The sequence below is a fragment of the Dryobates pubescens genome, chromosome 20, assembly GCF_014839835.1.
Source record: "Dryobates pubescens isolate bDryPub1 chromosome 20, bDryPub1.pri, whole genome shotgun sequence".
Classification (NCBI taxonomy): Eukaryota; Metazoa; Chordata; class Aves; order Piciformes; family Picidae; genus Dryobates; species Dryobates pubescens.
Genome location: NC_071631.1, coordinates 16,629,478 through 16,751,373, shown reverse-complemented (window position 1 = coordinate 16,751,373; position 121,896 = coordinate 16,629,478). Strand labels below are relative to the sequence as shown.

Below are 121,896 nucleotides of genomic sequence, written 5' to 3'. Positions count from 1 at the left end.
GATGCTGCTGTGGCTCTTGTCTAATGGAGTTTTTGACCCTCTGCAGCTGTGTAGGAGCAGGGAGAGGCAGACTCAGCTAAATCCACCAAGAGCAGCATCCTTGCTTGACTATTCCAGCCACAGGCCAGGCTCTGCTCTGCTGGGCTTAGTGTTAGTGGCTGGGAGTTGCTCTGAAATGCCATTTATGAAGAGTAGAAAGCTAGTGGGTTGCACTCTTCCTCTGATTCCATGAAAAAAATCCCCAACAATTAACCAGAGAGATAAGGGTGTAGCCCCAGGTCACTTTCCCATGGCTGGAAACTAAAACAGGTCCTGAGCCGCCCTGGAAATATCCTCAGTGGAGCAAAACCAGCTCTGCCTCCTCTTCCTGGCTTCTTTCTTAGCTGCATCTGTTTCACACTGATAATGATGATGCCAACATCATGCTCATGCCTGGGATAATCCCCCTTTTATTACACATGTCCTGACAGGGACAAATATTGCCAGCTTGGCCTATCCAGTTTCATACGTAAGAGCTCCCAGGGGCCACGGGAGAGTGGGGGAGAGGTTCTTGGTCTTTGGAGCAACCTCTTTGGAGGGGAAAAAAGCTTAGGTCTGGCTCCCCATCCTGCAAAGAGCCAGTTAATTCCCCTGAGATGCTCTCAACCATGCAAGCCCAAGTGATGATCACGCTTGGCACGAGCAGCAGCCTCCTCATCCTTGGCACAACAAAAGCTCATCCTCTCTCAGCAGCTTCCTACAGGCTCCCGATGCCGTCAGAGAAGTCTGGATCAGGCACAATACATTGCTCTCCTTCCCCACCTAAGTCCTCTCTGCTCTCCCTGCCCAGTCTGCAGCAGGAACTTGGTGCAGAGCAATCAGCTAAATGCTTTATCCCTCTACAGGCAGCCCTGCCAGGGCAAGGAAAAGAAGAAAAGCTTGATGGGATCTCTGGCTGGCCTGTCACGTTAAAGCCTCTCACCTCTCCCTGTCTTTCATCAGGGTTATAAACTACTTAGGATGTCATCACGTGCTCCATAAATAGCAAATGTATATAAGCAGGGGCTGTGGAGGGTGAGGCAGACAGAGGAGAGGAGACAAAGCCCCAGGTCCTCCTCTCCTGCCAGCTGCAAGAAGTCACCACTGAGGAGCAACCTGAGGTCCCTGTCTGGTAAGCACCCACCTTTCCTATGCATCTCAGTGGCACCAACAGCCTTGGGGACAGCTGGTGGTCCTGAGACCCCTGTGACTTACCAGCCCCAGCATCCCAGGATGGGAGGAATTGCCCCAGAGGGGAGGGAGGTTGGTGCATGGAGCTCAGCTTGCCTGAAAATTGGTTTTGGTGAAGGTAAAAATGTGACTGTTGTAGAATGGTCTGGGCTGGAAGGGACCTTTAAGGGTCATCTAGTCAACCCCCCCACCCCCCTGCAGTGAGCAGGTTCCAGGGATGGAGCTAATCACAGTCACTGTCCCATCCCTACACATCCAACCCCAGAACCTGGGGTTAGGGATTCTTCTCACTGAAACTCTCATGGTTGGGGCATGGGAGGAAGCCAAGCTCTTTTGCAAGGAATATTTGGCTTCAGAACAGGGTGAGTAACTCCTTACTACCAACTCAGCTCAAAATTCAAGCTCCAAATCCAGGCAGATGTTTATAGTATGCTAAGATGATGTTCTAAGGGGGGTACTGTGGACCTGCCTGTTTGTTTACACGTGAGCATTTCTCTGTCCCATGCAGGTGCTCTGATCTCTAGTGCACAAACATGAGTGGGGGCAAAAATGCACAGAGTAGGCTTTTGGTATGCTGCTACCTACACACAAGCCTATGGGGCTCATCTCAGGCAGGTGTGGCAAGAAGCTGCAGCCCAAAATTAAGCCTGGGATATGTGGCTTGAACAATACATGGGGGAATATACTGGAAGGCAGAGCCAGGAAGAGACAATTTGCCTTCTCAGTCTGGTTCTCACTTACCCAGGTGTTACAGTAGTGCTGGTACCCAGCAGGACCTCCCCATGGGTCACTTCCAGAGATGGGAGTAGGAAGGCTGGCTGGGTCTTTTGTGCTCTGCAGGCTCTGTGTATTCCCCACCACCACCACCACCCCAGGAGACCTTTGTGTCTGTAGGGAGCTGAGAAGCAAAGCAAAAAGTTAATTTCCAGAAAACAAACAGAAATACATCAGCCCTGCAGCTGTCTAAGTTGAGTTGCCAGGAATGAAGTGCCAGAAGGGAAAGAAAATACGAGGAAAACAAGCCAAGGAGCAGCCTTTCCCCACCACCAACTTCTGCTCCAGGCTGTTCCTGGCTGAGGTCTCAAGAAATTTCTGAAGCCAGCTTGAGTGATCTGCTTCCCCTTCCTTGGTTCTCTCTGAGGGGATCAGAGCAGCCACTTGCACAAGAGGTTTTGAACCCCTCAGCTCTGTGGATGTCCCTGTAGAGACTTCCCACAGTTCAATCCTTTCCAGCTTTTATGTGAGCCGGTATAAAGACTTGGACAGTGAACAGTTTAACAGTAGCTCCTGGGGAGCAAACAGCCCTGAGCAACCTGATCCTCTTGTTCATTGCAGAGAGTTTGGACTAGATGACCTCTAATGGCCCCTTCCAACTCAAATCTTTCTGGGATTCCATGATCCTGCTCCACAATTCCCATGGAAGCTGTGACACCAGCCCTAACCTGCTCTGCTCTGCTCTGCCATCCCTGGGTCTGATCCAGCAGTACCCTCAGTCCCTGCCCCACGCACTCAGCACTGCCCAGGATCAAACCACCATTGTGTTTTCCGTGTGCCCAGGACCTACCCTCTTGCCTTCTCTGGGTTTTATCTGGGTGGATGAGCTCCTAATCCAATCAGCAGGATGAGGAGTTCCAGAGGATTTGATAATAAGGTCTACAAACACTACAACCCCCCAGCACCCTGCTCTCCCCTAGAGCTCAGCTACCCCTTTACTTCTCTCCTACATGGTCTCTGGGAGCATGAACCACCCATTTCCAGCACCAGTCCTTGGTGACTAGAATGAGCTTTGGGGATGCTGCAACAGGCTGCCCAGAGATGTGGTGGAGGCCACATCCCTGGAGACATTCAAGGTCAAACTTGATGGTGCTCTGAGCACCCTGATTTAGTTGGGGATGTCCCTGCTCATTGCAGGGGAGTTGGACAAGCTGACCTTCAGGGGTCCTTTCCAGCCTGATGCATTCTGTGATTCTAATGAATTCCCCCACCAAAGCAAGCCCCTCTCTGCCTGAGAGACCCCAACCCTTAGATACACATCCACTGCCAAAGCAGTAAGTCATGGGTCACACCAGCACCCTGTCCCACCTCGGGCTGGACAAAACAGGCATCTGAGGCACCCAGCCCTCGGCATTTCAGGATGGAAAATTCCCAGCTTGTGTGCTGGTGATGCTTTTGTTTCTGTAAATCCTATTAGCTGGAGGCAAGTCTGTAATTAGCAGGGGAAGCCGGCACCTCTCAAACAATAATCAGAAGTGACCTGGCTTCACACTGCCCTGGCTGCTAATTGCTTCAATACTGGGCTGAGCAGGGACAGATGGAGGGATGGCTCCAGGAGCAGTTCCTCCTCTTTCTGCCTGTGGGATGTGTGTGCTTTGCAAAGTTGCTTACTCAGTTTGTGGTTCTCTCTGAATTTATTAGCTTGCTTTGCTCACATGTGAAACTGGAGGCAGATTGGAGCTACAGGCTCTGCTCCAGGTGGAGGGATTTGGCTGGGTTGGGCAGGAGGGAGGCTGCTGGGTGAGCTTGGCTGCTGGTGAGCCTCCTGGGGGAACTGAGGGGTTGGGAGTACTGTGTCACAGGCGGTGTGTCCCAGGAATCACACTGCCCAGAGTGCCTCACCTAGAGGCACCTCACCTAGATGGGATGTGTGAGGCTTGCAGCTCCAGGCACCTGCTTGTCCTGCCATGAACCCATCCCAGCCATGTCTGTGAACATGGACTCGACCCAACAGGGTCTAAGCTGTGTCAGTTACCCACCGAGCAAGGTGGAGAAGGGAATAAATCCTGGCAGCTAGAGCTGTCTCTGGGAGGCAGCACTGGCTGCCTGATGTATCCATGCCAGGGCACCACAGTGTGTGTATGGGGGCCCAGCACTGACCTTTTTATTATCTAGAGGAGCTTTCACCCAGAGATGCTTATGCTGCAGCCACATCAGACCCTGCCTCCCCCAGGGCAGGAGCTGGGTTTGCCCTAAGGCTCTCTTGTCTGGTTTTGCTGGATGATGGGGCAGGAGATGTAGGGCAGAATGCCAGGGCAGGATTCTCAGCCCCATGCCTGCTCTCTAGCTCTGCCAGCCCCTGTCTCTGCTCTGTCCCAGTGCCTGGATGCTGGCAGTTACTCAACCGGGCTTTCATCCCCAGCATCCTTGGGGCCACACATTTGCCACAGCCCATGGCTGGTGCCAGGCTCCTGTACTGTGGGTGGGTATTTGCTCCTTCTGTGTTATATATACCCACGCAGACACATATGTATAAGAAAAGGATGGCAAGCACCTGTTAACACTGTGCATGATCTGCAGGCATTTTGGGTGGCTAAGTGTGCTGGAGAAGACTGACTGAAACACAGGGTGCAGTGCCGTGCCAGGGCTGGCGGTTGGCAGAGGCTGCCCCGGACACAGGGAGCAGTGAGAAACCAGTGAGGAGGAGGATAAGGATGTCGGTGCTCAGCGCGCTGCCTTTCCTGAAGCCTGTTCACCTGCGGTCCCCCCGCAGCTCCCCCGGGGGCCAGCGCCGGCACACGCTGCCGGCCAGCGAGTTCCGCTGCCTCAGCCCCGAGGACGCCGTCAGCGTCTTCGAGATCGAGCGGGAAGGTAAGAGGCTGCCCGGGGACGTCCTGCCTGGTGGTATCAGCCAAAGATGCCCTACTCTTTTAATCTGCTCCTTGGGGCACACTGTGGTGGCAACCCCCCCTGCACGCCCTCATAGATGATGATGGAGGGAGCCACTGGGCTAGGCAGCTTGGAGTGATCTCAGAGCAGGACAAGGTGAGAAGGGAGCAGCTCTTCCCAGCTGCCCTGTAAGAGCCAATGAGTAGGGTGGGAGAGGGAGAAGATGAGTGGAAGCAGCTCTGTTGCACAGGGGCCCTTTGAGATGCACTTCCAGCAACTTCCCCCCTTCCTTCCACCCCAACTCCCACTTCCCAGCCTCCCTCATCCAGACTCACCGCCGTATTTCTCCCTCCTCTCCAAAGGGCAAAGCCAGGGAGATGCCAGAAGGGGGAGTTCATCTTAGCACCTGCTGCTGTAGCCCTGGAATCAGCAATGAGAACAGGGAACCAGGCCATGGGCTGTCTCTGGGGGTGCAGAGCTGCTCCCTAGAGCCACCCCTGTCCCTTAGAGCTCCTTCAGCCCAGGCAGGCAGCAGAACATGTGCCATCTCTCCCCCTTCCATCCTGCTTTCTCTGCCTACATCACTGCTGAGGAGGTTTTCTGGGTCTGGGTGGCGTGGTGCCCCTTGCTGAGCTCACTACCATCCCCCTCCAGCCTTTATCTCTGTCTCTGGGGACTGTCCCCTGCACCTGGACGAGATCCGCCACTTTCTGAACCTGTGCCCGGAGCTCTCCCTCGGCTGGTTTGAGGAAGGGCGGCTGGTGGCCTTCATCATCGGCTCCCTCTGGGACCAGGAGAGGCTCAGGCAGGTAAGAGCCAGACCCTGCTCTTCCCAGTTTAGGCACTAGAAGCAGCACTGCCAGAGCCTGGCGAGCAGGAGCAGCTTCCTGGAGCCACTCGCTGAGCCTTTTCCCAAGACCCTGCTAGCCCCAGGGCAGCTCTGGGGGAAACGAACTTCCTCATTCGTTAATTTTACTGGTGCTGTTAAAACATATGCCACATAATGCCACCACACAATCATTTTAAAATGCCAAAGGATGATGGGGGGAAGTGAAGAGAGAGAGAGCACCAGGACCCTCCTCCCTTTGGGGGAGGATGATTAGTGTTGAGAGGGGAAGGGTGAGAGGGGATCTTATCAACATCTACAAATACCTGAGGGGTGGGTGGCAGGATGAAGGAGTGGTGCCCAGTTATAGGACCAGGAACGACAGGTACAAACTGGAACACAGAAGGTTCCACTTCAACAGGAGGAGGAGCTTCTTTACTGTGAGGGTGACAGAGCCCTGGAGTAGGCTGCCCAGAGAGCTTGTGGAGTCTCCTTCTCTGCAGTCTTTCAAAACCCACCCAGATGCCTTCCTGTGTGCCCTAGGTGATCCAGCTCTGGCAGGGGGGGTCGGAATCAACGATCTCTTAGAGGTCTCTTCCAACCCCTAACATTCTGCGTGGACCTTGATTCACTGGCGGGGGGTGGGATCCACCAAGACACACACAGGATGGGACCTCCTGGTGCCACTAACCCCTGCTCTCCCCTGGCAGGAGGCCCTGACCCTGCACAAGCCGCAGGGCACGGCTGTGCACATCCACGTGCTGGCCGTGCACCGCACCTTCCGGCAGCAGGGCAAGGGCTCCATCCTGATGTGGAGGTACCTGCAGTACCTGCGCTGCCTGCCCTGCGCCCGCCGCGCCCTGCTCATGTGCGAAGAGTTCCTGGTGCCCTTCTACCAGAAGTGTGGCTTCGAGGCGCTGGGGCCCTGCCAGGTGACGGTGGGGGGCATGGCCTTCGTGGAGATGCAGCACTCGGTGAGGGGACACGCCTTCATGCGCAGGAACAGCGGCTGCTGAGCGCCCTCCGCGCCAGCCCCGCTCAGGAGGGGCTGCAGAGGGGCTGGGGAGGTGACTAAGAGCCTATGACCCCTCTCCACCCCCACCACGGCTGCACATCGTCCCTGGCTGGCCCCGGCCACAGCTGCTCCTCCTCTGCCACATCTGCCTTCAGCCAGGAGCTCAGCCTGGTCCCATCCCAGCCCTGCAGGGACTGGGATAGAAATCTCCTGCCTGACCCCACTGGAAGCACTGACCCCACCCCCCACCACCCTGGCCTTGGCTTTAACCAGGGCTGTGCCAAAGCCTGGGTGGGCTCAGGGTTGTGTGCCCACCCTGGGAGGGAAGGCACTGCCCTAGGAGCAGCTGCACGGGGGGGTTGCTGCATTAGGGGCACCCACAGCCACCTTTTGCTGAGACCCCCACCAAAGGCTGTACATAACTTGTACCTCTCCCACCTCCAACATCACCACCATGAGCAAAGTCTGCCACAGCCAAACCTTGAACAGCCCCCAGACCAGTGGTACCAGCAGCTACTTCCCTGCCTTGCAGACATCATTTCAGACCCCCCCTGGACCATACCCCCAAGTCCATGGCCACCCCCAGCAGCACAATGCAGAGCCTCCTGGAGGGGAGAGGTCAAAGGCCCCCCTGCAACACAACACCCACAACTGGCCCAGGACAAGCTCTCTGGAAATGCCTTAGGCTGTTATGAAGCAGCAAATAAAGACTTGATGATGGTTTCTAGTACAGCCTCTGTGTGTTCCTGTCTCACGCTGATCATCAGTGGCCAGAGAAAGGGCACCAGTCAGCATGAGTCAACCCTCCTTGGAGCATCCCAGCTTTGGGGGAGACAGGGCAAATCCAGCCCTGGGTCAGTTGATAAAGGGTGGGATAGAGGCAAGGGTGATACTGACCTTGGGCATGGTCAGGAGGTGCTGTGGGTCTTTTTGCTCCAGATAGTTGGCTGCTGCTTCTGCTTGAGATGCTCCAAACCCTGCCTCCCTCACAGGGAGAGGCACTGGGGGGACAGATGGAGGAGTGCTAGGGGACACTACAGCCCTGCACATCAGGACATCGGCACCAGGCGCTCCCAGCCACACCAACCAACACCAAAACAACCAGAACCCTCTAAATGTGCCATGTCCCTAGGCCCAGGAAGGCAGAAGAGGCTTTGTGCATCTCATTAAATACAGGTAGAAATTTATTAAGGGGGGGGGAACCCACAGCTTTAAAAAAAAGTATCAAAAAGAGACAAAATGAGGTGAAGTGGCTGTCTTTGGCTGGAGCAGCACCAGAGGGACAGAGCAGGGCTGAAAACTGGCCCATGGCAGAGGGAAGCATGGAGGGACAGATGCAAGCAGGGAGGCAGGTGCCACAGATCTCCTGGGGTCACCTGGAGAGTGGTTGTGGATAGAGGGAGCCAAGCTCCCAGCCCTTGAATACTCATCCCAGGACATCCCCACGTTCCCCCATTTAACAGGGCTGAGACCCACCACTGCCAGGGTAACACATACCAAGGGACAGACAGCCTGGCACCAGTCTGGCTCCAAACCAGCCCAGGGGAGTCACCTGGACCCCAGGAAGGACCTGCCTTCACAGCATGGCCGGTGGGAGGGAGGAGGAAATGCTGGGGAGGAGGGCTGGGGGCAGGCAGGGACAGGGGATGGCGACTGCCCCAGCCTGGCAGCACCGTTTGAGGCAGGGTGGGGGTTACCTGGGTGTCTATGCTTTGAAAAAGGACAAAGGGTAACAGTAGGGACACAAGGCAGAAGGAAAAGGGGTCTGTGGGCTCCAGGAGCAGCCACACAAGCCCCGCCAGGGGTGTTTATCCTCTACATTTGCCTCCCAACGTGATACTAGAAACACTCCATGTGTTGCTTCTCTGCTTCCAAAAAGAGAAGTTCACTGAAATAAGAGAAAAAGCAGCCCCCCAGTACCCCAAGTCCTGCCTCTGCATCCAGTGAGGAACCCAAGTGAGGAAGCACCAGCCCTGGCCTTGGGGAAACACCAGGTGTGAGAGAAGGACTGAAAAAATACCTTGGAAGCTCAGCTCTGAATGCCCTGGGGCTATGCAGAGGCCATGAGGAGCCCAAGGTGTGGGAAACCCTTGGTTCAAAGAGCTGTGGATAAAAACAAGTGCCCCTGCAAAAAAGGGGGTCGTGTTCACAGTATGAGCTGCAGCACCCAGGGGCACAGAGGCAGGATGGGGCCCAGGGTAGGCAGAAGACCTCGGTCACTTCATTCCCGGGTGCTTTTGAGGCCCAGGGCTGGGAGCCCAGCCTGGCTGTGGACGTACAGAAGTCCCAGTCTCTCAGCCCTTGCTCCAGGCAGGCAGAAGCCGAGGTCGGTCCCCAGGCTGGTTATGGCTTTTCAGCACCAAGAGGCAGCCCCACGGGGGTGCAAGGCAGAGTAGCTCCAGCCCTGCTCCCCACCGCATCCCAACGATCGACAGGGGTGAGCCCAAACCCGCCCAGCCCCGAGGATGCAGCTGTGCCCGGAGCAGCCACCGTCTCCTGGGGGGAAGTGGTGAAGACCCGCCCCAGGGTCACCACCGGCACCTCTCCCAGCCCCGTCCCCGCCGGCAGGGTCAGTGCAGGACCTGCTCCAGCTCGTACTTCTCGCAGAACTTGCTGGTGAAGGGCAGGCAGGTGAGGTACTCCACCCAGCGCCAGTTCACGGGGTAGACGTAGAGCCAGACCACCAGCGAGGCGAAGAGCCCCAGGAAGACCAGCAAGGAGATGATGATCATGGCTCGCTTGCGGTACTTGTCCACCGTGCCGAAGGTGATGTAGGGCAGGAAGGCGAAGGAGAGCAGGAGGCCGCTGAGGAAGCCGAAGAGGTGAGCGATGTTATCGATCCACGGCAAGAGGCCGCAGACGAAGAGGAAGAGGACGATGCCGAAGAGGTTGAGGAAGGCTTTCCAAGGTTTCTCCAGCACTTGCCAGCTCTGGAAGAGCTCCACGAAGAGGCAGGCCAGCAAGCCAAACTGGGATCCCGCAGGGCCCACCTGCAGAGAGAGGGGAGCCACGGAAAGGATGAAGGGAGTGGAACATCTTCCCTACAAGGACAGGCTGAGGGCTCTTCAGCTTGGAGAAGAGGAGACTAAGAGCTGACCTCATTCATGGTTATAAATATGTAAAGGGTGAGTGCCAAGAGGCTGGAGCCAGGCTCTGCTCGGCGATGCCCAATGGCAGCACAAGAGGCAGTGGTGGAAGTTGAGGCATAGGAAGCTCCATGGAAACAGGAGGAAGAATTATTTCACTGTGAGGGTGACAGAACACTGGAGCAGGCTGCCCAGGGCGGTTGTGGAGTCTCCCTCTCTGGAAATATTCAGGGCCTGCCTGGATGAGTTCTTATGTGATCTGGTGTGGGTGATCCTGCTCCGGCAGGGGGGTTGGACTGGATGATCTCTTGAGGTCCCTTTCAGCCCCTAACATTCTGTGATGTCACAGCTGGACCCTGTGCATGTCACCCCACCTGGTCCCCTTGTGTCCCCAGGGACCAGCTCCTCCTTTGCAACGCTCATTTGGCTCCTGCAGCCCTTGTCACCAGTCACACTGGTGTAGGGCTCAGGGGTGGGAGCTCTGGCACGGGAGGAAGAGGAGGGGAGCATGCCGATGCCATTTGGGCAGAGGTGGTACTTTCCATGACTCAGCAGCCGGGCAGCATCACCTCCTCCCAGGTCACAGCCCCTGTGGCCCTGTCCTGACGCAGCCCTGAGGGGATTAGGGCTCTGGGTGTGATCTCATTTAAAGCCTGGCATGGTTTCGTTGCCAGCAGATTAGCCATCTGCCCGCCTGGGGACCCTGCACACACAGCGACACGTGGTGACGCGTGACCCGACGGCATGTGCGAACCCGACACATGGGGCAGGGATCACCCCCTGCCATGGGGACACCAGCCTGCCACAGGCACCCCTGCCAAATCCTGCCAGGGGATGAGAGCTCTCTGCTGCAGCCCCCAACCCAAAGCTCTGCCGAGGTGGGGGTGTCCTTGGGTCCCTGGTGGGGTCTGGGGTGATATGGGTAGAGTCCCTGCCCTCACCTCTGCCCGGTATGGCAGGAAGATGGCACTGGCCAGGTTGCCCGTGATGCCACTGAGGATAAAAATGATGGAGATGCGATGCCAGCCTGCCAGCTTTTCCAGGTCCCTCAGCACTGTCATCTGGAAAGTCACTGACACCAGGCAGTGGATGATGCTGGGGGGAGAGACCCTGCATTAGAGACCCCTGCCCAGACAGAGCCCCTGCCCAGTCCTCCCACCCACTGCCCTGGGCACGAGACACCTCCCTGAACACCCTCCACCATGTGCTGCTGTAGTCTGGAGGGGTCCTCCCCTCCTATCTTATGGATCAGAGACCATCCCAATGGACTCTCAGGCCCCCATCCCCACAGCTCACCCAGCGTGCAGGAACAGGGACAGCCACAGGCGGTAGAACTGGTCAGGGACCTCCGGGTTGAGGAAAGGCAGGAGGCCACAGACCTCGTCCAGGCAGTGCACCTACAAAGGTGGGGGAGGCAGGGGGGTAAACAGGGCTCAGCCCACACCCCAGAACCACAGAGAGCAAAAGATGGGTCACAGGGACACATGGCTGGAGATGCTACGTGTCAGTTGTGGAGGGGACACTGGGTTTGTGTGTGGCATCCACACTGTCTGGTCCTGGGGATGTAGTGACTGAGCATCCCCAAGACGTGCTGAAGGGTCATTTTCCTGCCCAGGAAGTGCCTTTCCCAAGGACACTGCTTCTGCCCAGGGGAGACTGGCTTGAGCCCTGCATTTCCCCTTGCCCCACAGCACCAAGGCAGGCAGCATAGCCTCATAGAATCGTTTTGGTTGGAAATGACCCCTAAGATGAAGTCCAGCCATCAACCCAACACCACCATGGCCATTAAACCATGTCCCCAGGCGCCGTGTCCACATGTTTACTTGAACATCTCCAGAGATGGTGATTCCATCACCTCCCTGGGCAGCCTGTTCCAATATAAAACTTTTTCCTCATATCCAACCTAAACCTCCCCTGGCACAACTTGAAGCCATTTCCTCTTATCCCACACTATGCATCCTCCCTGCTCACACCCATCCCAGGATACTATGAAACCCTTTGACATCAGCAGGACAAGGTGTGACCCAGCTGCTGGCATCGTGTCCCAGGCCCCCAGCCCTGCCCACCTGTGAGCAGAGCGTGGCCTCCTCGTGGAAGTAGCCGTGCATGAACTCGCAGTACTCCCGCGTGGTGATCTCACAGCTGGGCAGAGGGCAGGCAGAGGGCTTGCTTGGGGCAGGGCTCACTCCCTGCTCCCCCAAGCATCCCCCTCTGCTCCCCCTCAGCCTCCACGTTTCACCCCCAGCCAAGGCACTGTAACCACTCTCTCCCCGCTGGCTCAGCTCCAGACACAGCTCAAGAGAGTCAAGTCAAGCCCAGGCTAGGTGCCTCCATCGCTGTGACCCACCTGCCCTTAGTGCCAATGCAGCAGGGCCTGCCCTTGATCTGGCAGTCCAGGTGGGCAAAGCCTGTGTGGTTGGTTTTGGTCTCATAGGTGCAAATCTACAAGCAGGAGAGAGAAGAGCTAGATCAGGGTCCAGCCCCAGGCTCTCCCCGCCGCCCCCTGCCTGTTGTGCTTCCCATGGAGCCACCCAGATTGTGATGGTGCCAGGCTCCTACCGGCCACTTGGTGATGTCGTCTGGCCACACATGAGGTGGGTTGGATGCTGGTTCCTCACAGGTTCTGTCAGAGGGATGTGAGTGGGGAGTCAGGACAGGTCTCACTCAGCACATGCCTCCTTCCAAACTAGTAACCCCACTTGGGGTCAGCCCCAAGATCTGGCCCTTCCCCTGGCTAGGGAGGGATCATACAGCCTGGTGTCCTGCAAGACCCCTACAATCCCTACAACAATGTCCTGCAACATCACAGCTGAACCCCACAGCACTCACTCTCTCTGACAACCCCATCAATGCCCCCTTGCAGCATCACCCACTTCAGTGGAGCAGGGTGGGTGGGGACCAGTGCCAGACAACAGCACTCCTCAGCTGTGTCTCCAGCTCACCCATTGCTGTCTGCATTCAGGACAAACCCCACTTCAGTTCCCCACTGTTTCCCTCTTATCACCCTCCTGTGGTGTTTAAGAGCCCCCAGCCCCTTGAACAAGAGAATTCCAGGTGTCCAATCTGGAAATAGCCTCAGAAAGCACTTCCACCACGTCCCATACAGTTGGGTGACCACAGTGCCTGTATCCAGAACCAGGCCCCAGCTGTCACAGAATCATAGAACTGTCAGGGTTGGAAGGGACCTCAAGGATGCATCCAGTTCCACCCCCCCTGCCATGGGCAGGGACACCTCACACTAGATCAGGTTGCTCACAGCCACACCCAGCCTGGCCTTAAAAACCTCCAGGGATGGGGTTTCCATCACCTCCCTGGGCAACCTGTGTCTCCTACCTGGGGTCCTGGTGACACACAGCCCCTGATGTCCTCTTCTCCCCCGAGTCCATGGCTGGTGCGTTGGTGCCTGGCCACTTGATGAACGTCGCCAGAGTCTCCTGGGGAGGACAAAGAGGCAGAGGAGGATGCTAGCAGTGAGCGCACAGCTCCGGCCCTGCACGCACCCCGCCCTGGTGCTGCCGAGGGCAGCGATGGGCTCCCCTTCTCCCCGGCGAGCCCAGCGCTCGCGGCGGCGGCAGCGCGCACCGAGCAGTCCTGCGGCAGGGTCTGGATGCAGCCGGAGTTGTCGTTCTGGACGCAGCAGCCGGAGCCGCGCTCCCGGTCCCGTTCCCGCTGGATCAGCCGCTCCACCTGCCGGTCCTTCCGGATGCAGGGGGAGAACTTGGCTCCCAGGTGAATCAGGTCGATCTGACAGGGAGAGGTCAGTCCAGGGGATGCTGTGTGCCCTCCCCTGCCTTGTCACCCCATACCTCCCCGCCCTCCAGCTGCCCCCAGGGAGAGTTCAGCAGGGCCACAGGGTCCCCACAGGTGACAGCCTCAAGTCTCTCTTACCCCAGTGTGGGGAAGGTGGATGGGAAGGGGACAGGGTTTCTTCTGACCATCCCACTGTGATGGGATGCAGCTCTGGGAAGTGCTGCTGAGTCTCCAGCCTGGGGTGGAGGCAGAGGCAGAGCCCAGAGGGATGGGGCCACTGAGGGCTGTGGGGTAGCAGGCTGGGACAAAGGGTTGAGCTCTCCCCCTGGGAGCACCCCCAGGAGCCTCCTCAGTCAAGACAGAAGTAGAGGGCAGTGGAGGGCAGAGTGTTGGGCAAGGGGTTGTGATGGCAGAGCCCTTACCGAGCTGGGCCCAATCCAGAAGTTTTCCTGCTGGATGTACTTGACGCTCTCGTAGACACCCTTGTTCCTCAGCACCTACAGAGCCAGGATGGGGTCACCTTCCACCAAATGGACCAGGACTGAGGGTGCAGCTCTCTCTCCTTCCATTAATGGAGGCCTAAGCAGACCCCTTGGCCACAGGGATCCCATCAGCAACGTGGGAGGGAGAGCAGCTCTGCCCCCAGCACCCACGGCACTGCATCATGCCATGGACCTCCTGCCCCAGCCACTTAATGGAGCTTCTCCCACATCACGAGCCAGCAGCACCCCAAGATGCTCCCAGCCCTAAGGAGGGACCACAACAGCATGGGACACTGGTGGCCATGTCCCTCTAGGAAGGTGGATGCCTGCTCTTCTCTCCAGCCTGTGTGCTGAGGAAGCAGCACAGCCAGCTGCAGGTTCCCAGGATTAAGCCCAGAGGGAGCATCACCCCTCCAAAGTGTTGAAGGCACCACCCACGACACCAGCCTGGCTTTTCCTCAAGCAGCTGGTTGCCATTTCAGAGCCAGACACGTCACTGAAGAGCTGACAGGGGACAGTCCTGGCTGGTAGCTCTCAAACTTAGCTTAGAGAAGACGAGACTGAGAGGTGACCTCATCAATGTTTACAAGTATGTAAAGGGTGAGTCCCGAGGGGCTGGAGCCAGGCTCTGCTCGGCGGTGCCCAATGACAGCACAAGGGGCAGTGGTGGAAGCTGAGGCATAGGAAGCTCCATGGAAACAGGAGGAAGAATTGTTTCCCTGTGAGGATGATGGAACACTGGAGCAGGCTGCCCAGGGGGGTTGTGGAGTCTCCCTCTCTGGTGATATTTAAAACCTGCCTGGAAGTGTTCCTGCGTGATCTGGTGTGGGTGATCCTGCTCTGGCAGGGGGGTTGGACTGGATGTTCTCTCGAGGTCCCTTCCAGCCCCTGAAATTCTGTGGAATTCTGGGGACTTACTAACTCTGTCGTCACGTGCTGGGCGAAGCCGATGGGAGCGATGCCGTAGGTGCCGATGACCAGCAAGGTGATGAGGATGTGCACAAAGGTGATCCAGTAGGTGAAATATGGCCTGGGGAGGAAAGGACCCCAGGCTGGAGCAGCTCAAGGACGGCTGGGCAAAGGGACCCTCTGCAGGCCCCCAAGCATCGAGGGACACACACACATCCCAAATACACCTGGGGAAGCCTCAGGGGGCTCTGTGGCCGTCCCAGGGGTCCCCCCCTCACCGGTGGCTGTCGGTCATCTCCAGCTGGGACTGCACGATGCTGCTGAGGCTGCGGCGGTAGGTCCTGTTCAGCCACTTGCCCACCACCCCCAGCCCGTAGTAGCGTTTCTTGCGGTCGAAGGCAAAGTGCTTGACCTTGGAGGCGATGCGCCGGCCGCGCCGCGGCGCCGTGCCGCTGCAGGTCGCCGGCAGCCGGACACCCTCCTGCCTGCAGAGACAGCACAGGAGGTTCCACCTCAATGCAAGGAGGAACTTCTCTCTGAGGGTCACAGAGCACTGCCCAGAGAGGTTGTGGTGTCTCCTTCTCTGGAGACTTTCAAGACCCGTCTGGATGCGTTCCTGTGCGACCTGTGCTGGATTCTGCTGTCCTGCTCTGGCAGTGGGGTTGGACTCAATGAGCTCCAGAGGTGCCCTTCCAACCCCTAACATCCTGTGATCCTATGAAACCACCATGTCTGCTGACAGGGGCCAGTGGAGAAATGCCACCACATACAACCCCACGGCTACACCTGACAGCTGCAGAGAGCCAGAGGGTGGTGGAATGAGGGTTAGAGGCACCTCTTGAGGAGTGAGCCGGAAGTACCCAGTGCCACACAGCACGGATGAGTGGGGACACTGTCCTGACTGCAGCAGGGGACCTGGGTAACCCTGGGGGCAGCATTCACTGAGAGCTGGTACTCACGGGGTGGGCTGCTCCACCTCGGGGGACACCCTGGCATCATCCCCCACTGGGTGCATGCGGAGGTACGTGGCTGACAGGGGCGGCGACTCAAAGACGTCATCGGGCATGGAGTATGTTTCGTCATGCATGTCCATCTGGAAGGAGAATGGAGACCTCCAGGATGTGTGTGATGAGTGAGAAACCACCTCCTGCTTGAGTGTGCCCATCACCAGGGCATCCTGGCTCCAGAGTCAAGGGAGGGGGAATCCCCACTGACACCCTGCACTGCACGCCACAGGGTGTGAAGTGTGCACACAATGGTGGCGACACTCACTGCCACCCCTAAGGAGCATCACCAAGACTAGGAGGGGGCTCCACAGCACTGGGCACAGTGGCCACTGATGTCCCTGCTCGTAGGGCAGGGTGAAGCACTGGCATGAGGGTCCCTGCCAGAGCTCTGCTCTGCATCCAGCCCCTGTGCAGAGGCACCAGGACCCCTCCCTGGCATGGAACAGCACTTGCCTTGCTGAAGAAGGAAGAGTCCAGGGTATCAGCGGCATCCACCATGTCCTCATCCATGAAGCTGGGGAACAAGAAGCTCCTCTTGTTGCTCCTCTGCTTGGGAGCCAGTGGCTCCAGGACGGAGCGTCCCTTTTGCAGGGGAGGCAAATGAGGGTCAGCAACCAGAAGCCCCCCAGTTTTAGCAGCAATAAGGGTTTCTCATGGCCTCCCTCCCCAGAGCAGAGTGCCAAGCATGACATCCCGACAGGCTGCCTGGGAAGGGCAGGCAGCAGGAGCTGGCAGCAGATGCTGCCTTTAGCTCCTCAGAGCCAGCGTTGGACCATGACCATGTTAGTCACCATGACAGGTGAACTCCAAATCCTCTGTTTGGTACTGCTCCCAGAAACCTGACCCTGAGGCTTGCCCAGGGCTCCCCAGGGGCTGCACAGTCACTGGAGAAACTAACCGTGGCAGAAGGGCTCCCGACTCCTCAATAAGGAAGCCCAGAAGCTGTTTTTTTCTAGGGATGTCATGCAAGGTAGTTCCACTTTGGTGGCTCAGTTTCAGCCAAACTTCTCTTTCTAAGCAGAACTTGGGTTAAAAACCACCAGCCTCCCACCTCAAACCCATCCTGGAGGCAGAGCGAGCTCTGGGAGAAGCAAAAAGCCACGAGGCAGAGATGATGGCTGAGGGACAGGGCTGAAACCTGACTTGGGTAGAAAATGCCAGCATCTTAAGGGGGCCTAACAAGAAGGCTGGGGAGGGACTCTTTAGGGTGTCAGGTAATGATAGGACTGGGGGGAATGAAGCAAAACCAGAAATGGGTAAATTCAGATTGGATGTTAGGAAGAAGTTGTTCCCCATGAGGGTGGCGAGAGACTGGCACAGGTTGCCCAGGGAGGTGGTGGAAGCCTCATCCCTGGAGGTTTTTGCGTCCAGGCTGGATGTGGCTGTGAGCAACCTGCTGTAGTGTGAGGTGTCCCTGCCCGTGGCAGGGGGGTTGGAACTGGCTGAGCCTCGAGGTCCCTTCCAGCCCTAACGATTCTATGATTCTGTGATCCCCCAGGTCCCCAAAACTCACGCGGAGAAGGGCTGCAGCCGCCTTGAAGCTCATGTGGGCGACAGATTCCCTCTTCCTGCGCGGCAGGCGGCCGTGGCCGGAGCGGATGCTGTTGAAGGATGCCAAGGAGACGACGCCAGGGGTGAGCGGGGGCAGGACGTGGTGAGGGGTGTGGGGACGGTCGGTCTCATCGGGGTGGCGGAAGGGACGGCCCCTGGCCAGCGGGTCCACGATCTGGAGGAGGCAAGAGAGGGCTCAGCGCTGCCAGAGCAAGGCTGGGAGCTGGACCCCATGCCCCGAGCTCTACCTTGGGCATCTTGGCGGGCTTGGGTGACTCGGTGCCTTGGAAGGAGGGCACCTCCTGGCTGGGCAGCTCCATGTCGCGATAGGCAGGCTTCAGCTTCCCGTACCTCAGGCTGCAGTGCTGCAGGCTCTTGCGCTGCCACTGCTGCCGCTTCCCCTCCCAGTCGCCGCTGATGCCGAACCATTGCGCCGTGCCCCTGCACACACCATGGGCAAGCTTGGCACCCAGCTGGCCCCTTCACCCCAGGTACTGCCATCCCACCCTGGCATCCCCTCCAGCAGATGGGTTGGGTTGGGGTGTCTCAGCTCAGCCTGCAGCAGGGTGGTTTTGACCTGGCTATGGGTCAGGAGAAAGGAAGGAAAGAAGCAGGGGAAAGGATGCTGCAGAGGGCTGCTGGCCTTTAGGTCTCCCTGGAGCTGTAACTCCACTGAGACTTGCACCTTGCACAGGACACTGCATCAGCTCTGGACTGCAGCAGACATCCAGCTCAAGGTGATTGTGAAGGTCCTACATAAACAGGGCAGAAAAACAACCCCAGCATACAAAAAACAATGCTGTGAATTAGCACTGAGCAGCCCTGCTGCAGGACTCATGGCTGAGCTTCACAATCTTAAAGGTCTTCTCTGACCAAAACAATTTAGTGATTCCATAACCTTCCCCTGGCAGACACCAGTGGCTCAGAGCAGATCCACACAAAACCTTCCACGGTGTTCCCTTCCAAGTTCCAGCTTTCCATCTCAGTCCCAAGTCCTCTGCCCATACCCACAGCACCCCAGCGGGCACCAAGGGATCCCCGTGGCGGTGACCCGGCCGCCGCCCACCCCCAGGGCCGCTGGCAGCTCTCACTTGCGGATGCTCTGGGACAGGGAGGTCTGCCGGCGGAAGCCAGGCCGCCGCTCCCAGCGGGGCTCCTGCAGGCTCTTGCTCTTGCGGTAGATGGGGACCCTGGAGGGCTGGAAGGCAGAGCAGGGCGTTAGGGAGGAGAGGGCACAGGGGACGGCAGCTCCCCGAGGCCAGCGCGGGATGGATGCAGGTTCCCATCACTCACCTCCTTCTGGGCGCCCTCCTCCTCTGCCTCCCGAGGTGGGATGACGATGGAGAGGTTCGGCGGCTTCTTGCTCTGCAGGCGGCTGCTGCTGGAGTGGCTGCCCCCATTCTTGTCACCGGCTGACATCTTGGGCCGGTGGTGGCTGGCAGGCTGGGAGGGTGCAAGGAGTCAGCCAGAGAGGAAGAAATATCTCCTCAGGAGCTTGTGCATGGGGTGCTAGTCACAGATGAGGCCTCACTGGTGGGATCTCACCACCTGCAGCTCCCTGAGCTGCTGGCCACACAGCTGAGACCTTGCCAGCATCAAGGTGTGTCCCCAAGACCTGCACCCCTTTGCCAGTTTGAGTGGACAGGAGGGCTTCCATCACCCACCTGCTCCCAGTCCCCCCGGACCACCAGCATGAGCCCTTCACCTGCTGGAAGCTGAGCAAGGGATAGCAGAAGGGACAGGGTCAAAGCATCCTTGTCAAGTGGCTTGGGGACCCTTGGGTTTCAGACCCTGTCAGGATGTACCTGACCAGCTCAGCATGTATGGGAGATACAGGAGGATTCCTGCCAGCCCTGGCCAGGCTCATGGCACACAGCTGTGGCTCTCAAGACACAGGGACACTGTGCTCCCCTGGGTTTGGCACAGCAAGAAAGCTGAGGAGAGATCACAGGCAACCTGGGGGGAGTGTGCAAAGATCTCACCTTGCCCATGCAGGTGGGAAGGGAGAGGATACAGCCAGGCAAGGGACATGCAAAGCCTGAAAATACACAAATCACCTGCCCACCCTGCACATGGGGAAAGGCTCCTGCTGCAGTGAGAGGGGCTGGGGCAGCCTGTGCCACCACTGGCCACAGAGCTGGGGCCTGCCATGTGCTGGGGTTCCCCGTGGGAGGGAAGATGTGGGATGTGCCCCTCCAGCACGTGCTTGCAGCCATCAGGCTGGGAGATGGAATCCTCCCTGGCAGCTTGTGCAAGGAAGGGGAAGCTTAACAGCCAAGAGGTGGTTATAATTCCTTGGTCAATCCCCTCCTGGGGGTCCTGGCAGCTCAAAGCAAAGGTAATTCCATCCGAGCACAAGGAAGCAAATCCCAGATCCTATTAGGGGCTGTGAAGGATCTCAAAGGGAAGCTCAGTCTCTTCTTGTTGTCCCCCCCAGCCACATGCCAGTGCCCAGGGGACCCACACAGGTCTTGTGAGCATCCCTCCTCCTCCTCCTGGCACAGCCACGGCCATGGGGATGGTGCCACCTGCTGCACTCACTGCATGCAGAGAGCACCAAGCTCTGCTGTGGGCTGGCCACAAGGACCAGCATCCCCATGGAACCTGCTCTCGAGGGGAGCTGGGAACTGGCCCTTGCCATCCAAGGGGGACAGTAGAGTCCCTGGGTGGGGACCAGGTGTCCCTCTGGGGCTCCCCTGCTGCTGCTCATTGAGCTCAGAGCTCAGCAGTGCTGGGCAGAGCTCAGCACATGGCCTGGCCCTTCTCTTTGCCCAGGACCACAGTAACCAGCCCAGCTGCACGGCCTCATACCCCACTCTGCTCTGGTCAGGTAAGAGTGCTCCAGCAGTCAGAAGAGCAATTGGGACCTCCCTGGCCCCCTCTGCAACAGGGTCTCCCACCTTGGCAGCATGTTCCAGAGCAGGCAGAGGCACACTTTGGTAGTTTCCCCAGCACAACCCTCTCCTCAGACCCACAGCAAGCAAAGTCTGGCTTTAAGGGTGTGGGGTCCCTGTGGGACCAGTTCCTGGGGGAAGGAGGTGGAAGGGGTTGGCAAGAGAGTCCAGGACAAGCTGGGCTGCCTCCTGTGGCACTGGTTGAGGAGCCAGAGAGCAGGGATGGGGTGAGACACTGGAGGCATGTGGCAGGGGGAACAACAAATGCAACCCAAGTGGTCGTTTCACAGAGATCCCTCTCATAGAGGGGAACCAGCAGGGTCCTCATTCCTGAATTAACCACACTCTGCTCCAGCCTTGGCAATACATCAGTTCTTGGTCAGGATGTGGACAGGAGGGTGCAAGGAAGCCCTCACATAAATGGTGCTAGGACCAGGCAGGATGCTGCTGCAGGCAGACTATGATCTCAGACAGCATCCCAGCACCTTGACTGTCCCCCCTCCCCTGAAGCACCAAAGCAGCACCCAAAGCTCAGCTGCTGCCTCACCCCTCACTGCCCTAAAACACCAAAACTGGGAGCAAGCAGCCCCCAAAACTCTCCTGAGGTCTCAGCCAGTGCCAGTCTCTGACAGGGTCTCCCTACCTCATAAGAGTGGCAGGGATCCCACGCAGTATGTCCTGACAGCAAACACCAGTGGTGGCCTTCCTCTTCCTCCTCTGTCCTTCAGGCACAAGAGCCCTGGAGCCTAAGCTTCAAACTCCTCCTGCTGGGGAGAGAGGATGGAATGAAAAACCAGGTGAGGAAACACAGGAAGATGTCAGGTGAAGGGAGAGCAAAGCTCACCAGCTTCCCAGGCTATGGAGATCGGGCTGCTGGCGGCTGGACATCAGTGACACGGGTGAGCCACTGGCCCAGGGCAGCAGGAGGAGGAGGAACTGTTTGCAGCAATGCACCTTGCTCTGGAGGGACAGGCAGGGGCTTTTCACCTGCTGCTGCCCGGCAGAGCTCTCGGGAAGCCAGGCAGGAAGAGCAGGCATGGAAGCCAGTGCCTGGCTGAGGTATTTAAGAGCTGCTGGGCTGGGAGAACGCCAGCCAGGCGGTCCAGCCCCACTAAGCAAAACTTTCCATCTCACTGGTGAGCTGGAGACACTGTTTGTTTTTGTCCCTGGGCAGCCAGTGATGAGCACAAGATGCCAGCTGCTCTGGAGAGACCGGGATGGGAATGTAGCAGAGTCACAGCGAGTCCCAGGACACCCTCATCCTCCTCCAAGCCCGGGGTAGGGTCTGACCCAGCCAGAGGCAGAGAAATCGGAATCAAACTGTCTAGAGGTGCAAGAGAATATGGTGCTCTTGCATGGCCGTACTGTTACACCCCTAGCTCAAAATCCTCCCCTGAACTGCTCCCATCACAGCCCAGGCAGCCCTTGGCAAGAGCCTCCATGCTTCCTGGGGAAGCAGCTCTGCAGCCCACTTGAAAGCCTGGTCCCATTCCCCACCAGTTCCCCAGGCAGTGTGGGTGGAGGGATGGATCTGGCCTCCCCTGAGGCGATGCAGCTCCCAGGGGAGCTGGCACGACCCAGTGGGCACCTGCTATGGTGGGCACCTGCCACCCCTGTCACACGGTGCAGCTGGAGCAGCTTCCACAGCTTTGTGTGGTAACGCAATGTTTGGCGCTGAGAGAGAGAGGAGGGAGGGGGAGGAGAAGGAGGAGGAGGAGGGGAGCAGCCTCTGGGGGCTGAAGTCCCCTTGGCCACATAGGTTGGTGGCACAACCACCCCTGAGCACGGATCCTGACCCATAAAAGGTTTTACCTCATGCCAGCCATAGAAATCCCCCAGGGATGGTGCTGGGAAGGTGTTTTCCAGCTCCCCACGTGTTTGGTGCTGGCACCCAACCCCTCCAGTGCTGGCACCCAACCCCTCCAGTGCTGGCACCACTCTCGCCCAGCACCAGAGCTCAGCTCGTTCTCAGCGTGAGAACAAGCGAGTGAGCTGGCACCTCCACACACAGCAAGCCCATGATGACCTCAGCCCTCTGAGGTCAGCTCCTCTCAGCTCCTCTTCCTCCCTGGGTCCCCTTCACCCTTCTAGCCTCTGGACAAAGGACTATGCCACCAAGAACATCGCTCTGCCCAGCAGCACCAGCACCAACTGCCCCATCTGCAGGGCACAGCCTGGTCCCCAGGGAGCTTCAGCCTCATCTCCAGGCACTCAGGGTGGATATGGTGGTGGGACAGGAAAGAGAAGTGAGGAGCAGCATGCTGGTGTGGTGGGAAGGGCTATGTGAATGTTCTATGTGGGGACAAAGCGGTGACAGCAGCAGGAAGGTGATGGACAAGGGACATGACACTCAGCACACCCTTAGCTTGGTTGGAGCTGTGCCTGCAGCTGGTAGAAGTGTCCCTGGAAAGCAGTGTCACTACAGTCTGGAAAAGATCTCCAGGGAGAGAGAAAAATGCACTGGGGACACTGCCATCACCTGCAGCAGTGCAATAAACAGGCAGAGGGGTGGCAAGGAGAAACCTGATGTGACCAACAATAAGAAGAGCTCCCCTGCCACCACCACCTTCCCTCTCAAAACCATCTACTGAAGCTCACCAGAGCCTGACACCCAGCAGCAAGGGATGTGACCCTCACTCCAGCAGGGGAGCAGCCTCCATCTCCTCCCAGGAAGGCAGGTATGTTGTGGCCACTGGTGAGCAACTGGAACAGGTTTGAGTCTTCAACCAGGCAAGACACAGGGAGGGCAACCAGGGCTGGCTCCTAGCCCTGGGGTGAATCATGCCAGATGCTGACCCAAGGAAGCACGCCCAAGGAGGAAAGTGATGGAAAAAGTGACATGGCTTGTCCAAGGCCTCGCTGTGGGACATGCTGGGATGCTCTGAGCAACTGAAAAGGACCATCAGCAAGGCCAAGCAGCAACCTGCAGAGCAGAGCTGGGGACAGCCAAGCACAAGCACCATGAGACACCAGAGACAGCCCTGCAGAGCAGCTCTGGTGGAAGGGGATGCATGCAGGGCACAGCAGGTGAAGGGAGGCTCAGAGAAGGATCAGGATCACTCTTGCCGAGCCTGTTGGCGCTGGGGGAGGCAACACTACCAGTGCTGGAGCAAAAGTGCATCAGGCTGGAGCAATTAAGCTGGGAGGAGAAGGTGGCTCTGAGCCACCCGATGGTGTGGAGCCGGGAGAAGGACCCCTGTGAGCACCTGAGCACCCATCACACCCACCACCCTGAGCACACCAAGCCCCTGCTCTTCCCTCTCCATCTCTGTAGGGGTGAGAAAGGGGTCAGTGATGGCAGGGAGCCCCCAAAAGCCCCCGCGGCCACCAGCACTGCTGGCAGCCAGGGCTCCATTAGGCAGAGGAGCCGCTGCTGCATGCCCATAAATGATTCACGAGCAAGTTAAAGACCTCTCAAGGCTGGAGCCTCGTTAAAAAGTGCTCCCAGTTATTAAGAGGCTGGGATAGGGGTGCCAACGAGTCCAATGCTGCGGAGCACTGAGCCCCTGCAGCCTCACACCCCAGGAGAGCGCCCCGAGCAGCCGCCCAGCGCCGTCCCCGCTTCTGCTTCCTTTCAAACAGCTTTTCAGAGTCTCAGGTTTCAGGCCGGAGAGAAGCAGCCCAGCACAAACAGCTCTTGAAATGAGACTGGAAAAAAGCAAAAGCACAGAAAACTTCTGGCATGGGGATCTAAATGTCTTCATCTTTTTCTTCCTTCTCAGGAAGCCCAGACCTGTGCGTGCCTCAGACCCTCACGGACCTGCTGAAATGGGGAGACCGGGACAGCAGTGACCCCCAAGCTGAGGAGCAGCCAGGCTCTGGCTGCTGCCTCCCTCCTCTCCACCTCAGCTTATTTTTGGTGCTTTGTGCACGTAGGCTGCTCTTTAAGGGACAAAATACACTGTATGGCACCACTGCAGGAACCCTTCTGTCACTAAGGGACTTTATGCCCCTGTACAGCCCCACACCAAAGCACAGAACCACCCCCAGCCCACCCCCAGCCATTTCACACAGCCTGATTTGTTTTCTCCTTCCAACACAGAGAAGGTAGCTCCATCTTCTCCCTACATGTGCCAGCCCCACTGCAAGAGGGGCTGGTCAGCAAACCCTCAAGGTTTTCTCCCTCTGAGCCTCGAGAGAGCACTGCTGTGTTTCAGGGAGTATTTTAAGCTGCTCGCTGCCTCTCCTGCATTACTGAGGCACATGGTCAGCACTGAACACCTGCAGAATCATCAAATTGTATAGGCTGGAAGAGACCTTTAAGACCTATCCAGTCCAATCGTTAAACCAGAGCTGCCAGGTCACCACTAAGCCATGTCCCTCAGCACCACATCTACCCAGCTCTGAAATCCCCCCACGGGCAGGGACTCCACCACTGGCCTGGGCAGCCTTTTGGGGAAGAAATTTTTCCCTAAGGTCCAACCTAAACCTCCCCTGCTGCAACTTGAGGCCATTTCCTCTTGCCCTACTGCTTGTTAACTGGGGAGAGGAGACTGACTCCCAGCTGGCTCCAGCCTCTTGTCAGGGAGGTGTAGAGAGTGAGGTCTCTCCTTAGCCTCCTTTTCTGCAGGCTAGACAACCCCAGCTCCCTCAGCTGCTCCTCACAGGACCTGTGCTCTTCACCAGCCTTGCTGCCCTTCTCTAGACACCCTCCAGCACCTCAACCTCCTTTAATCCTGCTCTCCAGCCCGGCTGCTGGGGTAGCAAGATGGGGATACAGATGCTGAGTGGGTGACAAGGACCTGGCCAGTCCCCAGGTGTGCAGGCAGCCAGCACACAGCTCGCTGCCCTCAGGAAACCCTCTCCTGGTTTCCAGGGCAGGCAGGACATTGATTGGGCAACTCTGCAGCAGGTTTGCTCAGCCTGGGCAAGCCTGGAGCTCACGGCACACCCTGGAAGGAAGCAAAGCTGCTGGGGAGATAGAGCGGTGCTGGCCGGCGGGGGGGGGGCACGCTGGGTGCTGCTGATAAGGGCAGAGCCCTGCCCGCCGAGGGGAGGGGAGGGAGGGCAGGGGGGCCAGGGGAGGGTGTGCGGCTGCCCGCACCGCTGCACCAGGCAGCCATGTGCCAGGGTTCGATCACCGGCAGCCTGCGCGGCTCCAGTCCCTCCGGCAGCCCCGGGGGATGCTGCTGGGGTCCGCACGGATTGGGAAGGGTTCGCCTGCAAGAGCTGGGAGCGGGTGGAAAGAGCCACACGGAGGAATTCCTCCACTGTTTCCCAGCCTCGTTAACTTTTACCAGCACGACACCCTCACAGTCCCGGCAGAGCAAGTGCCAGGCACTGGAATGGGCTTCAGGCACTGGAATGTGCTGCCCAGTGGTTGAGTCCCCAACCCTGGATGTGTTTAAAGGCGATTTGAACGTGGTGCTTGGGGATATGGTTTAGGGGTGAACTTTGCAGAGTAGGGTTCTGGGTTGGACTTGGTGATCCTGAGGGTCTGTTCCAACCTGAATGTTTCTGTGATTCCCAGACCTGCTGGGATGGGTGGCAAGCTCCAGGGAGCCAGGTTCCCTCTGCACCACTGACCACCCTCCCCACTCCCCTTTCCCAGGGGCTCCATGGGGTCATAGAATCACAGAATGGTTTGGGTTGGAAGGCATCTTTCAAAGTCATCTAGTCCAACCCCCCCTGCAACTAGAGCAGGTTGCTCAGGGCCACAAACAGCCTGGCCTGGAATGGTTCCAGGGATGGGGCATCTACCTCTGGGCAACCTGGGCCAGGGTCTCTCCACCCTCAGTGTAGAAAACCTCTTCCTTCTATCTAGTCTATCCACACACCCCCACCAGAGAACCTCAAGCATGTGGCACTGCACAAAGCCACCCCCTGCTTCCTGCAGAGGAGATGCACTGGCCAGGGCAGTGGGTGCAGCTAGTGGGGTCCATGGCTGCACAGGAGGACCCCCAGTCCACCAACCTAATCCTTGGGCTTGAGCCCACGCCAAGTGGGGACCAAGCACGTGGAGGCTTTGAGCCACTCTGACGGTTTTGGAAAGAGCAAAGGGCAAAATCTCTGCTAGCAGTGAGGGAAGTGAGGGCAGCTCCACCAGTAAGACACTGTGGGGGAGGGGGTCATCTGCTCCCCAGCAGCAGCCCAGGCAGGGCTGCAGCACGCTGCAGACCCAAGGGAAGCTCTTTTCCGGGCGCCACACAGATTCCCCAGGCCACCACGACTGATTTAACTTGGTTTTATCTGAGAACTGAGTCATTACTCAGAGCTGCTCTGACTCCTTCTTATCTTGGCTTAAGCATGGGGTGCATGGGCACCATGGTTTGAGTGCTTTGACCCTGGCTATGCCTTTTGGAGGGGTCCCAGGTTGCTGTTTACCCAAGCCAAGGAGGTCAGCCTGTCTGCAATCCCCACGCCACAGGTCAATACTGAGTTAATTCTCACTTCCCTCTGCAAGAGGACAGTGGGGGTGGAGGGGGTCATTTCTTCCTCCAGTTCTTCTGCAAAACTCATTCTGACAGCAGCTCTTGGTGTAAGGGCTCAGGCTGGACTTGCAGACTTCCCCAGTCCCATGCTGCCTGTTTCAGAGAGCACCAGGCTGGGATGAAACAGCCCAGATTAGAGAAAAGGTCCCCTTGCCAGGAGCTCTGAGCATCCCTCCAGCACGAGGGCTGCAGCAGCAGGAGGTAGTGCTCAGCTCTGCACATGAATTGAGCTCATCCCAGGCAGAAGATGAGCCCTGGGCCCCCTCAGCTGAGGCTATCTCTGGGGACAGGCTCCTTATCTCAGCAAGCCCATTTCAAGGCACTCACAACATGGTTGCTCACCCTGCTGTCCGCCCTGCAAAAGGAGAGGCCCAGATGGACAGCAGCAGCCTCCTTCAAACCTTCCCTGGGGCAAATAGCCTCAAAAAGAGGGAACAAGGACCTTAGGGTGTCCCTTTATAGATGAAGGTGTCACCTCTGCTGGCAGGAGGCTGGGAGCTGCCCCTTGGACATCCCATTCAGCTTCACTGCTCCCTTGGCCCCCAGGCTGGTCCCACTCCTCTGCATAGTAACTGAACAGGACCCAGTCCTCAGCCTCATTTGCTTTGCTCCCAATTGCCACCAGACCAGAAGCACCCAGGTCCATACCCTGTCAAGAAAGGCCCAACTGGGAGCAGCTCATCCCCATCCAACACAGCACACATCCAGCATGAGGAACCCTACATTCACTGCTGCCTGTGGAAACCATGTGATGCTCTTCCTGTACCACAGCCTCACTGTGGACCCTTGCCAGCAACACTCTTTGCAGCCTCTTGGCTGCCAAGAGCTGGTGGTGGGGTCTTCCCCATCCTCCTGCCCACTATCCCAACCCAGGGGGGCTGCACCCACAGGGAAGCCACACAGCTGGCTGCAGGTGCTGGGCTTTAAGGAGCCATTTTTAAGTCTTCCCCAGCAGTGCTCGACCTGGCTTGAGCCACCACGTGCATAAGCCAACTTCACCCATGGAAGAGCCTTCTGCCAGCAGTGTGGTGCCAGTCCTGGCAGGACTTCCCTGCTCAGGCCATGGAGGAGCTGAGGACAGGGGCAGGACACAGCAATACAGAGCCTCAGGGGTTTGCCCTGGCTGCCCTAGGGCATGGCATCCAGCCTTTGGGCTCACATGTAGGAGGTCACTCCCAGCCCTGCCCTGGCATTCCTGCAGGCTGGAGAATTACAGGGATAACCAGGGCAAATCCAAGGCACAAGCTGCCACGTGATGCTTGGGAAGCGAAGGCAGCTCCACAATGCCAGCAGCAGCCCAGTGGCACGGGAGGGGCAGAGGCACATTAACCATCTCAGAGGGAACCAGCCACATCTCTCCTGCCATGAGCAAGTCCATCAGCCCAGATAACTACAAAGAGTCAGCCCCAGGATGGGAGCAGAGGGCAGGAGCATCCCATCAAGGAGTGACTGGTCACTGCACAGCTGGACATCCAGGATGGAGACCACGTCACCCCTGCACCGGCAGATTTCTCCCTCCCATCTGACAGCAGCAGCCTGGGAAAAGGTTGAGGAGCATTGCTGGGCACTGCCCTGCTCCCTCCCTGCCCCCTGCCCTGCTACAGCCCCTAGCACCACAGGCATGGAGTGAGTCATTTGCACCCACACTCCCCCACCTTGGGGTATGGCCACAGACCTTCACGCTTTCTGACTCCTTTGTAGCACTTCAGAGGAGAGGAAGCTGAGGCACTGTGATACAATGAGACTCACTGCCTCCCACTGCCCTGGCAGGCAGGGAGCTGCTCCCTTCCTTGGGCAGTTGGTAAGGGCTTCCATCTGGGTAACTGTAAGGAGCTCATTAAAGTTACTGGGGAGGAGAAGCCCTCACATGCAAACCCCATGAGGATTTGAGTTCCACGGCGAGTGCAGGATGCTCCTCTGCCCTCCCAAAACAGTTATTTGAGGGTTGCCTCTGCCTCATCCTCAGCTACTGTGACCAGCACCCCATGATGCCAGCCCTTGGGATGCAGGTCTCCAAGGACAAGGGGGACACAGGAGTCCCATGTGGGAGCCAAGCAGAGGGCAGGGCTAGTTCTGGAGCCAGCCAACATGTGGGGCTACTGCAAGGCATCCTCTCTGGGTCTATCATAATCCAAAGCATCACATGCTCCCAAACAACCACATCTCCTGGATCCTTGTAATTAAAAGGGATCATACCAGTCCTGCTGGGGCTCATCACAGTACCAGACATCTCCTGGCCCAGCAGGAACCAGTGGTAATTAGACTTTATGGTCCCATCACTTGTGGGCTCACACCGATTGCAACAATTAGTTTTCAGCCTCCACTGACTGACTCCTTTGGTGCAGAGCACCTGCCAGCACCAAGCCCATGATCACTTCTCAGGGCTCAGGACCCTGCAGAGCTCCAAATGACTGTGGGAAAGGTGGCAAAGTCTTGGGAGCCCCATGCTCACCTGGGCAGCTCCCAGACAGGGCTGCCCATAAAACAGGCAAGTAACAGCAGGAGAAGGCCAAGTCTTGTCCCTGCAGAGTGTGACACACTGGCACAAATGCCTTAGGACAATGGGACCAGGGCTCCCACTCTCCTCACAACCCCCTCACTGGCTGGCTTTCGATCACCTGTCTCTCACGTTTTTGGCCATGAGCCCTGGTTTGACCACCAGCTCATCCCAAGAAGAAGAGTAGGGATGTATTTGCTCTGCTCCACTGAAACAGTTAGGAGAAGTAAACAAAACTCAGACCCAGAAGACAGCCATGTGCTTGTCTTTCAGCTCAGTGCAACCAACCACTGCCTTAACTCCCCATCTCCCCCAGTGCATCCCAGGGAGCACAGCCTCACAAAGCAGCATGGAGTCTCCTTCTCTGGAGAGGTTCAAAACCTGCCTGGATACGTTCATGTGTGGCCTGCCCTAGGAGAACCTGCTTTGGCAGTGGGGTTGGACTAGATCATCTCCAGAGGTCCCTTCCAACCCTCCCACTCTGTAATTCTGTGACCCAGCCAGACCAGATTCGCAGCCCCACACTCCACATCCCCATTCCCCAAGCTGCTCTCCCAGCATCTGCTGGCATCTATTGTTCCTCCTGCCAGCATCCACGCTCCACCAAGCACTCACACGTGCAGCTGAGAGCAACACCAGGCTCAGCTTCATCTTGCAGAATCTGTACTGGGGTGGCTGTCTCAGCACCAAACCCCACTGCCCCCAAACTGTGGTTTACCCTTTCCCACCCCGGGGCTCGCAGCACCTGCAGGTGCAGTTTCCAGCGCAGCTGCAGCGGTGCTGGTGCAGCAGGGCTGCTGAGGCTTGCTTTGGTCACCCACTTAGCAGCAAGCAGGAGCGAACCAGACAAAGGCCACCCTCCAGAGGGCCAACCAACAATAGGTGTTGATCACCCTGCTAACTGCAAAGGAGCTCGGAAGGGCAGAGCCCAGGCAAGGCAGGTGGGGAGCCCAGGGAAACACTTGTGAAACCACTAGTGCCAGAGCAGGCTGAGGCAGCTCTGGTTTCTCCCAGGCAGGCACGGCTGCAGTTGAACCTTCCAGCTTGTTTCAGAGGTGGGACATTCCCAAGCTGGTTAGTTCCCACTTGGGAAACAGGCAGGAGCCAAAGGACACTCCTTCAGAAGGCACAATGGAGTGAGCAGAGCCAAGCGGCATTTCTCCACTCAGGACAGCCCCGGTACCGGGACAGGGTGTGCTCACTCTGGAAATCCCCAGGACTGACCCCTCCGGGACCTGGTGCACACAGGCAGGACAATGTCCCAGCTCCCCATGGCCTCTCGGCGGGAAGGATGACGCCAGGCTGGGGAGGAGGGCAGGCACTTCCTCTTGCCGCAGGGACACAGTGGCAACAACCTAGCCTCCCGGGTCCCCTTTCCCCGACAGAGCCTGGGCACGGGGAGCTAGCTCAGAGCGCCGTGGGCACCGTGAGCTGGCTGTGGGAAAGCCCGGAGGGACAGCCTGGTCCCGCTGACTGGCAGCAAGGCAGGGCAGGACTGGGATGAAGCTCAGCCCCACCCCTCTGCTCCAAAACTGTTGAGCACCAGCAGCATGAACCCCAGCTGGCTAAAACATCCATGCCCAGCATCTCAGGATGCAGGGACGGATGCAGGACGCCTGGACCCTCCTGCTCTGGAAGGGCTTTGTTTGCTTGCAGAGGGCTGGTGGCAGCATCCACCACTTCAGGCACCACGTGCAAGCCTTTAAACCAAACCTCAAACCAGCAACAACAACAAAGCCCCGGCGTCGGCAGGCGGCCAGCGGGAGGAGGATGCTCGGCTTGGATAGAGCTGGAGCGGGCAGGGATGCAGGCACCCTCACCTGCCCTCATACCTGGCTTCGAGGTTGCTGCCACTTCTGAAGGGCTCTGCCAGCCCCACTAGCCTGGCACGGGGAAAACCCACCGGTACAAAACCACACGCCTGCTTGCTATCAGCCCATCGGCTTCAGAAAGTGGGTTAGGGCTTTCCACCCCAGACTGGACAAGGGGAGAAGGCACAGGAGTGGGCAGGGCCCCCCTCTCCCGACCCACAGTTTCCCTTCTGCGCGGTTGGGTCATCCTGCTGGGACATGCACCCACTTGCACCCCAGGAGGAAGAGGAGGAAGAGGAAGGTCCCCCCACGAATTCGTCCGGGCTGCTCGCCCTAGAGGCACCAAGGGGGGTGAGGAGCACCGCTGCAGCCGGGGCAGGGGTCTCCGTGCCGCCCGCAAAGGCCCCGGGGGCAGGGGCAGGTGCTCAGCGCCCGCAGCCGGCAACGGGCCGGGCGGGAGGCACGGGGCGGAGGAGGAAGCTGTCGGGACGCGGCCGGTCACAAAGCAGCGACAAACCAGGCGGCGGCGAAGCAGCGCGGAGGTACCGGCACCCCCCGCCCCGCTCCCACCCTCGGCCCCGCTCACCTCGGCACGGCCACAGCCCCGAACCCCAACCCCGGTTCCAGGAGTCCCGCTCCTGAGTCCCGCCGGCACCGGCCGCCACTCGCCGTCGCCGCCTCCACCTGGGCCGGGCGGGACCGGGGGCGGGGAGCGGGGAGGGGGAGTGGCTTACGGGGCGGGGCTTGCTGGGGACGGCGCCTCATTGGGGCGGGGACGTACTGGGCGGGGCTTAACGGGGAGGGGATCGCGGGGGCGGAGTCTTCTCCCGGGGCCGCCCGGGACAGCGCCCGCCCGTGGCGTCAGCCGTGGGTGCTCAAGTGTTTCCTCACCCGGTCACCGAGAACCGCCACACCGGGCCTGAGCCCTTCGAACTCCTCCAGCCCTCTGCACCTGGGGCACTGGGAATGAGGAGCTGGGAACAGGCGCTGCTGGCACAGGGCGCTGTTGGAGCCGGGCACTGCTAGGACCAGTCACCAGCAGGACCAGTCACTACTAGGACCAGTCACCAAGTAGGACCAGTTACCAGTAGGACCAGTTATCATCAGGACCAGTTATCATCAGGACCACCCACTACTAGGACTGTCCACTATTAGGACTGCTGATAATTAGGAATGATGATATTAAGAATGTTGATAATTAGGACCAGTCACCATTAAGACTGATTAGGATGGGGCACTACTGTGACTGATCACTTTCTGGACTGGCCACCATTAGGACCAATCACAGTTAAGACTAATCACTGTTAGGACTGGGCACTACTAGGACTGGACACAACTAGGACTGGTCACTATCACAAGTGAGACTCTTGAACGTGTCCAGAGAAGGACAACAAGGCTGGTGAGAGGCCTTGAGCACAGCCCTATGAGAAGAGGCTGAGGGAGCTGGGGTTGTTTAGCCTGGAGAAGAGGAGGCTCAGGGGTGACCTTATTGCTGTCTACAACTACCTGAAGGGAGGTTGTGGCCAGGAAGTGGTTGTGGCCAGGAAGGGGTTGGTCTCTTCTCCCAGGCAATCAGTGCCAGAACAAGAGGACACAGTCTCAAGCTGTGCCAGGGGAAGTTTAGGCTCAAGGTGAGGAGAAAGTTCTTCACAGAGAGAGTTGTTAGCTATTGGAATGTGCTGCCCAGGGAGGTGGTAGAGTCCCCATCTCTGGAGGTGTGCAAGAGAGGTTTGGATGTGGCACTTGGTGCCGTGGTCATGAGGTCTTGAGTGACAGGTTGGACTTGATGATCTTTGAGGACTTTTCCAACCTTATTGATTCTATGATTCTAAGTGCCCACCTTTGGGACCAAGTCACCATTCAAACCAGTCACTGTTAGGACTGGGCACTATTAAACCCCAGGACATGACCCTCTTAACCCTCTTCCGCTCAGCGGGGACCCAGCATGCCCAACGTGGTGCAGGCTGGCACAGTGCAGAGAGCGTTGCGGGCACAGGCCTGTCCCGCTGGCTGGGCTGGATCTGGGTGACACATGGTGGGGCCGGGGCAGTGGGCAGCGGCCGCAGAGCCGGTCCTGTTGGCTTCAGCAGCAGTGAGTCACCAAGGGCCTGGCAGAGCTGAACTGGGGAACTGCCCCAGCTGCCACCACCCCCAGTACTGTGTCCCTCTTCAGTCACAAGAGCCTCACCTCCAGCTTCCTCCTGTCCCTGCAGAAGAGGTGGGATCCCAGCAGGATTTGGGGAGCTGAGGAGAGACCTTCATAGGCTGGGTGTGGCATGGCTGTGCAGTGCTGAGGTGGTTGTGTGGCAAACACACCCTGGGCTTGCCATAGAATCAATCCTGGCCCATGACTTGCTAGGGGTCTCAGCTGAGCTTGGACTGAACCCACAGCCAGGACCAGGCTGTAACTTTGCCTCATCTTCATGAATATTGATATTGCCTTTGTATTAGCACATCTGCTGTGCTAAAATGGTCCCTGGGTGCTGCAGCTTGGGTCTACCTTGGATTCACTGATGTCTAGCAGGGCATTCAGCTTGCATGGTCCCTCCACCTGCCACCTCTGGGGGTTCTTGCTCAGCAAACCTACTCCTGCTTCATGGTAGAAAAAAGGTGGGAAAAGCTTTTGGTTCCTCCCAGAGCCTTTGAAGTTGTGTTCTGAAGCAGGTGGAGAAAGGGGAGAGCCCAGCCAGTGCTGGGATGTGTGGCTGGTCATGGATGTCCCATTGTGGGCAGTGCCATGGGGCAGGTGGCTGCTCCCTGCCCATGACTCAGATCTGAGGTAGGGGTGAGGTTGGGGGTGTCCCCAGCTGCAATCTGGGGCTGATGGCAAGCAGAGACCTGTGCCAAGATGCCAGGCACAAAACCCCTGTGTCTAGGAGAGGATGGATCTTTGTCTGGGACAAACAATGGCAAACAAAACCATTGCTGCCATGGCCCCACCTGCATCTCGCTCCAATGCTTGGAGCTGTGGGACGTGTCCTTCCGTGGAGGAGCTAGGCAGAGCCCCATGCAGGCTGGAGAGGCCCACAGAGGGAAGGAGAGAACAGTGGCTGCCACCTGTGCCAACCCCGTGGAGCGTTGGGCAATAAGGAAGCGAAAGAAATGACCGAAAAACCCCCAAGGCAGCAACGTCAGGGAGTTGTGTCAGCACGCCGGGGAGATGCTCTGCACAGCACTTCCCTCTCTGGGGCAAACCACCCCATAGCCTGACCCAGCCAGCAACGTCCTCACTGGTGTGTCCCCAAAGGAAAGCAGGGAGGGGACACAGTGCTGTGCACCCTGGCACCGAGAGACCTGTCTCAAGCAGGGTGAACCCTGGAGCCGTGCCAGTGGGTGACCTGCTGGGAGCCCCTACTACCCCTACTGGTGCCAGCACCAGGGCTGGGACATCTGAGCAGATGCTCTGGGACAGGGAGGGTACATGGCTTGCCCCAGCCCTCCCCCCAGGTCCCCACTCTCATTCTATCTGATCTCTCTGAGGGTAAAGACAAAATGCCTGTCCCTGGTGCCACCAATACCTCGGGCCGCTGCCAGCCGGCACAGCCCCGTAGCGGGCAGGTGCCCGCTGTGCCAGCCCGGGGCCGTGGCTGGCTGCCTGCAGCGGTGCCGTTCCCGGTGCGAACGGCAGAGGCCAGGCCACGGCCACGCTCAGCAGCGCTGGGAGCGGTCTGGGAGCTGCTCCCAGCAGCAGCAGGGGATGCTCAGCCCCTGCCATTCCTCAGCGCTCCTTTCCCTCTCACTTCCATCTTGCCAGCATCCAGTGCCCCACTGCCCCTTCCCCACTGGTGCCAGTGGTTAGGGCAGGGGTGCCCAGCCCCTGAGGAACACGGGGCACGCTGAGACCTCTTGGGTTTTGGTGCTTCATGCAAAGATGGGACTAGTTTTTCCTCTTAGGCAAACTGGGAACCCAGGTCTGGTTCTGTGAGGGCAGAGTGGAAGGGAAAGCCCCTCTCAGGTCTTTCCTGTCATACCACAGTGCTGGTGACAGTGATGCCACCTGGCTCTGAGACAAACAGAGCTTTTCACAGAGTCCTCACCAGCCTGTCCCTGCAGCCTCAGCTATCAAGAGGATGGGAGATGGGGTGCAGCACCCATCACCTACCTATGCCATGCTCTGTGGCTGCCCTGTGCTCTGTCACCTTTGCAATGACAGGGATGCTCCTGCTCACCTCCAGGTCCACAGCCAGTGGAGCTGAACCACCTGAAAGGTGGTTGTAGCCAGGTGGGGGTTGGTCTCTTCTCTCTAGCAACCAGCACCAGAACAAGGGGACACAGTCTCAAGTTGTGCCAGGGAAAGTTTAGGCTTGAGGTAAGGAGAAAGTTCTTCATGGAGAGAGTCATTTGTCATTGGAATGTGCTGCCCAGGGAGGTGGTGGAGTCACCATCCCTGGAGGTGTCCAAGAGGGGATTGGATGTGGCACTTGGTGCCATGGTCTAGTCATGAGGTCTGTGGTGACAGGTTGGACTCGATGATCTTTGAAGTCTCTTCCAACCTTGGTGATTCTGTGAGACTGTGACCCTAGCTCCTGTCCTCAGAGGTGCTGTCACCCCCAGATCCTGACCAAGCCACCCCAGCAGGACACAGACCCTTCCAGGCAGATGTTAGTGCAAAATCTGTATTTTTGCCCCCTTGAAGCTCTGGTTCCTCCTGCCCTCCCTTCCTCCTTGCCCAGCCTGTGGTGGGAAAGCAGTAAGGAATAAACCAGTATCAGATGGAATCAAAGGCAGGCTGGTGGGAGTTTGTCTTTTGGGGTTTCCTTCTCTTTTATTGCCTTCCCAGAGAGTACAGATCTGGGAGGGCTCTGAGGTGACTTAGTGGAGCAGGAAAGGGCAGATCTCCTGGGATACTGGTCCAGCCTTGGGGAAGGCTGGGAATAGCCTGGCTTGGTGGGGAGGCTGCTTTGACCCCCAGCACTGGGGCTGGGGTCAGTGGGAGCTGGTGGGATAGGGGCTAGGGAAGAGGATGCTGCCCTGGAGAGGAGGAGGGGTTGAAGCAGGAGAATTCACAGTTGTGCAGAGGAAGCAATGACCTTTGAGCAGCAATCTTCTTCGCTCACTGCTATTTATCCAGCTTTCCCAGTGGCTCCTTCTGCCAAGCCCAGCCTTGTGCATACAGGCTGGGCTGGGAGATGCTGGGCTGCCCTGGTGCTGAGCCGTGGCTGTCTCCTCTCCAGGGGTGGCTCTGGTTCATGGAGCTGAATGTGATGTTTACTGCTGGAACAGCATCTCTGCAAGAGGCTGAACCTTCCTGCCTGCCAAGTGTCCTTGGGCAGGTGAGCTGGAAGGAGAAGCTGTCTTTTTTTGTCCCTGAGCATCCCTGCTGCCATGCCCACCTCCCCACTGCCACTGCTTGGACCACAGGACCTGGGCTCAGTAGATCCCTGCTCAGCCAACCAGAGGCTGCAGCACACATTTTTTTTCCCTTTACCAAGAGAATGACAAAAAAACCCCAAATCACTGAAAATATTTGTCATTATTAACTGAAATAGCTAAGGAAAGTAAATGCAAATCAGACAGTTGCTTAGAAAAGGATCAGCAAAACAAACCCCCTCTGCTGTCTGGGTACGAAACCAGCAGAGCCTGGGGAGCGTTTTATTTCAGGAGCTGTTTGGAACATCAGCCTCAAAACTGACCAAACATACAAACAGCAGCAGGCAAGGAGCAGTGGTCTGAAGCTTTCCCTCAAAGCAAGCAGCCCTTGTCAGTTAATCAAAGGGATTTGTGACGAACGGCAGCAGCCGTCCCAGCGGGGTGGGGACAGGAACCTTCCCAGCAGCAAAGCTGGTCTGGGTTGTCCTTGTGTTCAAGGTACCAAGCAATGGGAGTGTGTGGTTTGCTCCCCGAACCAAGGGGAGCTGGAGCTGGTCAGTGTGGGCATGGCAATTGCCCCTCCCAGTAATATGCATCAGTGAGGGCAAGCAGAGGGAGCTCCTCTCTGGGGCACGATGCCAGCTGTCAGGGCTCAGGTGTCTGGGAGCACCTTGGTGCCTTCAGCGCTGCTTCCTCCACCCTGGGAGTCCTGCAAAACCAGAGGGTGGTTTGGCTGGGCTGTGGACTGGGGGTCGTGCCCACAACACCCTCCAAGGCCCTGGCAGTGGGGCCAAGCGCTTTGGGGCACCACGGGGCCAGCTCCTGTGCTTGGGTCAAGAGTGGCTTCCCAATCAAACCCACCCCCCGGCTCCCAGAGGGGAGGAGAGGCAGGGAGCCATCCTCCTCCTCCTGATCCTCTCCCCCACCCTCCCTCTGCCCTTGGCTCTGCTCTCTCTCAAAAGTGCCTGGGAGAAGTGAAACCTGGCTGTAAATTAGCTGAGAGGGTTTTTCAGTCTGAGATGTGTGCACTTCCCCCCTCCCAGCTCTGTTATTTCATCTCCCGGCTGCCAAACTCCCGGGAATTAATCCCGGCCGGCGCTGACAGCGTTTACATTCAGCACTGCTCAGATAAACCATATCAGCCAGCACAGCTGAAGAGGAGCCTGCCACGGAAGGAAGGGCCAGCTCCTGCTCAGTGTCAGCCCCACTGGCCTGGGATGATTCTTTCCTGCCTTTTTTTTTCCCCTCCAGGGGCTTTGCTCTGAGCAAGGAGCCACCAAAAACCCTGCACCGGTGAGGGTTGGTTCATACAACAAAGCCTGGAGCCCCTGGCTCTTATCTCAGTGTAGATAATGCAGAAGGGATGTGTCCTTTGAGCTGGTGGGAACATTTGGGCTTGACCTCTGGAGGTTCCTTGTCCTGTGCCACACAAGGGAGGATTCTCCTCACCACCAGGAGAGGTATTTGTGCAGTGTGGTTATTGCTTGTTCTCTTTAATCTCCTCCTCGCAGGTGGATTTCCTTCTGTCCTTAACAATAACCTCCTGGCTGTCGCTTGGATGTCACCAGGTGCCAGTGGAAGGTGGGCACATGACAGAGATGTGCCACCTCTGAGCCAAATCTGCACTGGGCTCATGGAGCTGCAGTTTCTCCATCATGTGCTGGGCAGGGAGCACTGGAGCTCCACATCCAGTGGTGTGGGCCAGGTGGCCTTTCCCAGGGCTGGAGCGTGAAGACAGTCTGGGTGCACACCCCATGCCATGTCTTTGCTATTAAATTCCCTCCTCCCTCTGTTTCCCAGCCCATGAATCATCACTGGGGCCACCAAGGTGGTTTCTAAGAGCTGGATCACCACCAGCTCCTTTGTCTGAGTGGTGCCTCCCGGAAAGCAGCAGCTGCCCCAGGCTGCACCACTTGGAAACAAGGTGGATTTAGACCCCCTGGGCACAGGGAAGCAGGAGGGCGTGAGCTCATCACCCCAGCACCTGGGCCAATGTGCCAGTGAGCCTCAGCCTCCCGCCCCATCTGCTTTTCCAGCAGTGTTTGCAGAGCACTGGCCTGGCCCTGGGGTCCAGGTCACGATGTGATCATCACAGCCACCCCAAAGTGACAGGATCTGGGGGTAAATATTAGTACAAAGTGAAGGGCTGTGTACATATTTTCTCCCTGCAAGGTAATGCTGCGGTTCCCAGCTCTTTCTCAACAACTCATTGGAAAATCCAGCCCTGTGTCAGCACCCTCTGGTCACCCTTTGTTCTGGCTGGTCTCAGCCCAGTGTGCAAAGGTCCTAAGAGGTTCAGGTTGCCTTTGGACCCTCCCTGTTCCCAAGCTGGGTGGTTCTTTCCCTCGTGGTTTCCGAGCCAATGTTTCCCATCTGGAGCGCAGCAGCGTGTGGGCTCTGCTGACCGTTTGCTTCCGCCTGGAAGAGCATCCAGGATGTGGTGGAGGCTCCCAGGATGGCTTACTGATCATGTTAACAGCACCAAGAGGTTTCTCCCCCCCCCCATCGAAAAAGGATGCAGCAGAAGGTAGACAGAAGCAGGCAGTTACTCTCCTCCCCACACGGACTGACCCTTGGTTCCCACCTCCCTAAGCTGTAAGGGGAGAAACAGGCTCCCTCTGCACGGCCACCCCAGCCCCTGTAGCTTGGGGATTCCAGACTAGCTCAAGAGCCTGCCCATGCAGGAGCTACTCAATCATGTGCAGGGCTGGAAAACATCAGTGTTGCTCTCAATCCAGCAGGAGTCAAGCCAGCAGCAGGCTCCTAAAAACCCTGGGCAGCCTCCAAGGCACTGATCTCTGAACTCCTCCCTCTCAGACCCCACTGAGCCTCCCCCCAAGCCTCAGACTGGGGTCCTGACCTGGAATTGCTCACCTTAAAATTGCTGGTGGCCAGGTGCTGGTGGTTTCCAGCAGCCTGGTGGGATGAGCTATCCCTTCCCTGAAAGCCCCTGCTAATGTGTGCTGATGCCTTTGGCATCAGTAGAGAGGAGCACAATAAAAGGCATTGCTCAGATTTCTTTTCCAAGCCTTGCATGCCATGGAAATGGAGCTTATGGGACCACAACATGGGTCTGTCTGTCTGTCTGTTCATCCATCCTCTGCCAATAACTTTGGAAAGGTTGGCCAGCACCAACCAAATTGGTCAGAGGTCTCAAGTACACCATGGGTCTGTTTTGCTAAAGAGGGAGCTGGAAAGACCCATGGAGGGAAACCACAGCATGACCCAACCACGCTGGGACTCATCCCACTGCAATGTGATCCAGCCACAGAGAGAGGCACAGGAGGAGCAGCAGGGGATAGAGGCATGGAAAACTTGGCTTCTGCTACTCAGGGAGCTGCTGGGTGTTTGTAGAGGCTGGGAACTGTCTCACAGTCCTTGTTGGCCCCCGCTACTGCATCTTGTGGCCATCACCACTGCAGGTTTCACACCCAGCTCTGCCTTGCTGCCTGCCACAGTGGAGATGAGCCTTTGTCTCGGTGTCTGCCTGGATTCATGTGCCATGGGGGCTGCACATCAGCCTTAGGACATCTGTGAGGGAAAGCCCTTGGCTGATACCAAGCTTAGCCTACCTGGGGAAGGCACAGAAACAGCTCCTGGCTCAGGGAGAGTCCCCAGAGGTTTGCACAACATACCTGAATGCCAAGCAAAGAGCCCGGAGTAGGAGCAGACCTTCCCCTTCTCACTCGATCCTGTTAGTAAGGTGCCTCCAACCACCTCTACCAGCCTCAGAACAGGTGGTCAGTGAAGGGCACATCTGCTTTTCACCTCCAAAGCTCCCTCTCCAGTGCCCTGGGAGCAAACAGGAACCCCCCCAGACCCTTCTGCCCACGATCCCCTTGCAGCACCACCCCCACCCGCCCCCCGACCAGAAAGAAAGCAAGAAGAGCTTGGGGGGGGGGGGGGGGGGGGGGGGGGGAGGGGCAGGGTGTGGTTTGATTGGTTTATCCACTGAAGATACAGGTTTGGGTTTAATAACACCATTGTTGTCTGGTTACAAACATACTAAAAACCTACAAAAGGAAACAAAGGAAAATGATCAACCAACAAGGTACAGCCAATGGCACACGGGACGGCATGTGGAAAACCAGCACGGAAGCGCCGAGAAACACCAACAGGAACAGGATCTGCAGTCAACAGGAAAGACATGGAGCTACACCAGACCCCCCCCAGGCCACACCTGTGGGTCCTGGTGGGGCTGCTTGAGACATACCAACGGTTAGAGACAGCTTCAGCTATGGAAGAGAATCAGCGTCGCAGTCTGTTAAACAGGGTCAGCCCCAGGGGGTTTTAGCCTTCCCTCGCCGTGAGCCGGTCCGAGGGCAGCTCCTGGGTTCCCCTTCCACCCATCTGCCTGGCAGGGCTGGTGCTGGTCCCAGCGGCATCCCCGCGGCAAGGGGCAGGGGAGGCTGAGCTCTGGTCCAGCCAGCCCAGGTCTGGTCCCCACTGAAGTCCCCCGAGAGAGTGGGGAGGTGCTAGGACCTCCTTTCCTAGGGCAAACTGGAGGAAGCTGGCAGAGGTGGAAGAGGATTCCCCGAGGACAGCCTGTGGCATGGCTGCCTGAGGGGTGTCTCTCACCGGAAGAGAAGATGAAGGTGGTGGCACAAGGTTCTTAAGGGTTCCCTGTCCCTCTGGTGCTGTTGGGGTGTCTCTTGAACTGGCTGAGTGGCTGTAATTGCCACGGGTGTTGGCCACAGGGAGGGGAGGACAGGATCTGTGTCCTGTCCCAGCCTAACACTTCCCATTCCCTCCAGCAAGGAGCTTGCTCTGGCCAAAGGCAGTTCTGAACATGGGGTGGGAAGACAGAAGCTGTGTGTGGAGAGCCAGGACAAGGTACTTGAGGAGGAACCTTGCCCCAGGGACACCAAACACTCAGCATTCATCTGCTGCTGGCAGGGGCACAAAGACCTTCCCAGCCCTGATACGAATGCAGAGGCACTGGCTGAGCCAGAGGCCAGATCCTGCCCTGGTTCCAGGATCTGGGCTGAGCAGGGCTGGCAGGTACAGGGCAGCCACAATGGCACAGCCATCAGCGAGAAGCAGAGTGAGCAGGAGCAGCCTGACAGCATCCTTGGGGAATGCAAATGGGGGCTAGGGGACACAGGTGGTTCCCCAGGGAAGGGGAGAGACTGGCTGGTCCCCAGCACGTGCCAGTGCCATGACCTACCTGAGCTCCCAGCTTCTGACCCATGAATTCTGCAAGTTGGTCCCTCCCTGCCACCACCAAGGAGAACAAAGCTGAGCCCATGGCCACCACCCTTATCTCAGCCTAGGTGTGCCAGGAGGTGAGATGTGGAGCCCCAGTGAGCAGGGCCTGGAGGCAATGGGGGGTGAGGGGGTCCCCATCTGTCTGTGGTGGGTTTGGGGAGGGGACTGAAGAGGCTCCAGTATCAGAGAGCAGCAATGCAGATGTGTGCATGCACTGGAGAGCCTTGCTCACAGCCAGGGCTCAGCTTCCCTTTCTGCTCTTCCTCAGGGTATCTCTCCACCCTGTCACTGCAGAATGTGTGTGTGTTCATTTTCATCCCTCCCCAGATGAGAATTCCCCCCCCCCCCAGTTTCAGCAAGGCTTTCTGTTGTGCTGCAGGCCACGAAGGGAGAGGGGGCGTTCACTTCAGCTCCTTCTCTTCCCCCTGCGAGCTCTGCCCTGGCCACCCTCCCTGCTTCAGCTTCCATCCTACAGAGCTGGTAAAAATAAACAGGGATTTATCATTAGTGGGGTGGTTTTTTTTTGCTTGCATATATTTGACTGGCCAGCAAATGGAAGTGTGTGGGGGGGAAGCTCCTCGAGGGACAGCAGCTGCACACATCTGGATTTGCTTTTTGCTGGAAAACTTGCCAAGCCCAGCACAGGGAGGCCTGGGTGCAGGAGGCTGGGGGAGGGGAGTGAGCTTTTTCTGGAGGTGCAAGAGAAACCCACCAAAACAACCCAGGAAATGGGGGGAAAACCCAACACAAACACACCAAAGAGAAGGAAAAAGAAACCAAACCCCAAGCCCCGTGCAAAGGTGAGTTAGGGGCAGGGGGGGGAACCTTGCTGCTGCTCCCCCAAAGCCAAGGCACTCAAGGTGGGTTGGCTATGAGACTTTCCAGCCAGCCCAAAAATGACTTCCCTGCTGACCTCAACCAAGCCTGATTTTGGGTTGGGGGAAGGGAGGGGAAGGATTTGTAGCAACAGATGAAACTCCCACCTGGAGAACATAAACCTCAGAGGTTAATGTGTGAATTTTGCCTGAAGATGAAGCATCCCTGGAGGGAAACAACCCTGGCCCAGCATCCACAGGGCATGGGGACCACAGGAACCCAGCACAAGCATGCAGGGCTCTGGCAGGGATTGGGGAGAGCTCCACCGTGCACACCACAAAACATCCAACAGTTGTGCCCCGAGTGGTTCCTCCCCAGCCTTGCACTGGGGCAAAGTCAATGACCAGCCAGGCCTTTTCTCATCCTAACCCTGACCCTGGCCAGCAGCTGCCTCTGCCAGCTGTGCAAAGGGTCAGCAGCTGCTCTGCCACTGAGTCGCGGGCTGGAGGCACCAGCTGCTGGCACCTTCACACGTGCAGGCTGGTGGCTGGGTTTCAGGGGGGCTGACTCTGACACCTCACCAGCATCACTTGTCAGCCTGTGCCCATCCCTTCCTTTCATGGAGCCTGTGACCTTGCACGCTGCCAAGGACAGCTGTGCCTGAGCAGTTGTTGCCTCCCAGCAATCTGGGTGTGCCCAGGACGTGCCGCTGCTCCCGGCTCCATCACTCCTCTCCACCTGTCTTGTGGTGGGAAGTAGGGAGGAAAGAACTGCAAGGCAGCTGCAGTGCCATTAGTGGAATCCTGGGGCTATTTTGGGACTACTCCTGGTCCTAAGCTCTGCAGGAAGATGAGGGAGAGCTGAACAACACAGCCAAGAGGCTTGGAGACCTCCCCAAATCACTTTTTGCCCAGAGCCAAGGCACTAGGCAATGGTACAAACTGCTGGCTGCTTCTAACCCAGCCCAGAGGAGCAGGAGAAGACATTTCCCCCCAGGTCAACCTCCCCTGCTGCTTTGAGCACTGGCCTGGGGGTCACTACCTGGGCTGTGCCAATACCATGGCATGAGCAATACCAAGGGCAGGACTGGGAGTTTGCCCCTAATGGGCTCCCACAGATTCTGAGCAGGAGGAGGAGGAGAGGGAAAAACCCCACTGAGACCTTTTCTGGGAGTGGGCACCCAGTGCTGGCCACCCCCCTACCAAGCAGGGCCAAGGCTGGGGGGCAAAGAACCCCCCTGGCATGGAAGCAAAACACCAGGAACAGGAAAATGCCCTGTTCCCTGGGGATGGTTGAAAGCACAGATGAACTGGATGGAGGTGAGCAAGGCAAGAGCTTCTGGCTGGCTGCTCCAGAGGAGGGAGGTCAGCCCCAGGGGGAGTTACTGCTGTCTCCTCCAGTGGTGTCCCCGTGGCAGGGTGAGGGGTGTCCCCAAGGTGGCTGTGGAGACCCCAGCCCAGGACCATGGGCTCAGTGCCTGTCAAGCCAACATCCAGGAGAGGAGCTGGGCTCACTAGAGGAGCTGCTGGCTCTCCAGGGCAGTGGTGGAATGAGGCCAGAAGGGAACCCCCCTCCCACTTCAACGGCTAACACTGCCCTTAAGGCTGGATCTCCAGAAATAACAGCCATTTGGAGAAATACTGGGTGACAAGGGTGCCAAAGCTGCCCTGCACATCTGGTGCTTTACCTCAAGTCCTCTGGGATTCAGTCCCCAGAGCATCATCATCTAAATCCAGGCTCACGTGTGCAGGAGGCCACAGGGCTGCTCCTCCTCCCATTTGGAACCAAAGGGGAAACTGAGGCAGGAACCAAACAGACTCACCCACAGCTTCAGGAGGAGTTGGAGGCAGGATGAGTGCTGTGAACCCTACAGCCACATCTCATTCTGGGGGGAGATCCCTTTGCCAGGCACAGGTGGGAGCTCTGCCAGTCCCAAGGAGTAACCTAGCTTCTGCATGGGCTGATTTCTACCAGGCACTTTGTTTGAAGAATCCCAGTTTCACCAAGAGAGAGGAAGATGATCTATGTAAGGAGTAACTTACTCATTTTAAGCCAGCAGGGACCTTCCTTCACACCCAGGCATCCCTACTGCTATGTCCACTTCATCTTTCCCCTCCTGATCACAGCCTGAAACTTCCTTCTCACTGACCAGGGCAGAGCCACCCCAGCCCCACACTGCCCTGGCTGCTGGCCAGACAGACACATGCCAGCTCTCAGGGCAACGGCACAATGTGTGCCACCTGAGCCCATCCTCATGCACATCCCTCTTGCCCACGGAGCTGAAGGGAAGCGAGTGGGCTCACAGCATCCTGCCTCTGGCACAGGGATCCCACCCACACACCATGCTCTGAGCCACCAGGGAAGGCAGCCCAAAGCCCTCCCCCCGCCTCCTTTCCCACTCTCTCACGCTATGGGGGACGTCTCTCCCACCCCCTCGCTCCCTCCGGCACCAGGAGGGTTTGCAGCAGCCAGCCAAGGAGAGGGACTGACAGGAGCGGTGAGGGCTGCTGCCAGCCCACGGTGCGGGCTAATGGACAGCCAAGGCTGACTCTGGTGGCAGCCACCAGCCCTGCCACCCTGCCAGGGGAATGGAGAAAGTGCAAAGCAAAGTGCAAAGCAAGGTGCCAGCCCGGCGGCTGGCCGTCCCCACGAGCATGCTGCCCCAAAAGCAAGGAGCTGCGTTGGCCCGGGGGTTTAGCATGGAACAGAAGAGTCGTGTGGTTTGACAGCGAGCAGGGCTGCCCGGCGCTGCTGCCGGCAGAGCTTCTGCAAGGGACTTAGGGACGGCGCAAGCGAGCTGCGGGATTTGGGGGTGGTGGTGGTGATGGTAGGGCCAGGACAGTAAGATGGAGCCAACAACCAACGCTCTACCCCTCACGTTCTGCATCCCCTTCCAGCGTCCCCCGCAAGCGCTTCACCCCCACCCACCCACACCCTCCGCGGTCCTACTGGTTTGGCTTATTTAGTTTGGTTGGAAACCCCGTGGAGATCTAATTGTGACTTGGCAGCTTACGGAGCTGGCCCTGCCGGGCTCCCCAGACTGAGCGAAGATCTTGAGAAGAGACCAGAGTGAAGTCCTGGGGTGAGCAGAGCCCTCCCTGCCCCTCGCCTGGCCCCGCTGGGCGCTCACAGGGTGGCGGAGGGGTACTGCGCCCAGCCCACCTCCTTGTACGCCGCCGTCACATGGGTGTAGATGAGGGTCCTCATCTTGGTCCAGGCTCCGTGAGCCTCCGGGGTGAAGTCGTTGGCGTATTCTTCAGCAATCACCTCCAGCATGACACCGGTGAGTTTCTGGAGGGAGCAAAAGGGTTAACGACTCCCCAGGGAGCAGCCGACAGCGAACGCAGCTCTTTGCTACCCTAACGCTTTAATCCCGACGCCGAGTTCGGGAGTGACAATGCCCTGTGGGACAAACAGACGTGCAGGAGGTCTGTTGACACCCCGGGGGACAGACAGGGCAGGTTACCATCCTGCCTGGGCCCTGGGGAGGCTGAGCCCTGACTGTGATGGGGTGCTGCTTGAAGGTCCAAGCATCTCTGGAGGTGTTCAAGAAGGGATTGGATGTGGCACTTGGTGCCATGGTTTAGCAGTCATGAGGTCTTGGGTGACAGGTTGGACTTGATGACCTTTGAGGTCTTTTCCAACCTTATTGATTCTATGATCTCCCTATTTGGGCAGCTCAGATTATTCAGACCCTTCTATCATGCTCGAGCTCTACAAGAGGGAACACAAGAACCCACAGCCATGCTGGGGAGGCTGCAGGCAGGTGGGGTGCCCTTGGCAGGGGTGCTCCAGCATGGGCTGCATTTGGGAATGGTGATCTGTGTGGGACATCATCACAGCAGGGTGCTGCAGCCACGTAGGGAGCAACCCCCAGGACCAGCCAACACAGAATCATCCAGGTTGGAAGAGACCTATAAGATCATCAAGTCCAACCTATCACCCAACCCTATCTAATCAACTGCAAGAGAGGACAGGCAGCTCCAGCTCACCACAGCTCCCCCTCCCTAACATCACAGAACAAGAGGACACAGTCTCAAGCTCTGCCATGGGAGGTTTAGGCTGGATGTTAGGAAGAAGTTCTTCATAGAAAGAGAGATTGGCCTTTGGAATGTACTGCCCAGGGAGGTGGTGGAGTCACCATCACTGGAGGTGTTTAGGAAGAGAGTGGATGAGGCACTTGGTGCCATGGTTTAGTTGATTAGATGGTGCTGGGTGAGCGGTTGGACTCGATGTTCTCAAAGGTCTTTTCCAACCTGGTTGATTCTATTCTATCCCTTTTATTTATTTATGTGTTTTGCTCCTATGTTTTACCTTGAAGTAAATGGGCTCCACTTTGTGCTTGAGGGCATGGGCCTTGCCCACCAAGGCCAGCACAGAGGAGACCTTCTCGGAGTCGTTGATGTTCTCCACCACGGTGTTAATGGCACCCATGACCCGCCGGGCGTGCTTACGCAGCTGCAAGCTCCTCTCCATCTCCAGGGGGTCCTCCATGTGCTTGAACTGGCTGAAGTACTGCTTGGCCGAGGGGAAGTTGACAAAAAACCTGCAAGAAACACGAGAAAAATACCATCAGGAGGGTGAGGGCAGGTGAGGCAAAGCAGGGAGTGGTGGAGATGCTGGAAGCCACCTTCTTGCCTGCAGCACAGCCAGAGCTGGTGTGGTAGTTTCAGGCTGTGCCTAGAAATTTTTCCACAGATACAGAATTAACCAGGTTGGAAAAGACCTTCAAGATAATCAAGTCCAACCTATCACCCAACACCATCTAATCAACTAAACCATGGCACCAAGTGCCTCATCCAGGCTCTTTTTAAACACCTCCAGTGGTGGGGACTCCACCACCTCCCCACGCAGCACATTCCCATGGCCAATCTGTCTTTCTGGGAAGAATTTCTTCCTAACATCCAGCCTAAACCTCCCCTGGTGCAGCTTGAGACTGTGTCCTCTTGTTCTGGTGCTGGTTGCCTGGGAGAAGAGACCAACCCCCACCTGGCTACAACCTCTTCAGGTAGTTGTAGACAGCAATAAGGTCTCCTCTGAGCCTCCCCTTCCCCAGGCTAAGCAACCCCAGCTCCCTCAGGTCTTGAGCAAAAGTGGTAGAATGTAAATAAATTACTGTTGGATGGAAAAATACCTAGATACCCAACATGAAAGTTAGTTTTGCACACTAATAGCTTCCTCTCTTTTTGGCTTCTTCCCTCTGGCAGACACCAGCTCTGGCTTCTGCTGGCTTTGCTGACCTTGGCTGCATTGCTTTGTGGTGGCTAAGTACTAACAAACAGCTCTCTGCTCTTCCCTCCTTCCCTGTACACAGTAAAGGAGAGAGAAGGGAGCAGGGAGGGGGAAGCTATTAGCAGCCCCCTGGTTTTGTCCAGGGGAGGTTCTTGTGCTGTTTATAAATGTGTAAATATTGTGGGGTTTTTTGGGGTACATATTCATTGCATTCCATATTTTAGACTGTAGTTTTGCTTGTTTTGCTTTCCAGCTGAGCTGGTCTGGCAGTTTCTTTTGGGGGGGGGGAATTTTCTCTCACACACACACCCCCCAGCTGGTTTTCTCATGGAGTTCTCCAGGAGCTGTGGCATTCAGCTGCTTAAAAAAAATCAGCAGCTTACTGCCTTTCATCCTCGACCTTCCCTATCTGCTGCAAGGACATCACAGCTGGATATTCACCTTCAAAGGAGAGGCAAGACTGAGATCTTCATACCCAGAGACTCCACCCAGGTGTGCCAGATGCTGTGGACAAGCCCACAATACACCACAACATCTGTCCCACAGAGCTGGGGATGAGCGTGAAGCCTCTCCCTGCCCCTCTTCCCCAGGCACCCAGAAGCTTCTCAGCCCCGTGGGCTTCATTCCTGCATTGCCACCCAAAATACCTTCTTCCTGCCCAGGGTGGCTCCACCTCTCACAGACCATCCCCATTAGACTCTCCAGCAAGATCTCAGCCCTGAGCTCAAGCCACTGCACATCTATGCCAAGAGCTGCTTCCCCCCCAGCAGGGATGCCCCAGACACCCTGCCCTGAGGAGCCTCTTTCTGCAAGATTAGACCCCACTGAAGTGCAGCTGGAGCAAATTAACTGGGCTGCAGCTGATGTCCTGAGGTCCCCAGAAGGTTGTAGGGCTGGGAGGGGTTTGAAGAGCACAAGGCAACAGGGTGCAGGGCTGAGGATACCAATGCCAGCACCACTGGTATTTGCTCTCAGCATCCAGGGTTGACACTGGAGTCACATTAACCACCCCCTGCCACATGATTTACACAGCAGAGAACCACAGCAGTGCTTGCTCCCCACTTTCACTCATCTCTCTCCCTCCTCTCCTGGGCTCCCATCTTTACCTGGTCCAGTGAAGGCTGCTCAGGCAGCTCTCAGGTCTGTCCCACAGCATCCCCACAAAGATGACCTCCTTCCCAAGCACATCCCAACCATGTGAACCCATCCCAACCATCCAACCATCACTACCTTCCTCCAGGACCAGGTGGGATCCTCTTCTTCACTCACCTCTCCACAAATGATGGCAGTGCTGAGGACCAGGCTCATTTAGCACTCAGTTATCCTTCTTTTCCCTGCTCCCCTCCTTCCCCCTCTCCCTTGGCTTGCAGAAGCTTGTGGGCATTGCCAAGGAAGCGGTGTGAAGCAGCTCCTGGAGCTCACCACCACTTCTGTTGCTTCCCTGAGGCATCTGGGATTCATCAGATGGCCCAAAATAGGTTTTGGAGGTGTGAAGAGTGTGCAGTGGAAAGGGTGGGGGAGGAAGGAAGGTGGAATGGGGAGACAAGGTGCTGCTTTGACAGCCTGGAGGGGACCCATGGCAAAACTCCTCTCCTTACTGTGCAGCCTGCCCCCAGCACAGCTCCTCCCCACACATCAGGTCTCTCTCAGGAGAAACCATTCCCAGGCCTGGCTGTCCCCAGCTCCTGTCACCACAGAGATGCTCAGTCCCTACCCTTCAGCTCAGAGGTGGTCAGGAATGGACACTGGTCCCCTGACCAGGGGATAGAGCCAGCCAGGACCATGCAGATGGCACCAGATTCAAGACTTCTGTCCCAGGCATTTCCCAACAGAGGGACAACTGTTTCTCTCTGCTTTAATGGGAGCATTTTTTGCCATCCAGCCCCAACACTCTTCTCATCCCTTCCACCCTCCATCTCTGAGCAGCATGCGGCAACCCCAAGCTTGCGGCTCCAGCCAGCTCTGGAGATCAATGCTGTCCAGCTGTCAACACCTTGCTGAGGGCAGAGCTAAGGGGTCTGCCATCCCTGCCAGTGAATCCTTCCCCCTTCACCCTCCAGCTCTGGCAGCAATCCCCCCAGGCACTGGGAGCAGGGCATGTGGCTGGAAGGGGAACCTGCTGCCCACACACTACCCCAATGCAGGTGACGGAGACTGACAGCTGTCAACACCTGCCCGAGCCTCTGAATCCCAAACCATCAGAAGTTCTCCCTGAAAAGCACTGTTTGGTCTTCAGCTTAAGGGCTTGATGTTGTGAAGGCACAGGCAAGGAGCTGAGGAAGAGACTCCTGGCCTGAGCCAGGCTCTTTCAGCAGAAGGGTAGAGCTAGGGAGGACTGAGCTCTGCGCTGCCAGGAATTACAGCTTCTCCCTGCCAAGAGAAGGGCCTAAAGGAGCTTGTGCCCTTCAGGAGCAGAAGAGTCATCTCCATGCCCTCCCCCACACCACCATCTCCACCTCTCTGCTGCATTTGGCTGTCTACTCCAGGGGCAAAAATTGATCAGACCCCCTGAAGTCCCCATCCTGGGTGAGACCAGGCCAGGGAAGGGTCCATGGCACTTAGTGCTGTGGTTGAGTTGATGAGATGGTGCTGGGTGAGAGGTTGGACTCGATGGTCTCAAAGGTCTTTTCCAGCCTGGTTAATTCCAACTTTTCACAGAAGAGACCTCAAAGATCATCAAGTCCAACCTGTCACCCCACACCTCATGACTACTAGACCATGGCACCAAGTGCCACATTGAATCCCCTCTGGAACACCTCCAGGGATGGTGACTCCACCGCCTCCCTGGGCAGCACATTCCAATGGCCAATCTCTCTTTCTGTGAAGAACTTCTTCCTAACATCCAGCCTAAACCTCCCCTGGCACAGCTTGAGACTGTGTCCCCTTGTTCTGGTGCTGATTGCCTGGGAGAAGAGACCAACCCCTCTTAGCGACAACCCCCCTTCAGGTAGCTGTAGATAGCATTGTCCTCACTCTACAGACCCTCAGGGTGGTGTCCTCATGGGAAATGAGCTCAGCAGCTTCCCTAAGAGACCTGCAAGAAGGACATCCCTGCTGCTGGAGTGATATGAAACCAGCAACCCCCTCATGAGCTAAACTCCTGCTTGCTTTCATCAAAGGAGAGCTGAAACAGGGGAGCCCAAACCATCTTTGCTTCCAGCTGAAAAGCAACTCCCCGTCTTGCCAGTGAGCTGCAGCCACCTTTCCTTGGCCAGTGCCTCTCTGCAGGGCTGGAGGAAGGCAGGTGCCTGCAGCAAGGACTTCTGGCCTGGAGCAAATATTTGAGCTGTGGAACCAAAGGGAAAGGGAAAAAAAAAGAAGAAGAGGGGAGGAGACTCACTCCGGGGTGGTTGTTAATAAACAGAGAAGATTAATTTAACACAAAGGTTAAATATAACCAGAGGAAAGGGGGGAAAGAGAGGGGTGGGGAAAAAAAGGAAGAACTAAAATAAGTCAAACAATAGAGAAGTGCAAGAGGTGTCACTTGGGGTTTTTCCATCTCCAGAACATCTTTCCAGAGTTCAGACCTCTCAGGCTCTGGAATTCTGTTGGCTCGCTGTGCCTGTGTGCATGCCTGGAGCTCTTTTTTCCCCCACCCCACCCCCCTCCTTCCTCAGAGTCATTAAAAGCTGATATTTCCCATTGCACAGCACACAAAATGATGATTGATAGAAAGCAGATGCCTGCATACCCATCTCATTAACTCTCTTTTTAAGCGGTTCCATTCTGCAGCTGCTAATTTGTACTCTGCAAGCTGCATCTGGACCCCACGGACAGGATGTCAGCTTTGCTGTTCCTCCCTCTCCTGCCCTTTTTAACAACTCTAAAGGACACAGCCAGCAGCAGAGCCAAAGGGAATAGAATCACAGAATCAGCCAGCCTGGAAAAGACCTCAGTGATCACCAAGTCCAACCTCTTACCTAACACCTCCTGACAACTAAACCATGGATCCAAGTGCCACAGCCAAGCCTTCTCTGAACACCTCCTGGGATGGGGACACCACCACCTCCCTGGGCAGCACATCCCAATGGCCAATTACTCTCTCTGGGAAGAACTTTCTCCTCACCTCAGCCTAAACTTCCCCTGGGGCAGCTTGAGACTGTGTCCTCTTGTTCTGGTGCTGGGTGCCTGGGAAAAGAGACCAACCCCCATCTGGCTACAACCTCCCTCCAGGGAGTTGTAGAGAACACTGAGCCTCCTCTTCTCCAGGCTAATAATTCAAGTGCAAAGCCCCTGCAGTCACTGGGAAGCTGTTCTCTGCTCAAGGGGAGATACCACAGTGACCATCACAGGAGGTGTTTAGGAGCAGACTGGATGGGGTGCTTGGTGCCATGGTTTAGTTGATTAGATGGTGTTGGATGATGGGTTGGACTCGATGATCTTGAAGGTCTCTTCCAACCTGATCTATTCTATTCTCCTCCTGTCTGCCCCCATAGAATTGGTTCAGTGGGAGAAGACCTTTATGGTCACCAAGCCCAACCATTAGCACTGCCAGCTCACCACTAAACCACAGCCCCCAGCACCACATCTACGCAGCTTTGAGATCCCTCCAGGGATTGAGTCTCCACCACTGCCCTGGGCAGCCTGTCCCAGGGCTTGACAACCTTTTTGGGGAAGTAACTGTTCCTCATACCCAACCTAAACCTCCTCTAGCACAACCTGAGGTCATTTCCTACTGTCCTATCACTTGTTACTCCCACAGCAACATCTGATAGTAACATCTTCCCTTTCCCCAGACCTTGCAGAGCAAACCCCCCATGGGAATCCCCAAGCCCAGCCACCTCCTTCCTTCCCCAAGAGGAAAGAGGACAGCTGGGTGCTGCTTGCTGGGTGCTCTTGAGCCCCTAAACCCTTGAAGCTTTACTCACCATTTGCAAACTGGGGTGGGAACAAATGGAAGCAAGGCCTTGAAGCCACTGGGAGGCTCCAGCTGAGCCCCCAGCCAGCACTTGTAGACTCTTTTTCTGGCAAGATTTTCCTACCAATGCCTTCATGTTCTCTCTTGCCTCATCCCTCTATGTGGGAAGAAACTCTCTCTAATGTGGGAATCTCTCCCCAGCCTTTCTCAGACCTCTCCTTCCAGCTCTTTTACTGCTGGGGTGACTACAAAGCAGCTGATAAGGGGGAGGCAGGTGGTGTGTGGTGCTGCTATTTATTGTGGAGAGGGCTGGCTCACTGCTTCTCCTGCACCTTCTCCCTGCTCCTCACAGCCACCTGTAATCCATCATCTTGTTTCCAGGCTGGGGCCAAGCCCTCAGTCCACACACTGATGCTAAATTGCTTCTACAGCTGAGAAAGAAGAGGTGTAGCTGGCCCCCCTCCAGCTGAAGCACCACAGTGCCAGGGAAGAAGGACAAGGACACAATGGTGAAGCTGGGAGAGGACCCAGCAGCAAAGCTATAGCCAAACACCTTTGGCCATGAGCAAACAACCTCCAGGGGCATGCCCTGCTCACTCTTGTGTGCTCAGTCCCACCTCCAGGTCCTCAGTGCTGTTACCTTCCCCTACCACGTGTGTGGCTTCAGGCCAAAGCCTCTTGGCTGCAGAGATGGACCTTTGGGCTAGGGATAAGGCCAGCTTTCCTCAGCATCAGAGTGGCTTTTCTATGGCTCTTGCAATCCCTTTTGCTCAGTGCCTTCATCCACAGCATCATCCTCATCACTCACATGGTTGTTCCTGCTCCTCTCCACTGCCAGACCTCTTTCCCTGCCTGTGTCCCTGCCCACTGGGTGCAGGTAGCACACAGGGATGGCCACATCTGCCCCTCCACCCCAGCACCAGCATCTCCCCCTGCACCAGACACCCTTCCTGCAGCCCTGCCAGGCAGGGACAGCATGGCCCAGAAGCAGCCAGGGGTAGGACATGATGTCAAAGCATGACTCTTGCCTCTGAGGCAGATGCCTGGTGAGGATGGAGCTTGCTGGAGCCTGGCTGTGTGTCCACAACACCCAGGGACAGTGGAAGAGTTTGGAAGTGGGAGGCAACATGAGGCTGAGCAGAGGAGCAACCCAGATTCACAAGGATGAAGTCCCTGTGCCAGGACCTGCCATCCATGCAGCAAAATCAGGAACCTGGTTTTTGATGTCCACCACCTCACCTCCTCTCCAGTGCTCCCTTGCTGGTTTCCAGCAGCCCCTGCTTGGTGTTGTCAGCACCTCCACCAATGCTGTGCTCCAGGTAGATTGCCAGCCACCCCACTGCCAGCCACCTCATTGCCCAGCCACCCCATTGCCAGCCACCCCAATGCCAGCCACCCCACTGCCAGCCACCCCATTGCCAGCCACACTCAGTACCTGCCAGCCCAGACAGGGCTGTCCTGACATCTTTCTGCCTTTACTGAGCTGTGGGAGCCCCCAGACCAGTGGAGCCTGTCAGCAGAGCAGAGACTTGGCCCTCCTGGTGAGGGCTTTCTGGGGCTGGTACCAGCACACCCAGTGTGCCCTCGGCCACAGCCAGGGAAACCATCCAGGGGCAGTTTGACCTCCCTGTGCCTTTGCTTCCCTTGGCCAGGCTTCCTGAAGCACAGGCTGTCCTGTGGGATCTCTCCAGCCCCGTGTGTCTTGCAAGGGACACAAGGGCAGTGTTGGGTGAAGGGACCTGGGGAAAATTCTTCTTGGGTCACCCTGAGAGCTGCTGGCAGCCCCGAGGCTGTGCCTGGTGGAGGACATGCCACAGGGATCCCTGGGCAGCCACCTCAGCCAGGGAGCAGCTGAAAGGGCTGGTTGCAGGTGCTCCAGTCAGAGGGGAAAAGCAGCTGTGCAACAAGAGCTTAGTGAACCCACACTCATCCTCTTCACTGATTGTGGAGGTGGCTGCTGTCTTGGGAGATGTCCCCTGCGTGTTTCCCTCTCAGCAGAGCAGAGTCCTGCTGCTCTCTCCAGAGAAACATCTCTCCAGCTTGACCACAATGATTGGCAGGCATGTGACAAGCTGTGGGACAGGGATATGACCACACTGAGGAGTTGGAATTTATAGAGGACCCTTTCCAAAGCGAGATACTGTGGCAGGAGGTTCTCTGCCAGCTTCTGTGCTCTGAAATTTGCCTGTTGGCAGCTGGGATCTGACACCTTCCCTAGAGACCCCTCCAGAGGCACCCCTTCCTTATAGACCCCTCCATGCAGACCCCTTCATTATAACCTCCTCCCTACAGATCCCTTCCTTATGGACTCTTCCATACAGATCCCTTCCTTATGGACTCTTCCATACAGATCCCTTCCTTATAGACTCCTCCATACAGACCCCTTCCTTATAGACCCCTCCAGAGGCACCCCTTCCTCATAGACTCCTCCATACAGACCCCTTCCTTATGGACCCCTCCATACAGACCCCTTCCTTATAGACTCCTCCATACAGACCCCTTCCTTATAGACCCCTCCAGAGGCACCCCTTCCTTATAGAACCCTCCATACAGACACCTTTCTTATGGACACCTCCATGCAGACCCCTTCCTTATGGAGTCCTCCATGCAGACCTTTTCCTTATAGACCCCTCCAGAGGCACCCCTTCCTTATAGACCTCTCCATACAGACCCCTTCCTTATAGACACCTCCATAGGGACCCCTTCCTTATAGACCACTCCATACAGATCCCTTCCTTATGGACTCTTCCATACAGATCCCTTCCTTATAGACTCCTCCCTACAGATCCCTTCCTTATGGACTCTTCCATACAGATCCCTTCCTTATAGACTCCTCCATATGGACCCCTTCCTTATGGACACCTCCATGCAAACCCCTTCCTTATGGACCCCTCCATACAGACCCCTTCCTTATAGACTCCTCCATACAGACCCCTTCCTTATGGACCCCTCCATACAGACCCCTTCCTTATAGACTCCTCCATACAAACCTCTTCCTTATAGACCCCTCCATGCAGACCCCTTCCTTATAGACACCTCCATACAGACCCCTTCCCCACAGGCACCTCCACATGGACCCCTTCCCTATGGGCAGCTCCACAGAACATGTGTTGGCTTTGGGGTTCTCTGCAAAATCCTTGCTTTAACTGCAATTTTTGGGTGGATTCAACTAATTTTTACATATATATATATATATAATTATTTCTTTTGGATTCAGCTGAAAATAAGCAAGGGTTTTCTTCATTGCCAGACTCATTACTCAGGCTCTTTGCTATTTTAACCTACAACTTGCAGTAATGTCTGGCATCCAGGGAGTGCTTTTAGATTTCAAAGCTCTCTGCAAAGTGCCTGAGCACAGGTGTGTTAGCTCAGAGGAAGGAGCTGTTGAAATCCAGGGGTCTGAGTCTGCCTTGGCAAATCCTTTAGCTTCCCCTCCCACACCTCCTGGGAGGGGAAGGACACCTTGGGAGCAATGGAGAAGGTCACAAGTGTGGCAATTTGGAGAGCTGCTGGGTTTGGAGCAGAGCTGGAGGGAACAGTGATGGAGATACCCCCCCATGGGGGTGGCACAGCGTGGGGTGGCTGTGGCAGGCTGCACTGACTGTGCTTGGCATGGCAAGAACATTTGGTGTGGCCTTGGGACCTGGGAGCTAACAGAAACTATCCCTGGGTTTCATCCCTGGTGGGATCTGTAGTTTTGTGGTCCCACATCTGTGGCCAGGGTACGTGTGTGTGGGTGTGGGAGCAAATGTCCATGGTGGTCAGGACAGGCTGTGGGTTTAGCTCTGGTGTCCCAGGCTTTAGCTGGGGTCTGCAAAGGAGCGAGGGTGCTGAGCCCCTGCTGCTGCTAAGCCCTGAGTGCCCACAGCCCCAGCATGCTGTGGAGAGTGGGCTCTCATCCCTCAGTGAACCCTTGGAGTGTGGGGTATTGGCAATAAGCCATTGGGAAGGTGGACGAGAAAGGGGGATGCTAGGGGGAGCACTGCTTGTGTGCTTGAAGGGCTCCTGCACCACACAGGGAAGGGTGTGGAGATGCCAGGGCTGCTGCAGGCTGCCCAGATCTCCCCACATGCCTGAGCTCCCCTGCTCTGAGCTCTCTAGTGAGGGATATTTACCCAAAGAAGACCAAATCCGAAATTACAGATGGGTAAACTGAGGCACAGCAGCAAGCCCAAGGGCATGGGGAGCCTATGGGTGAGCTGCAGCCCAGGGCTCCCAGCTCTGCTGGCCAGTGTGCCCACTTGGGAGTGGCCCAGCTGATACACACAGCTGCAAACACGCAGCTCCAGCTTCAGTTCCAGCTCCAGCAAGGGTTAAGGCAGTGGCTGTGAGCTGGAGCCTGCAGAGGCCCCTGAGCTCCCAAGGAGGAGGAAGATGAGCAGAGGAGCATGGTGAGGAAGCTCTGTGTTTCCTCCAGCTCGAGGCTCCCCCACCGAGGAAACTGTCAATTAGTGACATAGTTTTAACCACACAGCTGAGATTCCCATGATCCGGTGGCTGCTCAGCCACAAGTCCCCATTATTCCTCTTTGTGTCCCCTGAGAGCCCAGAGGCCCTGCAGGGCCAGGACCCCACTGTGCTGCTGGCAGGACCGTGGGGGTTTGCCATGGTTTCGTGCACCAGCAGCAGCTGTAAGGGCTGGGACCATGGTGCCCAGCTATGTGCCTCAGTTTCTCCAGCTGCAGAGCATGGAAAGGCTGAGGGTGGAGGAGGAGGTTGGGCAGGGGCTGAAGGAGAGCAGAAGGAGCTGGAGTGAGTTCCTACAGGACACTGACACTGTAGCCTCCCCACTGCTGCCTTTTGTGTGGGCATTGCTGCCTTTTGGGTAGACATTGTTGCCTCCCACCCTTGGGGCACAGGATCAGGCCCCAGATTCATTGCAACCTTTTATCTCCAGGGGTGCTGCAAACCATCACTTGGGAAAAGTCATTCCCTGCCCTTAACATCTCTGAAGGCACAGAGGAGGGATGGAGCAGGAGAGCATGGAGAGACCTCTTGCTACCAGACACAGGCAACTCCCTGGTCCCAACCCGGGCAAGAGAAATGTGGCTGCTGGTGGATGTACCTGCTGTTACCACTGCACAGCAGGGCTGCACAGAGGGGGGGCCCACAGCTGTGCATCCCCCTTCCCTCTCCTTGTCCACCCTAGTGCACATCACTTTCTGCCTCAGTTTCCCCCGCAGGGTGCTGAGCAACACCGGTGCTGTACTGGTGAAGCTCAGGGGCTGGCTGGGGCAGCTCTCAGCCCCCAGCACTCTGGGGGTGCTGCAACCAGAAGCATGCTGGGTAGGTCTGCTTACACCACACCAGCCCCCACTCACCATCCCCTCCCCAGCCCCAACCTCTGGAGCTGCTGAATCACGTCTGGGGCTGCAGCTGCCGGGCTGCAGGTGGCCTCCAGGCAGTGACCCACTTCTGCCAGCGGCTGATGCCAGCTGGGAACTGCAGCTGGGAAAGCGGCAGCCAGCGGTGCTCCCAACCCAGGCCAGGGCTGCCCTGCTTTCACCAGACACCAGCAGCCCCAGGGAGCTCAGGATGAGCTCCTCAGAGGGCTCTTTGGGGATGGGGCTTTGCTGCTGTGGAGGGCATCTCAGCCGCTGGAGCCATGGCAGCTGGCTCCAACAGCAGCACTGCTCCAGTTGGGATGGTGGCTCTCCCAAACCAGACCACTGACCCTGGGGACGTGCACTGAAAGTCCAGACCTCACTTGAAGCACCCCAGAGAAGTTCTGGCTGAGGCAGTGGGTGCTGGGTTTAGCTGGGATGTGCCAGGGCATGTGCCAAGGCCAAGTGCAGCCAGGGTACCAAGGAGTTGTGGCTCACTCTAGAAGCCAGCTCAGTCCTGCCCTGTTGGCACAGGGAGGGCCAACTCCTCACCACGGTGCCACAACTGTCCCTGGAAAAAACAAAACTGGACCAGAAACTTCAACTGAGAAAGTCTGAGCTGGGACTAGAGCTCAGCCATATGGTCCCTGCCAGGCTGTCCCCAGTCCTGGTCCAAGCCACATCATTGCACACAGAGACACTGAAAACCATGAGCTGCCCTGGGCATTGCCATGAGTCCCTTGGTGCCAGCTGTGGGCACCCAGCCACCCTTCTTGTGCTCACGGCCCCCCCTGCACCTGGCTGCACCTACAGATGGGGTCATGGAATGACCTGGGTGCCAGGCAAGGAGCTGGCTGCTGGCCAAGCCCTGTGCTGAAGCTCGTGGGATGAGAATTTTGCATCCCTCAGACCTCTGCCATGTGCAGGCTTCAAACTCAGCCCAGGTGGGCTGGGTGTCCCAGCAGTGGGGCTATCACACCCCCAGATCACCCTGGCTGCTACATGGAGCAGAGCCATGAGGGAGTGAGCTCAGCCATCAGCTGGCTCTGAGAGGAGGAAATGTTTGAGAAGGAGGAGGTGAGGTGACTCAAATGTCATTTTGGATTCTCTTGCCTAGGGGTCTTGCTAGGAAAATCCCATTGCAGTGCTGGCTGTGAGCCTGGAGGGGAACTGGAGCTGCTCACCAGCATGGCTGGGGAGCCTCTGCTCTCTGCAGATCCCGTGGGCTCAAGGCATCAGCTCTCAGCTGCTTGGAAAACTTTTGGACGGTTATTAATAAACAGCACGTCCATCCAAGGGGTTCTCTGCGCTCCCAGGCCCCTGCTGCAGGAGGGGACACAGCCCAGTCTCCTGTCTCTGGTCTGGGCTGGATCCAGGCAGGAGCCTGAGCAGGGATATCCCTGTGGTGCTGCTCCCTGGGATGGGTGCCGGGAGCTTTGGCTCTCCAGAGAGCATCCTTGCTGTCTGCCAACAGGTCACAGCAGGCATCTCACCTGCCCCTCTCCTTGCCGTGCCCATCCTCCTCTCCCCTCCTCAGTAAGGGCAATAGCCTGCTGGTGCTGCACCCCACCGAGCCCCTCGACCCCCAGAATCCACGGGATCCTGCGGGATTCCCACTTGGTCCTTTCCCAGGGTACCCAGACAAGGGTCACAGCCCCGGACAGCACAGCAACCCCCACCTGCCTCCTCACCTGCAGAGCACCTCCCCTGGGCTCATGAGCTGCCCCTTGTCCCTGCCACTCGGCCCCACACTGCCGGGCGACGCTCCGCACCCCGCTCCCAGGGCAGCAGGGCACCTGCCCCCCGCACCGCCGCCCCCCGAGCCCCTTCCCTCACCAACTCCAGCGCTCTCCTTCCCGCCGACGCCGACGCCGGAGGGACAGATGGTGCCCTCCGAGACACACCTGCTTGGGTTTTATCTTGGCTCCCAACTTGCATTATTTCACCCGCCAGCCTGCCACGCACCGATGCCACCCGCTAACGGAGCTGGGGGGGTTAGAATAACATCCCCCCCCCCCGCAACCCACCCAAGCACAGCACCGCTCTTCTCCTCGCCTCTGCCACCCCCCCCCTCGCCCCGACCGCCCCCAGCTCCATCCCTGGGCTAAGGTGACCTTTGCAAGCCGAGCAGCTTCCCCCCGAAGTCCCCAGCAAGGCTTCCCCCCGCCAACCCTCCCCCCCTCGCCGCTGCCACCCAGCTCCAAGGTGTGGAAATCAGAGGAGTGCTGCGAAACCCTCCCTGCTCCCAGCCAGCGAATACACCCCAGCCAGCTCCCCACTCGCTGTCATTCATCTCCACTTGGGTTATATATATTGTTCTGCCTCTTTCTCAGCTATAAAGAGCTTTAGGTGGATTTGCTGGCTCCCTGTTTTGGTTTGTTTGGGGTTTGTTTTGGGGTTTTTTTTGGTTGTTGTCGTTGTTGGGTTTGGGTTTAAATACCTGATGAGTATGGAGACCCCAACGTCCTCGCAGTTTGCATATACTCTGCTCCACGTCTCTTGAATCACCTTTTTTTCCGCCTCTGAAATCTCTTCACTTCTTTCCCATCTCTCAATCTCCATTTCTCCCTGGACTTTCTCCATGAAAAACAGCCGGCACGCTCCTGCGGGAAGCCAGGAGGAGATAAAAGAGAGAGATGTGTGGGGATAGGGGCGGGGGGGGAGATAATATATCCTGGGAGGAGAGACAAGGTGTTTGGCGTGCGGGTGCTGGCGGCTCTGCCGACGTGTGGATGTCTCTGTGTGTGTGTGTGTGTGTGTGAGTGAGAGAGAGAGAGAGCGAGAGAGAGGAGAGGGAGCTGCTGCTGCTGCCGGCCCCTTCCTTCGACAGGGAATTTAAAAAAATATCCCGCAGGAATGCTGCATGCGATTAGATTTCAGAGCTCCCAGGGCTGCCCGTGGCTGGAGTTAGCTTCGGCTCGGCTCGGCTCGGCTCGGCTGCGTGCGGCTGACTGATGGGGAACTGCCTGAAAGTGAAATATTCCAAGGCATTGCAAAGACCAGCCTCTTTACCAATGTGTGAACGTGAGCTCACTTTCTCCCTCTCTCTCCTCCTCTCTCCCACTCCTCCCTCCTGCCCTTCTTTTTTTTTTTTTTCCCCTTTTCTTTTTTTTTTCCCCCCTCTCTCCCTGAAAGGGAGGGATGAGGGAGATGTTCTGAGCAACATCAGGACGGTGCTGGGTAGCTGGGGTGGGAGGGGAGGTAGGGATGGAAGTTTGGGTTGTTTTTTTCTTTTTTTTTCCCCCCCCCCCCCCCCCCAGCCCTTGTCAACAATTCAGAGGAAATTCAGGATCCAGAGTGCTGAGTTAAAGTTACCCAAACCGCTGGCTGCACCGGGCTCTGCCTCCGCTCTCCTCCTTGCTTTTCCCTATTGTTTTTCAGGCAGTTGGGCTTTGAAGGACAGACCCTGGCTCACCTGGGCTGCGTGGAGCGTCAGGGAGAGAGGGGAGCATGAGGAACCCCCACTCGGTGCATCTCTCTGCCACCCGAGAAAGGTCATGGTCTGTCCCACAGGGACTTTTTAAGGATGAGTATTTGCTCTCCCTCCTCACAGCATGACCCGGTAGTGGAGGGCTGGTGGATTGTAGAGGGACCCGGAGTTAAGGCACTGAAATGAACACATTATTGTTGTTCTGTGGTTGCCTCACTCCTGGCAGCATCTTGGCAGGGACAAGGAACACGGGAAGACCTCCACGCCAGGCTTCCCACTGCCTTCGTGCGTGTGCTTTTGGGTTGGTTTCTACCCAAACGCCGTTTCCAGCTCCCTGACGATCCGGCATATTGAACCCGCAGCACAGCCCCTCCGCACAGAGAGCAGGGAGATGCTACCGAGCCCTGTAATAACCGAGAATCCCCCAGAGGGGGATCGGAGACAAGAGAACAGCCTGGTGTGCACAGCCGCCTCCCGCACCCGCTGCGCACCCTCGCCGGGCAGGCAGACAGACAGACGGACAGACAGGCTGAAGGTGCAGCTCGGACAGCCGGGCACACAGGGTCAGGCTGAGCCCCCTTAGGGGTTGGAGCTTTGTCATTGCAGATCGGTTGAGGCTTTTTGCTGGGTTTCCCCCGCGAAGCAGCCTCGGTCACCTCCCCGTGCACAGCAGCCAGAGCGGCGGTGTCAGCAGATCTGCTCTTGCAGATCTAGCGAGAGCAGCTGGAGAAGATGCTGCCCACAGGTGCCCCAGTGTAGGTCCCCCCCCGCCAGAAGCCCCACCGGGAGCCCCATGCATTCGGGAATCTCTCTGCTGAGGGACACAAAGCTTGGCTCACCTGGGAGCTGCCAAACCCAGCACTGTGGCCAGCCCCCACCAGGTGACACCTCCCCTGGCTTCCAAACCACATTTTCACCAGCGAGCTTGAAGTTTGTCTTTGCCTCCCATCCATTAACCACTGGGGTTAGCATCCATAAGCCATTAACTACAATGTCCCAAGGTGACCACCACCCAGTAGAGAAACCCTCTGGCCCCTGGGTGGCATGGCCAAGCTTATCAGCCTCCTTTAAAAATGCAGGGGAAGAGGTTCTGAGCTTAGACCCAGCTTAAAACCTGAGCAAAACTGCAATGCAGTGGTAGAGCTTTCAAAAAGGGGAACCCCCCAATACAGACAAATATGAAGGCTGGGGTGATAATCCAGGTGGAGCATTGGTTAAGTTATTACTTGCTGGTGCTTTAAAGGAAAGGATTTGTCAAAGCTCTCCCACCTTGGGTCTTAATACTGGGCTCACAGGCTGGTACCTGGTTTCATGGTGAGCTTGGCTGCAGTGGGTACTTCCCCTTGCTCCCCAACACCAGAAGTCAAAGGGTCTTAACTCAAAAGCCTTCATTTAGGAACACTAGGCAAGTACTTGACAAATCTCCCAGCCTTTTCCAGGCTTCTGGCCCTCTCTTTAAGGGGGGACATCACATCTGGTGCAGCCCCAGCCCTGCTCCCATGTGCCACCCTGCTCCACAACCAGGAGGCAGTGAGGAAAGCAGCCTCGAAATGCCAAACCAACCCAAACAGCCCTGAACTTCTGCCACTCCTCCCAGATGTGGGACATACCTCAGGGGCAGGAGCACAGGCACAGGCTGGCATGTGCCAGCCCCCCATTTCATGGCTCTCCATGACTATTGCTCTCGAGGGCTCAGGGTTAGAATGCAACTTCTTCCAGAAGGGAAAAGATGCTGCCTGGACACTATTGCTGCAGAACCCTGCTGGGGATTGCACTGGCAGGCAGCGCTGCCTGCCAGCCTCTGTGGCCCCACAGCTATGTGGGTGACCCCCAGTCCCCTTGGTGCAAGGGGTGCTGTGGAGGGCTGGGTTGGGATTTGCTTGCCCTGCCGGTGGTTGCTGCCAGTTGTCCCAGAGCACGGTGCCTGCTGCTGTGGCAGGGTGGCTCAGGGACATGGGGCTCAGGACAGATGACTTGGTCCCCACAGGCAGCAGCCAGGCTGAGATGGGATCAGTCTGCATGATCCCTATAGGAGGAATGGCTCCATCTCCTTCAGCTCCCAGCTCATTTTAACACCCTGATCCTGATCCCATTCCCATTCCCAGTCATGCACCACAGCCCTCCTGCTCTCCACCTCCTTCCCATGGGCCTGTCCCCACGGTGCCAGCCCTTCCAGCAGGGCCTCATCCCTGCTGAGCCCCAGCCTGCTCCTCCCGCAGCTTCTGCACTGCAGGGAGAGATCAAGCTCCTGCTCAAGCTGTCCTCCATTTGCAGGGCTGCAGGGGGTGAGGATGGGTTTCCAGGCCCTCCCAGCCTCTGCTCACAGCAAGAGGGGGTCCTGTGGGGTCCATACCCCCCTGCCCACCGCTTCTCCCACTCTCCCCGTGCCCTCCCACATTGCCTCTCCTCCTCCCAGTGCGTTGGGTGCAATGAGAAATGTACTTGGCTCCCGATCCTCGAGTGGGAGGTGAAGGCAAAAAAACCTGAGACATCAGCTCCACAGTGTGTGGGATGCAGATGATGGCAGATCCCCACCCTTGACTCCTCCATTGTCACTGGGCTGAAGGCAGAGACCCCAGCTCCAGACCCTGAGGGCTGAGCCCACCATGCCGTGTGTGTGGGGACAGCCTTGTTCTTCTGCTCCTGGAGAAAAGCTGCTGACTTCTGGTGTCCACTGCAAAATCAGCTCCTGGGACCTTCTGACAAACACAAATAGTTGGGTTGGTCCTGAGAAGAGACTCTCATCATCTTCCTTGGGAAGTGCTTTGGGAAGGAGCTGCAGGAACTGCTCTGAGCCCTTGGTGCTGGTGGGATACCAGGAGTCCAATGAGGACTCCTTCACACTCTTGAGACACCAGCCTGGCCAGAACAGGAGCAGGTCTGGAATTTTAAGTGAAAGAAGGTTGCAGGCATCAGTGTGGTGAAGCCCAAGAAGAGCAGCCCTGACCTTGTCCCTTTTCCCCTTGAGCTGGACAAGGTGAGGGTGGAAGATGCTGATAGGGCTTGTTGTCATTTTTGCTCCCAGCAAGGTGGCTGAAGGCTATTGCAGGATGTGTGTGCCAGGTTGGGTGTTCCTCCTTTGTCCTCCTCTTGGAGCCACTCAGGCTGCTGCTCTACCTCACCCAGAGACTTGTCACCCTGGACACTGGTGAAGCATAGCCCTTGGTTTCCAGCCCAGCTCACCCAGCGCTGCCCCCAGCACACAAACCCTCTCTCCCCTTTCCTAATCCAGCCCTGCTGCCAACTGCAAAGTCCTGGCCTGAAAAGGAATAACAAGACTTTAGGAAACAGTTTTGTAGTGGCTGCTGCTTGAAAAGGGAAGGATTTAGCCTAAAGCCTGGATAAATGCTCTCTACTTACTGCAGGTTTCCTTCCCTGGCTCCTCTGATCCCAGGAGCCCTGTGTGCAATCCTGATTCTCCAGCCCCGTGCCAGCAGTGCCTGTGGTCTGCAAGCTGGTACTGCAGGAACAGGCTGGAGGACAAGTTGTGGATGCTCCCCACCAAAGTGTTCAAGGCCAGGTTGGATGGGGCCTTGAGTAACCTGGTCTGGTGGAAGGTGTCCCTGTCCATGGCCGTGGGGCTGGAACTAGATGATCTTTAAGGTCCCTTCCAACCCAAATCATTCTATGACTCTGTGCCAGCGTGCCAAGGGGGTTAAAAGAGGCTACAGCCAACAGGACCCCTCCCAGATCCAGCTGGTGTTGCAGCACCCCCTGTGTTTTCCTCACAGGGGGTGCCAAACCCATGTGGGATGTTATGAGATCCCAGTTTAATCTCACAGCCCTTGTCCACATTGCTTGGCACTCTTGGCCACTGATTTACTTGTAAAGACCAGGAATATTGACAGGCTGGGATTCCCCCCGTTCCACATCCTCAGTGTGGCTGGGAAGAGCTGGGCTAGGGAGGTGAGTGTGGGGAGCTGCTGTCCCCCACCTCCAAGACCTGGGAAGCCCTGGAGAAGTGAAACCTGCTTGCACAGGGCAAAGCCAGCAGCAGACATTCCTCCTCTGATTGAAACCAGACCTCAGGCAGTGAAGTCGGCGCTGCTGGGGAATGCACTTAAACCAACCCAGCCCAGGCTCTCCTTCATGCATGGAAACAGAGTTCCCCTGCTCAAGGCTCAAAGCCCAGCAGATGTGGCTTTGTGCAGAGACCACAATCTCTGGTGCCATGAGAGCAAAACCCCCAGTGTGACCTTGCCCCAAGCTCTCAGCTCCCAGAGAGGACCCCAGTCCCTGAGGCCACCCTCACCTCCATCTCACTACCTCCTGCTCCATGTGGGAGCAAGATGATGTGGGATGCCAGGGACATTGGCTTGTGGACCAGGTAGCAGCAGCAGCACTGCTCCAGGAAGGGACCATGGGATGAAGATACTCAAGCAGGAGCCTGGGGGTGAAGCAGAGGTGGGTGGGAGAGACAGGGACAATGCAACCTCCCCATGATCTTCTCAAACCTCCCTCCCCAGAAAATCCCTACCAGCTCATGCAACCTGGAAAACCAAAAGGTTAGGAAAGCCAAAGGAGCAAAAGGAAACAGAGAGGGGCCCTGGGAGCAGGGCTTGGTGCTCACAGGCAGGGTAGCGTAGGGCAAGAAGCTCCTAAGGCAGCCCTGAAGAACACTTCCCACCCAGACCAACCTGATCTTGACCTGAAAACTGATGCAAAAAACTCCAGTCCTGCCCTGGGATTTGAGGAAACTCAAACTCTGCGATGCAACCACCAGCAGAAGTGCTGGCTCAGGAAGCAGGTGACGGATCCAGAACCACAGAGCTGCACAGGCAAGTTACCAGCCAGCTGATAGACTTCCTTACACCCTGAACAGCCTCCAACGGCATCAGCTTCCCCTTCAGCCCCCATCCTGAGCTCTCATCTGGCCACCCCCCAGGGGCACAGCCCCTGTCACAGCCTGACCCTGCAGCAGCAAGCGAGGCTGACAGGAGTATTGGGAAACAACTCAGCACTTCCAAACAGGTTCTCTTTGCTGCTCTTTGGCTTCCTGAAGCTGGTCTGAGCGTAGCAGGGGTTGCTCAGGAAGGCCAGGAAGCTAATATATTCGTGTCAGCTTGCATTTGGTGCCAGGACATGAAGTAAACACCGTCAGGGACCTCGCTGTGGTTCAAAGACGAGCCCTGCTTCTTATTCCGAGCACATGATCCACGCTCCCTGTACGGCTCCATCGATTCATATCTTGAAAAGAAAAGCCTTCAAAACCCATTAAGGCTCCTTGCCATTCCAGCCTGGCTCTCGAGGGCTAAGGCAAGAGGCATAAACTAATCTGCTCACATTACCTTGCCTTTGAACCAAGCATCTCCTGGCATCAGCCAAGAGTGTTTGGAGGTGATACGCTCCCCCGTGGGGCAACGCTTGGCCATGGAGGTCACCCAAGGTCATAGAATCAATCACAGAACTGTCAGGGTTGGAAGGGACCTCAAGGATTACCTAGTTCCACCCCTCCCTGCCACAGGCAGGGACACTTTCCTCTGGATCAGATTGCCCAGAACCCCATCCAGCCTGGCCTTAAAAACTTCCAGGGATGGGGCTTCCACCACTTCTTTGGGCAACCTGTGCCAGTGTGACGTGAGCTGAGGGAACACCACTTAGGCACTGCCCCTGTGCCAGGTTGCCTTTGGCACCTGGGGAGCACCCATGGCTCGTGCTCCCAGTGATGATCCTCTCTTTGGCCATGGAGGAACATAAGGTTATAAATAAGCCCACAAGCTCCTGTGGCTGCTTTTTCTCAGGGTCCCAGACAGCATCTGGGGACCTTGCTGGGGTCAGCCCTGCCAGGTCTCGGTGAGGGGAGGAGGTTTTGCAAGCGGCAACATCCTCCCAGGGATTACGAAAGCCACGCTGCCTATTGCCAGGGAAAAGAAGGTCCTTCCAGCCTCTTGGGCTCCAGCTCAGCCAGCAGCTGCTGTTTATTTGGCTTCAGTGACTTCCCAGCATACCAAAATATGCTCCTGGGGGGCCCAGCGTGCTCCGGCGCGGCTGACCGGGACACAGGGCTCAGCCACCCCACGTGCTCCACGGTGCCTTGCGTAAGGCAGCTCTGCACTCAGCGGCCTCGCTGCTTCGTAGGACAGAATTGCTCACTCTTGTTTCCATCAGGCTGCAGGAGACACTTGGGATGTTCCTTTCACCTCCCTCCCAAAGGCTTCTCATCTCACCGGTGCCAGCAGCGAGGCCGGAGCTGTTCCCTCTGCCCTCGGCTGACCTCCAGGTGGAGGGCTGGGGACTGTTTACTCGATGGGGCTTAGAGGGATTTGGGTTTACTGACATTTCAACTGCTGCTTGTGAATGCTGTTTATAGGGTTTGGAGCACTTTGAGAGGACATGCCCACCAAGATGGGATTAACCACAGCCATCATGGGGCCCCTGCCATGGCTGGACTTGGGGGCCATCTCCAGGCCTGGCTGGCTGGGGATGGCAAGCCAGGCTTCCTGGAAAGCTTGGCTTTGTTTTCCCTTTCAGACCCAACCAGCCATTGAATCTGGCCCAGCCTAGTTTGCTTGGATTCAGTTCTGGTATCTAAATCCTTTTGCAGAGGGAATCTTTCTTCCAAATGAGTCTTGGGAATGCCCTGCCTGGGCCTTTTCTCGGCCATCCCGACACAGCCGGTGTCCATCCCCTGTCAGCCTCCATCTCTCGTGTCCCAGGGTTAAAATGGAGCCAGGGCACAGTGTAAGAGAGAGAAGCCAGAGGGTTGTGTGCAGCCTCCTGGGCACAACCCCAGAGGGAGACACATCCCTGCTCTGGTGAGCACCTGGAGGTCTCCACAGCTTGGAGCCCACTGCCCTGGTACAGGTAGTGCTGGGGATGTGGGCAGCATGGAGCTTTCACCTGAGATCCCTCATGGCAAAACCCCACAGGAGGTCAAAAACCTATGTGGAGAAAAAAACCCAGAGGGACACTGACCCACAGCTGCCTGGGAAGCCACTGCCCACAGCTTGCAGGGCTCCATTCACCACTGCTGAACCCTCTAAGTGTGTGCTCACGGGCATGCATGTGCACACACACACAGCTCCCTTCCCTCTTCTGTCCTGGTTGCTCTCCTCAACCTAACCCCACAGCCGTGGACTCCAGAAGTCATGTTTTGCATGGCAAAGGGCTGAGCTGGGGCAAGATGTGTGAAGGCACTTCACTGGGACATCCAAGGGGCTCGTAGGGTGCCGGAAAGGCTTCCCTGGCAAGACAATGGAAACAGGCACAGAGGTCTGGGGGAGGCCTGTGGGGCCAGAGCCACGCCACAGGGAGAGGTGTGCATGCTGCTGAGCGATGGGAGAGTGAGGAGGTGGAGGAGGCAAAGCCAGCCTGGGTGAGGGGAGGATGCAGACAAGGGATCAGCTGGCTGAGGCACATCCACAGGGAATTACAGGCAGGTCTGAGCCTGTCAGATTATTACCGGAGACGGGAAGGGGGGAGCGGGTTGAGGCAGGTCTGGCAGGAGGAGGAATGCAGGAGCTGGAAGGAAAAGGAGGAGCAGGGGGAAGCTGGACAAAGAGGGGAGGGAAGCACATAGGAGTGGGAGGGGGAGCAGCCAGCCCTGGTGGTGATGGGCTGGTGGGGCAGTAAGATGGGCTGGGGGAGCCACAGGGTGGGAATATGCTTGGTCCATCACACGTCACCCCCAGCACCTGCCTGGCCGAGGTGCAGGGCTGGGGGCCAGCCAGGGTGGGGGCACCGCATGACAAAACCAATTAAGTGCTCAAGGAATCACAGACCAGCCGCTCAGCTCCCTCCTGCCCGAAGGTCAGAGGAGAGTGTCCTCATTTGTCGCCTTTTAATTACATCTGATCCTTCCTTAATCCCTCCTAAAACCAGCCCTGGGAGAGCCTTCAGGTGGCTGTTGGGGAGAGGTGCCTGGCAGGCAGGGTGAAGGGCCAGCTGGGCACGGGGAACAGCCCCGGGCTGAGCGGTGCCTGCGGGAGGGATGCGAGGGGCCAGGGGCGCTGCGTGGTGATGGAGGAAGCACCATGTGCACCACCCTGCTGCTGCTGGGCACGCTGGTCATGATGCTGCGCCGCCACTTCTTCAACAAAGTCGAACCGTACGTCCTCTCCTGGCCCCTCCCCTGGGGCCCTGGGGCTGGGGAGGGGAGTGGTGGTCCTGGGGTGGAGGAGCTCGCCAGTCGGCTTAGGGCCTGTCCCCTGGGGACACTCCGTTTCCTTCTAGCTTTGGTCCTGCGGGCGGCACCAGCAGCCGTTCCCCTGTGCGGGACAGAGGGGAACCTCCTACGGCGTGCTGTCACCTCCTCCCTGTTGCACCAGTGCGAGCAAGGACGAAAGGCAGGACTGGCTCCCTGGCACAAAGCGACAGGGCTGAACTCCTGGGATGCACTGATCAAGGTGTTTCCCAAACAGCCCAGCACCCTGCTATTCATCCGGGCAAGCAGCTTGGCTGCCTCTTTGTCTCCATGTCTTGGCAGGGGAGGAGGCTGAGCGGTGCTCTTGGCCGTGGGGACATCACTAGGCTGACAGTGACACCCAGCAGTGCCCAGCTGGCAGACCTTAATAGCCCTGGGGAGGTCCTGCCCCATCCTTGAGGCGGAGAGAGGTTCATGAGGGTCTGGGTGGGGAGCTGAAGGTTGGCTCTCAGAAGGTTGGCTCTCAGAACCAGCAGCCACCACCCTGCAGCCGCGGCCCCGCCGCGCTGCGCTCCGTGCCCACGCTCACACTCACACACGTCCTGGCTCCCAGGCGATGGCAGGGAGCAGATGGGAAGGGACTTGCTGCAGTCCCACACCGAGGCAATGACAAAGCTGCGACCGGAGCTCCGGGTCACCTCCTGCCTCCCTGCTGCACCGCGGGCACGCTGCCGGCGGCTGTGCCTTCCGCTACCTGCAGCTCCTCTTCTCCGTCTGCCGTTCAGCGCTGGGGTGGCTCCAGCTGGGCGGCAGCAGGGCCATGCTCACGGTGGGGCTGGGCATCGCCCTCCCCTGCTCTGCAGCCTCCTGCTCCAGCGCCAGGCTCAGCTCGAGGGAGTTTCCGCTGGAGACGCACAAATCTATTTACCAGTGGAGACTGGAGACATCTGAAAGTGGGGAGGTCAAATTGGCACTTAATGAGCCAATTAAGTCAGGAGAGGGAGAAACGAGCCTGGAAGTATGGAAAGCATCTCTTGGCCTGTGTGCTCCCAGTCCTGCCCGTGCTACCCGCAGTGCCAGCTGAATTAAAGGCTCCTTGAGTGCCTGAGCAAACCTGCTGGCTGCAGAGGTGAGGCCGTCCCTAGGCAAGGGGGTACAGGGGTGGCTGGTTTGGCTGGCAGAGCTGGCAGCCTGCAGATCCTTGTCCCTTTGGAAGCTGCAGGACAAGTGGGCAGTGCTGCCTGGCATACAGGGCAGGTAGGTGGCTGGGGGACAGGTCACCTGGAGCGATGGCACCGGTGCTGGCAGCGTGCTGGCACCCAGGGAGCCACAAGCCCTGCCCGTGGGAGCTGCTCTCAGGGTGGCCAGGGCAGGATGCAGGGGCAGCTTTGTGGCTGGCTCCACTCCCTCTTAGGAGAAAGCAAAGTGTGCAGGAGGGATGTGTGTGGGACGTGTGTGGTGTGTGTGGTGTGTGTGTGGTATGTGTGTGGGGTGTGTGTGTGCATCAGAGCTGCTGGACTGGTCTGTGGCTCAGCCACCACCTCCTTGCTGTTAGGAGAAAGCAGTGGCAAAGCACAAAACCTTGCACGAGGAGGCAAGATGGAGCCTGGAGCTGAAAATGCTGGGGTTGGGAGGGATACTGGAGCTGCCCTGGCTGTCTCCAGTCATGGCAGGATCAGCACCCCTTCCACCACAGCTAAACTGGAGTCCCACTGCCTGGTCAGACCCTGTACCATCAGCACCACCATCCTCAGCAACGTGTGGCCAGTGAGCCATCAGCATGGCATGGGCAGAGGAGTGTAACTGACCACAACATAGGCAGATCAAGACTGGACTCATCAGGAGGGCTCCTTGGTGCAGTGTGGTGCCCCAGGGAGCACAGGGGAGGCTCAGAACTGGAAGACTGGGAGAAGCTTCCTCCAAGCCCTGCTGCAGCTTTCAGACAAGCACCTGGCCTGGATGGAAAGACAGCAGCTGGCTGAGAAGCTGAACACCACGGAATTACTTCTTTTGGTGATTAATTGCTCTCACCATTAAAGACCAGTGGCTATTAACAGGGTCTGTACTTGCTCTGTTTTGGACTCTCATCTATTCACTTCACTCCATGCTGGCATAAATCAGTGTGGTTCCACTGAAGGCTTTATTCCAGGAGAGAATTGGCCTCCAGTCTTTGTATTTTGGAAAAGAGAAGTAGCAGAAGCAAGAGGCAGAAGTGCTGCTGGCCAAGGACTGGGAAGAAGCTGGACAGGTGGCCAAGGCAGAAGGACAGAGGCTTTGGATGAGCACTGTGGAGGGCAGGCAGCATCCTCCAGACCATTATCAGACCCAAGGCACTAAAGCCCCAGTCCAGTTTTGATCCAGCTGGATATTGCTGAGCTAGAGAACCAGTCTGAGGCTGGGCAGGCACCAGCACCTCATAACAGCAACAAAGACCAGGATTTTCCATACATACACTGATCTGGATGACCCCTGGACTAAAGACATCCCTGAAAAGCAGCACAGAGTGAACAAAAAAGACAGGAAGGAGCCCACATGTTCCATGGGATAATGCTGCCTCGGTGCAGGAACATCCCTCCGGCGCTGACGTCCCCGTGCGTGAAGCAAAGCCTGTATCCTGCCTGGGCAAGGGACACAAATGAGCAGCACTGGCAGGAGCAGATTATGTGAAATCCCCTGCTCACTTGACCTCCTTCACGTCCTGTCTTCTATTTATAAGCCTTGGGGCTTCCAGAGGCAGTGCAGGTGGTTCTTGGCCCACGCTCGCAGGGTTGGGGGCTTGACTGTGGGTCCGTGGGGCCAGGGTTGAGCCCCTCCAGCTCACTGCCACCATCTCAAAAGGAAAGGTTTGAAGGGTTTCCTCCTAACAGGGTGGCTGTGGGGCCTGCTTTTTCTCCCTTGCTGGAGGAGAAACTCAGCCTGAAAGGCTACCCTGGGCTAACCTTGTCACCAAGGGACATGAAGGTCAAGGGGGACTCCTCAGGCTTCGGTGCTTGGTTTTCCTCAACATGCCACGACTTATTATTTGGTTTGTGTGGTATTTCATGAGAAGGTCCTGGCAGGGGACCAGGGCTGGTTATGGATGCCTGCTCTGTTTGCCTTTCTCCTGTTCTTCCCCTCCAGTCCCTTCCTGCTCCTGAAAAACACACGGGTTTGGGGAGGTGGAGATGCTGCTGACCCCAAGCCTGGGGCTCAGCCTTGGTGATGGTCAAGCACAGGGGAATGCAGGGCAGTGAGCACCTAAGGGAGTACAGCAGCACCCAAAGGAGCTTGCTGGGCAGAACCAGGTTGTGAGGGGAGATTTTCTCCATGGAGAGCTCTTGGAGAGGGATCAGGGCTTGCAGGGGCAGGGCTGTATTATGGCAAAGCAAAGAGGTGCCCTGGGGAAGTGCAATGTGGATTTTACCTTTGCTGCTGCTTTCTCCACCCCCTCACAAAAGGCTGGACACGAATGCCCTGGGCCCCAGAGGGGTTACTGCCCTCAGACTTGGAGCCAGGGCCATGGAGAGAGGGAGCGTTTGGTGCCTGTGCCAATCTATGCCCCCATGAGGACACTCTTGTCACACCCCACGCCGCAAGGTGAGGACAGCCGCTCTGCACCTCAGGCTGGAGAAGCCAGAGCTTGGCATCATCTGGATTTAACCTTCCAGCTTAGTCCCCTGTGGGATGCAGGACGTGACCTCCTCATTTCCAGCAGCCAGGCAGGGCTGGCAGCCGGCAGCGGCTGCAGAGGGCTCTGCATCTCCGGGCTGGAGCCATTAGCCCGCAGCCGGCATGCACAGACAAGTGTCAGCTGAATTTCTGCACGCCTTTAAATACCTTAGCAAGGCCACAAACACGGCTCCAAAGTGCTGCAGGCACAGCTGAGCCGACGAATAACACACACACACGGCGCCCCCCCTCCCCCTAATCCAGCAGCAAGAAAATACCCCACGGGAGGCAAGGCTTAGCACCACTTGCCCCCTTCTAGCTGTCCAGCAAGGGAGCAGATCCACTCTCTGCCTCGCTGTGCTTGAATCCAGTAGCAGAAGGGTCAATTCTGTGCCACTTCTGCGGAGTCATTATCCTGTCGGTTATATAAATGTCTGGGCATGCACAAAAGGCGGTGCTGATACAGTGGCTCCCGACACCAACTCTCCCTCTCTCTCTCCCAACACCTGCTTTTCAGCTGGAGAGAAAGCTTGAGCACAAGAGCATCTCGAGAGCTGTCACACAGAAAGCTGCTGTCTTTCAAGCTGAATGGGGGTCTAAATAGCTCTCACTTCTCCTTTAGAATCTCATCTCTAAATGCAATTAATACTGGCACATGCATAATGAGAGGCTGACGAGTGAATACAGACTCTGGCAATAAAGGAGCCAGCCCCAAGTGCTATGTAAATATTGCAAATCCTCACCAGGAGCTGACCCCGGGGGAAGACAGCCTGCTGATGATTAAACCCGAGTGACAAGGCGACTGGATTCCTACATCTGTCACAATACTACCTGCTGATCCATAATGAGCTACTCTAAAAGCAACCCAGCCCTCTGCTGCTCCTCCATGCAGATGAAAACGTCTATTTGTAGAATGTAATTAATCTCTTCTTCAAAATCAGGAACCTTAGTGTCCTTGGTAACAACATGCCAGTGACTCAGAGAGCAGCTCTGGCTTCTTCTGCTGCTTTTCGAGACAGTATTGAAAGTGACCCCCAAATTCTAGGGCTGACAGGGAGCTGTGCCTCAGGAGCGGCAGTGCCAGCTGGGGGCCCGGAGGTGGGCATGGGTTTTACCCACCTCTCTGTGCTCTGCAGGGCAGCTTTGGCAACTAAAGGAGGTTCCTGGACTGGTTTCTTATCTTCCCTGGGATAAGATGAGCTGTGTCCCAAGATCTAGTCCCCAACCTGTCGAGCACAAACTCCCCATTACCATCAGGTGTAACCAGGCAGCGCAGAGTCACAGCATGAAGCCTTCTAGAACATCAAGGCACAGGAAAGGCAAGGAGGGATTCCCTTTCAGGGGGTGTAGTGATAGGACAAGGGGTGATGGTTTGACAATGAAAGAAGGGGGATTCAGACTAGGAAGAAACAGTTTACACTGAGGGACAGGCTGCCCAGAGAGGTGGTAGGTGTCCCATCCCTGGAACCATTCCGGGTCAGGTTGGTTGGGGCTTTAGCTGAAGATGCTCCTGCTGGCTGTGGGGAATTTGGGCTGGATGACCTTTCAAGGTCCTTCCAACCCAATCCATTCAGTGACTGTCTGAAGCTGCTCCCTCCTCAGCCTGGTTTCCACAGGCAGCAAGCTCTGTGATGGCACCGTGTCTGTGTCTACATGCACACATGCCTGTGGCTGCTCCCCAGATGGCTTTTGAGCCTGCTGGCTCGTTTCAGCCAAGCTTGGCAGGGGATAGAGGTTCACAGACATCCAGTCCCTACCAGGTAGCAAAGATTTAAAGCCATGAGCATTGGCATGGCAGAGAGACACGGGGAAGTGTTGCTGGCAGAGCCCTGGGTCCCTCTGAGGGTTGTGCCTGCTCCTTCAACCACCCCTTTGCAGGCTGGCTGAGATGGGTGCCAAGAAGGCAAAGCTGGGGCCACCCAAAAGCACCCAGGGGCCATGGCTGCTTTCTATGAACTTCAGTGGGACGCAACCACTGCTGGATGTCACTCACTGACCCAGTTCCAAAGCCCAGGGGAGGAATGGGCTGTGCCAAAGGGACAGCTGGCTGGGGAGGGTGGGTGATGCAGGACTACCATGAATTAGTTATTTTCTTGGAGGGAGGGGGGAAGAAAAAAAGGCAGCAAGTTAAGACTTTCACTTAGGAAGGGCTGCAACCAGCACCCCTGCCCACAACTCACCCCACCTCCTCTGTTCCCAGGCACCCTGAGGGAGAAGAAGCAGCCAGCAGAGAAGCTGGCTCCGAGTCTGGTACCACTTAGGACCACTTTGGATTAAAAGCAGGTGGGATGCAGTGGTAATCTGGGGGTAGCTGCAGCTTTGGGGAAACTGAGGAAAGGAAGTGCTGACTTTGGGTAGAAAGCCTGGTCTTTGCCTTTCTGTCCTGCTCACAGACTCCTCAGGCATCTTAATGATGGTTTCTTCACATTTCACTCAGGATTTAAAGGTCTCTTTGACTACTGCCAAGACTTTGAAGGCTCTAGAAAAGTGGCTTGCTCTGAGGGAAATAAAATAGAGCCTGAAATGACCAGGCTGGAAGGGAAAAGTCCATTCTTCCATCACTTCCAGTAGCAGCTCAGTTCCCAGGTGACAGCACATCCAATCCTTCCTCTGTGGCTTCTTGCCCACTGCCTGGATGGCAGGAGTGCCCTGTTGGGACAGAAAAGGCAGCAGAGCAGGTAGTGGTCCCATTGGGGTGAGGATGGAGTGAATGTAACATGGAGATTTGGGACTAATGTGGCTTTGTGTCCTGCACAGTGACCCCAGGGCATGAAGTCTGGCTCCAGGCTGTCCACCTGCAGCTCTCAGCAAAGGTAGGACAACTCTCACTGCTGTCGTGGCCCCAGAAGGAGACCTTCAGCGAGGGGAGGCTGCTGTAGGCTAGGGCACATGGATGGGGTTTGAGGGGGAGACTGAGGCCAGGGCTGTCTTTCCCAACCTCCCCTAAGGCTGCAAGGCACTGCTGAATGTTTAGCACCAGACTTTGGTAGAGTTAGATAATGGATGGACTTGAGGATCCTAAAGGACTTTTCCAACAGAAAGAGTTCTGTGATTCTGCCAGTCCTAGTGGGCAGCTCAGGGACTCTCCCTGCCCTCCCTTCCCTTTGCAAGATCCCCCAGGGCTCACAACTTCATCCATCCCAGCTCTCACCAAACCATTAACCACAACTCCTTCTCCTCCCTGCAGCTTCCCTGCGCCCTGCAGCTGGCACCCAGCACAGCCCAGCCTCGGCACATGCAACACAACAACACGACACCAGCCCACAGGCTGACAAACCCACACCACCCCACTTCCCTCCCACAGCTCAGGGAGGTCCTGGCACCACCTTAAAGGCTGATGCAGAAAGGAACTTTGCCGGAGGGTGGCCGGCAGCCCCCTGGCGATGCCCTCAGCAAGCCCTAACGCTGTCCCCCGGGGGGATGGGGCACCCTGCTCCTGGCCACGGGCTTGGCACAGCCTCTGCAGCTCTCCCAGCCATGCAAACTGTCAATAAGAGATCAGTTTGCAGACACAGCTTGCTGTGGATGACAGCAGCAGAGGCACATCTGCTTCTGCTAAGCACCAGTCTTGTGCTGGGTTTATCTGGTCCCTTTGTGGCAGGGAAGGGCTGCTTCCAGCATTCAGAGCTGTCTTGTGTCTGAAAGAAGGGGGGGGGGGGGGGGGGGGAGTGGGAGGGGGTAAGATGTATTTTTGGCTCTATTTAGCCACAAAAATTTGGTTTTAGAGTAAGGACAAATATTCCTGTTTGCTGTTTGCTGCCAAGGCGAGGCAGCCAGTTTCTTGTGCAAGCCTTCAGTCGTTTGAGAACTCGGTGTCCTGTTGGAAAAATAAATGTTCTGATGGGAAAAGTCTATCAGTGTGCATTGATCCTTCACTGGGACCAGCAGACCTGCAGACATCAGCTCCAACCCCACTGGAAGAGCGCTTCCCAAAGCCTTTGCTGATGCACACAAGGCAGAAGGAAACAGGGCTCAGCTTTGCTGGGGAGTGAAGCGGTCACACAGCGGAATCCCCCCCGCAGGCACGCTTGTGCTGGCCTCACCACAGCTGGCACGAAGCTTCCGTGCCAAATCCACCTGCTTTGCACCCAGAGCAGGCTGCTTTCCCCCGCTGGAGAGCCCACCACCCGCTGGCAGCCACCAGCAGGACACAGCAGTGGGGGAAGGACAGCAGCTGATCAGCAACGGAGGGGAAGAAACCAGGGATGCGGCTCCAGGCTGGGATGCTCGTGGCTGATGGCAGCACCTTCTTTCTCCCCATCCTGGGGCTGCAGGGTCACCTCTCTGCCTCCGAGATCAGATCAGACACACGGACAAGAGCTCCCAGCAGCTTGTGAGATTTTCACAAATGCCTTTGGAGTATTCCTAGTAGATTCCACTCCCCCTCCCCCAACCCCCTCCCAAAGCAGTTTAATAAAGCCTTTACAACCTCAACTTGCTTTAAACCATTCCTCCCCACACCCCCTTCTTTTTAGTAAAGGAAATGTTCTGATCAGGAAGAATAAACTTACTGCTTTACCTGGAGCTGCCTTCATTTTATAGCAGATTAAAGGCAGGATGGAGAGGCAGGGCAGGAAGGGGGGAGGCAGGGGATGAATACAATGTACAGGTGCTGAGGGCAGCACACAAGAGATTGGAAAGACAAAAGCTTATCAGGATTGAAGGCTGAAAAGCAGAATCAGCTCCTCAGGTGATATAAATCAGCTGGACTCCCCTGACATGGTGGTATTGCTGGAGGATGGCTTTTAAGTATTGATTTAGGAGAAAATAAAGGTCAGGAGCTTAGCTGCAGAGGAGGCATCAGGGCTGAGGCTGTTCAGCTCTGGATGGGCTGTGGTGAGCAACAAGGAGGAGCTGGAGCTCAGAAACAGGATGGAGAGGAGCCCCAAGAGAGACAGAATCATAGAATTGCTTTGGTTGGAAAAGACCTCTAAGAGCAAGCCCAACCACCAACCTGAGACCACCATGGCCACTAAACCATGGCCTCAAGCGCCATGTCCACAGATTTCTTGAACACCTCCAGGGATGGTAATTCCACCACCTCCCTGGGCAGCCTGTTCCAATGCCTGACCACTCTTGCAGGACAGAAATTTTTCCTGATATCCATGCTAAATCTCCCCTGGTGCAACTCTCATTCTATCACCTGATACTAAGGAGAAGAGACCAACCCCCCCACCTCACTGCAACCCTCTTTCAGGGAGTTGTAGAGAGCAATGAGGCCTCACCTCAGCTTCCTCTTCTCCAGATTACACAGTCCCAATTCCCCCAGCTGCAGGGGCAGGGCTGGATTATGGCAAAGCAAAGGAGGTGCTTTGGGGAAGTGATATCATAGTATCAGTCAGGGTTGGAAGGGACCACAAGGATCATCTAGTTCCAACCCCCCTGACATGGGCAGGGACAGCCCACACTAGATCAGGCTGGCCAGAGCCTCATCCAGCCTGGGCTTAAACACCTCCAGGGATGGGGCATCAACTGCCTCCCTGGACAACCCATCCCAGGGCTTCACCACTCTCATGGTGAAGAACTTCTTCCTCACATCCAGTCTGAATCTCCCCACTTCCAGCTTCATTCCATTATGTTGATTCGCCTTCGCTGCTGCTTGCTCAGTCCCCTCACAACAGGCTGGACGCAAATGCCTGCGTGCTGGAGCTGTGATAGCCCCAAAGCCTAGGAACAGAGCCCAGTGTGACCCTCTGAGGGCAGCCAACTGCAACCCAGACTTGCAGGGTTAGCCCAGGCGCGGTCATCCTGGCCTTAGGGAAAAAGCCAGATCTCAGCCTGCCCTTTGCCATCAGCATCTCTGACCTTTCTCACCATCTGGCCCAGCACACACAAAACAAAGCCCAGAAAGGACAAGGTGGGGGGCAGCTGGAAATGGCAAAAGGATGCCTGCAAATGTCAGGGTGCTGCCGGGAGCGGGGGCCCTGCTCTGCAAACACTGCCTGCTGAGCTGCCTGCACGGCGCAAGGGGGGGGCTAGATGCGGGAGATAAAGGTTTCCTGAGCCCTGCAAAGGGGAGCTCTGCGCCGGGGGACCTCCAAGAGGGTGGATTTCATGAGAAAAGTTCTTTATTTACTCGATCAGCTGCAGCCAGCAGCTGAGCTAAGAGGCTGCCTGTAGCCACGCGAGGGTTGCTGGCCGCGCCGAGGTGTTTGCTGTCGGCGCCCACAGCTCTGACGGTTCCCCGAAGGCCCTTGGTGGGTGGGAGTGGGAATGGACTTAGCCTTGTTAATCGTGTCTGCTGCTGGCCAAAACCACCCTCTGCTTTATGGGAAACAGAGAATTGGTGGTGACAGCCCTCACGGGCCAGGCGTGGAGTCACCGGCTGGCGAGGGATGGGATTGCTGGAGCCACTCGCATCCTGAGGGATGGGATTGCTGGAGTCCCCCTCGAGGCCAGGAGGTGGAAGGACATAGAATCATCACAGAACGGTCTGGCTTGGAAGGGATCTCCAAAAGGCATCCAGTCCAACCCCCTCTGCAGAAACCAGGGACATCCTCAACTAGATCAGGCTGCCCTGTCAAGCTCCACTTTGAGTATCTCCAGGGCTGGAGCCCCAGTCACCTCCCTGGGCAACCTGTTCCAGCGTTCCACCACCCTCATAGTAAAGAGCCTGTTCCTAACACCCAATCTAAATCTACTCTTCTCTAGTTTGAAGCCATTGCCCCTTGTCCTGTCACTGCAGGCTTTTGTAAACAGCCTCTCTCCAACTTTCTTGTGGGCCCCCTTTAAGTACTGGAAAGGATGCTAAAACATGGTCCTACCATTCTGATCCTGCTGTCATGGTCCCACTGACATTTGCTTGAGGAGGAAGGAAGGATTGTGACGTCTCTGCTCTTCTTTCCAGCTCAGTTCCCACTAAAGTACCCTTTGGGAAAAGCCAAAAAGGAAATGAAATGGTGGGTGGGAGGGTGGAGGTGGTGTGGGACCAGCAGTCCCACGCAGCTTGGAGGAGGGGGCAAAGCTGGGCCTGGCTCTCCAGGGTTTATCTGACTGTCTGTTTTCATCATTCTGCTGTGAGAAGGGAAGGGGACCACACAGCAGCAGAAAGTCCTGGAAATCTGAGAGGGAGACAGTTCCCAGCACCCTTCCCTGCACCATCACCTCTGTAGACAATTGGCTGTGGAGGACATATGGCTCTGCACAGGCTCCAGCTCGGTGAGATAATGCCTCACAATTCAGTCCCTAATTACAGCCAGCCAGGGCACATTCCCAGCTCTGACCCTCCTGTCTCAGCAGTACATGTGGCTGTTCTGATGGACCAAGTGGACCAAGGCTGGAGCCACTCCACCTTGACTGGCCTGTCTGCTCCATCCCCTCCATATCAGATGCTGCTGTCTCTTCTCTACTCCCACTTCTGAGGCATTCTAAAGGCTGCTTGGGCTCTTTCTTTGCTCAAAAGAACGCCAAAAAACTCTACCAAAAACTTCAGTAGAAGTGAGGGGAGGAAATTGCTGCAAGTTTCTTAACTATCTCATGGAACAAAAATGCTTCTTGAGGCTGTTGAGGGAAAGAGAGGGTCAAATGTCCCTCATTAATGCTGATTTACTGAGAGGGCTGGGAAGAGGAAGAGGGAGAGAGTCCAGCTGCCTGTCTCAGAGTACATGGAGCCCAGTCTGGGATTCAGGCTGGGAGGTGAAGGCTGGCCCCACAGCATGGGAGAGGGGTGGTAGGGGGTTTGTCAGCAGAAGGAACAGTGGGGTGCAGGCTGCTGTGCACCCACCCTGAGCTGCCTGCACCCTAGAGCAGAGCTGCCCTGCACCCTAGCGCAGAGCCTACCTGCACCAACAGGGCAGAGGCAGGCCAGAGCTCTCTCAGCTCTTAGCAGCAGTTGGGCAATTTGGTGGCTTTCTGAAGAAGAGAGCAGAAGCTGAGTCCTTTTTAGGGAGGCTGGTGATGGGTCAGGGCAGTTTTCTTCTCACCAGCCTCAGCCCACGCTGCCTTTTGCTGGGCGGGCTTCAGCTGGAGCTTGGAGGAGAGGAAAGGGAGAAGGCTGGCCCAGTTTTAGGGTGCAAATCAGCAGGGTTCCTCTCCAGAGAGAGCTCAATTACACTGATTTACACTTGCTGAGGATTTGGTCCATTCAACCCAATTAAAACTCCAGAGGAAGTGCAGAGAAGCAGGATGTAATTACCCGTGCTGGAATCCCAGTGCAGAACAGGAGGCAGAGCTCTCCGGATCAAATTAATCCCCGGTGTAACTCTTGCCGAAGTTACACCAGGGCTATAATTGGCCTGAAACATTTTAACTATCTCATTTAATGTTATTCATGCTCTGCTGGAGATGAGAATGTTTATCCTAAATGAGAGACTCTAATGCTCCGTAGCAATAATAGAGTGTGAGGCTGAGCTGCTTTCTCATTTACAGGGATGCTGAGGATGCTGCAGACCTGGACTCCCCCAAAGCTTTAACCATTTCCAGGGTTGGTTGTCCCATTGTCCTTCTTTCAGTGTGCCCACCCTCCCTCCCCACGCCCAGGTTGCTCTTGTAGCCCAGAGCCAGCCAGGGGCAGAAGTAGGAGGAGATGTAAAGTGGCAAGAGAGAGAACAGAAAGCACCGAGGGGGGCTTTTCAAGGCTAAAGCTGCTATGAAGCAGAAGTGAGATTTCCCAGCTGCAGACTTGCCTGCCCAGTGATGCTAAGAAGGGATTTCCATCGATGAGGGCTGGCTCCATGGCCTTTCTCCAAGTCGCTCCAGGAAAGCGGCCCCCAGGCTCCTGCAAAAGGCACGGGATCAGCACTGCAGGTAGCTCAGCATGGAGCACCACAGTCCCTGATGCCAGCCAGACACCCCCCCAGGCAGGCTTTCCAGCTGCCAGCCCCAGATTGTCCACCCAGGATGATCCCACAGCCATTTGAGCTGCATCCCAGAGGAGGCCTGAGCACATTCCCCGTGGCAGGAAGCAGCAAGGCATTGTCACCCTCTCCAGGTGACAGCCTCCATCCCATTCCCCTTCCCGTGGCAGTGCCGTCGGCCAGCAATAGCACACATCCTGCTGCTTGGAAAGCAAAGCCTGCAGGTTGCATCCTCCCTGCCACAGCTGTACTCTGGCTGGTGGCACCGTGCCAGGGATGCCATTTGGCCCTGAAGCTCCACTGTGTGCCCTGCATGCCCCCTGAGCCAGCCCTGGCAGGTACCGCTTGCCGCAGGCTCTGCGTCGGTGTGACCGGCCCTCGGGAGGATTGTGATGATCTGTCACTAAACCATACTTCCACTCCCCAGGCTGTTTTTAAGGCAGACCTCTGGCCTTTCCCTCTGCTCCCTTGCCAGTGGGGCTGCAGGAAAGGCAGGCTTGTTTGTTCCAAAGCAATTTTTAATGCCCTCTAGCTTAGCAGAGGCTCAAGCATTACAATTCATTCTGGCTCCTCTCTGCTCCTCAGAGGATATTAGATTCTTCTCCTGATATTTCTTCACTCTTTGTAGATGTTACCCTAGTTTTAATTTCCAAGACATCCAGCCTGTTTTCAACAGTGCTGAGCTTTCAAGTTGCTTCCTTCAGACTTTCTCCAGCCATGCTTTCCCAGAGCCTAAATAGCTTTGATTACTCCCAGATGTTTTTAGTTCATTAACCCCACAGTAGTATTGTGTAACGGCTTGGAAAGAAGGCTGGTAGCAGGCACCCTGGGTTCTCTTTCCTGGGTCACCAAATTGCTTCCCAAGTAGGACATCTGTGGGATTTATTCTACCAGAGAGATGCCATCAGCACCAGGTTATCTTGCTATAGAGAACAGGGCTAGAAGTGGTTGAAGTCGTCTTGCTGATGAAGATAACGCTCTGAGAGCATGAGCCATTTCCTCCACCCACTTCCTTCTTATCCTCCCTGCTGAGACATCCAATGTGAGGGCAACAAGCCTGCAGGAAAGTCTTTGAGCAGGCACCACTGGAAGCTGCCAGACAGCACCTCATGGAAAAGACCTTGTCTCAGGCCAGGCTGGACCCAAGCTGTGGCCATCCCTACCCACCAGTCACCCAGCAGCTCAGCTCTGCTTGGGCCAAGTTTTCCTTGGCCTGGGAGGATGTCTGTATACATCCTGACAGGTCAAAGCAGGAGGAGTAAGGAGTTGTGCACAGCTGGCTGAGGTCCTGACAAACCTCTCTGGCCCTCCTGACCCCAGCAATCCTGCTGCTCTCATGCTTAAGCCATTGCATTGCTAAACACCTCCAAAACAGCCCCACCAGCAGAGAGCCAGGGTGTAGCCCAGCTGGCAGGCGACACAGCTCCTCTCAGCCATCCACAAATCTCCCCAGGATCACCCCAAACACCCCATATTCCTTGGTGTTTTCCACCCACCCTACTGGATCCTTCCACTTCTGTTTCTCAGCCCAGCACTCAGCTCCAGGAAGCCCAAGGTTACTGGGATGGATGGGAAGACATCACAGTGTGAGGAGGACCACGCCTGGGCAGTGCAAAGAACAACAGTGAAGGAGGAGGAGGAAAACAAGACGGGGAAAGACAAAGAAACCCAACCCAACCAAACAAAACCAACCAACAAACAAAAAGCACCACGAGAGGCTATTGTTTTTTCAGTAAAGAGCTAAGCTAAGGGACAAACCAGCCTGCCCCAGTGTGTCCCCATGCCTGCAGCATGGTACCTTGCCAGCTGGTACTGGCTACAGCTGGGAAAGCAGGGGAGAGGTTCTCCAGCAATGTTATGCCCTTGTGCAGAACTGACCTGATGCATGAAGACCCTCCCTCACAGAGAACATCTGTGCCTCTTCCTGGGTCCCAGAGCATCCCTAGCACCCAGCCCCACCACAGCAGGGTGCAGCAAAGGGCAGAGCAGATGTGCCTGAGGCCAGCTCTGCGTGAGCTGCTCAGACCAGGGCTGTTCCCAGGGGTGCTCAGGAGAGCAGGGAGGAGGTTGAGGGAGGAGAAGCAAGCCAAGCTGTGAGTGAAGAGTGTCAGTGCTTGGAAAGCACAACCAATTTGCTTTTAGTACAGTTCATGCCTCTCCAGCAGTGCCCAGAATAACAAATTCCTTCCACCCTCCAAACCTGAATGCTGGAGGAAGCTGCTGAGAAACTTAATTGATTAGCTTGATGCGTGCACAGAAAAAAATTGCTCAGCATCAAGGAAGTCACTGTCTTGACATTTAATGCAGAGACTGGTGGGAGATAAGAGAGACCAGCTGCAGATTTTTATCACACAACCCTTTCTTTAAGCATGGGAACAAGGCAAGGTCTGTTTGGATGGGGAGATCCATTCTGCAGTGGCATCGAGGGGCTGGAGCATTAGTGCTGTGTCCAGACTGTGCTCGCCACCCACCCAGACCTAGCTGGGCAAGCATTGCCTCACCCTCAGCACTGGCACCTTCAGCTGGTGAAGGGCAGAGAGGCAGGATTTAGGCTGCCTGCTCCTCTCACTCCCCACCTTCCAGCCCCAGAGCATCAGAAAGAGATGCCCTGAGAGAAACCTCAGCATCCAGGCTGCAGTGGATAGAGCTGAGCACATTGGAGGAGCAGAGCTTCCAGATGCCTCACAGCATCCTCCCCCCCCCCCAAATAAAAAGGAGGTGCCCATCACCCCCCTCCCAGCCCCTGCTAAAGCTTTCTGCTTTGCTCTCAGCACCTCTAGCTCTGCCCTTCCTGCCCCAGGGTCACTGCCTGTGACTGTCACCGCACAGGATCGCTTTCCCTGTTTGGCAGAAGCAAACAAGATGCCAAAGGCCCGTGGGGGCTGTGAACTTGCCTGTCGTGTTCTCTGACAGTAGCAGAACCTTTTGCTTGTGTTTTTCCCAAACTGTCACTGCTCATCACCCCACCCCATCCCCACCCCCCGTTTTAGCCTTCTGATCCTGAAAGCTTCCCAGAGCCCTCTGCAAAATAAATGGAGAGAGCGTGGTCTGCTCTCCAAGGGGATCAGACAGCACCTCAAAGCAAGGAGGCTGCCAAAACCAGAGCTCTCCAGAGCAGGTGCAGGCACAGCCATGCACAAGCCTGCACCATGTGGCTGCCAGAGGTGGGAGGCAGGCAGCCTGCTAACCCCCAGCTTCTTCCTCTCCTTCAAGCCGCTCAGCTCCTGCGCTTTTTGCCTCCGGGGACCATCAAAGGCAAAGGGAAAGGCTGGGCCCTCCTGTTTGCTCTCTGCTGAGCGAGATTGCTCTCCTGCTCCCCATTTCCCCTACTGCTGCTGTTTGCTATTTGACCTGAGCAGTCCAGAGGAATTTCAGTCACGGTGCATTCCTAGCACAGCATCGGGTTTCTGGAGCAAAACGGGAACAGCTGCCAAGAAACAAATCTTCCCCCGATGCCTGGCACTTCTCATGGGTGGAACAAAACTTCTTGAAGCCCCAGGGGGAAAACACTAGAGCTCAGCTGCAGCAAACCTCATCCCACTCCAGCCCATCCCCTCCAGGGAGTTTTGCAGCATGAGAGGGCTAAGACAGAGACTAATGAACATCATGATAGCATCCATATGGTAAAAGCTTGGAGTGAAAAAAGGAGCTGAAGGAGATTTCTTCAGCTGAAAGCAGAGAGCTGTAGAGTGCACTCTGGCTGAACCCCCCCAGCCCCAGCATCCAAATCCAACTGTGCCCAGGGTCCTCCTACCTGTCGAGACCTGTTGCAAATAGGCAGGACAGAGGCAGGTAGAAGGTGCTGACACGGGACACGTTGAGTTCACACATGGGTTGCTGTGAAAGAGCTCTTGAAGCTTGTGAGGGCTAAGTGAGGTTGGTCCCCAAGAGCTGTGAGAAAGCCTGGCTCTGTCAGAGGCAGGCAAAGGAAGAGGGATGCACACATGGACTGGGCTGGCTCTCACATTTCAGATGGAGGTGTCTATGTCTGTGGGGTTGCTGGGTGCTTGGCTAGCAGAGCTGACAGATGTACACAGCCTCTTTCCCCACAAAGGCTGGTATCTCCCCAGGTAGTAACCAAACGTAGGACAGAGCCTGCTCATCAGTTTCTGTGGCTCAGCAGGGTTTTCAGGGGAGGCTGAAGGCTGATGTACAGTCTCTGGTTACTGGGAGGAGTGAGGAGCAGAACAGCTCAGGTAGCTGATGCAGTCAAGCAGAGCTCCAGCAGTACTTCAGGAGGAGCAGCATCAATTGGGAAGAGGGAGATGGTCAGAAGAGAATTGAGGAAAGACTTTCTGGAGGCCTGGGATGAGCTGAGACACACCATCAGCCTCAGAACAGATGGGTTCTTGGCCCTGTCAGCTGAAGGAGCAAGGCTTGCTCTGTGTTTGCTCATAAGTCTTGAGTGTGATCGACAGAATAAGGTCAGGCATATTGGTAACCCAGTTTCTTGGAGGGCTTGTACCAGCTGACACCTGGCTTTTGCTGGTAACCAGGTTCCACCTGCAGCCATGATGCAGAAGGCAGCCTTCAGACAACATCAAGGCAATATGCCTTTCCCTGTCCACCCTGATTGAGACTGAAGCTTATCTTGGAAGCACTCGCTGCAGTTAGCACTCATCAGTCTCAGCCTGAGATCAAATGGCCCTGATGGATGTTCAGCTTCATTTTCTCAGTGACTGTTTGAGCTGGAGCTGCTGCTGCAACAGGCTCAGTCAGCATCTCAGTGGCTCACTCTGGCTAGGGCACTGTTTCACCAGCCACGAGGATTTTTAGGCATGAAGCACACAGAGTTCACAGCTGGGACAGATGTAGCACTGACCTGCTAAACCCTGAAGGCAGTGGCACCAGGTTAACCACAGCTAAGATGCATCTAGGTTTGCTGTGGAGGTAGCAGGAAGTTCACATTGCAGCATGCATCACATCCTCGGTCAGAGAGTCCCAGGAGGCTGCGGAGAGCACTGCAGGCAAGTCCTGACAGCCCTTCAGCTTCTGAACCGGAGATGGCAGAAAAGGCTGGCCCTTGAAAAAGCCAGAGCTTGTTTGTGATCTGAGCTTCCAGGCCAGGTTTACACAGCAAGCCAGTCTCAGCAGGGCTAGACTGCAGCTTCTCCCTCCCTCTCTTGGCTAGCCCAGGCCGTTCTGTTAGAACAACAGAAGTGAAGTCCACCGTCACAAACACCATCTGCTGAAGAGGAGGAAGGTGTCACGCTGGGTCAGCCTCTTTCATCTCTCTGTAGGTTCCACACAGGAGCTGGCTGGAGTTAGAAAAGCCAAGGAGACCCCAGCAGCAGCTTTTCCTGGTGCTGTCCGCAGGCAGTGATTGATTTGGCTAGAAGAGAGGCTTCAGGACAGCACAAAGCAAGCCCTGCCCCCCACGTCGCCCTGCAGGCCCTGGCTGAAGGTGGGATCAAGGTTTCCTCCCTCCACCAAACAGCATGGAGCCCCAGGCTGCAGAAGCAGCCCTGCTCAAGAGTTAACCCAGCCCAGCTGAGCTCAGTCCTCCTGCTGTGAGGTGCTCAGCACCAGCCAGGCAGGGCCTGGCTCTATGAGGAACCGCTGCAGACACCTTCCTCCAGTATCTGCACAGAGGCACAGCCATGGGCAGGGGCAGCTTCTGAAGCCACCCAACAGGTATTTAAGCTTCTCTGGAAACAGCATCTTCAGATCACAGCTCAGTACCACTGTCAGACTGAACAGCTGAAGCAGAAACAACATCCTAGAGCCTGTAGAGCAAACAGAGCAGATCAGAGCACATTTCTGTAGCACTGCTTGGGACCTGGGACCCAGAGCATCAGATCCACATGGAGGCTGGAGAGCAGCCACCCAGCTCCAGCAGTCTGCAGTGCCCAGCGCTTCAGATCGAGTCCTTCTCAGCCTGAAGCCAAACCAGGCTACAGCTCCAGCTCTTCAGCAGCAAAAAGCTGAATTAGTTGGTGCCAGCTGCCTATTGAAACAGGGATTACACAAGGTTTCTGCTGTGCTGATGCACCAGGTGCTGGCAGTGCCACCCAGGCAGATGAGGAAGGAGAGGCAGTGGGCTGGGAACTGGAAGCCACTCCATCTTCTGATGGGGTGCTCAGGGGAAAGAGGGTCTCCTGATTTCTTCCCTGATCACATGCCGGTTCCCAGCAGCCAGCCAGCCTGCAGCACCTTGCCCCTTTGAGCTCCTTGACTCCTGCTGAGCTTTGACCACCGTGAACTTTAGGTCTGGGAAAGAAAGACAACATCAGGAGCACTCACAACCACTGACTCCTGGCATAGATGGATGCCCTGGCCATGACTTGGGATCCTACTGCATGAGGTGCTGGCCACATGCACACATCAAAGGTGGTGCCAGTGCCAAACTGCAGCCTCTTGGAGGAGGATGTTAGGGAAGTGATTATGAATTTGGAGCCTCCCAAAGCCTGTTAGCAGCTGGATCCTCTGGATGAATAAAACCCTGCCAAAAATTAAGATCTGTTTCTACAAAGCTGAAACAGCAAACTTGTTTGTCTTTCCTCCTTCCCCTCCCAACCAAGTTGCTTTAAACATTTACAGAAACCTTTATACTGTTTAAAGAATGATTTTTTTGGGGGGGTGGGGGAGGGGGAGGTTGTTGTCACTGTTTTGCCAGCTGCTCCAACTCAGCAGCACTTCACACACACCTTCTGGTAAATCAGGTCCTGATTACCCATGCTTCAGCTTGCCTGCCCCACACCTGGTCTGGCAAAAGGGAGCCAAGCCTCAGTCATGCCCTCAGCAGTGCTGAGGAAGGGGGTTACCATGAGACTGGGGAGCTTCTCCCTCTCCTCTGTGGGCTCTGCTGTGTGCCTGGGTGGGAGGAGTGCCAGCAAGTGCAGCCCTTGCTTTGCTAGATAAAGGGGTGTCTGTCTGTCCCCCCCTATAGTCCCCCTAGACACAGAGCTCACATGCTAGTGTACAGAGATGTGCTGGGGAGCTGTGGGGCTTTTAGCCTGATGTGGTGAGGAGAGAAAGAGGAGGATGTCGCAGGCAGCTGAGTTCTCCCACCCCTGAGCACAAGTGCTACAGAAGATCATCCATCTCCTGCTGTGCATGGTCCCCCCTCCCACCTCCTTCAGCAGCAAGGCTGGTCGAGATGACAGCTGAAGGGAGAAAGGAGAGCACTTGAAATGTGCAGAGGGAGAGATGGCTGAAGACAAGGTCGACCTTTATGCAGCGGCAGAAGCATTAGAATCATAGAAGCATCAAATTGTTTCGACTAGAAAAGACCTTCAAGATCATCGAGTCCAACCACAGGTGAACGGCAAAGCAGCAGGGCATTGTGCTGGTGTTTCAATCAGAAAGCAAGGTGCTGGAGTCTCTCCCTCGTGGGCAGGTCTCCCAGAATCTGGGGGGTTTGTTGGGCTGATGGAGCTTTAATTGCAAGCTGGCTGGGGGTGGGGGGAAGGGGAGAGAGGAAGGCTGTCAAGGAGAGCTGGAGGCTTTTTGCAGGATGTTTGGACTGAGGGAAAAGGACAGAGAAGTGAATTCGAGACATGCTGTGGAAGCAGGATGTGGGAGAGAAAAAAATGTTTATACAGTCAGCTGTGGGCTAATCCATGGGAGGCTTTAGAGACCATAAAAGCCATCTGCAAGTGGATGGATCCCATTCTGTAGGAAAACAGTGGTTTGAAACAATGCTACCCTCACCCTTTGATCTATTCTGAAGAGATGAGACATGGGAGCCCGAAGAGAAGGGAAGGATAAGTAGATCCATAAGCTCTGCTTGCACAAGCAGTTGGGCAAGAAGAACCATTCATGGTCTCTCCCTGTAGAAGAGTTTGGGGCCACCAAACAAAAATAAGAGGAGTCAAAGAAATAAAGGAAGTAATAAGGAAGAAGAAGAAATAAAAGGAAGCTAGTCCCTCTTGCAGCACAGCCTGAGGAGGGAATGGCTGTGACAGGTTCACAGAGGGACTGGGCAAGTTCACCAAAGAGCAAAGGGTGTTCCTGAAATCTCCATTCCAGAGGAAAATCCATTAATGGAATCACTGAACTGACATCTTGCTCTCTATGTTCACAGCCCTCAAAGGGTTGGTGGCTGGGAAGTTACTGGGGGATGTCCCAGCTGTAATCAGCCTGCTCTCGCACCTTCCCAGCCATCCAGTTTGGACATCTCTTGGGAAAAAGTCACGTGGATGGCCCTTGGGCTGCTGCCCTGCAGAAGTCATCCTGAGGCTGCCCTCAACTGATCTTCCTACAGACAGCAGGAGCAATAACCATCTCCCCCTGTCATCTCATGAGGCCTCAGATCACCACTTTGGACTCGGTCAAATTTGTGCTGCTTTCCCTGCATATGGGCAAGGAGAGGGACCTCCCAGGTACTGAGCTGATGTGACCTTTCATCACCTAAACATGAAAGCAGCAGAGATGCTCTTCTCAGAATCACAGAATTGTTAGGGTGGGAAGGGACCTCAAGGCTCAGCCAGTTCCAACCCCCCTGCCATGGCCAGGGACACCTCACACTACACTGTGGCAGGTTGCTCACAGCCACATCCAGCCTGGCTGCAAAAACCTCCAGGGATGAGGCTTCCCCCACCTCCCTGGGCAGCTTGTTCCAGTGTCTCACCACCCTCATGGGGAAGAACTTATTCCTAACATCCAATCTGAATCTACCCATTTCTAGTTTTTTTCCATCCCCCCCAGTCCTGTCACTCCCTGACACCCTCAGAAGTCCCTCCCCAGCTTTCTTGTAGGCATCCTTAAGATACTGGAAGGCCACAATTAGGTTTCCTCAGAGACTTCTCTTCTCCAAACTGAAGAGAAGGCTGACAGAAGAGCCTCAAACCGATTGCCTCCTTCCTCTGGGACGAGGGATGGGGAAGCAAGAGGTGAGCTGGAGATGCGGCACTGGCAGTGCTCCATTTGCAGACTGCAGGAGGAGGAAAAGTTGTCAGCTTGCACAGTGCTCTGACACAACTGCTTGACCTCAGTGCAGCTTATGCTAATTACTTGCATGAATATGCTTGTTGGCTCCCAGCATCCCTCCCATAGCTGAGCTTGAAGGATGAAATACTGCTGGCTGTGACAGTGCAGGCTGGAGTGGCTGAATCAGGGGTTGCTTGGACAAGTAATCCAAGCAACCAGAAATACTGCCTGGGATATAGAGGACCTCATTAATATTGCCTAGATATTTTTATACCAGCTCATTCCCTTTCTGGTCACCATGCCTTTAATCTCTCAGGCTGACATAAAAAAAGAGTAGGCAGGATCCATCTCTCTTGCCCCAGGGCAAGACCAGCTCTGCATTCTTGGTAACTGCTTGCCTAGCTTGGCCTGAAAGACCTTCCACGATGGAAATCTCATTCCTGGTTTCACTGTGAAGGGTTTTCTTCTTTCCTGCTCTCTTTGATTGCATTTGTGTAGCTGCACACATCATCCATCTCTGGGCATGCTCTGAGGCTATGTATCTTAATTCTTCCCAGAAAGAGTAATTGGCCATTGGAATGTGCTGCCCAGGGAGGTGGTGGAGTCCCCATCCCTGGAGGTGTTCACAAAAGGCTTGGTTGTGGCACTTGGAGCCATGGTTTAGTCATCAGGAGGTGTTAGGTATTAGGTAAGAGGTTGGACTTGATGATCTCTGAGGTCTTTTCCAAGCTGGTTGATTCCATTCTATGATTAATTAAACATACTGATGCATGAAGAAGCTGGATTCCTACTGCTGCTGTTCAACAAGTGCATATGGCTGGCCCCAGCATTTATCTATGGGGGAGCTGCCATCAGAACAATTTGTTGTGTGCTCTCTGTTCCCAGCAGCTCCTGCAAGGAAGGAAGCTGTGAGCACAATCTGGCTGGCTCTGACAAGATGGTCACTTTGCCTGGCTGGGACATCAGACCTGAAGCCATCAAGACAGTCAATCAGTTTTGCCTCCATTCCCTTGACACGATTTTCCTCAAACTCCATTCACTGTTGCCCTTGAAGGCAGCACCTCCAGGCTGGTTTGGGTGCACTGTGCCCAATCCTCAGGTGAGGAGAGGGGGAAGAAGTGGGAGGAACAGCTGAGTGGCTCAAGTTGTCATCTCTTCTGCTGCTCAGCACCACAGGGAGGAGAGATGGAAACCTTTTGTGTTCCCCACCTGCAGGAACTCAGAGCACAGCCCTGCCTGCAGATACCACCCTGCTCCCAGAAAAGCCACCCCTCCATTGCACTGATACTCTGTAAGGATAAGCCTTTGGTATTCAGTGTGCAAGGTTCAGCCTCCAGACAGGCCCCAGTGACAGCAGAGGGTTTCTGAGCTTGCTAGAAGTTGACATAAGCACCCAGGACACGCTGAGGAGGAAGGGGTTTAAGTGTGTCTTTAACATTAAAGGGAGGCTTAAGAGCTTTGCTGCTGGGAGAAGGGAAGGACGTTTTGTTTGCTGCGTGCCTTGTCCTGTGTGGGAAGATGTTGCTTGTCTGCTGCTGAGCTCCAAAGGGCTTTCTGGTATTTCTTGGGACTGCTTTGAAGCAGCAGACACCAGGATCTGGGATCTCATGGCAGGCTTTTCATTTGTTTTTAAACACTACAGATCTTTCTCTCAGATGTTTGGCACCTGAAATCCCAGCAACACTCTCCAGCTGTACCCCCAGGGACTGTTCTTTGTGCACACAGCATATGACAGTGACAAACATCCATTCACCTGCCCTCCTGCACCTCAGCATCTCCTTGTGCTTCTTGTAGTCAAGCCCTGGTGCCTTCCAGACAGTTAGCAATGAGGGACTGGCATCCTCCAGACATATATTGGGGAAGATAACCACAGCAGGGCATCTCTGAATGAATGGCTGCTCTGTTTCTCCAGGCTTTGTGGGACCCTGGCTGCAGGGTGGGACCACAACAGGCAGAGAGGGAAAGTAAGAGGAAATCAAATCACTGTCAGTGAGCATGGAGAGTTTCTCCCTGGGGAGACTTAACAGGCAGCCAAGAGGGGAAATGGGTGGGAGACTGGGAGGAGACCTTAGGATCAAAGCCCAGCTGGTGTTGGAGAGGTTCTGTCATTGATTTCCGTTTGCCTTTCTGTTCTCTGTCGCATATTCCACTCATCCTCTTGTATCTCTGCTCCAGAGATAACCAAATACCCAGCAGCAGAGCTCAGGCTGCTTTCAGAGGTTAATGCTGTAGCTTTGCAGGGCAGGTACCAAAGGCCTTGAGAAAGCAGAGATGGGGCTCTGTGCAGCATAAGGAGGAAGCAATCCCCTCCAGACCCTCTGCTGGGAAGTTGAGAGCAGCCCCAAAACGTTCACATGTACATCTCCATTCCCTTCTAACAGCATTCCTTTACTGCTCAACCTTTCAATGACTACAGCAAGGAGACATCATAACCAACAGGAGACTGGCCACGGGAAGCCTATCAACATTGTGCCCAGATTGCCTTTGGCAACGGCTCTGCAACTGCCCGAGGAAGGAGAACATGTTCACCCAGGACTGTTCAGAGCAGACTGTAAATTCCTTTGCATCCCCAGGAAGGTTCACAGCCTGTTCAGCACAGCCACCATCTTCTGCTGACCTCTGGGAGGCTTCGCCTCGTACTGCAGCTCCCGGGCGCAGCTCGCTGGCTGAAGATGTGTGGGACGTGGCCGCCCTCTAAAGGGAAGAGCTGAGACAACGCCAGAAAAGCCTCTCACAGGAGAAGCTGCAGGGACTTTGGAGAGCATGAGCATGGCCATGGTGATGCCCAGCTCTCTTCACCCAGAATCTTTGTCCTTGGAAGCATTATCTATGCACTTGCAGCCATGGTTGCTTACAGCCAAGCCACTGCACTCTCAGCTCATGCCATGCTCCTGAGCTTTTAACTCTGGAGTCAGCTGATTCACAGAAAACATCCAGTTGGAAGAGACCTCAAAGATCACCCAGTTCAACCTTCAACCCAGCACTGAAAGGTCAAACACTAAACCACGTCCCTAAGCACCAGGTCTACACACTGCTTAAACACCTCCAGGGATGGCAACTCCACCACTGCCCTGGGCAGACCATTCCAATGGTTGGAGAACCCTCTCTGTGAAGAAATATTCCCCAGCATCCAGCCTGAACCTCCTCTGGCACAGCTTGAAACCATTTCCTCACTTGGTACCTGGCAGAGCTTATCCATTTACAGGCACAAGCAGACAGTTAGTTCCTCTAGAATCTGAGCAGCTTCCACCCCAAAATTCAAGGTGCTGGCAAATCCCTCAGCACATCCAAGCCTATGTCTTGTCTCCTACCAGGATGTGAGCTCTGCACAAGGAGGGATTTTAGTTGTTTTGGTTTATCTTACAAACTTATGTCCCCTGGGGACTTGAAGGGCTAATTCTGGCTGTGAGGTTTTATGTGTTTGCTTCTCTGGAAAGCTAAAAGCAGCCAGGCAGATGGCCAGCCACATCTCTACAGAGCAAAGGCCACTGCAGTGAAGGCTGTGTTAATTACTGCTCTTCTGTCTCCTCCTCTGCCCTCCCACCACGCCAAAGCACTCATGTGACAGGCTCCTGCCTGGCAGGAAGGTGCTGAAGCTCTCTCATAGAATCTTTTCAGTGGATCAGACCTCTAAGATCATCAAGTCCAACCATCAACCTAACACCACCATGGTCCTTAAACCATGTCCTGAAGTGCCATGTCCACGTGTATCTTGAACACCTCCCAGGGATGGGGACTCCACCACCTCTCTGGGCAGCCTGTTCCAATGCCTGACCACTCTTGCAGCAAAGAAATGTTTCCTAATAGCCAACCTAAACCCCCCTGGCACAATTTCATGCTATGTCCTCTTGTTCTATGACCTGATACTAGAGAGAAGAGACCAACCCCCACCTCACTTGGACCTCCTTTCAGAGAGTTGCAAAGAGCAATGAAGTCTCTCCTCAGCCTCCTCCAGACTGTGTGAGCCCAGTTCCCTCAGCTGTTCCTCGTAAGACCTGTTCTCTGTGCTCTGAGAGAGCTTTCACCTGTAACCAGGCTTCTCCACTTTCAGACTCAGCTGTGTCTCCTTTCCAGCTTTGCTGCCCTTCATGTCCTCATACCAGAGCAGGGGACTCCCTGCAGGCTCTCGCCTGAACTCCCAGGGCAGCCTTGCTAGGCTTTTCCCAGGCCAGGGCACAGAGGGCTGGGGAAGACCTCACAGTCAGCCTCTTCTCTTGGAAGCAGCTTCTTTTTTGACAGCATGTTGGCATCTCTTTACAGCCTTCTTGCACCACTAATAAAAGTGCCTCTTGTAGACTGCTGGCTGTTTAAGACAGACTTTGAAGAACCAACACAGGCCTTTCTGGAGAGTGAAGGACTCACCAGGCAGTTTAAATCTATGCTCTGGAGAAGTGGGGGGAAATCAGGTTCTAAAATAGGAACAAGTCCAGGAGGATCCAGGCACTAAAAATAAACATGAAGTCATGCTGCCTCTCCCTGGGAACTCAACTGCCTTGCCTGGAGAGGGGCCTCTGGGGCTGGCTGGTGCAGGCAGCAGTGCTGAGCCAGTCAGAGGCAGGAGCAGAGAAACACCGGGCTCCTTGGCAGTGCCTCCCTCCAGCTCTTAGCACTCAGCTCCTCGGGAGTGCTTCTCTCCAGCTCCTTGGGACAACACAAGGTGTCGTTTGCACAGACCCAGCAGCCACCAGCATAGAAAGCTTACTCCTGCTGTCACCACAGGGAGCCAGGAAACTTTCCATGAGCACATTCACTTCAAACACCCCAAGGGACTGCAAATTCTCCACTCCTCTCAGCCACTTCAGGGGTGGCACCAGCTTTCACCTGTACTTCTCTGCTTTCAGACTCAGGTTTGCCTCCTTTCCATTTGCAGTCACTGTAGCTTTCCATCACCAGGGTGGATAAAGCTCTGGGGCAAGACAGTGGATACTGGATATAAGCTACTTTTCCTCCCATGGGTGGCTTGGTTTGCTTTGGTGTTGTTCATAAGCTCAACAGGATCCTGTAGATCTCATGGCAGTTTTGAACAGCCAAGGACCATCACTGGAAGCATCACATATGCAGAGCACAGAATACATTTAGTAACCAATCTCTGACTAATCCCCAGTCTCCAGCTAATTAATCTTTTTGAAGAGTGTCCCTTCCTACATGAGCCCTTCTTCAGCCCTCTGAAGCAGTACAACCATGAGTGTCTCCCTGGTAAGACCAGGCAGATGAAGAATGTCTGGTGCTAAATCATGCTCCTCAGCACCACATCTCTGTGTCTTTTAAACACCTCCAGGAATGAGGATTCAACCACCTCCCCAGGCAGCCTATTCCAGTGTTTGATGACTCTTTTCAGTGAAGAAGTTCCCTCTATCATTCAATTTAAACCTCCCCTTGTGCAACTTGAGGCCATTTCTTCTTGTCCTATTGCTTGTCTCTTGGGAGAAGAGACCAACATCCACCTGGCTCCCACCTGCAGAGCCAGAAGGTCCCCGCTCAGCCTCCTCTTCTCCAGGCTAAACCACCCCAGTTTCACCACACCTGTTCTCCAGACCCCTCACCAGCTCTGTTGCCCTTCTCTGGACCCATTCTAGCACCAAAATGCCTTTCTTGTAGTGATCCTAGCAGGTCTTTCCCAAACTAAACGCAGCTGTGATTCTGTGATCGCACACAGCCCAAGCCCAGCTCTGAGCTCATGATGCCATCGGCAGCTGAGGTGAGAGCTGCAGCGGAGGGGGTCACTCCTCACCCCAGCGCTACATTCCACACTCCCACGTCTTCTATTCCCCCACCCAGCAGCCGGAGCCGGAGCCCCGCTCAGCGCCGCCCCAGAGGCGCAGCTCCCAGCGCCAAGCTCTGCCTGCGCGGAGCAGCGACACCAGCGGCTGCCGCCGGAACTGCGCCTCCCATCAGCCCCCGCGGTGCTTGCCGGGACCAGCGTCCCCGGCCCTGCCTCTTTCTGCCGGCGCTCCGGGGCGGCATGGCGGCTGCGAGGCTGGCGGTGAGTAGGACGGGTCGCCATCGCTCTCCATCCGCCGGCACGGCGGCCCCCGGGGACCTAGAGGTAGCGGGAGGAGGAGCGGGACACTCTTGCGCTCTGCCGCGGCTGTCCGTAGAGGTGCGGTGATGCCTCGCTTGCGGGGATCTAGCCGTGCCTGCCGCCGTGGTGGACGGGCGCATGGCCGCGCCGGCCCTCTGGGTGCGGGGCACCCCCGGCCCCGCATCGCGGCCCGCCGCGGGCAGCGCTCGGCTCGCAGCTTGCGCTGGTGCTAATTCTTCCCCAGCAGCTCGTGTGGGGGAGATTTCCCGCAGCAGCTGCTTGAGCCGAGCCTGAGCCTTGCTACCATTGGGGTTCATCCTGGGAGCACCCCGAGGGGCAGCGGCCGAGCCCGCACTGCCCAAGGCAGAGAGGGCAGTGGAGCCGGCGGTACCCCGCGACCCATGTCGTTGCTGCCCGGGTGAGGGGCACACACTAACCACGGAGCCAGGCGCAGGCTGGAGTTTTTAGCGTGGCTCTTCGTGGTTGAGGTTTGGCTGCCCTGGGAGCTGAGCTAGTGATGATAAGAGTTATCCCTGGCTGAAATGAATCTTTTCTGTGTGGAAGCATAACTCTGAGGCTCAGCATTAAAAGCATAAAGGTGCAAGAATGAAGTGCTCCACGAACTAACTCTGTCCCCTTCCTCCATTTCAGAGCATCGCACAGTACCAAGCAAGGGTAGGACACTCACCTGCCCGGGAAGCAGATTCCTTTGCTGGAGTGGTGGCAATGCTGCACCAGGTGCACAACGGTGAGAGACATCAGCATCCCTTCTGGCATAGCCTCCATGTCTCCTCTTGCTGGGCTGGTTTTGTTGTGTCAGATGATACCCCTCTGAGCCCCTGGGGCTTCTGAGAGGAGATATAAAAGCCCAAGGGCTTGATTAATGTAATTAAGGCAATCAAGACTGCAGCTTTGTTGCAGCTGCTACCTGAGTGTGCAGCCCTTGGCTGCCATGGAGCAGAGGTTGAAAGGCAGCACAAATCAATGGGGATTTGACTGGTGTTGCTGCCCAGCACAGCACCTGTTTGTCAGCCTGCTCAAAGATGAGCAAGAGTAGAAGGCATTAGAAATAGGAGGGATTGCATGACACCCCATTATGGAGACACTTGACACAGCTCATCTCACAGCTGTATTTGTCACAGGAATAGGCCTAGTGAAAGAAGAATTGTTCTGTTGGCCTACCTGGAGGTGCACTGGGACAGTCTCAAACTTGCATCAGGTGGCTGGGAGTGGGGAGGTGCAGTTCACGTGCACCACAAGGTCACCTTAGAAAGGACAGACCCTGCAGAATCCTTCCCCAGAAGGGATGTGCCTATCTTGGGTCTGCTTGGATGCATTTCTCAAGGTGGGACCCATAGGCAATTTCCATCCTAGATGAGCAAATTGTGTGCAAGTAGGGAGCTGGGTTAGGCTGTTCTGTGTGATGAGGAGGAGAATATCTGCTTGAAACAGCTGAAAAAGGGTCTAAACCCAGCAACATTTCAGAGCCTGAGGGAGGGGGGGTTCTGAGCAAGGATTTAGATAGCATCCACCTCCCAGAGTTTCTTGGCTCTGAGACAGCTCACAGTCAGCCATATTCCTTTGTCTCCAAGGGGCAGGTTTCTGCTGTGCCCAGCATGAGGCAAAAATTGACAGCCCCTGAACAGAAAACCTCCTGTCTTTAACCCTTGCTCTGTGTGGTGTTGTTCTTTTCAGGAGTGAAGGAAAATCTTTATTCAAAGTGCTGTGGCTAGCAGTGTTCAATGCAACTTGATCCAGGAGGAAATGGTCCTGCAGCATCCTGGGCAGCTCAGAGACAGCTTTAGCCAGAGAGCAGCTGCTGAGTTGGGCTTCAAGCTGGTAAGGGAATGCCTCAGCACTACATGCTGCTGCCTGGTAATGTATTAATTATGTGTCAGCTCTGTAGGCAGCAGGACTCCTCTGCTGAGCAGAATGCCTGGTCTGGCAATGCTCACCAGGAAAAATCCTAGTGGTAGGAGGAACATGCTATCAGCATGTGGGTGCTGTGTGTGAGTTTGTAGAACCTGGGCACTTCTGTAGCCAAGGGCAGGAGGGAAGCTGAGCCTGTGATGTGCTGTTATCCCTGTCTGACACCTCTACTGTGAGGGAGAAACAATGTCTGCTGAGGCTCCTCTAGGTCCCCTGAGCATGTCTCCTACCCTCAGGTGACTCAAATGGCACCAGCTGGCCAAAAGCCACCACATCCCTCCCCTGTCTTGCTGGCCTCACAACATAGGCCTGCAGCATAGACACTGTCCCCTGCACACAGGCTGTGCAGCAGCCAGCTCTGGCCAGGCTCAGTGCAGGGACTGTAAACCCTGCTGGCTGTTGTCATAGCAGAGTTTAGATCTCAAAGAGCCTTGAAGTCTCCTATCCAAACAGTGAAGGGCAGTTCAGAAATGCAGCTTTATCTGGCTGGCTGTACAGTCACTGAGCACACAGGGTGGAAAAGCACTTTGTCTGGAGGGAGCTGACAGCTGCATTCTGCTAAATGATTTCATGCTTTATTTAACAGAATTTCTGTTTGTTTGCAGAAGATCAATAATGTTCCCTGACAGCCTGACCTGGCAGGCTTGACAGCAGTGGACTTCAGAAGTTAAGGTTAGTATGTGAAAGGGGAAGGAAGGGCACTGGAGCCAGTGGGCTGGTGGCTCTGTCAATACAGCTGTGGTCAAGTGGGACCAGCCCCTGGGAAGAGCACCTGGGGCTTTTGGCTTCCAGGGAATAAGGGAGGAGGTGGGAGGGGGAAAGTAAAGAGGCAGCTTGATAATAGGAAAAGTAAAGATACTGAGTGCTTTGATAAGAGGGAGGGACAGGAATAATTCCACAGGATCTCAGGGGTTGGAAGGGACCCAAAGAGACCATTGAGTCCAACCCCCCTGTCAGAGCAGGACCATACAACCTAGGCCAGGTCACAGAGGAACACATCCAGACAGGCCTTGGAAGTCTCCAGAGAAGGAGACTCCACAACCCCTCTGGGCAGCCTGCTCCAGTGCTCTGTGACCCTTACAGTAAAGAAGTTCCCCCTTGTGTTGAGGTGGAACCTCCTGTGCTGCAGCTTACATCCATGGCTCCTTGTCCCAGGGAGCAAGTGAGCAGAGCCTGTCCCCTCCTCCCTCCTGACCCCCAGCCCTCAGATATTTATAAGCATTTGTTAAATGCCCTCTCAGTCTTTTCCAGACTAAAAAGCCCCTGGTCCCTCATCCTCATAAGGCAGTGCTCCAGTCCCCTACTCCATCCTCCAGAGCAAGTGTTCCTAGGGTTACAGCAGTGCTCTGTGGTGTCTCCCAGCCCTAGATGCAGCAGGGGAAAGGCTGTTCTGCAATGGGTGTTGCCACTGGAAACCCTGTGTAAGGACCACCTGCACTGCACTTCTGACTCCACCATGCTCAGGGCCTCCTGCAACCACACCATGGGTGAGTTCCCAGGGAAGCCAAGGAGAATTTGGCTGCTAGTGGCAAGTTTCTGTCCCCTGAGACCTGTACTCAGTACTTCTCAGGAGTGTTTCAGCTGACAGTTGCTTTGCTCTTTTTTTCCACTAGGACCTGATCTACCTACAGCTGGCTGGAGGAAAGAGGGGGTCCAGGGTCCCTGCTGCCTTGTAACAGAATAAAATCAGCTATGGAACATCCTCAGAGTTGAAGCTGGGGTTTGGGGTGGGTTTCTTTGTAAAGATGATGTGTTTAAACAGAAATGGGTTAAAACTCTTCCTGAAATGGCAGCAGATGTCAGCTTACCCTGCACAGCAAAACCTGCTCCTTCCTCGTACCCAGAGACTCCAGCAGGTGCTGAAAGGTGAGGAGAAGGAATTCCTGGCACCTGTGACAAAGCTGCTGGTGGCTAAGCTCAGGCTGGGGACAGAAGTGTTTCTTGTGGTCTGCTTGAAAGCTTAGAGATAAGGGAGAAGGAGGGAGAGGCAGCAGCAGCTGCCCAGCCACCAGGTTCCTTGTCTGGTAAGGCCCTTGAAGTATTGTGTGATGAATTGCAGGGCCAGGCTACACCCTTCACTGGAAAACTTCCCTTTTAAGATGGGAAAAGAGGGTGGGTGAGTGGCTCCTGGTGTGCACAAACAGCTCTGCCCATGGGCTGGGTGGGATTCCTGGCAGGATGTGGCACTGAAACCTCTGCAGCCCTGATTGCTGTGGTCAAGGTCACCTGCAGGAGCCGTGGTGAGGCTTGGCCAGAGCTGGTTTGAGGAGGTTTTGGTGCTCTTGGTCAGGTGACGTGAGGACCAAGCTTGTTCTTGTCATGAGAGAGCCTTTTGCTGAATGCTTGTGAATAAAAAACAGGCCTGACAGGCTGCCTTGGTGCCATTGTGAGGTGGCTCTGATGTGAACAAAAGTTAATTTGAGACCTGGGAACACAAGATGGGCTTCAAGCTAGAGATTACATCTGAACAGGTTTACAGCCTAACCTGAAGTGCTTCTGTGAACTGAGTGAAAGCAGCCTGTTGGGAGCTGGAGGGGGGTTGGAGGCTGCCTGGCTCCTGGCCAGGATCTCTCTTGCCATCTGCAGTAAATTGTTCCTCCCCAGCTGGCACCCCAAGGGGGAAAAGGCTGTGCTTGAGCTGCTCCCAGGGATCCAGCATGGTCTCTATGGTTCTACCCCACTCCCCTCCCAGCCTCTGGGGCTGTTCCCCAGTCCACAGCACGCCTGCTGTGGGCCACTGAAGGTTCTCACCCACCACCCAGTTCATGAAAACAGAAACAGGCATAAAAGCAACCAACCTTTCAACATTTATGGTATGACACAAAGTGGGAAGGTGTCTCCTATTGCACTGCTTGCTTTCCCGTGCTGTACCAACCCTCAACACCATCACCAGCTGGAGGAGCTTCCCCAGGGGCTTGTCCTTGGCAGCACTGGCTTATGTGGGATAGTTGAAAGGTTCAGGACCTTCCCCTCCCTTGTATTTTTTGGTGATTATTACTTGGACTTACACAACAAGCAAGCAGGTCCCCCCCTTGCTGTCCTCTCAAAACACTTGGAGGCCACCACATGGTCCCTGGGCGAGAGAAACTCCACAAACCCATGACCAGACACCTGGGCTGCAGGCCAGCTCTCCTAGCTGGTGTGCTCCAAGGCCAGCTGCCTTTCTGATGTCCCAGCTGCCTTTCTGATGTCCCAGCTGAGCTGCAGTAACCCTACTAGCTGATGGCTTTCAAAAGCTTTCCTCCTTCCTTGGAAGGGGAAGAGGAGAGGACACACTGTGTGCCACAGCCACACCACTGTCTCTGCTCTTGCTGATGGAGAGAGGTGTTCTGGAGAGCAGTGTGAACCCAGAGCTGGCTGGAGTTCAGCCTTTCTGCAGTCTGGGAGGGAGGTGTTCTCCAAACACACCACCTTCCTCTTAGCTGATCTAGCCTGCAGTCCAAGACCATCATGCCTGTTGTCACCCCACCAAGGAGATGAGCATTTGAGCTGGAGTGTGCCGGCAAGGTGAAGGGCATTGCCCAGAGAGAGGCACCCACACGTCTCCAACATCCTCTTGCAGCCATCACCTTGCCCCTCCTGTGCTTCACAGGAGCTGCCCCACAGCTCATTCATGGAGCTGGGAGGTCACAGCCACGTGCCTTGGTGCTTCTTGGTGCCCCAAAGCTCATGTCCAGTCACACTGAGCCACGACACATCGCCGGATCTCCCTGAGGAAGTGCAACGCTTCTCTGCCAGCTTCAGCTTGCCCCTTACCATCACCCCACCACCAGCTGCAGCGGGGTGGGTCTGCTCCTTGGGCTAGCTGGGTGGATGAGGAGGGCCCTCAGGAGGAAAGTGGCCTTCAGGAAAGAGAAGAGCCAGAGGAGTCCTTGGCTTTGCCTCCATGGGTGGCTGCCCGGCCTCACCGCTGGTAGAGGGTCATGATCCCTGCCCGGTGCAGACTCCTCCACAGCGCTGCCTCCAGCATCATGTCATGGTTGGCATAAAACACCAGTGGCTTCTTCTCTGTCTCATAGTAGTGGTCTGAGAACTCCTCGTAGTTGGAGGTGATGAACCCATAGGCACTGACCTGTGGAGAGGGAGGTGGGACAGAAGGCAAAGGACAGGGTCAGGTCTCCACCTCGGGGGCTCCATGCACCACTCTCCAGGCACAGGGGTGGTACATGCAGGACAACCACCAGGACACGCCAGTCCTCCCAGGCAGCCTTACAGCAGCTAGTCACAAGTCCCAAGCAGCCAAAGCAGGGGCATGTCCCTGTCCCCAGGAGGGAGGTGGCCCTGTGGGCTCTCACCTGGTCGCAGGTGTGGAGGGCGGTGAGCAGCATGAGTGCGCCGGTGCTGGGCATGTAGAGAGAGCCATACTGCATGTCCAGCAGCTCTGACCGCAGGAACCTGCCAGCAGACACAGCTGCTTGGGGTGGGCTCACAGCTGGCAAGGGCACCCTAGCCCCCAGCACCACACCCAGCATCCAGCCTGCTCCCACCAGTGCTGCCAGTGCCCAGAGCTTGTGGATTCTCCGATGGCTGCCACGAAGGTTCATGGAGTCACGGAATGGCTTGGGTTAGAAGGACCTTAAAGATCATCTAGTTCCAACCTTCTTGCCGTGGACAGGGACACCTTCCACCAGACAGCTTGCTCAAGGCCTCAAGGTTCAGCTCATTTGCTGCAGGCTGCCAAAAGGCAGCTCTCTGCTGTTTGAAGTCATCCCACCCCAGGTGCCTGCTCCCGTCACCAGTAGGAAAAGCGAAGCCCTTTGGGCCCTAGCCCCCACCATGTCACACCAGGAGGGATTTGGGGAATGGGAGGCAGGGTGAGCACCATGAGGTGTGGGAGGGGAGTGAGCTGTGCTGCAGTGAACAGGAGTGGCAGAGGACAGGTGCCTCTGCCTTGCCTGCTCTGCAGGGAGCAGGGTACAGCAGTGCCTGGGGAAGGACTGGGACTGATGCTAGGCAGCCACTGGAGCCACTCGCTCCCTGTTGGAGAGACCAGCGATGGGAAGTAGGCAGTGTGAGCCCAGCCTGGAGCAGAGCAGGAGCTGTGATCCTCAGCATCCTCACCTTGTTGTCAGGTACTGCAAGAAATCTGGATGCAGCAGCTTGAACTTCTCTGCAGATGCCTCTGGTCCAAAATACTTCTGTGGCCTGCAGCGGGGTGAGGAGAAGGGCAGGATTTGCGTCATGGAAGTCCCACCTGGGCTTTGTCCCACCAGGGACAGCTGTGGGGTGAGGCCAGGCAAGTCATGCTCCCTCTGGAGCATCACTGAAGGTGCTGGAGGCATCCTGAGGTGTACTCACTTGTCACCCTTGTCCGAGCCCTCGGGGACCGCTCTGCCCTGGATGGCTGACTTCAGCATGAGGTAGTCACGGATATCCGAGGGGATGAAGATATACCTCAGGTCCTGCAGCAGGGACACAGGCATGGAACTTGGGGGGGCTTTGGGGCACCACCCAGGCCAGCAGGTGAGGGTCCTTGAGATGGTGAGAAGGTTTGGAGGGCAAACCTAGCCTCAAAGGACAGCCTGGGGACACCTGCTCAGCAAGCCCTGGGTGTCTCACCTTGCCCTGTGGCACCTGGGTGAAGCCATACTCCTCGTAGGCGATGAGGGAGTTCTTCATGGTGTTCACTGTGAAGCCATAGAAGGAGATCTTGGTCCCCACGTCCTCCTCGAAGCCCTTGATCACGGCGCCGTTGAGCCTGCAGAGACAGCAGGGGATGCACGCCTGAGTCCGGGAGCTCTCGGCTATGCCTTTAAAAACCTTCACAGGCCTTGAGCAGAAAAGCAGTAACACTGTGAATAAATCACTGCTGGGTGTGAAAAGGAGAACAAAGAGAATTCTAAACCATCCCACTGGGGAAGAGATCTACCATAAGGTTGGGTGTACCAAAACAGTTCTCTCTTCTCTTCTCCCTTCTCTGCTCTGGAGAGATGCTGACTTGCTTCTGCTTGACCCTTGGCTGCATTGGTTTGGTTAAGCCTAACAGCAACTTTTCTCTGCTCCTTTCTCCTCTCCCTTTTGTACAGGAGGGTAGGGGGGAGGCAGGGAAGGAGAAGCTAGTAGCTTCCCCTGGTCTTTGGCCAGGGGGTGTCCTTGTGCTCTTTGGTAACTGGAAACCCCTGTAAGTACTGTGCCTGCTGGGTGTTTGGTAGGTGCTCATGGCACTCCATTGTAGGCTGTGGGTTTGCCTGTAAATAACAGCTTTCATTTTGCTTCTGGCAAAGCTGATGTTGGGGGGGGAGAGGGGGGGAGGGAAATTTCAACCCACCACCCCTTGGCCTGCCTCTTCCCAGCACCCAGGGCCCCATCCTGCCCGGGAGACCCGCCCGCACCTGAAGACCAGGTCGTGCGCGTCGATGGCGCTGCCCTGCCGCGAGCCGTTCAGGATGCCGCCGTTGCCCACCACGGCGCAGCGCACGCAGCCCCCGGGGAAGCTGCCCCTGTCGAAGAGCTGCCTGTTGGCAGAGGCGTTGAGGAGCCGCAGGGTGCTGCCCACCGCTGCAAGAGAGCAGGGTGGGACCGGTCAGCGGGAGGACGCGCGGCCCCCTGGGCCCCAGGGTGCGGCAGCGCAGCCAGCAGCCGCCCAGGGGAAGGCTCACGCCCTCCTCATCCTCCAGGAGAGGCTCTACAGGTGGGTCCACAGCCAGCCCCTGCTCCCCCACATCTGCTGTCACCATAGAATGGTCCAGGCCAGAAGGGACCTCCAAAGCTCATCCAGTCCGACCGCCCCGCAGTCGGCAGGGGCATCCCCAACTAGATCAGGCTGCCCAGGACCTCATCAAGCCTCACCTGGGAAGGAGCCTCAACCACCTCCCAGGGCAACACTATGCAGCCCCTCCATCTTCCTAAGCCTCCAAACTGAGGCCACCTGAGGCACTGCAAGGCATGGAGACACATCCAGACAGCTCCAGCCTTGCAGTAGATTCTGGGTGTTTAATCCACAGGGCAGACAAAATTACCCTCTCCTAAACAGCTCTGGTGGGGAGTCTCTTTGGAGTCATTAAACTTCAGCTCTTCTTAAGAGATGTCATGGATGCCCCCTCCCTGGAGATGTTTAAGGCCAGGTTGGATGAGGCCTTGAGCAATCTGGGCTGCTGGGAGGCATGGCAAGGGGTTGGAATAAGATGATCTCGAAGGTCCCTCCCAACCCAAACCATTCTATGGATCTATAGATGCCGCTGCCGCTGCTGGCCGTGGCCCCTCCTGACAATGTCTCTTTGCAGCTGCCACTGGTTGGCTCGACCCTGCTGCTCCCAGCACCTCCCAGCCCAGGGACTGAAGCAGGCAGCTGCTGGGCAGAGCAGGGAGTGGGTTTGGGGTAGGAAGGGAAACAGTCTGCAACAATGGCCTGGGTTGTCCGAGCTCCTGCAGCCCCAGTTCATAACCACACACACACTGGAGCTTTTATTCAGGGGAAATGTCACAAGATGCAGCAAGTGACATTTGCAAATCCATCCCTTTCACCCTGGCAGGCTGAGTGGGAAGAGATCAAGGTCCCTGCAGGCTGCTCTGAAGGGCTTCTCTGCCCGCCCCATGTCTTCAATGCCTTCAGCTGGGCTCCCCAGACCCCTCGAGCTGCCCTGCTCCCTCCCATTGCCCCTCCTTGCCCCATCTGCTGCCACCCCCACCCTGGTCAGGTCCATACCTGCGTGGGACAAGCCCTGCCAGCCATAGGGGACGTGTCGTGTCTTCAGCCTGTCCCAGGTCTCTGGGGTGAAGTGCTGGTCCCACATCAGCACAGGAGTGTCGAAGCGGAAAATGTCCCCAAACTTGGGGTCTGCCTTTGCTCTGGCCATCACTGAGCTGAGGCAGGTGCTGGACTGGAGGGGAGAAAGACCTTGGCTCAGTCTCTAGCCAGAACCTACTTTCCCTCTGACATCTCTACCCCTCAGTAGGCACCAAGGAGATGAGAAACCCAAGGACAGAAATGCTCCTTGCCCATCACATGTTCTGCTGGGTCACCGAGGCAGGGTGCAGCCCCATGCCTTGGATTCCAGAACACCCTTTAGTATCCAGCTCCCTGGGGCTGGGAGCACCAGGGCTTAGAGTCACCTGAGAGCATGAACCCCATGAAAGATTGAGCACCAGGTGATGCTGGCTCCAACCCTCACACTGGGGAATTGCTCAGGGAGGTGCTGCAGCCACAGCAAGGGGGCCTGGGGAGACCCACGCTGTAGACAGAGGAGGGACAAAAAATCCCCTTCCAGACCACTCTGCTCTTCCTCAGCTTCTCCACACAGACCTTCAACCCACAAAAGCCAGCAGGGAGTGGCACTGGGGGCACTGACCACACTGTGCTAAGGGTTACCTGCTGTCTGCTGGGCTTGGGCTCCTCCAGCTCAGAGGAAGGCCTGAAGAACTTCCCCCTGGAAAGGGAGAAACATATAGCAAAGCTAAAAATCCATCACTTGGTGAACCCTGCAGTGGGCAGGGTGGGGAGGGGAATCCCAGCTCATGCCAGGACCACTGCACATCTTCCCCTCTTACCTCTCTAAGCCACCTCCAAGAGCCCACCTGCGGCTGCCAGCTCGGCGCCACGTCCCCGACGGAGCCAGCACCAGCGGCTCTGGCTGCAGCAGGCTGGGAGAAGAAGCCAGGGAGACATCAGCTGGGGAGGTGACATTGAGCCCCCACACTCTGACACCCCTCACCTGGGAGAGCCCTGGGGCAGGACCGTGTCACCTCCACCCACCTCCCTTCCACGTGCTGCTGCAGCTGGAGGCTTGCGCAGAAAGCAGCTGCTGGCTTCTGCTGGCTTCCACCTCCAGGACCCCCCCATGTGCCAGAAACTGCACCCAGCTCAGCCTGCCACCTTGGAGGGGTACCCTGCTGTGACCTCCTTGGCTTTGCCCACCACCCCACCTTTCCCAAGCCCGAGGGGAATGGGGCTGGGACAAGCTGGGCAGGTCAGCAGGACATGGGCAGTTTCCACACTGGAGAAGCAAAAGGTGACTGGGATCTGGGTGCTCTTGGGGTCTGCAGGACCTCCCCTCTGCCACGGGGCCAGCTGGGACATGGTCTGATCCTTTGCTCAGCAGCCGGGGACAGAGGTAGAGGTTTCCCATCTCAGGGTGCCCTGAGCCCCACGGGGCCAGATAGAGCAGACCCAGCCTGCCAGGGGGCTGTGTGGGACTGGGGGTGGGCAGGGTCGGAGCCTGGCAAGCAGGAGGTGGGAGCCCACCGGAGGGGAACAGGCTCCCATTCATCCCCGCACAGAAGGGCCCTTCAGAGCCCCCCGGCGCCGCCTCCAGCCCGGCCGGCAGGTGCCCAGGCCAGAAGGAGGGCATTGTGGAGGAGACAAGGGCCCCCTTGTTGTGGCCTCTCTGCCCGGGAGCCCGGCACAGGTAGAGGCAGGTGGGGAGCGGAGCTCTGCCTCCCCCCCGGCCCCCACCGGCGCGACCGGCATTAGGTTTCCATCCCTGCCCCGGCCCCTGCCGACACCAGCACTGCCCACAGCCCTGCCCAGGAGCTAATCCAGACCCATTTGCCACCCAAAACCATCTCCGTGCCACCTCGGGGTACAGCACGACACGGGGAGACAGCCCAGCGCTTTGCCCGGGGGCTGGAACATCTCCCCCAGGCGTGGATGGAGCCTCAGGACTAAGCAGGCTCTAGCCCCAGCTCCTTCCTCACACATCCCAGCACCGTGCAGGAGATGCCGGGGGTGAAGACGTCCCCCCTGCCAGGGCTGTCAGCACTGCTGGCACTGCCAGGCGGCTCTGTAAATCCAGACAGTGCATCTTGCCTCTGTGTCCCATGGTAGAACAGCTCTCCAGCAAGAGCTGCTGCCCTGAAGAGCCCCCACCATCCAAACCGGCCACACTCCAGCCCAGGGGCAGGGTCCCACTTTAGCCCTGCCCCATGGCCCCAGCCCGACCTCCAAACACGTGCAAGAGCCAACCCGTTGCATACAGAAGTGCTGACACCAGGGCTGGCCCCACAGCTGGGAGAGAGATTGGGTGCAGAGATGCTCCCACCTGTCCCTGCAACCACCAGCTCATCCCTCAGCTCACCCCAGGAGCACCCAAGCTGGAAGAAAGGAGAGAGGACAAAGCTCCAGGATGGTTCACCAAGGTGGAACTGATCCTAGGGAGGTGCTGGGACTGCAGCTTCCTGCAGGATCTTCCTGCTGTTATCACTGGGAACATCTGAATGAACCCAGCCTGAGCAAGCTGACCTGTTCCTGCAGCTCATGGCCAGGAGCAGAACTGCCCCAGCAGGGTCTGTGCACAGTGAGGCACTACCTGGGACAGGCCACCCAAAGGCTGTGCTGGTTATGGTGGTGGCTGCTCTGTCAGCCCAGCCCTGCCAGGCACGGGCAGCACAAGCTGGGCAGAGCAGAGCTGAGCCAGGGCCAGCCATGCCAGCGTCTGGCAGCAGCTACAAGCAGAGCTCTTCATGCTGAGCCTGCTTATCTGCAGGGAACTGCCTTGGGATCTCCACAGAGCTCACCTCAGCGAGCTGCCCCAGCCCTGTGTGCTTCCTCCCTCTCACAATGCAGGAGATCCACGGCCCACAAGCCTCAGCAGGAGGAGATTATCAGTGCTACCAGCACCCAAATCACAGCCCAGGCACTGCTGGACTCTTGACAGTTGGACTTGGTGATCTTAGAAGTCTTTTCCAACCTCAATGATTCTATGATCCCAAGAAACCTTCCTGCTCCAAACCCAGACCCAACTCCTGCAAAGCACTGAGCTTCCTGCAGCAGCAACCCATCCTGCACACAAAGCCCCCACCTTGGGCACTCACCTTTTGTCTGGCCAAACCCCAGAAGTCATCACCCTCACACAGGTCCATGCTGCCCAGGACCCACATACAAACAGCCTCTCTGAGCCCTGCTGCCTCCACAGCCCTTCCCCATCAGGCTCATGAGCCCCAGCTGCACGTCCCTACAAATCCCTGCCCACCCAGCCCCTCCCCAGCCATCCAAGCTGTTCCACTCCTGCTTCTTCATAGGATGGTTTTGGTAGGAAGAGACCTCTAAGATCATCAGGTTTTACTGTTAACCCAGCATGGCTAAGCCACCACTAAACTGTGTCCCACAGCACCATGTCTCAATGTCTTTTCAGTCCCTCCAGGGACTGGGACTCCACCACTGCTCTGGGCAGCCTGTTCCAGGACTTGACAACCCTTTTGGGGAAGGAGTTGTTCCTAATATCTTGGTACAAACCCTTCCCTTCCCCTTTCCTGGCTCATCCCAATGCCTGCAGGACGAGGCAGAGATCCAGGCATTGGCAGTGGGAGGTGCTATGCCACTTTCTGAGCTGCCAGGGCTGCTGTGGGAGCACCCAGGGCAGCGTGGTGCTCAGGGGGGGCTGCAGGGAGGTGGGCACAAGCAGCCCAGCAGGTTGGCTCCTGCTTATATTGAAGTGGAGCTGGGGCCCACTTCCACCCGTGGTCAGACATGGTGCACGGCACCTGCTCGTGGCTTCCTGCAGGACTTGTGCTGACCTGACAAACTCAACCCCAGAGTCAGCACCTCCCTGCACCCTTCCCAGCTGCAGGTACTGGAGTCAGCTCCCCAGCATCCCAGCAGCCATCCTGGCTGTGGCTGCTGCCCAAACCCTGCCGGGGAGGGTGTGGGGCAGCCAAGTCCCTCCACCGAGCAGCAGCTCAGCAGCCTGTTGGGAAGCCAAAGGCTTTGACGTCACCCGCCAGGATGTGGCGAAGCACCTCGTGATGCTTGGTTGACTCAGAAGATGACAACCTTCCCCAGGACCAGCCAATTCACAATGGGGCTCTGGGGAAGGAGTGGCTGGTGGCTGTCCTGGGCACTGGCCATGGCAGCTGAGCCAGCCCAGCCTGGGTGCGTGGCAGTCACAAATGTGACGTCCCTGGTCCTCCGCTTCCGGAAGATAACTCTGTGTGCCAGGCTTGTGAGCACACACTCCTCCTTATCTTCAGCAAACACTCCCAGGGCCCCGCACAGCCAGTTGATGGAGCTGAAGAAGCAACATGAAGTCACTCTGGGAAGGTGTTTGCTCCATCCCTTCCTGAAGGGCCGAGCTCCAGAGAGCTTCTTCCCCCGGCGCAGAGCCAGAGCGGCACGGCGAGGCTGGGCTGAGCTCCAGGGGCTGAGCTCCGTGGTCCCATCTGCCCTAATAATGAAGCCACGAGCAGTGCCAGGCCTTCAGAGAGATGCCTGGGCAAGGAATGGGATGGGGCTGTGCCCAGAAGAACCCCAGGGCCTCTGGGGTCACCACAGTTCCGTGGCCACGGGGCATTTCAGTTTTCTCCATAGGGCACTCACCACTGCCACCAGCTTTGTGCTGAACTGGAGGGGGAACTGACATTGCCCTCAGGTGAGGTGGTGTTGGCAGCAGCAGCCAGCATCATCTTGGGGGGTCAGCTTCCTCCTAGCCCACTTCATCCCCCCATATGTCATCATGGAGACACTGCTCATAGGAGCAGTGAGCATCCCTGGCCTTCCTTTCTGCACCAGTGCAGGCAGAGCAGGAAGCAGGCAGGCTCTTCAGCCCTGAGAGACAGCAGTGTCCCAGATTCACTCCTGGACCCATCCATGTGTCCTTTGGCCAGGCAGCAGCAGTTCCTCTGGGTGCAAGGTTCAGGCAGGAGAAGCAGCAACCATAGGGCAGAGTGTAAACACAGGGAGCTGGAGAAACCATGACTTGCTCTGCCTGGGGTCAAGCTTTAGTGACTGGAATAAAGCCAAGAGGAAAAGTCCAGAAGAGCTTTGGGGTCTGGTCACCTGGCCCTGGGCTCCAATCTGGGGCTGGATGAGCTGACTCTTGGGCCCATCCATCACAGTGCAGGAGCCTGGGCTGCTTCTGCAGTGGGCAACTGGCACTAGGGCAGGGCCAGGCAGTGGCTGAGCTGCCTGCAGCCTGTCATGAGTTGGGAGGAACCTGCTCCTGGCTCCCAGCTCCCATCACACAGGTCTCCTCTGCACCCTGCTCCCAGGGTGGACCATGAACCCTGTGCCACAGTGCATCTGGTTCCCATACCCAGCTCCAGTGTGGCCCTTGAGCATGTCCTGCTGCCCTCATGGGCCCCAGTTTCCCTTCTCACGGACATCAAACTCTTTGTGAAGAGCTGCTCCACACCCCAGCTATGACCTGTCCTGATTACCAAGTGGAATGGGCTGCTGCTGGCACCACTGACCACCCAGTGCAGCCTGGGTACAAACAGCCACCTCTGTTCAGGCTGCTGGGGACAATTCTGCTCCACAAGCCCAGCAGGAGAGGGCATCTCTGCCACGGGCAGGACAGAAGTGGGCAAGAGCCTCCAGCTCCCAGCTGAAGAAGAGAGAGTGGCTGGAGCCCAGGGCAGCCCAGCCAGCTGCAGCCCAGCAGCTCCCAGTGCAAATCTGGCTGCACTCAGCTCCTAGTGCAGAACCAGCTCTGGTCCCCACAACATCCTGCACTCCTGGGCAGCGCCCAGGCAGCTGGGCTCTGTCACACTGAAGGCACCCAGGAGCACCCAGAGTGGAGGAGATGGACACCCGCAGCACCTTCCTGCTGGTGTTCACAGGAGGCGATGGTGCTGGCCACGCAGGCCAAGGGCTGTGCAGGCTTCTTCACACCCTCTCACCCAGCCACACTCCCCGGGGCTCCCTGGGGGACCCCAGCACCCCCAGGCACCGGGGCACTCAGGAAGGGGCTTGGGGAGCGTGGAGGATGAGGGCAAGGCAGCAGGTCCTCTCTCCACAGCAACGGCGTGATGCAAATTGCTGGAGTTTGGGAAATGCTGCGGCTCCTGAGAGTTTGCAAGGGGTGGTGGGGAGCCCCAGGGATCTGAGCGGGCTGAGGGCAGTCATGGGGGGATCACGGCAGCTCCACGGGGGCCAAACCTCCCCCCACGACAATCAGCCAGCTCCGGTATTAAATCAACCCAACAGGGACCCAGGGGGCTGTCAGAGGGGCTGGCTGCCTCCCGCAGACGTTTGATCCTGCTGGGGCCAGAGCACCCTCAGCCCTCCCGAGCCCCTGCAACGGTTTCTGTGCAGTGTGATGGGCTGAACTCAAGCGGGACCCCCTGCAGCTCCCCACGGCGCCGGGGTCCTGCTCTGGGCACCCCTGGGCTCAGCTGGGCTCCGTGGGCAGGAGCCGGTGCCCAGGACACTTTGTGGGGCGGACAGAGCCTGCTGCCGGCACGTTTCTCAAGCCAGCCAACAACCGGGGGCACAGCTGAGGCAACCTGCATCACCGGCACCCCAATCCCCCCCTCCCTATCGGGGGGCATGTCACCTCACGCTGGGTTTGCACATCCCTGCCTCCCGCCGCCCTTCCCGTGGCCCCCTCACCTGGCTATGATCCTCTGGCTGGTGGGGGACTCCACCGTCGCGTAGTAGTGTCCGTAGAGGAGCAAGGAGGATGTGAGAGCCGCCAGGAGCAGAAGGCAGAGCCGTTTCCAGTGCGGGGACCCCATCCCGGGCACCTCAGCCAGCGGAGCAGCGCAGGCAAGCGGGAGCCCGCACTGCCTGCAAGGGACCCTGCGAACTTCCCAGCCCTTCTCCTCGCCCGGTCCGGTCCGGTGGGCACGGGCACCACTCTAGGCGGGCTCCGTCCTGCCCTGGGTGCCCAGCTGCACCTTGGAGCAGGCTGGGATATTCCTCCGGAGCGGTGGGAGGGAGGGTGTGAGCCGGAGGGAGGAGGCACCAGGCTGACTGGTTCAGACTTGCTGAGGGAAAAAAAAAAACAGGCACTTTTGAGCTGCTTTTTCTCCAAGCCGAGGATTAAACATTTACTCAGACCAGCAGGGAAATGTGCTTTTTTTGGCCTCCTTTTGCATGCCACCCACCCACCCACCTAGAGCGCACAAAGAACGGAGGTTCCCCTTTGCTCTGAACTTTCTGGTTCGGCTCAACACGTGTTTCATCCTCGGCTCCTTCACCACCAGCATCGCCCAGCCACCGCCACCTCCCAGCCTGCCCGGGGGGGTTCGCTGTCGATTGGGACTTTACTAGACTCTCCAGGCTCCCAAGGGAAGCTCCGGTGCCGGGCTGCCCGATGGCAGCTCTGAGGCACACACCGGCGCCGGGTACCTGCTGGCGGCCCCGTGGCACACAGCTGCACCGAGTCAAAGCCGCTGCTGCCGGAGCAAACCCGGTGGAGGATGCTGGTGGGGTGCTGCTGCCCCAGCCCTGGCCGCTTTCTGTCTGAACAAGGTGGTTTTGCAGCAAACGAACCCGTTCGGGGCTTTGTGCCCAGTTTGACAAACAGTTTGGGCTGGGAGGGAGAAAAAAGAGGTTCGAGGGGCTCGGGGAAGGGGGGGAAATCCGAATGCACTGCTTTGGCATCTGTGGGAGGGGAATGTTCAGATTCTCGGTTGAAAGAATATTCCTGTGCTGCTTTAGCTAAAGTGATTGACCAAAGTAAGCAGCCCTGCAACCCGAAGCACTGGGGACAGCGCGGGAAGGGGCTGGGCAGAGCAAAGCCGCCTGTTCAAGAGATCTGCAGTGATTTCAGGGGGGTGGATTTTTAAGCAGCCGCCAAAGTCAGGGAAGCAGCAGCACGGTGAGCCCTGCTCCATCCAGACCCTGTGTCCGCAGTTCCCCGAGGACCCACACGCCACCACCCCGGGGAGTCACCCAGCCCCTCCTCAAATTCCTGCTGTTGTCATTCAGAACCAGAAAGCCGGGGGCCAAAGCCCATCCCTGCTCCCACTCCCCGCACCCCGGGCTGGTGTGCTCATGGCTGCCCTTCCCCCCAGCCACCCCCCCACCTCCACTCCGCCCTCAGAGGCACGTTTCCAACGGCGCTGCTCCTTCAAAGGAAGACAAATGGCACAATAATTTCATGTGAGTTTATTCCAGTCCCCATTTCCTTGTGCTACTGCAAACCCCTCAGCTGCCAGCCCTGATTCCGCAGGAATCTTGGCTGGGTGGCAATGGTACAGCCACAAAGTGCCCGGGGTGCGGTGGTGGTGCTGTCCTGGTGTGAACAGGGCAGCTGGGGCTGGCAGTGGGGGCAGCATTGGCCCTGTCCCACGGGAATAAGTGGACAATGGACCTGAGTCACCATGACAAGATGGCAACTGGGCTGACCTTAAAGAAAACTTAGAGGGAATAAGGGACTGGGGAGCTGTGGCAGGCGGGCTGGGCACAGGGTGTCTCAGAGAAGCAGACAACAGACAACCGGCAGGAAGGGCAGAAGAGGACAGACCATCACCGCGTGGGCACCCAGGGATGATGAAATCAAGTCTAAAGCTCAGCTGGAGCTAAAACTACAGAAGGAAGGGCAGGAAGAGGAGTCACCCCGGTAGGAAAGGGCAGCTCAGACAAACATGGGTGCGCTGATGGAAGAATTTCATGTCTGTTGCCTCTATCAGTACAGCCTGGTACCAGCATCATCGAGAAGACCCAGGACCAGCAGAGGTGGCTCAAAGGTCCTGGAGCTGGCGTGACTGGTGGATCACCCTTGCTGCCTCTGGCACAATGGACTCGCTCCTTGTGACCCAACCACCGAGCCTCATGTGCTCTCAGCTCTGGCCCTTCGTTAATCACAGCTAATTATTACCAGGTGGTGGTGGCGGCGGGGGGGAGGAGGGGCATAGCAAGGCTCAGTCCTGGAGGTGGGCAACTGATGGTAGGGAGCAAATGACCTGGGGGAAGCCAGGACTTCGCCACTCGGTTATGCAAAGGCTGGTGAGTGGCAGCTCTGGTGCATTTGGCCAGGGGGAGGGAGGGAGGAGCTGGTTCCTTCGCTCCCCGCTCCTCTCTCTGTTGCCTTGATGGATGGCTTTCTTCTGCGGGGTGTTTTTCAAAGGGGTGAAAATGAGATGCACAGTTCTTCATCTGCTCCGCTTGTTCTGTGCTACAATGCATTTTGGCCCATGCCCCGAAATTAAGTGGTGCTTATTTAGGAGTTAGAGAAGTGTGAAAACCCTTTGGGATGACAGTTGCCAAATAAAGATCAGGAAAAGAACAGAGAAGAAATTACGACGAAACCCGGCAAGTAGCATTTTTAGCTTGGGCTTTTTTGCTCCAGCGGATTACATCTTGGAAACAAAACCCAAGCTATCCACACGGCTAGAGGAAGCAAGAGGAAAGAAAGCACATTTGGCATCGGCTGGCTGCTGGCCAAGGGTTGGTGGAGGAGAAGCTTGTGGTCTTTGCCGTGGTGAAGTGGCCAGCTGGGAGGGAAAGCTCTCCCAAAATGTCCTGGAGGGATTTTTTTCGAGCCATCCCAGTTTGCTCAGCACAGGTCAGAGACGCGTTCGGGAAAGTGCCAAAAATCTGCTCGCAGGAAATTTCCCTGAAACGCAAAGCCTGGCCCCGGGAACGTGCGGCTGTGGCAGCCCTGCTGGGGAACGCGGGGCCATCTGGCTGCCTGCGGAGAGGCAGGGCCCACCCCCCCCTCCTGCAAACCCCCTCCTGCAAGCCCCATCAGCTGCCTGTGGAGAGGCAGGGCCACCCCGTCCTGCAAACCCCATCCTGCAAACCCCCTCCTGCAACCCCCATCAGCTGCCTGTGGAGAGGCAGGGCCACCCCGTCCTGCAACCCCGGTCCTGCAACCCCCCTCCTGCAACCCCCATCAGCTGCCTGTGGAGAGGCAGGGCCACCCCGTCCTGCAACCCCCCTCCTGCAACCCCCCTCCTGCAAACCCCTTCCTGCAAACCCCTTCCTGCAAACCCCGTCCTGCAACCCCCATCAGCTGCCTGTGGAGAGGCAGGGCCACCCCATCCTGCAAACCCCATCCTGCAACCCCCCTCCTGCAACCCCCATCAGCTACTTGCGGAGAGGCAGGGCCACCCCCTCCTGCAAACCCCTTCCTGCAAACCCCTTCCTGCAAACCCCTTCCTGCAAACCCCGTCCTGCAACCCCGGTCTGCTGCCTGTGGAGGGGCAGGGCCACCCCGTCCTGCAAACCCCTTCCTGCAAACCCCGTCCTGCAACCCCGGTCTGCTGCCTGCGGAGGGGCAGGGCCACCCCGTCCTGCAAACCCCTTCCTGCAAACCCCGTCCTGCAACCCCGGTCTGCTGCCTGTGGAGGGGCAGGGCCACCCCGTCCTGCAAACCCCATCCTGCAAACCCCCTCCTGCAAGCCCCATCAGCTGCCTGCGGAGGGGCAGGGCCACCCCGTCCTGCAAAAGCCATCAGCGGATGTCTCGGGAGGCTGACGCACTTCCCGACGGGGTGGGGAGGGCAGCGAGAGCTGGCCACTGCCAAACTCCTCCTCCCCAGGTTCCCTGCAGAAATGGGGTCAGCAAAAGCTCCTGCCCATGCTCTGCTGCCTGGGTGGTGCCAGGGCTGCTCCCCGCTGGGCTTCACTTGGGTTTTTAGGTGGTGCTGCAGCCAAAGTCAGGCGATGGATGCTTGGATGTGGGGAAACTGAGCCCTGTCTTTGTGACAGTCTGGCAGGAGGTGGCCCATCAAGGAGGCACACCCTTTAGCAGCCCCCCCTGCTCCCTGTGACGGCAGGAAGGGCTTGGGGATGAGCCATGGGCTGGGGTGGCAGGAGGTGGCTTGTGCTGGGTCGCTCCCCTCGGCGCTGCTGGGGCCCAGCCCGGCTCTTATCGCAGACGCGGCTGTGCAAGGCAGAGCTGTTGGTCAACCCTGGACCGTTGGCCAGGTGAGATAAGCTGAACACACAGTCTGAAGGCCATCCCCTCGCTGCCAGGCAGCCCATCAGTCCCAGGCTATGCTGGGAAACACCTGGGAGAAATGACAGTGATGGCACAAACTGTGCCATCCCTTTTTCCTGCTGGCTTCGAACCAGGGTGAGCAGATGTGGACTGATCCTGCCCTGTTCTCAGCAGCACAAACAGCCCCTGAGGTCTGCTGAAACACAGGAAGGGTCTGCTCGAAGCCACATGAGCCCTGCAGGGGTCACAGAATCGTTTTGGCTGGAAAAGACCTTTAGGATCATCAAATGCAACTGTTAACTGAGCACTGCCAGGTCTCCACTAAGCCATGACTCCCAGCACCACATCTCCACAGCTTTAGAACATCTCCAGGGATGGGGTCTCCATCACTGCCCTGGGCAGCTTGTTCCAGGGTTTGACAACCCTTTGGGGGAAGAAATTGTTCTTCATGTCCAACCTAAACCTCCTCTGGTGCAACTTGAAGTCATTTCCTCCTCCTATTGCTTGTCACTTGAGAGAAGAGACTGACACCCACCTGGCTCCAGCCTCCTTTCAGGGAGGTTAAAGGAACAATGAGGCCTCCCCTCAGCCTCCTTTCCTCCAGGCTGAACTGCCCCAGTTCCCTCAGTTGCTCCTCTCTGGACCTGTGCTCTAGACCCTTCACCAGCTTTGCTGCTTTTCCTTGGACACCCTCCAGCACCTCAGTGTCTTGCCGGGACTGGGCCAAGGTCTGTCCCTGAGGCACACAGCTGAGGACAGGGGACACTGTCCCTGAGTGGGGGTGGGCACCAGCCCCTTGTTCACCTGTGCAGTCCCACCTTGGGATGTGCAGCCTTGGGATGTCCTCAGGACCCGGCAAATGTCTTTCCAGGGCTGGACCAGGCCAAGCTGGGAACGCCCTACGGCACCCAGGGTCCTGCTGCTCGGCCCGGCAGAGGAATCCCGACCAGAACAGCACCTCGGCGTGGGAAGCAGGAGCACCCCCAGGAGCTGCTTGCCTGCAGGGCCCTGCCCCAGCACCTGGAGATCAAAGGCTCGCTGCAGGGGAGGTCATCTGCTGCTCTTTGCACAACAAAGCCACGGCCTGCTCCTTTATCTTGTTCTCCCTCCCCCATGATCAATAGCTCTTCTGGTCCGACTGGATTTCCCTGCTGCCACATCCCCTACGACAGGAAAAGGTCCACGCTGGAGGTGAGGAGGGTGAACCCCTCCACCCCTGAGCAGCAACAGCCCCAAGCCTCTGCAGATGGGGACACAAATTGCTGTTTACATCAGTGACCAGCACAGGAAGTTTGGGCTGCCCTGGAGTGGGCACAAGCCTCTGCCATGCTCCCACAGTGCCCAGCCAGCCACTGGCATCCAGCTCTGGCTGCTCTGTGTCTTGGCTTCTTGCCTGGGAAGAAGATTGGCTCCCTCCAGACCCTGGCTGGGTTTGGCCTTGGCTGCCAGCACATGTCCCAAAGCCCAGGACATGGTGTGGAGTCCATCTCACCCCTGTCTCTGCTCAGCCCAGGCTTTGGAGAGCAGGTTGGGCTGAGCAGGAGCAGGGAGGAAGTGAGCTCTGCACCTCTCATTCATTGAGAAGATGCATCCCCATCCCCATCCCCCAGCACATCAAGTCCCCATCTGCTTCCTCCTGCTTTGCCCCAGCCCTGGCTGAGGGGTTAGTGCCTGTGGAGATGGAGCAAGACACAGTTCCTGCTGGACAGAAGAGTGCTCACCACAAAGAGGGAAGGGATGGAAGCCAAACAAAAGGTCTGAAGCCCTGCCAGGAAGCTGGCACCACCAGAGCTGCTGGCTCACAAGTGGATTTGTTTCCCACAACCTGGCAGGGGTCATCTAAAGGTTGTTACCTCCTGGGGAGCATCAGGAATAGCTGGGCACAGCTGTGACCCTGCCCTGTGGTGCTGACCAGCAGCTTCCCCCAGCCCTGGGGCCGATGCAGCAGCAGCTTCTGTGCAGTTCCTCACCAAACCAGAGCTCTCTGCTTCCACGTGGCAGATGCTGGAGCCCCTGGCTGGCAGTGGGCATTGTGTCCCCACAGGAGGAGCAGTCACCGTTTGAGGCGTCCCCCAGGATGTCAGACCCGATGCCACCCTCAGGCCTGTGCCCCTGCTGCCCTCAGCACCGTGCCACAGGGCACAAGCCGAGGCTGCCCCTTGGCACACGCTCTGCAGCTGCAAGAGTGGCACTTGCAGGTACCCAGCCTCTCCTGTGCCTGCCCCTACAGACCCCGAGGAGCTGCTGGGCCACCAAGCCTCGGGCAGGGGTGCTGGGGAGCGTGCCAAAGCTAAGGACACTGGGGACAGCTCTGCTGCGGTGTGGGCAGCTGCAGGGCTGGGTGGCACTCGGCCTGTGCCAGACACAGCACCGTGCTGCCAGGTCCCTGAACAGGAGCTGCCACCTGCTGGCACTGGGACAACCCTGCTGGCCTGCCAGCTGCAAGGACCTGGATGGGGACGTTTGGGGTGGCCCAGCAGAGTCCTGTCTGCAGGACTCACCAAGTGCTGCTTCTCACCAAGGGTGCTCCAGCTGTAGGTTCCTTCTGTGGGCTTTGCCACACCAGCTGGTGCCAGGCTAGAAGCTGGCTGGGAAATGCCAGCTTCAAACCCTCTCCGCTTCCCATAGCTGCTCCAGACCTGATGCTGCAGGTGGCTCTGGTGAGATGCTGTAGGGGATGTGTCCCTGGTGTGTCACACCTTGGCCAGCCCACGGTGGGATGGGATGCCTTGGAGCAAAGTGAGGGGGTGATCAGTAGGTCAGAGCCACTTTTCTGGGGCCAGAGAGGATGAGGGTTTGAGTTTGTGGGCAAATTCCAGAGCACAGCCAAGGCCCTTCTGCAGCCAAGGTCACCCCTGATAACATCAGACTACAGCAGCTGAGCTGAGGGGAAAGCCTGAAGGGAACAGGCTCTGCTGGTGGCAAAAGCCTCCGGAGAAGTTTCCTTCCCTTGACTCTGGGACACCTCAGCCACAGGGAGGAGCTGGGTGCTGGGGGCTGCTAGCCCATCCCCAAAGCCTCTTTGCCCACTGTGATGCTGTTGCTTGGCAGGGCTCAGCACCATCCCACTTCCCAGAGGAGATGGAAACAAAGGGGGAGGAGGGGGAAGGGAAAGGGTGGAAGAAAAAAAACTTCTTCCAAGTTCTTGGGAAGAGAAAAGCCCCATTCAGGCAGGAAGAATGCCTGTGTGGAGCTGGTCACTAAGCAACCCACAGCCATTCGGTACGGCCTGGGGCACGGCAGGGAACAAAGCTGCTGCCCTGCCACCAGGAGCCCAGCCGAGGGAGGGCTGCAGGGCCGGGGGACAGCAGCCATACACAGCCACCCCCACAGGCTGAGACACCCAGCAGGCTCCAGAGCTCCTGGGTACTGCTAGAGTTTGTCCCCACTCAGCTTCAGAGGGGGACAAGCTTCCATCAGGCTCCTCCTCAAGGAGGGTTTCTGGTCTGCTCACACAGGGCTGTGCACATCCTTCCCAACAGTTATGGCCAGCTAACTCCCTGCTCCCAGGGGCTCTGCAGGGCTTGTAGGGGCAGAGCAGCTAATGCAGGCTCCTCCCTCTCTCAGGCAAGCTGAATTCTTCTCTTATCAGTGAGGGGCTTGTCCCTGGCAAGCAAGGCCAGTGAGACACGAGAACCTACCTGTCCTCTCGCCAGCACAAGGGAAAAGGGACAAAGGAAATCAGGCCTGAGCAGCTCTGCTGACAATGCACGCTGGAATGCCTCCCTTGGGGCCTGGGGGAGTCCCTGCAGGTGCTGTTCCCCCCCAGAAGGAAAGCTGCACAACAGGAAAGCCTCTCACAGCCAGAGCAGGTCCATTGGGGCCAGTCAGGGTGCAGCTGGGCTCCAACCCTGAGCCCCAGGAGCCCAGGGGGATCCACTGGACCTGCCTGGAGTGCTGGTTGCCTGCATGGTGTCCTAAGGGAAGAACCAGCCCTTCATGCTTTTGTCTCCAGCATCTACCTGGACAGCAGTTGCTGGGGCAAGGACAAACTCACCAGGTGTTTGGCCACCTCCTCAGGGAAGGGTTTGGCCAGCTCTGATCCCCATCCTGCAACAGCAAGGTGAACAAGGTGTGGCCACACAAGCTGCAGGGAACACTCCCTGCAGAGGGAGGTATTGCCATTGACACCCAGTCCTGCCCTGGCCCAGCCTCCCTGGCCCACCCCTCAGCCATTAAGCAGCAGCTTTGGACTCAGCACTGACTACAGAAAGAGACAAAAGAGCTTGGCCAAAGCAGTGCCATTTATTTTGCCTGCTATCCCCCCTTCAGAATGGCTGCAACTGGGCTCCTCTCAGTAGGGTGGGGGACAGGCACTCCAGCCAGCAGCAAGGATGGAGAGCATCCATCTCAGGCCTTGGAAAGCTCCTACCTCCCCCCAACAGGAGGACAAACACAGTGCTCCAGGCACAGCTGGGAGCCAACCCTGCCAAAACCCAATTAGACAAGGACTTGGCACACCAGGATCACGACAATGTTCTCATGTCCTGCAGACAGGGGAGGGCCTGAGCAACAGGCACTCAGTCCTGTGTGCCTGCAGCATCACAGCACAGAGAGCTTTTATCTGCCCTTGAGCTGATGGTGGTGCTCCTCTGGAGAGGTCATGATGAGGCCATGCTGTGAAGGAGAATTGAGACTCATCCTCTCTCATCCAGAAGTGTCCAGTCCATCCCTTTCACATCTGCAGGGAGCAGGATGAGAGCAGCACCTCCAGGAATTAAGCCAACCTGAGACAGGATCTGTGTCCCCCCCTTCC

The 121,896-nt window shown here is 56.8% G+C and overlaps 4 protein-coding genes and 1 non-coding gene across 5 annotated transcripts; 2 read left to right on the top strand and 3 right to left on the bottom strand.

The window, feature by feature from the left end:
- The first annotated feature begins 4,627 nt into the window (after nucleotides 1-4,627).
- AANAT (aralkylamine N-acetyltransferase) lies at nucleotides 4,628-6,763 on the top strand. Its single transcript, XM_009898036.2, has 3 exons — nucleotides 4,628-4,794; nucleotides 5,467-5,621; nucleotides 6,349-6,763. The coding sequence occupies exons 1-3, from the start codon at nucleotides 4,638-4,640 to the stop codon at nucleotides 6,652-6,654; spliced, it is 618 nt and encodes a 205-aa protein (XP_009896338.2). The 5' UTR covers nucleotides 4,628-4,637; the 3' UTR covers nucleotides 6,655-6,763.
- A 2,426-nt stretch (nucleotides 6,764-9,189) lies between these two features.
- Nucleotides 9,190-31,765, bottom strand: RHBDF2 (rhomboid 5 homolog 2). The gene is made up of 19 exons (XM_054171043.1): nucleotides 31,658-31,765; nucleotides 20,976-21,099; nucleotides 18,732-18,881; nucleotides 18,530-18,636; nucleotides 17,687-17,879; nucleotides 17,401-17,613; nucleotides 16,332-16,469; nucleotides 15,840-15,973; nucleotides 15,159-15,365; nucleotides 14,890-15,001; nucleotides 13,912-13,986; nucleotides 13,322-13,483; nucleotides 13,073-13,173; nucleotides 12,299-12,362; nucleotides 12,087-12,181; nucleotides 11,806-11,881; nucleotides 11,036-11,136; nucleotides 10,681-10,834; nucleotides 9,190-9,643 (listed from the first exon to the last, which is right to left on the bottom strand). Exons 3-19 carry the CDS (start codon nucleotides 18,855-18,857, stop codon nucleotides 9,224-9,226), a joined length of 2,478 nt encoding a protein of 825 aa, XP_054027018.1. The 5' UTR covers nucleotides 18,858-18,881; nucleotides 20,976-21,099; nucleotides 31,658-31,765; the 3' UTR covers nucleotides 9,190-9,223.
- Nucleotides 31,766-41,940: 10,175 nt separating this feature from the next.
- Nucleotides 41,941-60,598, bottom strand: CYGB (cytoglobin). Its single transcript, XM_009897928.2, has 3 exons — nucleotides 60,259-60,598; nucleotides 46,720-46,951; nucleotides 41,941-45,696 (listed from the first exon to the last, which is right to left on the bottom strand). Exons 1-3 carry the CDS (start codon nucleotides 60,399-60,401, stop codon nucleotides 45,532-45,534), a joined length of 540 nt encoding a protein of 179 aa, XP_009896230.1. The 5' UTR covers nucleotides 60,402-60,598; the 3' UTR covers nucleotides 41,941-45,531.
- Nucleotides 60,599-97,173: 36,575 nt separating this feature from the next.
- On the top strand, nucleotides 97,174-97,249 carry LOC128898253 (small nucleolar RNA R38). Its single transcript, XR_008462774.1, has one exon. It is a non-coding gene; the product is annotated as a small nucleolar RNA R38 (small nucleolar RNA).
- Nucleotides 97,250-102,374: 5,125 nt separating this feature from the next.
- Nucleotides 102,375-113,466, bottom strand: ST6GALNAC2 (ST6 N-acetylgalactosaminide alpha-2,6-sialyltransferase 2). The gene is made up of 11 exons (XM_054171042.1): nucleotides 113,365-113,466; nucleotides 112,860-113,236; nucleotides 107,084-107,176; nucleotides 106,905-106,962; nucleotides 106,242-106,416; nucleotides 104,929-105,094; nucleotides 104,156-104,294; nucleotides 103,895-103,998; nucleotides 103,658-103,741; nucleotides 102,892-102,991; nucleotides 102,375-102,668 (listed from the first exon to the last, which is right to left on the bottom strand). Exons 2-11 carry the CDS (start codon nucleotides 112,982-112,984, stop codon nucleotides 102,501-102,503), a joined length of 1,212 nt encoding a protein of 403 aa, XP_054027017.1. The 5' UTR covers nucleotides 112,985-113,236; nucleotides 113,365-113,466; the 3' UTR covers nucleotides 102,375-102,500.
- Between the last annotated feature and the right edge of the window lie 8,430 nt (nucleotides 113,467-121,896).

Excerpts from the sequence above, each read along its gene's own strand:
- AANAT (XM_009898036.2), top strand. The coding sequence starts at position 4,638 with ATGTCGGTGCTCAGCGCGCTGCCTTTCCTGAAGCCTGTTCACCTGCGG. Across the intron at positions 4,795-5,466 it reads CTTCGAGATCGAGCGGGAAG|CCTTTATCTCTGTCTCTGGG; the intron begins GTAAGAGGCTGC and ends ATCCCCCTCCAG. Across the intron at positions 5,622-6,348 it reads ACCAGGAGAGGCTCAGGCAG|GAGGCCCTGACCCTGCACAA; the intron begins GTAAGAGCCAGA and ends CTCCCCTGGCAG.
- RHBDF2 (XM_054171043.1), bottom strand. The coding sequence starts at position 18,857 with ATGTCAGCCGGTGACAAGAATGGGGGCAGCCACTCCAGCAGCAGCCGC. Across the intron at positions 13,174-13,321 it reads CCCTGCCGCAGGACTGCTCG|GAGACTCTGGCGACGTTCAT; the intron begins GTGCGCGCTGCC and ends TGTCCTCCCCAG. Across the intron at positions 10,835-11,035 it reads TCCCTGTTCCTGCACGCTGG|CATCATCCACTGCCTGGTGT; the intron begins GTGAGCTGTGGG and ends CTCTCCCCCCAG.
- CYGB (XM_009897928.2), bottom strand. The coding sequence starts at position 60,401 with ATGGAGAAAGTCCAGGGAGAAATGGAGATTGAGAGATGGGAAAGAAGT. Across the intron at positions 46,952-60,258 it reads GGGGTCTCCATACTCATCAG|GTTTTTTGTCAACTTCCCCT; the intron begins GTATTTAAACCC and ends TGTTTCTTGCAG. Across the intron at positions 45,697-46,719 it reads TGGAGCCCATTTACTTCAAG|AAACTCACCGGTGTCATGCT; the intron begins GTAAAACATAGG and ends TGCTCCCTCCAG.
- ST6GALNAC2 (XM_054171042.1), bottom strand. The coding sequence starts at position 112,984 with ATGGGGTCCCCGCACTGGAAACGGCTCTGCCTTCTGCTCCTGGCGGCT. Across the intron at positions 106,963-107,083 it reads CTTGGAGGTGGCTTAGAGAG|GGGGAAGTTCTTCAGGCCTT; the intron begins GTAAGAGGGGAA and ends CTCCCTTTCCAG. Across the intron at positions 102,669-102,891 it reads CCCTCCACACCTGCGACCAG|GTCAGTGCCTATGGGTTCAT; the intron begins GTGAGAGCCCAC and ends CCCTCTCCACAG.